Here is a 144179-nt window from a genome sequence, read left to right on the forward strand (position 1 = left end):
CTGAAATAAGTTCGCTTACTGACCTTGTATTTCTCTTGCTTTCCCAGGACATTGGCCAGTGAAAACATGATGGTATGGTCATTAGGGAGGAGCCTCAGAGCCTCTCTTCCAATTAGCTCGGCTTGTCCTAAGTTACCTGGGTAAGAGGGTGAAGCGTAGGTGTTGCTGCTAAGGCTCATTCACAATGTTTAAAAATTAATGCGCTGCAAGTGTAGAGTATTGTGTGACATAATGTGAGGGCCGAGCAAAACGTGATTCCCAAATCACAAAAGCTGAAATTTAAGTAGTCAATGAAATGCACAGAGAAAAGGTAGAATGCCGTTAGATAGATGTCATCATCGTTTCTGCATAACCATATTTTTACATTGCAAAAAATAATTTTCTGCAGGTCACGCTGTTACACACTCAGCAAGGTTTAAAATTTCTCTATCATTTTTCATCAATTTCCCCGTCATTGCAGCCGCCATGTTTCCAACCACTTGACACCAAAGCATTTATTCGTAGAATTTTGGCACTTTCGGTCATCCACAGTGTGTGGGTAATACTCGGTATTCGGGATGGGACAAGATCGTGTAAGATTAGAAGATCACGAGATTTCCTGCTTATCCCGAGATTTCTTTTCTTTTGGCTGTTGTTTTTGCAATGCCAGTGGAATACACGTGAAAATGTTTGTTACATGACAGTAAAACACAATAAAAAAAACGAAAATATGACTTAAATACTCTGGCATTTTATTGTACTGTGACAGCTGCCGTTTGTACAAACCAGGCAGACTCTAATGTGTGTTCTGGGGTTCTCGCGTTACTTTTCCTCAACCAAAAAGCATGGAGAGTTGTTTGAGAGTTGTTTTGTCAGTTTGTATTAAACAAAAATCATCCATAATTTAGTAGAAATGTTTTATTTGGTCTTCTGTGTTTAGATTTGCAGACAAGCAAAAAAATATTTATTTATTGTATTAATACCCAAAGTATCTATATCTGCAGCCCATCAGTAAAACTGCATTTCTGATTCAAATCACCTGTGGCAATATTTTGGTGTTTCAGTTCAAAAGAATGGTGAAAACATTTGCAAATAAGACAAATACGGTTTGTAAACACATAAAAAACGGCTATACACCAGGGTTAACGGGAGCTGTATTCATTTTGTTGAAATATTCAATAATGGGAAAGAGCTCAGCTGTGGCTGACAATGAGCTTGGCTCCACTTTTACATTTACATTTGCACACTAGATTATTGATTTTGTTACAGTCTGCTCAGTAAAAGGGAAAGATTGTGAAAATTTGAAAAAAAAAAATCTCATTTCGTCCTCTGGGACTCAGACTCATGAGACATCTCGTCTTGTGGAATTCGTGTCTTGTCCAATCCATACTGGCAGTGGTTATGATTTTTTTTTTTTTTGATTGCATAGTGCCACGTTAAATAAAAAAAAAAAAGCAACCATCACTGAGGTGAATGAGATGGTGTGTTTAAGAGTTTAAGATGAACAGCTTGTACATGGTAATGACAGACTAATAAAAGCTGCTTCACAGACACACGAACTGTCAGCTTTTATTTATTTTGGGAATGGAGCTTTTGCCCTGTGCTCACGGACAAGCAGTTTGGTCTCTAATTAGGGATGAACACAAGGCCTGACTGGGTTATTGATCTCTGTCACCGACCCGTCTGGTGTCTGGCCCCCTCCAAAAAAAAAAAAAAAAAAAAAATAGGAGAGACAAACTAGCAAGCAGACAGTGTTACGTCAAGAGACGTTTGCTGAGGAAAAATATTCACAAAGGAAATATCCCCACTTTCCATTTGAAAGTACATAAACCCATTGCTTGGTTCCCTTTTTTGTTTGTCAGATTTGTGGATGGAGGGAGGGAGTTTAGGGTTCCTCAAGGGGTGCTCTGCTCTGGCTGTGCTCGCCCACGTTTGATCAGCTAACACGGCGGGCCCTGATTGGATGGCTGCAGCATCCTCCTGGGAGACTCCGCCCCCCCACGGGATCACCTCCCCGACAAAATGGCTGGAGCGTTCGGAAATCAGAGCATTCTCCACACGGCGGGGAGGAGCGCCTTGAAAAACTCACAAGACAAAAGCCTTAATACATAAATTTCAAGCATTGCTGATTCTCGCTCTTCCGCTCTAATCATGTTGGGCCGCTTTGATTTGCTTCCACAAGGCGCAAAGATGACAATTCTAGCCCGTCGATGCTAGGACACAGGACTAAGATCTTGCTTTTTTTTTTTTAACACCCACAGAATTCGTAAACAAATTCCCTGGCAAATTTATTTGATATACCTGCTCCATCAAAAAATATAATTTATAGTTGCTTGTTACTGCAACATCAGTGTGGCTCATTATACCGGGGGGAAATTCCTTGAGTATACTGAGTATACTTGAGTATACTTGAGTATACTCTATTTTGCCTATTTTGCAAAATCATTCTCAATTTGCTGGTAAATGAGGGAGGTCAATGGCTGGCAAAAAAATAATATTACAGTAAACACACTTTTTCACTCTAGGGTTGCCATCGTCAATAATGTAGGATTTGTCATCGTAAAGTCTAGAGAATTCTTTTCAAAATGTTTCCAAAGTTTTTTTTGTAAATTTGGTTTTGCACAAGTCTTTAAGGCATGCTTCAAGTCCCAAATCCCTGACAACTATTGAATTTCCTTAAAATATGTTGAGATTTTTACATAGGCTGAATGATTAAATACATTTGCAATATAACCATAGTGAAATAAAACTAATATCATATTTGTAAAAGCTACGGTTTAAACAGTCTTGGGAGATAAATAGCGAAAAAGAGCATAAGAGAAGAGGGAAATCGCCTCCATCTGGGAGGCGATTAGCAGAGACGTCATCACTCTGGAGCATGTGCTGTAGGTGCATGTAAATTTTGATCAAATTCTCACCATGATTGATCTTTTCTTCGTGAACCAAAGAAAACAACAGCAACATTACCGTGCTGCCATCATGATAATCGTGTGGGGATGGAGAACTGCCAGCGAGTGTCTGAGTGTGTGGCTGATGCCACAGTAGTCTGATATGTGCAGGTACATGTAAAATAAAATATTATAAAAGTGTGCAATTGAACACGAATGCTACCACATGAGTGGTATTACATCCTCATGTCAAATGATTTAAAAATGGAAGTGCTCGGCTTAGTTGTCATATATTTTGGCCACATGTTGCATTGTACGATTTCAGAAAAAAAAACCCCAATGAAAACAGGAAAAAAATATTAATTATCGGTACTTGTAAATTAATCAATGAGGTGCCTCTCACGCTTTAATGCATGCTGCTGGTTTTATAAATCGGAAAATGTCCAATAAGCACGTATGATGTTTTTCTTTACAATTGAGAAAGAGTAACATTACCGACTGGAGCTCACTAAGTGCTATTTTTTCATAGGCTACGTACATTGTAATTCTTAATCTATCTAAATAAGTTCAAAGTACAGTCCACATAATGTGTACACAATAATATTAGTTTCAGACAATATGAAAAAGTGGATACGTTGAAGTTGTTAAGCCACAGATTTGTTTGCATTTTTGTCAGAACTTTGTGCTTCAGCTCATTTTCTAATTGATTTACACTGTATAGTATTCATATATGTAGTATGTTTACGCCACACTTGTGTGGCAGTTATGTCACGATGAATGCCTACGACTACATGTCAACAGAGAAAATGGAAACCTGCATTGTAGAAACAAAGTGCCTTTCACATTAGGAACTTGGAAAAATGAATTCTATTAGACAATGTAATTGCAAATAGAAAGAGAAAAAAAAAATTTCAAGTCAAGTTGTTTGACCGAATGCTTGATCCCCCTCCTTTTGTACTTTTGAATTTTTTTTTAATCACTTTACTTAAGCTCTGCCCCCACGGAGAGACGAAGTGTGGAGCATGTCCACGAAGGTAGCGACTCTTTTGATCTCCTCGCCAGACATTTTGCCCATACTGGTCTTGTTGCAAAGAAATGTTAAATATGTTCAACATTTCCTTGCAACAAGAGCAATGTCTGGTGACCTTTGGCAACATTTTGGCCTCTTGCAACCTTTTGAAAACCTCTGGCAACCTTGAATGAAACCTGAGCAGTAAATATCAGTAAATATTTTGCCTTCTCTATCCAGCCTTGTTGGGAGATAAAATGAGAGGAAGCCAGACAAGGCCCAAAACAAGTCTATGTCTAGTCTTATGTGGATGAGTCAAGTCTCAAAAATTAGCAACCTGAGTGTCTCACGAGCCTGAGCTGTGAGTCCCCATCTATGAGCTGTAAGATTAATGAAGGTTTTGTGATGACCACAGTTTGACATTGATTGCTATCTTAATAGCTAAGCAATACAACAGCACCTTGCAAAGCAATGCAACACTACATATGTGAATACTTTTTTGTCACGCTTGAAGCATATGTGTGTAAGCCTATGAGTGTGTGTACCAATGTTGTCCAGTAGAATGACCATGTTGTTCCATGCCAGGCTGTGATCAGGCTTAAGCACCGTTGCGTTCCTCCATGCATTCAGAGCATCCACGTGTCTCTGCTGGTCTGCATACTGGCAAGGTTAAAATAAAGTACAACTAGGTAAAAATGCAATGATTAAAAAAAAAAAAAAAAAAATCTAATATCAAATTAATCAATGCATATCGTTAATAAATGATGTATCATTTTTTTTTTGTTTTGCTTTTTTTTTAACATAAAATTGTAAGATGTTTCACCTGTTTTCTGACAAGTTGCAGACAAAACCAATAACTGCGTAAATAAGTCGAAATTTGTTTGTTTGTGCACTGTCAATTTAAAATAATGTGCTGTTTTTAAATCAAGGCAAATAATAAACCAAAAAGAAATTGATGAATCGACAAGTAATCAATCATCAAATTATTGACAACTATATTAACAATCATGTAATTGTTTAGAACTACCGTTTAATTTAAAATTGTCCAAATATTTAGATTTCAGCCTCTCAACAGTAATTACAAGAGTTCTCTGATTTCTTTTTTCTTTCGTGAAAGCAGACTGATTATCTTTTGTGTTTAATCAAAGACGAACATTAGCAAACATCTGCTTTGACTTTGGAAAACAATAACTATATAAGCAACTCAATCAGTTTCAAAATGTTTGGTGAGTACAATATCAATCCTTCTCATAGAACATTACTTAATAGTTTTTTTTTTTTTTTCGTGGAACCATACTAAATAAAAAGTACTTGGGTTAATAAACTGTAATTGAGGAAGATGGTTTTGCGATACACTTAAATACAAAATGAACGTTTATGTGATTATTTGATAATCAGTAAAATATTTGATCGTGACAGCCCAATTTGTGACTGGGCTGTGTGAAATATTGTCTAAAATGTGTTTAAGTATAAACTAACAGGACCCTGTTGCTACAAGTATGACGTCCTGGGACCTCTGGGACAGTACATGGAAATGTGTCTGAAGTCTCACCAGGCGTCCCAAGTTGTAGTAGCAGTCCGGATACTTCTTCCGGAAGTGGATGGCATTCCAGTAGCTCCTTTCCGCCTGCTCAAACTTGCTCAAACTGTTTTGCACGATACCCAGATTCATCCAAGCGGCAGCAAAATCCGGTCTGGAAGAAGCGTGTTGTCAGTAGGTGGCACCGCACAGTTTTGTCACACTGCTGACAACATACTGGATTGAAACGGCTTTGGACAGGAGCTGCTCCGCCTCGATCAGCTCGTTCCGTTCCTTGAGGATGTTACCTAAGTTGTTCATGGCATGCACGTAGGTGGGATGAAGCCTGGAAGAAGTGCGCAGAGATTTCTCATTTATCGATGAGAATGTGCCAACATCAAATTAATACAAACCTGACAGCTTCTCTGTAATAGCTAATCGCAGCCGTGGCATTGCCTCTGTCGGCTAAATTCTTCCCGACATTGTAATGGACCTGAGCAATCAGAACACCATTAATGGTTTCAATATGTAATAACTTCGGGAAGAAATGTTGGTCTTTCTGTGTTAGGATTTCACCTTGGCATTGAGGGGGCATACGGCCAGCGCGCTGGTGAAGAGGCTTTGCTCGGACCGCCACTGGTGACTGCGGAGAGCACAACGAGCTCCAAATGAGACCATCAAGGCTAAGATGCAGAAGCACAATAGCTTCTGTGGGGAGAAAGAGAGAAAAAGAACTCTAAATGTACAACGCTTATTGCATCTTCACTATTGCTGATTTACATTTATGGCCATAACATTTACTATTGTACAACGCTATTTTTGTTCGAATTTTTTAGACAAAAATAGCCATTTTATTTATTTTAAAAAATGATCAAACTCTACTTTGTGGATTTGCGGTTATGACCATCTCTACTGCAGCTTTACCTTGCTATTTTTCTTGATATTTTCCCACATTTCAAGTTGGTCCAGACAAAAATATATATATATATATTAATTTTAGGTATTTGTTTTTAACAAAGAAAACAAAAAAAACAAGACAACAAAAGCAAAAAAAAGGGTCAACTCTATTTCACAAATTTCAGTTACTGAAGGTAACTGAAAGACTAACAAAACAAGCGTCAGATTACACTGCAGTGCATTCTACACAGACTCAAGACACCCTGTGCCAAATGTAGCCAGGCAGCCCCAGAACATTCATCGATAATGTTTTCGAATATAATCCCCGCTATAAACGAGGACACACTGTTATCACACGTCATTTTGTATACACAAAAAGACAAATTGTTGGTACCCTTTTTATAATGAATGAAAATCTCACAATAGCCACTGCAATAACTTGACACTACCAAACCTTAATGATAGGATTGACTGAAAAATAACAAAAGAAAGTGCTTTGGGATTGAGGTTCAAAAGACCTTCAAAAACAAGCTTCAAATTTCACTGCATCCTGTGCCAGATGTAGCAAAGCAGCCCCAAAACATTCAGAGCTAAGCCTCCGTCTTAGAAACTATAATTTTACATATGTGACCTCACGAGACATTCAAATATAAATTATTCATTTCAAATTGTTTACTTATTATTATTATTATTACTATTATTAATATTTATATGTCCATATGTTATGTATTTATTTTACAGACAAGCATGTCAAGTTGCAGTTTCACTTGTGTTCAATTTTGGAGATTAAGTTAAATTGTGTTACCAACAGCAGGTGGAAGTAATGGAGTACAAACTATTGGCGCCGAAGCAAGTTGCATGAGAAATGTGACGTATTTTGGGGACCATTTTAAACAAAAACAACAATAAAAAAGATCATGTGAAATACTGATCATGCATTGATCATACAGAATGATTTGAATGAAGCAACGTTCCATAGATTGGAAAAGTTAGCATGCAAAATTATTGCATGCATGTATCTTGACACATTTTTATTGGGTGTTTTCACAAAAAGGTAATGACTGTCAATTTCCCAGCTAATCGTTGAAGGATTTTCTCACTTCAGTCCCGTCATGGATTTTTGACTTAATGTCAATGACAGTAAATTAATTAACTTGATCACTGCAAGACTAAATCTTTAACTTCTATAATCACAAATGGTAGTGAACGAATATAACATCTAGCCTTGCTAGACAAAATCACATTTAGCGCACAATTACCTCAACCACCCTATTAAAGACCTAATGCAAATATGCAATCTTTTAAACTGGCTGCTGTTTGATACTTTGTAGTGATAACTTGACTGTGACAAGTATTTAATCAAAACTGTACAAAAATCAACCCTTAAAAGCTTACAAATAATCAAACAGTCAAAGTTTGTCAAAAGAGGTTTTCACAAGTGATGAAAGAGAAAAAGCTCAGTCAGATAGACATTGATGCTTCACCCATATCGTGCTGATAAGCCTTTGGGCACAATGTGCTTTTCACCTTGTACTTGACCCAGCGGTGGCAGCAGTGCGCCAGCGCGCAGGCCAACAGGAGGCAGTAGCCGGACGAGGGCAGGTAGAGCACACGCTCGGCAATGACAAAACCCACCCGGAAAAAGATGTTGCAGGCTGGCAAAAATGGGACCACCAGCAACACCAGCGCCAGGCTAAGAGATCTTGGTCAGGGGAAGGACAAATGTGCTAGATATAAATACAAGGTATATAAAGATATATATACAAGAGCAGAAAGTGAGTTCAAAGACGTCAATAGCTAAATACTGTAGAGGCCCTGTCTCAGACTTGTTTGTAAGAAGTCAGATGAAAAGTAACCGTCTTCATAATCAAGTGCACTTCTAGACGTAGAGACGGTTCCACTTACTTACCTTCTCTGTTGGCTGTCTGGTGAGCACAAGGCTTGGCCTACCAAGCCTATCAGGACGCACCAGAGCAGTAGCGGCCACATCACCCGCCAATCGGTGGTCGACTTAATGAGCGGCACGCAGCCCATGGACCAATCAAAGCACAGCCACCAGGGACACAGCAGCAGCCAGCCATTCAGGGCATAGTAGTAATTATAGTTGACAATCTGTCAATCACCAGAATAGAACAGATTGAGGACAGAAGACTAAAAAACATTTTAAAACTGGGGTGTAATAAAATTAGGTTTAATTTATAGTTATTAATTTCTTTATAGACTTTGTTATTAGACAATGGCAAATGTATGCAAGTATACTGCATGTATGTATATACTAGAGTTGAACAATTTTGAAAAACCAGTTTTACGTCATTTTGTCATTATTTTTTTAAATAAAACTACTGCTACATTGAGAACTCTGTCTCCCGTCATCCCATGGTTCCAGTTTGGTCAATGTGCAACGGTTGCTTCCCCGAAGGCAAAATCAACTCTGGAAAGAGTATCTAAAAATGGCCGTTTTTAGAGCACCTTCCATTGCGTCGACTGGGCATTGTGTTTCAGATGTTTGTGTGTGTGTTTGTGTGTGGATGTGTCTGTAGGCGTGTGTGTGCGTGTGGGTGGGGCTGCGGGGACGAAGAGAGTTGGCTAATACTCTTGCTATGCTGAGACTCACTGAATGTTGTTTGAAATAGAGTTTGTGCTCAAAAAGAGACACAAGCTTTATTGTCTCCATTAAGATATCACTGGGCATGGAGAAACACAGTTCATACTATATTAATATACATAAATGTGGTGTGTGTGTGTATACAAACACATACACACACATAGCAATATATATATATATATATATATATATATATATATATATATATATATATATACACACACACTGAAATGAAGAGTTTTATTTTTTGCATTTTGTAGCCTTTGCGAATTGAAAATTACATAGCGCATTCCATTGTATAGTTCAATTGTTTTGTTTAGAGAACACACCCAATCATATTAAGGAAAGGTCTTTTCGGGAAACAATTATGAGTACCCAAGCTGACTCACTCTAAGCAACATGCTCTCAGCGAACGAGGCAGGGTTGTCCACTTCAGTGAACGCCGGCGGCCCAGTTCCCATGATTCTCCAGCGGGTGTAGAGCATGAAGAAGCCGCCTAGAGCCATGAGGGCCAATCGCATTGGCAGGCCCGTCCGCAGGATCTCGCGTGCCTGTCAAAAATCATTACAAACATCATATACAGTACATACGTACATCCATACATAATGCATGTGTGCGTGAGACTGCCCAGATCGATGGGGTCTAATTAACACAGCTTTGCATACGCAATGTACGCAATGTGACGTTAATCATACGAGAGGGCACATGATTTATGACAGTGCAGGATGGGGAGGGGTTGGAAACTGTAACTCACATTAAGAGAGGTCTTCCTGAAGACTAGCCTCTGGCTCAGTTCATACACGTCAATATTGCAGATAAGGAGGACATCAAAAGCTGCGTTTACACCCTGGAGGGAAAATGCAAAAGATGGACATTTAAAAATCATCTTATAGGTCAGTGACAAAAGATCGAATTAGCCCCGGTACTGGCTTACAAATGAAGAAAAAATTGATTTAGGTGAAGTTTTCCACGCAAGAACTATAAAACATTCCCTAATTATCATACAATTGGTCTTGAAAAAGGATACTGCTGGTCTCAGATACTATTTTCAATTTAACAGCTATTTTTATTCACCCTTTTATTATGTGACTTTTCAAAGAGAAAAAAACTTTGCTTGTAACTCCAACTTTTTTATTTTATCCAACTCAAGCTTTTTTTTGGAATTTTTTAACTTAATTTGAAACAATTCTCACACTGTCACATTGACATTTTTGTGTTGGAATGTTGAGATTCAGCAATTTGAGCTGATGAATGTCAACATTCCCAAAAGTATGACTTATTTTCCTCATAAAGAAAGTTGGAATCATATAATACAATGTAAACTATGTTGTGATTTGGTGCACCTTAGATAAAAATGAATTTAATCTTAGTTTACTGTCCAATTTACTAAAATTTGATTGGTTGGACTAGAAGGTTTTAAGAAAGTGATGATGACATACATTAAAAAGAGGTACACCATATTGTAGTACAGTGCTCCAAACATTCTTAAATGATTATGAGAATCATTTATACCAAAACAGTGATGCCTTGTTCTTTACAAAGCATGGCAGCAGCGCACAGCAAGAGGCTGGCCACAATCCACCACACAGAATAGCTGCTATCTTTGCCTATGCCTGAGAACAGAAAAAACAACAACAAAAAATAAATAAAAACATGTGCTTGGTCAAATTGAATTAGTGAGGTCTAGCTGAACAAGCTCACCTTTGGTGAACGCTTTACAGTACGCGAGGAAGGACAACTGGAAGAAAAGCGCACACAACAGGTCTGCCCGACCCACGATGCCTGCCACCTTTGTGAAGGAAATGCCAACGATTAGACAGATATCATTACAACACTTGGGGTGCTGCAAGGTCAAGGCCCAGAGGCTGGACCAAACCGGCCACATCATATTTGTGGCCTATGTGAAACAAAAAAAAAGTGTGCCACTTTGCCCTTTCTTGTTATGTGGATTTTTCTTTTAATTTTGACAAAAAATCTGTTATCAAATAGTTTTTTTATTGTATTTTAATCAGATTTACAAGTATTGACTTTCAGCAGGTCTGTTCTTTAGGTACACTGGACACCAACATACAATGTGCTTAAAAAAAAAAAAAAAAAGCAAAAGAAAAAGGAAAATCACCAACTCAACTCCACTCCTGCTCTCCATTCAATCTTGGTGATTTTTATACAGAGGGGGACAATGTTGAAAAAAAATGGCTTTTTTAGAATATGAAAAGAGGAGCTATAGATGCTGCCATGTATAACTCATTGCGATGACTCCATTATGGAGTGTATTGCAGTATTGTATTACGTATTGAGCAATACAAAAAAAAAAAGGCAGGGGAAGGACGGGTAAAGACACTTAACCACCAGTTGCAGTTCTGAAACTACTTGCAAAACCAAAAAAATAAAAAATAAATAAAAACTGCCACAACCAACTTTGAACTGCCTTTTCTCGATGATCAGAAAAGCAACACAGGCAGTTTAAAAAGGGCTCCAAACTGACCAACTGCCTTGGGCATTTCCTTGATGTTTTTGTATTTAGTTCCAAATGGAGGAGTACTCACAAAGGAGGAAAGGATTTCTCATTAACGTTAACATGTGAGTACATTCAGTACAGTACGGCGAGCATCCTGGGGTTGCATGCTTTGATACATGCAGCAGGGCCACCCGAGCTAGCCTTGTGCCCGCCACACCATTCTTGTGCCCTGCATGATTAAAGAGAAAAAGGGAGAAGAAGCTGGTGCCTTTGCAGCAAACACACACAAGCAAGGATACATCCGGCAGGTCAATAAGCATCCTATAGCGAGGCGTCGGCGGTGGCCGCATGCACCTCGGTCCTGACGCTCCCAGCTGAGCTGGCCTGTTTGTTCTTAGCATGGAACCACTGCACTGTTTAGTGTGGAAAAGCTCGGGATTAGACAGACACCGTCACACTGTTGCAGGGGATCTGTCTTGTTAGTTTACAGCCCAAAAATAAAAATGGAATGCGGCACAATGTCTCCATAGGTGATCGTTTCCTGGTTAAGTTCAAAGCAACGAATAGGAGCTCGCTTAATTGCCAACAATTAATGTGGCATGCTAGCAGGAGACCGGACTATGGCGCTATAAAACAACAATTGAAATTTATATATATAATAATGTACATTTGCAGTTTGCTTTGTTCCTGTTCTGCTACGCAAGCTCTACCTAGTGGGGCTATTGTGCCATTTCATTATTGTAAACAAAGATAGGTAAAAGGAGAGCATTTTCGGTGGCTTGATTTCCCCTAATTAAGGGACATGCAACTGGGTCTGCAACCACCATCTAATGTAAATACCGTCTTGTTTCGGTAATTTAAAAAATATATTCAAGTGTGTAGGTTTTTGAGGGAAAAAAAAATACATATTGGATTTTTGCACCTAAAGCTAATTTCTTGTTTAGCATTGGCAGATTTTAATTTTAAAAAGTATTATAAAACAAAATACATTAACACAATTTTTTTTGCAAATGCCTTCATATTGTCAATATATAAAAGAGCATTTTTGTGACAGTTGGAGCTCACAGCTTGAAGAAGTGAATAATACTATAGCATCTGCAAAAAGTAGAGGACAATACTGTCGACATAAAATTGGATCCACTCAATGCCTCAGCAGCCCCTAGAAATTCTATCCATAAAAGTTCAGAATCCATGACAAGGGCACCCTTGGCGGGGTATATTCCTCACTAGAAACAAATCCAACTTTCCTAGCAACGCAAAACACACTCTGACATGCGTGATACGGAGACCGAACAGCCAGTATCAGGGGGCACTCGGCAAATCCGAAGCCACCCTACCAGAACTCCTCGAGGGGCAGGTTCGACACTCCTTCAAGTCCATTAACACATTAGATGAACTCCCATGCACCCTCTAGGATCCTGCTGAGGGTGTAGAGCTGGTTCAGTGTTCCACAGCTGGGACTAAAACTACAGTGGTCTTCCCGAATCTGGTGTTCAACTTCCAGACAGACCCTCCTCTCCAGCACCCCTGTGTTATTATTATTCCAAAGTAAGAGTACTCTGAGTAGAACACACTTTTAGACTAATATTTCTATATTTGGTTTGTATTGGGATGTTTAATGACAATAACTCTTTTTCTAAAAACGATACCCGTTTGAGTATTTACTTTACTAGTACTCATTGCTACGAGACACTACTAGTACTTCTGTAAAAAAAAAAAAAAAAAAAAATTAAACAATCGCATAATTGTGAACACGCAAGATGACTGAAGGAATTATTTATTTTCAACATGGGAAAATGACATAAGAAATGAACAACTAAACAGACATGAACAAAGCCGAAAAGAGTAAAATTTAAAACTAAATTAGATTGTATGATCAGTGGTACAGAAAGATGGATGGATGGATGGATGGATGGATGGATGGATGGATGGATGGATGGATGGATGGATGGATGGATGGATGGATCTTCAAAAAGGAAGAAGCAAAACACTAGGAAGAATTAGAACGAGGGATGGTTTGCCAATTCATAAAAAGGCTGAATGAAGTGTAGCATAATTTATTAATTTATTCAATGCATCTCATTTAACTTTAGTATTGGTGGCAGTATTGGCATCTTTCATAAATACTTGATGGCTTAAAATAAAGATGGAATCGGCCCGATACTTAGTCGTCTAACCCAAGCAACAATTATCCATGAGTACATAACTCTAATAAGTTAATGAAGTCTTTAAGGAATCTAGTTTTCTAAATAATCTGGAAAAACCTATTTCCTCCAGTTTGTTACTTACACTTTCAGTGTGGATGGGGTGTGCAGCAAAGAAGAGAGCGGCCAGTAGGGAAGTCTTGGGAGCACGGTTTAATATTCGAGCCTTCTCATTGTAAGCAAGTCCACCAATCAGCAGAGCAAACACATCCATCATCAGGACGGAAATGACAGCATGGAGGGTGATGTTCAGCAAGTGAAAGCCCACAGGATGTAGGCCGCCTGCCAACATGTAATTCAACCTGTAACATCACAAAGGTGAATTGTTAAAGTGTAATGTGACATGACAGTAGTTACAAATGTTGGTTGACTGGCAATTGGTATACCAAATCTGTGGTTTCCAGGGTTTTTTTTTTTTTGGTGAAGTATCGAGTTGACTGACTAAACATACCAAAACCAACGGATTGAGGTGGACTTCCAACCATTTTGCAGCAAAATTAAAAACAAATAATAAATGTAGCCTTCCCATCCATCCAATCCAACTTTATTTGTTAAGCAAACAACCACAGCTGACCAAAGTGCTGTACAGAAAAATGAAGAAGGAGTTGAGCCAAAAGTTGAAATTCTCAATCTATGGTCAATCTATATTGTAGGACCTATGGTCACTAGTGGTTAAATGCGGCTGAAATGAGTTTCTTCCACAGGATGTCTGAACATTGCCATAAAGGGTGAGAAGCTCAGTCATCCAAGAGAGACTCAGAGTAGAGCCACTGCTTCCCCAAGTTGAGAAGAGCAGGATGAGTGAGCTCAGGCATCTATTTCGGATGCCTCCTTGCCATCTCCTTGGTTAGGTGTTCCGGTTATGTCTCACTGAGCGGAGAACTCAGGGACAAATTCGTCCCAGTCACCATGGAGGGACTCAGAGTTGACGAAGTGGCCACGGAAAGACAAGTTTGGGCTTCCCTGCTAAAGCAAGACCTCAAGACCCAGCCTCATAGAAGAAAGGGGATGGATGGACAACTTACTTGTATCCATCCGGCCGTCAACTTAAAAGCTCATCCTCACAAGGCTTACGCACAGGCTGGAGCCTATTCCAGCTGTTTTTGGACACTGGGCAGGGGATACTATGCACTGATTACCGCAAACACACCTAAGAGCAATTTGGAGTGTCCATTTTACCTACCGTGCATGTTTTTGGGAATGTGGGAGGAAACTAGAAGTCCCGATAAAATACTATTCAGACAAGGGGAAAATGCTACCTCTACACAGAAAGGCTAATGCTGTAAGCAAACCCATGACCTCTGCACTGTAAGGCAGACGTGCTAACTCGTCTGCAATCATGGCCGCCCAATTGTATTGTATACTGTCACAGTATTATTATTTTAGGACTACAAAGAAATGCAGAATTTGAAGAGGGCATCTCAACAATGCAATCAATGTGACATTCAAAAAATGTACATGCCATTTCTGTCATGCTGATAGATATTGTCAGATGTTGAATAGCCAATCAGAAACAAGCATTTTCTGTTTGCTAAACTGCACTAATATTGAGGGTGCTGAGACAGCAAAGAAGTGCAGACCTAAAAGTCAAGACAGTGAGTGGTCTATAGGATTTGTGACTGGAGTTGCTGCTCAGGTTGCTTCCCCAGAAGTCATTGGTCCAAATGTTGTTCAAAGGTGTTGTTGGCTTCAGGTCCTGCCACAAAAACACAGGACTCATTTACTTATTTATGTCTCAATTGTGTAAATCCAATGTAAAAACTATCATCAAAGGTTGAGGACATCAATATAAACAGTATATATTTAGAAACATCACAGTTGTTTTAGTGCTGGTAACACTCTCCAAAAAGATGTAACGTTAATAAAGCCAAAAATAGATAGTGATGTGCAGTATCTGTAGGTCAGCGAGGTAAAGAATAATACATCTATTATAAAAAAATACAAAAATGACTTAAAAGTGCATTACCTTGTTGTTGATAATCGCCTCTGAATCGTCAAACACGAACTCCCCATCGTAGCTATTAATGAAGCATAGCAGTGCCACCAGAGCCACAGTGACCTTGGCCTGAATTGGACCCAGCTTGGGGAGAGGGACTTCCTTATCCCAATGAATCTCTGACAATGCCATGATGAGCCACCAGCACCTGATTCAATACCTAACATCGTCTAAAATCCCTGAAGACAGGAGGGACTTTGACGGGCTTGTATTATTCTTTGGACCGCATGACCTATTCACTTAAAAACAACAACTTCAGTACGAATGGCAGACAATAAATTGATGGTTTCACACTTTAGTAAAGCTTCGTTACAAGTCGTGTCTTTGTGTTACTCTATTGTGTAGCGATGTAAAGTCCAAAATGAAGCTCGTTTGAAGCAGATATATAAAAAAGGTTTTGTGATGAGCTTACATTGAAGATATACTTACATGTTCGCGTTGCGCTACTTAGCTTTAGCATGTTCGTCAAATGCTGCAAACTTCTCTATTGGTCAAGAGGTAGAAAAAACCAACAAGCATCATTTACAATGTTGGCATTGTAGGAAAAGTATGAAAGTATTTTTTTTTCTGAAACCAAAGGGAATATTCGCCGAAGAGCAAGAAGCACAACGATAAGTAAACAAATAGACACGTTCTGGCTTGATTTACTTCCTACTATGTCAGAAGTCACATGGTTGTTTTCAACCAATAGATAGATTAGTTGTGTTGCTGCCTTTGTAGCGCTCAGTGAAGAGCGGATTAATATGATCACTGTTTATAAACCTCATTTACGGATGGAGTTTAATATAAAAAAAAAATCAGTTCGCAGCCTGTTTAATGTGCATGTGTAAAAATAAAGTCAGAACTCTAAAAACGCTCCGTAAGAAATATATGAGGTTTTACAGGACTTAAAGTTGATGTACAAAATAAATGGGTCGAACGAGTTTTTTTTTTTTTGATCCAATGCATTTTTATTAAACAGATGCATGATTAATTACATATTATTATAATTGTACAACTTATTGCTTTACAATGGCTATTGCGTCATATGTGTTCATCCATCCATCATCCATCCATTCAGCCATCCGTCGTCCATCCATCCTCCCTACACTGCTTAATATACGCTTGGGTTGCTCGTGAGTTAGAGCAGTCTATAGTACTTATCCCAGTAGTGACATTTGCGCGAGAGGGGTGCAGACCCAGGACGGATCGCCAGCCAATTGGAGACCACATAATACAGTTTTGGCAAAAACAATTTACACAAGCATTTAAACTTAATAAACTCTTCAAAGAATCAAACGTGCATGTTATTGGTACACAATTTAGTGATGCAGCGTAAGCATAGCTCAGAAACCCCATTAAAGAATGAGAACTATAAACTCCAAACAGAAAAGTTACATCATAGCTGTCATTTTTCATGTGATATGTGTTTAGCTAGTCCATCTGAACAAAACAGATACCTCCTGGAAAATTCTATTATTGTATTGTGGAATTTTACTGCCTCAAACAGGTTTCTAATGAATATTTAAATGTTAAGTAAAAACAGAAATCTTGAAAGCCAAAGATGAAGACGGAAACTTTTAATCTTAACTTTCTTGTCTGTGATCACAGCAGGTGTCACAATCAGATATTCCCCATTGTGTTGTTTATTAATAATATTGTTTAATAAAAACTAAATTCATATTTGGCGGCATACTTCCAATTTGTTTTTGGCATGAATCTGGTCCCCGAACATCGACAAAGATACTCCAGTTGCCCGTAGAGAACGAATCGCTTCGATTGCGCACTTTTAGATGCAAAAGAATTAATGAAATATGCATGTCACCAGTCTCTTGTGTGAAGATCCGCTGGGTTTTGTCTGAAGTTGTTGTGATGGTAAACTTCAAGGACATGTACTATTTTTTTTCTTTATAAAATATTCACTTAACTACAACTTAAAGTCAAAGCATGGTCAGTGAAGGAGGGAGCTCAACTGAAAAAGCAAACCTTTGTGCATGTTTGAGTATTCACCCATCCATCTTCAACACTTCATTTATGCAGAAAATAGAATGCTACCATTGTGCAAATATATTTATACACGTTAGCACAATTTGTGGCGTACAGATAAAAAATATGAATGATCAAATAAAACATGTATTTTATTGTTAATGAGACTAACAAAAGCAACACACTCGACATTGCAGTATAATTAGGATACAAATGTGCCCAGCATATAATTACAAATATGGAAAAATAAAATATGAGGCCCACTCATGCTGGGCAGCATAAGCTCCAGATCCCAGCACCCTGTATTTAGTCGAAAACGTACAATGAAACTTGCAGTAGTGTTGCTTGTGTTAAAATGTGATCAGGATCATTATGACTATCCCTCAGCAATAAAGACCACAAATACTGCCACTTAGCTGACATTGGTGGCAATAAACGTGCATAGACAGCTCCTGCAGTAACATTCATTCACGTCCGCACACATCCGAGAGGAAGAGAAGTTGCCCGCTGCAGTCAACTTGAGTAAAGGCCGTGAGCCAACCGCTCGTTAATGAGACGTGAAAGCCAAAAAGTCATTTTGTCCTGGGTGGAGTTGTTGCGTGGTAGCCTTCACAGCCAAGGAAGATGGAGAATAGCTGGCATTAATGAGGAACAACGCAGCAGGCAGGGGCACAGAAACCATCACTTAAAGAGCCAAAATGGATGTTGGATGAGTTAACGTCTTCTAATAATAATAATAAAGATGCATAAGTGCAAAGTCAGCATTCTGGAGTTCAAATATTATTTTGCACAGCTACACCTTGATGAGCTCATTATAAACTCAACGGGAGAATTTTTTGACCAAGAGATGTATATTTTGGGGTAAATTATCGAGCAGCAGGGGAGGGACATTGAATGTGTTTGAAACCATTGCATCTAATGATTTTTAGGACTCCAAACATTCCTGTTGGGATCCATAACTTTTTAATTTTGCGAGTTCCGGGGACTCAATATTTTCTCAAGCATTGGAAATGGGGCACATTGCAATATCATTAAACGAGCTTCACGGGTCATGTATGTATGCTCCGAGATGCAAACAACATGTTTTCCACAGCCTCTGTCCATCTTTGCACACCTCTGCGTGGAGACAGACTTGCTCTGATGCTGGTTATTTAACAGATCAGCGCAGGCCGGCGGAACTGAGAGAAGGAGGATTGTGCTGCTGTGGGGGTGGCAATTTCACTCATGGAAAATCAAAGCTGCGCCTTTCAATGGCGAAAACACATCTGCACAGTGAAGTGGGTACTTGAAGGCTGTACCCAAATTGAAATCGCATGGCTCTTCTGTTGTTTAAACTTTTACAAAGTACAATCTGATTTTTACGGGACAGATTGAGACCACATTCGGGAGATACTGTCATATAATATGTTGAATTGTATATACTGAGAAGCGACACAGTGGAAGACTGGATAGCGCACTTGTCTCACATCTGGAGGTTGAGGGTTCAATTCCAGATCCTTCATAAGTGGAGCTTGCATGATTCCTCCGTGCCCATGTGTGCTTTCTCTGGGTACTCCTATTTCCTCCCACATTCCACAAACCTGCAGAGGAGGTAGATTTGATATTCAGAACTGCCCTTTGTGAGTGTGAATGGTTGTTTTTCTCTGCGTGCCCTCTGACTGGCTGGAAATCAGCTCAAGGTGTACGCTAACCAATGCCCGAATGTAAACTCCAGCCTGCATGTGATCTTTGGAGGACAAGGCGTTAAATGTGTTTCTAAAGGTAACTACATCAGCACAACATCGGTGCCACAATGGATGCTCCGACTGGGGACTGGGTGCACCAATGTGTCAAGTAGTACAGAGGGAAGCAGTTCAAACTTAAGCAGCCAAATCCAAAATAATGAAATTACTTGGAGCGGAGCGCCTCTCTAAACACACCTGGTCACAAATGAGTGTAAGGGTGTCGGGGTGAATTTCATAAACACGCCGTGGCGGGATATACTGTCTATAACATTGGGAGGAAAAAAGCATTGTGTAAATTTAATGAAATATTTTAGCTTTGAAAGTGTCTCATCTTACTTCAGCCTCAAAAAATCCATAGTTGTTAATATCCACGAGGCTACCGTATATATTCTATGAATGCTTACATGTGATGCAAAGCTTTTCTAACATGCATTCAGCCATTACATGAGAGAGCATTGAGACGATTTCTTCTGCTGAAGGACTCTTTTGTTCTCTACGTGAGGCCGAAGGACAGCCAGGTGGCGACGGTGATCCTCTCTGATAAGGGCTCTGACATCAAGACGAGCACCTGGGGGACTGTCGTCCATCGCGAGATCACCAGGCGAGGGCCTCCGCAGGAAAGCATCTGATCAGATCAGATTTACATTTTGCTGCCATGGCATTGCAGAAACACATTGTGTGTGTGTGTGTGTGTGTATATATATATATATATATATATATATATATATATATATATATATATATATATATATATATATATATATATATATATATATATATATATATATACACACACACACACACACATACTTACCACATACCACATACTTATCAAATTACATTAGGCATACCTGATGTTAGGGCAAACAATTGCTGTTAAAATGTATACAAGTGTACCGAATATTTTTCCAGATGAATTTATATTTCATACCCTTTCAAAATATCAGCTAGTAACTGTTTATATATACAAGTGCCATTAGAGTAATGCCCAGCCGTTGTCAAGTCACCTTGAATAAGACCAGCATAAAATAATGATATTGAAATACTATGATGAATATACATTTTAAAAAATGTGGAGTAATATTGAATTAAAGAAATCTATTAAAGTTTATTTTGTCCAAAATTTTAAGTACAGGCATACTTCTGCAGTTTTGAATAAAAAAAACAAAAGTTACATGAGGTTTGATGTATGAATTCCTGACCCTCAAGTTGGTAAACAGCCAGAATTGCACCACTCAGTGCTGCCTCGCTTAAAGTTTCTGACTTTACTAGTTTTTTTTTTTTTTTTTTAAACACAAATGGACTTTTTTTTCAATTTAGTGAGTTTACATATTTTAATTTACAGATGAGTATTGTATGCTGGTAGTCCTATGCAGGTAATGTTGAGTTAAATTGATTGGTTGTCTCAATTTATAACCAATCTTTGGGTTTTACCATAAAGGCATTTTCAAGATGATTCTCATTAAAAGTTTGACATGAGCAAGTCAGATGAGTGAACGTGTCAATAATATATACATATAGAACCTCCAGCTTTTGCACTGACATTTTGTGTTGACCGTGGATTATCAGGTCTCTTGGAATTGTTATTTATTTATTTTTTTAATTATTCATTTATTTCAGTTTTTTTTCATCCCATCAAACCCAATGTAATTTTAAATGATTTTAAATTGTATATTATTGTTTGTAAGCTTGCTGTTGTGTGTTGGAGTTGATCACTACTGCTGTTGTCCAAAAGTTTAACTAAAATGTAACTGTTTTCATGTTTTTGGCAGTGTGACTGTTTAGTATGAAAAAGAAAAAATGAAACTCAGCCAGTGTCCTACAGTAAAAGCTCACTGGCCATCCCATTGTATGGGTGAAAACTTGATAATAGTGCATCCATCCATCCATTTTCTAAAACTGCTTATCATCAAAAGGGTCGCAGGTGTGCTGGTGCCTATCCCAGCTGACTTCGAGCAGAAGACGGAGGGCACCCTGATCTGGTTGCCAGTCAATTACAGGGCACACAGAGATGAACAACCATTCACACACCCAATCACACCTAAGGACAATTTAGTGTGTCCAATACACCTGCCATGCATGTTTTTGGAGTGTGGGAGGAAGCCGGCTTGCCTGGAGAACCCACACTGGCACGGGGAGAACATGCAAACTACACACAAGGTCCCTGAACTGTGAAGCAGAAGTGCTAACCACTGTTCCACCGAGCCCCCTTACTTGTTAAGGTCCTGCTTGTTATAATAATGTTGTGGCTTATGAGTGCATTTACGGCCAGTCAAAAGTGAGTTTTGACTTATTTAGCTTTCCAGTTGTCTTTGACATCTACAGCGGTGAATAGCAGTGAATGGGTTAATACCCGTCAACATTTGTGGCGGGGTACTTAATGATATGGTGGAAATTTGTACGTCACAGCTGTCAAAAGGTGTGACGGCATACCTCATGTTATGACTGGTGATAGTATACTTCATACCCTTCTAAACAACCACGAGCCAGAACACTTACTTGCCTGCAGCCAGACACAGACATTAAGTGCTGTCTTATTCCATTACCTTAACTCATCCACTCCACAGGTGTCTCTGGCCCCTTAAATGACAGAGCTATCACAACACATCACGACTCAGAGTGGAAGAGTGGCAGCACCCAGCCAGCAACTTGCCCAGTGCGGGCCCCTGGGTGGAAAGATAGGAAGGATACGGGATTATACCCTCCAAGCCCGACAACTACTTCCATCCAAGAGGTCAATATTAAAAAAAAAAAAAAAAAAAAAGTGAGAATTTGGTCCAAAAAAAAAAGCCATGTGAGACCTGGTCTACGATGAGATCCCCGCTGTTGCCTTCTCCCCGGTGATGCTCACAAAAGTGTTGCGCCTAAAACCTTGTTGCCACCACACCCCTCAGGCCCCCAGATGATTGACAGCCCGTCACATTATTTTACAGCGGCGCTCATGGAGGAAGAGGCAGAGAGAAGGAAAAAGAGAGTGTGTGAACAAAAGAGCGGAGTAGTGATACTGGGGTTAGTGCTAAGTGTAGATACACACCCTAAGGACCTTCCAGTACATACAGTAGTGGAGCAGCTGTGATGTGGATGCAGTGTGTGTGTATGTGTGTGTGTGTGTGTGTGTGTGTGTGTGTGCGTGTGTGTGTGTGTATATAACAGAAATGTGCAGATGTTTGTACATCTGGTGTATAATGCGGATATTTAAAGCAGGATGGTGAAAAGATTTCTTCATTAGATGGTGATTATTATATACAGTAACTGTAGGCTATGACTGTTATTCATGCAAGCTATATCAGTTGAAATCTATTCATTGTATGACTTTGCAATCCCATTCGGCGGTTAACCATTAAGTGCAGGATCTGCTTTGTGGTATAAAAGGAAGGCATTCCTCAGAGGGCTCCAATGTCTTTTTTTTTTAAGTCAAAATGCAAAAAGGACAAAGAATTACAGAACTCAAACAAGCAGGGGTGTTGTGACTTGACAAAAAGCTCATTTTCACGAAACAGTGAGTAGAAATAGGACAGTTATTGCTTTGTTTCACCAAAGTTGCGGTTCAACATCAATCTACTATAATGCCCTTGTTAAGCCTGCGGATCAGTGCAAGTGGCGCATACAGCAGCGCAGACACATCCTGAAACACAAATACCATCCCATTCCTATGTTGACAACATTTCTGGCCATGTTTAGGATGCAGCTAATATCAAAAATAAACAGAGAACATTAACTGTATAATTTGACACTTGATGAGGAAACAAATATGTATGCAAGCAAAAGTATTTCTTTCTTCAGTGTGAAGGTTGCCACTGTTAATACGACCACCTGATGCCAGAAGACCCCAAAGGCACCCAATATCATCCAAAAATCATCTTTTTAAAAGTACCTGTCATTCCATTTGTGACAAAGTGACAAACTCTGACACTCATTCACCATGAAATCTCACCGTGTGGCTCACTACGAAACTGTAGCACCTCATCTTCGCTAAAGGTCAACAACCTTGGGCAACATGGAGAGAATCACGTTCCAGATGGCTCAAAATAGAAACAGCAGAGGTAAAACATTTCGGGAAATGTAAATCATGGAAGCAAATCTGTTTGGTCACATGCGTTCATACCTCTCAGGGTTTGGGCCAGTGCATCTTTGCCACTCAGATTAGATTGATGGCTGTCACATAGCAACTTGCGTCAAGTTGCAGACAGGGAAGTGACAACCGAACGACATTGACTTGTTGCTACTACTGTCAGTTATAGGATGCGTCGACGCACTCCCCAATAAAAGTTAACTTAGAGTTGTTTAGAATTCTTTTCTCCAATTCACGCGATTAAAGGGTTTGGATTACGTTAACCCTAACCCTAACCCTTTTAGATTACATTTTACATTACAAATACATGTTTTTTGTGTTCCTCAGCCAGGTTTGCCCCAAGATCTCGATAAAGCAATGCAGACATTGCAGTCATTTGAATTATCCACAAAAAAATTATATGCAGTTCTTATCTCATTCACAAAAATGTTAATATTATGATTATGGTTGTGGGATTAGCAAATTCATTGTGAACAATTAATGACAGTCATACTCCAAGCATTATTTTTTTATGTTGCGTTAATCACATTTTTGATCGCTAACTTTAAGCTTTCTGTTCGCTGATTAGATCCGTTTTAATACATTTGGTTTCTTTTGGGTTGAGTTGCTGGGGGTTGGGAAACAAAGGTTAATAGCAACCTGACTTGAACACTGATTGGCTGTAAGTGGGTTTGACATAACCTGATAGGCTCCTGTTGTGAGTGAGAGGGCAAGTTCAGGGGTAGAAGGAAGACATAATAATGGAAGCGCGTGTGAAAGTGTCGGTCCGATAAGTGGTAAATTAAACTTAAAACACTGATGGTACCTTTGATAGTGACATGCATTCTTTGTTAAAAGGCCTTTTTTTTTTTACTCCAGAATCAGTTCTGTGACTGCAGCCACAGTTAAATGGTTGTATATCAATGTTTTGATCTGCCATAATATCACATGGTATCAAAAGTTTTAGTGTTGCGTTTGAATTTTTGTTTTGTTCTTGTTTTCTTGCCCTTTGTTTGAGTGTCTTGTTAGTTTGATTTTGTCCATCTGTCTTTGTCAACTCGCCTCTTTGTGTTATCCTACCAGCTCCCTGCTCCAATTGTTTCTTGTCAGATGTTCCTTGTTGCCTAATTAGTTTGAGTGTATTTAGTTTCCTGTTTACTTTCACTTCCTGTCGGATCGTTGTCATGTCTACCTGCTTGTATATTGTCTTGTTTACCCGCCTGCCTGTCTGTGTAGTTCTTGCTGTCCTGTTTTTCCCGCATCCTGTTTTTGCTTACACTTTTTGTGAATTAAATATGGCTTCCTGCACTTATGTCCTGCCACCGAGCTTCACTACAATTGGGTCCACAATCCCCACATCCATGACAAACCTTGACAGGTTGAGGACTTTTCTCTAAATTTTTTAAATGAGAATAAAAAGAGTCTTAATTACCAGAAATTAATCAAATTATTAAATTTCTTGACATCACTAATAAAGATAATAGTTTGAGCCCATAAGCCTACTTGACTATTGATATTGTGGATGTAACGTTTAGAGGCATTTCAAAAACCCTCCTGCCTGATTCAGTGCAAAATATACTTATGCAAATACCCATCCATCTTAAACTCTTATCTTCACAAGGGTGCTGCAGTGGTGCTATCTAAGCTACCGTCGGGCAGCAGGCGAAGTACACACTGTTATGGTTGCCAGACAATCGCAGGGCACATAAAGACAAACAACCATTCATACCCACAGACTGATTAATGTTCCTCCAAAGAGCACAGGCATGTCAAAAGTTTGTCCAACATAGCAACAGTAGCTAAGGGGATGTGGGTGTGTCGAACCCCAAAGACGTCCCCGTAAGCATCTGAGGCCCCGCTTTAATTGTTCTTTTTCACCAACCTCAAGCTCTCACACTGAGAGGTGTAGGCTAATCTCTCTGGGTAGCCCCCCTCTCTCCCCAACATCGCCTGTCATTCCACTTTGTAGAAAAAAAAAAAAAAAAAAACACCCTCCCCTTCTTTCTCCCTTTGGAAGTCTGCATTAAACATAGAGACCGTGCATGGGTGAGTGATTCAACAAATTGCCAGAGCCAATAAATGGGTAGGAAAATGATCTATATGCCACCAGTCCTTACCTTATCTTTTTGTCTGATGCGTTTAAATAAACATGATCTTTGCTTATTGCATTTAGTTAAGAGCGTCCCTCCACATGCTTGACTGCTTGTGTCCATCAACTGGAGGGAGCCCAGCTAACACACATGAAACCCGCTACAGCTGCTGCTCTAACCTTTGAGTGTCTCCTAAGGAGCGCAGTGATATTTGCACTTAATAAAATTATGCCTACCGGGAGAATATGCCGCTGACATTTGCCATTTGTCAAGTTGAGGTGGCAGCGAGAGCTTTATGAGTCATTAGTGTTCCGGAGTGTGTGCGTCTGTGTGTGTTTGAGAAAGACAGAGTTAATCAGCCCGCAGTGACAGTCATTGCTGAGTGTACAAGTCAGAAATATCCACTAACATCACCCTGTTTTATCAGCTTAAAAACCCATTTAACATTTGTTATAAATTATTCCGTATGTCTTTTCCTTTTTTTTATGATGTTCTTTTAACTGCTAGACATTTAATGTTGAAACTCCACACAAGTGGTTGAATTTAGTACTCAGTCAAACTGAAAAATAAAGCATTTCAACAATTTTCATGTACTTCTGTTCAGTGTTTTAGAGGCTTGGTTGTTTGATTCTATTATTTGAATAGGTTGTGGTCATGTAAAGCAGTATTTTACCAAGCTGGCAAAAAAATAAAACATAAAATAAATAAAAAACATACATAGAACAGTGTACTTCACATGTGAAGCGGCTTTTTTCATTTTAGACAAAATCTCAAGCAGTACAGCCAGGAAATTTGACTGTTTTACTTTGTTGTAAGCTGACTTGCTTACTCATTAAAAAAAAAAAAAATCTTAACCGGTGTGTTATGGTTCCAACAAAACACTAATTCTCTGATGTCTGCTGGGGTGCCTCAGAATTGGTGACTGTGATCATATGAAGTGACTTTTCTTCATAACTTTCCCAAAGTCTGGGACCAACCCTGAGAAATGTCTATGCTGGGTTCAAACATGGAAGTCAGTGGTGTCAAACATAATGATATGCTGTTATCTTACCAGTGCAGTTCTCCTCCGGCATCTTCACTCGCATCCTTTCCACTGGTCCACTTTTTTCACCGCACATAACCAGTGCTCTATCAGGTGTAAGTCCAACGGTTTGTCCGAGGGCAGTTTAATGTTGGCTACACTTTGACATACATTTTCAAACTTGTTATTTCCACCTGTAGTCCTGTGCCCTGATTTTATGTCCAATATTTTCTCTGTAATCCACATATTGGAGTCCACTCCACCAATGAAGATAGCTAGCTGTGCTGCGTCAAGTCATGTCAGCACTTTCATCCACAGCAAGGAAGTATGCTATCATTCCGCTGGTAACAAATGGAGTTTGACCGTCACTGATCTGGTGACTGTGAAAGCCTAAACAGTGGCTTTTGATGATCTCAACGTTATCGCAGGTCCCGATCATGCTGAAGCCGTGATAAATATTCCCGCCGCCTTCCTGCTAAATAGATCAACAACAGCAGAAACAGCATTCAGTCATTTCTTTATACTCTTTCTCTTTGCTTCCACACAATGCGACTCCCCATGCACAAATAAACTTTTTTCTCACTTGCGCACACATGAATTAAATATGCTATTCCAAAACCAAATATTCATACAGAACAGAAGGCAAATGGTTGGGAAAACACAAGACAAAACTTCAGCATGTCCACAAAACAAAATAAAATACAAAGTCCACATTTGGTACACAAACGAAATGTGTTTCCCTCTCTGTGTGTCAGTTCTTCACTGACCAGAAACAAAGTGGCCGGGCGACAAAGGAAAGCTGTTATACTTTGGTATCTGATCAGTACAAAAACTTTCAGTTTGAGAGAACACTAACAAGAATTGTAAATCTCAGATGTTATTTTCATGAATTGTGACATTTCACACATGTATAGCCAAAAAAGTGCACACCAGACGAATCCCCCAAAGAAAGTAAAATTTGATCATTTGCGACAGCTCAGGTACAAGCTGACAATTGCAATTTTCTTTCTCTTGTTTGTTTTACGCAGCCAATTGGGATGTGAAAAGAGACGCCTTAGTACAATCAAGGTTGTTTACCAAATGTAACCTCCTGCTCATTCCCTATCACACATTGATCAAGAAACCAGAACACACAAACACAACTGCGCAAACCAAATCAAATACAATCAAAGAGTTAACACAAGAAAGAATTACCCCGTCCTTCATGCTTTGTGTGATGTGTTCAGCTCAGTTCTTCTTCTTCTTCCAGACATGTAGTGAAGATTTGATTTGGAAAGATGAGGATTTGTGATATCTGCCATGACAGTATCACAACAAATGATTTGAACTGTGAAGAAAGAATAATAAGTAAGTGGTCTAAGCACTTGGTCACAACTTTGATGCAATATGCAATATTTCAGTGCTTACTATGTACAAATGTTTTATTCCAGAATTAAGCGTCAACAAAACAACACAAGAAATTGGATAATTTCATGTGAACTTTGGTGTTGTGTTTTCCACAAAAACAAGTGATAAATCATACTAGATTTGTCCAGCAGACCCAAACACTCTTTTTACATTAGCTAATATCATGTGGTCTGCCGTTTGTTTATTTAATTAAAGACATTACATTTTACTGTTGATTTAATTTTAATAAATTTAATTATAAATTAATTAATAATTATAGTGTTGGATGTAACTGGATTGTAAATCGATGCTGATCAATGCTGACTGTCACAACAGTCAGAGCAATTTATTTGATGTCATTTCTACAGACACATGTCGCTCATGTTTTATTCTCTTCCTAAGCTAAAAAGATTTTTGTTACATGGCTGGTTTGTGTTTTTGTTGAGAAACAACTTTAGATAATGGCAACGGTTAAAAATGGCAAAGCTAAAACAAATGTTTTGACAGTTACAAATGAGATACTGTATGAGCAAAATTGCTCATTTGGACTCAAAGAAGGTGTGACAAGAGAGAGGGAAAAACAACAATCAATGGGGGTGTTTAAGTTTTTTTTTTTTTTTTTTCAAATTCAAGATCTAGGGATGTGTTTTTTACTGGTGCACAAAATGAACTGTGTATGAACATCACCTTGTTTAAAGATCAAGACCAACACAGAATCAACACTCAAAACAAATCACAAAGCTGCAAATCATCGTGACTTCCAATCTTGCCTTTGAGAAATGGCAGCAGAAATGTGTGGCTTCAGGAATAGAAAAGATCTTCCAAATATGAAATGCTTCAAAGAGTAATGATTTTCCGATTATAATATTTCAATTATTAAGTCATGCAGAGTCTGCTAGCAACACTTTTATTATCAGATGAGGGTTAGGGTTTATTTGATTATTAATTTATTCGACAACTTGTGAATGGCATCAAATGTGGGGCTCTGTCCAGGTTTAGGACTTTGTACAGTAAATAAAAAATACGATAATTAAATCTGAACACAATTTTGAGTCATACGTTAACTTGGTACCTATTGTTCAAACACAACCATTAATTGTAACAGATGAGCCCATTTGAAGTGTACAGAATTGTTTTGTAACTTTTAAACCTAAGAAATATAATTTAAAGTGACAATACGTTAGGTCAGGCAAATCCGGCCCGCCAAGTGCCTCTTGTAAAACTCAGTTCCAAAATCTTAACTTGTCATGTATGGTAAATAATAAAGTTGAAAATTTGCAAAATGTTTTGGGGGTTTTTGTTTCAGTAAATTCAACAATAAATCAACAAACATTTATCCTTTACATCTGATTTCAAAACCACAAAGCCACTAATTTGTTGTGTACAATAATAATACTACAACACTATTTAAAATGGACTTTGTTTCCTTATCATATCCGCCCAATGAGAGAAGTTGGAGCTACACAGTGGCCCGTGACAAAAATGAGTTTGACACCGCTGCGATAGGTGCATGGAGACTATTGGCATTTCCGTTAACTGACAGGGTCATTCGACATCTTGTGTATGTCCTTGATGTTGTTTCAGAGAAAGACACCAATTATAAGTAGTCAAGGAGGCCAATAATCTATATTTGGAGCAGATATTCCATAGGAAAAAAAAAGGCACCAGCATTTATTTGAAAATTTCAAACTCGAGTTCTTAAGTTTGTTGAACTGTCTCAAAGCATATGTACGTATATACTGAGCTTGATGTGTTTGGTTAAAAAAAAAGAAATACATTTTATACATATACATTTTTGTTGTAAAATTCTAACATTCAGGAAGCTCCCAGAGTTATCCGCATGTCATAAACAGTCAAATGAAAACTACACGACTGTAAATGATGCTCTCTCATATTTTTCTCAAAACGTCACTTCGTTTTAAACTAAAACACAGGACGTTGATGTTTCTAGGGTCATCAAAATTTCCTATAAAGTTACCAAAAACTATATACAGAATTAGATCACCAAAGTTAAATATAGTTTTAAATTTATTCATTTTGGATAATCGATTTTTTTTAATAATGGCAGTATTCATCAAAATGTCAAATATTAGCGCAGATAATTGGTCTGGCAAATTATTAATAAAAAAAAATAGCTACTTGTCTAAAAAGCAAGTGGCCAAAAGACTTTTAAAAAAAATGCATGAAAAGAGTTTTGGGGAAACTTAGTTTTTCATCTCCTATTACCTAGTTGCGTTTTGGGAACTTGACAACTTTTCGCATGTAACATCGTCACGTTGACGCATTCTTCCCTCGTGCTCACAAAACCACTTTTCTGCCATTACCTTTCATTATGCGCTTTCCTCCGTAATGTCACATCCATTTTCTGCTCCCTCACTCCCAAACGACCATATGCATGCACAATTTAGCATAATAGGAGAATTAAAAAACACAAAATTATAAGGTAATGTCTCACCAAGGGCTATACATATTCACATTAAAACGCTTTCTCGGTGGTCTGTAAGATTGCTCTCTGCGGGGAATATTAATTGTTTGAGCACAGCACCCCCTGCAGGCATGCATTAGTCCGTGCCAAAAATACCCTCGGTGGGCGCACGAAGTCTTAGGTAACCTTTCTCTGCAATTACAGGCCTTTCTGCTTTGATCGGTGCGTAATTGAATTGGTTTAAGCACTTATGATTTCTCTGTGAAAATTCGACCCATATTTCAGTCTCCCCTGCGAGATCAGACAAAGCTCGGGTGGCCCTGTAATTAAAGGAGCCAGGTGTACAAGTAGGGGAGCAGGCGACCACAGTCACTTGTATGGGACTGATTAGGTATTTAGTGAAAATGAGATTTCGCTGCTCGGGAGGACAAACTGCGCCATCGTACTCGGTGTTCCGTGTTCGGTGGGGTGGCAATCGACTGGTGCACCAATCGAAAATGACTTTTTTGGTCCATGCCATTTGCACGAGGCTTGGTGGTCTAAACATGGGGGCACATCAAGCATGAAAGGTGGTTTTTGATTACATTTTGGAGACCATTTGGAATATTAATATTATGATGTTTGAACAATGAGTAGGGAAAGCATTTTCTATTGAACAAAAACTAAAATCATTTAAATTTATCGGCACCCTCACAAGTTTGCCAAAATTAATAAATGTGCAGTAGTGTGTTTGAGAGTTTCAATCATCCTAACAAATGTGAAGCTGCTAAGTCGCAGGTTAAGCCAATCACTATTCACAGTACCATTTTCTTCCTGGAAAAAAAAAAAAACAAAAACAATCAAGGTAAAGATGCTGTTTATGTGGCAACCTCAAACCAAAAAGCCAAAAATGCTAGGTCAAAAAGTGACACTTTGGTCTTTGGGGAGTGACAGCTGCGGCCAGTGGATGAACGCCAAGCGACTGAATGGAAAACAAGTGAGCTTCACTACTTTAATTTTAGAACAGAATGGATTTTAATCAACACATTATGCCGGTTGTTAATTGCTTTTCCCACCTGCTGCTGAAATAATTAGCTACTTTTCCAAATTATTGGAGTAATAGCCATCTGTTTGGTAGCGCATAGACAGGATCTGTTCTGGACATAGTGGAGATGCTGACATGAGATACAGGCGGCTGATAACGCCGATATCTATGAAGCCAAAAAAAAACTTTTTTTTTTTTTCAAAAATAAGCAAAATATTAAAATTGTTATTTTAATATCTTGCTTATTTAACAAAATGTAAATGACAATGGTGAATAGGTGCACTCCATTTACAATTGAAAGACTTATAATATATAATCTGACAAGGAATACGATATGAACTGTAATTGTAAAGGTCAGGCTTTATCAATGTCATGTCCGAACCTGGAGGTTTTTGAAGGATACGCCATCAATTGAAGAGGAGTATTTCAAGAAACATTCGCATGATGAAGTCATGCATGTATAGTTAAATGAAGGTTGGCTATTGCAACTTGTTCCAGGCTGTTATTGACTCTGGCCCGCAGTCATCTGAGGCCCCAGCTAGCCCGCAACCATACTGAGGACAACCGATACAGTAAATACATGAATAGAATGTGCACTCTCCAATTAATTGCAATTGTCTTCCATCTTAGTGGGGGCAAATATCTGAAGCAGTGGTGTCAAAATAACATTAATGGTGACACATTGTCATTATCAATTGCTTAGTATAATTTTTAATCTCTGACTATGCTTTCTGATCCATTTTTATGCATGGGGATTCTTGTGGTTGAGTTGTCGGGGGTTGGAGAACAAAGGTCAATTATACCCTGAAGTGGACACTGATTGGCTGCCATTGTGAATGGCATAACGTGTTGTGGGTGGGATGGCAAGCTCAGGAGCAGAAGGAAGACATGAAAAAGGAAGCACAGTGAGAATTGTCGTTTTGATAAATAGTACATTTAACTTTGAAACGCCACCTTTGATAAAGACAGGGTCGTATGTTTTTTATAAGAGGGTGCTTGCTAACCACAGTAGCGGTTTAAGTTTAGCTTACCTCATAAATCAGTTAACGATAGCAAATAAAGACGCGAGCAATAGCAAAGCAATTTGCCAAACTAATTTCGAGAACACCTCACGTTCGAGCAAGTTTGCGACGGACAGGATGATGTTTAACTTTAATGTTATTTTTTTAAATCATTTAACTATGAAAGAAACCAGCACCATTACTCCTGATGGTCAAAACTAAAGATTGCAGCCAGCCCTAGACTCAAATGTGTCAGAAGTTAAATAGATACAACTGCATCTATTAAAGAAAATAAATGACTGAAGCCACTTTTTGATGCTGTTTATCGATCTCTTCTGCCACAACGCAATGTGCCAAAAAAATAAACTAAAACTTGAGGATTTTCTTCCATGAGCACTAATTTGAAGATATATGGTATTAACGCTTCATTTGTGAAGAGTGATCGACACACTAGGAGCTCAATAAGAGCATGCCATCTGTTCATTAATTGGGGAACAGCAAATGTAGTCGCAGAGCATTCATGCATTACTAACAAAGAGTGGACATCTACCATTGCCAAAGAGTGGACATCTAATGGAGCGCTGGCCACCACTTAAATAATGAAAGGTCAGTGGTGAAAGATGGAGTTGGCCAATCATCGGTACAAGGTGTCTATTGGAGCTTCATCAAAGCTTCATAATCGAGACATGGTTGTGTATTGGAGCGGCCGACATTTAAGAAAATACCATATTGATGATTTCAACTGTTCAACAGTTTGCATCTTGAGTGGTAGTCTTTTAAGTCAGTAGAACAAGAAAAGGTGTGCTCCGCCAAAGAGACGGTGCAGCTCTTAAAGTAACATCTCACCAGGAGGGGAACAAGCCTGTGCAGCCAATGGTGGACTTTAATTATAGGTAATCTCCACTCTCAGACAGACACTGCACTTAAGAACTTCCTGGCCAATTACCAAAGTGCCTTAAGTAAGCTGCAGACATCCATGATAGAAAGTGACGGGCGGAGGGGGGTGAGAGAAAAACAACAGGCCCCGAATGAGGCGGCGTCTTACGCGGAGGCAATTAAAAGACACAAATGTTACACCACGCAGGGCTCAAATGAGAAGAAAAGAGGAGAAGGCCTTTGATGAGTCGGTTGTGAGCTTAGTTGAGTTTAAGAGGCGATGATGGTGGAGGAAAAAAAAGGGTGAGCAAAAAGGGGCAAATTAAAGACAGTTGATTAGCACCAGGCCCGGTGTCACACTGTTTCCCTCCAGGACCATATGTCACACGGAGAACTCACTCGTCGAGGGCCTGGAATGTGCCACCAAAAGTCAGGATTTCTATAAAGCAAACTGGGCGTCCCACCGGCAGCTGATTCTCTGCTGCGCTCCCTCATGTTCATTATCAAGCAAGGGCCAGCGCACACTCGGTGCTAAATTACGAGGCTTTTGAATGGACAATCCAAGAGCCTGTCTCCTTTAATGGGTTAATTACGCATCTAACAAGGGGCCTTGTTCAGGGGGAAACACTGGCCTTGATGAAGGTTAGCACATTAGTCAATTGGTTCTGAAACTAACCCTGAATGATTGTCAAACAAACTAATGATAAGGGGGAAAAAATTAATGCCCCCATTCAAAAAAAAAAAAAAAATGTAAAAACTTGCTTGCGATGTTTGCGTCCTCTTGAATTTCCTACAACTGCTTACTTGACACCGTCATAAGATGCTACTTTTAGAAATTTTCACACTGTTTTACTGCATTATTTGCAGTAGGCTATATTATATTTTGGACATAATCCATTAAATGCATGAATCTAGATACAGCGGACCCCCAGTTTACGACGCCCCTGACTTACGTTTTTTTCACTTTACAACATGGACTGAGACATTTTTTCGTCCCCTCTTTATGACATTTTTATTCGCCTTACGACATCAAAAACAACAACTTATTTTCTCAAACATGGCGGTCAGAGTGCACACTCATACATCACTGAACACATCACTGCTTACGTCACTACAATGCTGATCTGGTATTGATTGGCATCACGACTCACGAAGATACTGGTCTGCTATTGGTCGGCTTCCTGGCATCACTAGGATGCCGGTCGGCTAGTGGTCAGCGTCACGGTGTCAAGATGGCGACATGCTAAAGATATTAACTCGTAGGAGTGCTTACAATATTGTATTTATTGTGCATGTTAGTGCTTAATTCAAACTTGAATTGCTTAGGCATGGTTCGCAAAATTGCTAGTGATTGTAAAGGGAGAAGTAAGAAGATGATTAGTGTGGAAACGAAGCTGCAAATAATTGAGAAATACGAAGAAGGCTAAGCTAGCCTAGTGAGCTACCCTCACTAGGGAATATGGCCATAACAAGCTCGTTACGCCACACAAAAGTAAATAAATCCTTTAAATAATTTTTATTTACTATTTAATAGTATACATGTACTGTATATTACTGTATGTATAAGTAGCACTTACCATGCTATTTTATTACTAATTTTTAATATGTATAGACAATTTTGATGTTTTTACCTTGGGTTTACACACATTAGCTAATTAACATAGGTTTCTATTGCCTGCCATATGATGATTTTGCCTTACGATGCCAACTGTGAACGGATTAATTTCGTAATAGCGTGGGGTCGACTGTACTAGGTTCTCTGGGTCAAGTACAGTTAGTGTATCTAATTGTCAATATTAGGACTGTGCAAGAAAAAACATAATAACATGTTATTATGTTTTTTCCACAGTTCAGCAACTTCATGCACCACATATAAAAAAACATATGTGTAAACCTCTAAATTACATCACCAGCAATTAATTAAAGGCCAAAAAAATATCAAAAAAGTAACGTAACCTGTCTGGTCAATTAGTAAACAATCCCTAAATAGCAGTTTTGAACTTGACCCGACCTATGAAACTTAATTTAGCTTGTTCATCGTCAACAAGCATTTGAAGAGGCCAGTCATAATTTTGAAGTGTATATTCATCGGGGCCTTATCAAAACAAAACAGTCCATTCATTTCAAAGAATCATGGTCCCAGATCTACAGTGTTGTCATTGGATGAATTTTTCTTATTATTTGCACAAGTGGTCATTTGGGATATTTAGAATGCATGTTTTTCATGCAAACTCCAGCTATATTATCATGATAACAGAGTCAAAAAAGACAATTATCAATTTACCACTTGTGAATACTCAAAAATGTGATTTACACTCAGCGGAGCTTTGGCTGTGTTGCATTATGTGTGTCCTTCAGGTGGCAGTAAACACGTAACAAAGTGTAAGAGCAGGGTTGTCAAACTAGAGTACGGAAGGAGGTTTGATGCAATCTGTAGGATTATTTTGTGAAGTATTAAAAACATCAATAAGTCCCAACCCTTTAGTCCGCTGTTCATAATCAACAGACAGACAACAATTCTTAATTTTACAAGCAATGCCCAGATGAGCACTGTGACTAGCGTTTATGTTAGCATTGGCATTTAGCTTCATAATGGCTACTGCTCAGCACAAGTAAAATCCTCTGATCGCCCCGACGAGATTCACAAAGCGGAACTGTCACCATCTGGGCCATTACCAGACATTCATTCATTTATTTCTGTTTTTTCTGTTTATTTTATTATGTGTTCTATACAAAATATGTACCATAATTCTCCAAAACACACACTTTTTTTCCCCTAAAACATGAAGGCCAAAAGTATGGGTGCATCCTACTTTTTACATTTTTTTATTCAACATCGGCCACATAAGCCGAGTTTTGACACACATATGTGTAGTTTTATATTGGCTGTATTTTTACTAAGAATAGTTACCGTAACGGTGCGAGTTAGTGGGCGGATGTCAGTTGGTTGTTAGCAGCAAGTGCCTGTCACTGCTAACAGCAGCTCGTGTTCACTAAGTTCTAATGTCTACAACTGATTCACTTAAAGCTTTGTTTATACTTGATGCGTGAACACTTCGTGCAGAAACGACACGCTAGGAGTTGTTTCCAGTATTTCGGTCAAGGGAGTCCTCTTCAACCAAATCATAAAGGTGTTTATACCAGCATAGTTCCAAAAGCAATAGTTAGAAATTCCAGAAGCAATGCATTGTGGAAAATCGGGCCCGCCCCTGGATGCCACCCGGAGGGTCACGGTTGCTGAAATGACGTCATTTTGGCGCGTGGAGCCACGCTGAGCTCACGGACGTGTCAAGCATGAACCAAGCTTTAGAGCGGTGTGTGCACCAGTTAGAGAACACGGAAAGGTATTCTATTTGATTTGTTTATCGATTGCGCTCTTTTGGAATATACACACAATCATAAACTTGGTGGAACACGGATGCTGCACAACTTTGGATATTTATGGCAAAATGAATTCCAGCTGTGTCGCGAGGAGTATAAACAGCTGCCTCCCGCGCATTCACCACGATGCTGCGGCGCTCACTGATCACTCATAATGTAGGAAATCTGAAACACACTTAACCCTAACCCCGCAACAAATATATAACTTACAGATATAAACACAACAGAATATGAAGTTTATGAAGATGAGATTTATTCTGTTTTGATATAGTTTTTACATTGTTGCTAAAGTGTTTTATAAACGGTAACATAGAAAATACCAGAATTTGACCCCAAAATCAAGGGTGTGCCCTATACACACTTGCGTTTTATTCTTGGGAAATTACAGTATTTTATGAGCAAATGGAAGGAAAAATGTTATAAATAATTTTATATATATATATTCTATTTTTTTTTTTGTTACAACAATTTATTTGCAGTTGAGCGTTGAGATCCGCTGGGAATTGAGACCATATTATTGAGCTCATATAATTGACACCAATAGTTTTTAGTCATATGCCATGGTTTTACCTGTCTGGCCCACTTGAGAATTGATTTTCCTCCATGTGGCTCATGAGCTAAGATGAGTATGACACGACTAAGATAGAAGGAGGTAGTGAATTCAAAAAGTCATACAAAAAGAGACAACACCTTCTCATCATTGCCTACATAGAGTAAGCCTTTAATTAGAATATAAATTTCTAGATAGATTTACCGGTAATTACTTACATTCATAAATCTATTATTCCCTTCATTGCATACTTCAGAATAATAGCAATGTGTTTTTAAAAAAAGTGTCTAAAGCTTCAAATCCACATAAAATATTTGGTTGAACACAAGCAAATGCAATGGGAACACTGCATAAATCAAGAAATTGTAATACGGAGCTTTGCTGTTAATTACAAAGATGCTGTAATATGAATCCGTGAGGAGCCATTACAGGCCAGAACCACTGGAATAAATTGAGACATTACAAGAAATTTTAGCTTTACACACATTGCTATTATGCCGATCACGACAATATATGCTCCCCTTACCCACCCAAAGAGTACAAAGCGTCCATAAGAAAATCCATATGCATATGATAAATAAAGTCAAACTGACACGAAAAGAGCCTTACAGCTGAATACACAAACAAGAACAGATTTTGCTTCATCGATCCAGTGTGTCCTCGCCGCTCACACTTGCCAGATGTGCCTACAAAGCAACATTCGCAGAGGACAGGAAATACGGCTCCCAGAGGTATCAGCTTGACGCCACTCTTTGGCCAAAATACTTTCTCTAGATTCAAAATAATATCTTCATTGATCCAGTCAACAGATAAGCTCCCCGGCTCATTAAAGTCAAAGAAAAAAAAAAAAAAACAAAGTTCACAGTTTGTGGATGGACCTAAATGTCGATGAGGTCGTCGCCGCTCTCGTCGCTCTCCACTGTCAGCTGCCGGGTCCACCACTTCTTCACCTCCGACCCCGATGAGGCCTCGTCGTTGACAGGGTTCATCTTACACACAATGGACTTGACGCTGGTGCGACCTGACACACACACACACACACACACACACACACACACACACACACACACACACGAGAAAATGAAAATGCATTCATAACTTTAGGTACAAAATCTTATCAGTTCCTATTATACTTTTTTACCTTTACAAATATAATGTCAATATTGACGGGCAAAGTTTTATTATCAGTATAGAATATGACAGAGATGGAAAATAGTGATCCCATTGATCGATCTGCAAATGACATTAGCGCTGATGACAGATTACGCATAAAATGGCGAAATTTCTGCCGATCCATTCCAGCCAATCAAATTTGTCTAGTCGAGCAGCGGTGAGAGGTGGGAGGTCTGAATGAACTCACACCCTCCTAAGTACGGAGTGTTTTTGTCTTTTCTTTAGACTACATGGTCTTTTTGTGTCCTGTGACTGATGTGTCCGCGGTGGCCCAAAACAGATACAATGGATCTCACTCTCATTCATCGACTAATTAAAGTGAATTGATCCGATGATGTGTGCATCCTTGGGAAATTTTTATCACAAGCTTCCCTTATTCCATCCACAGGTATATATTAAATTGTAAATATAGTTAACTATTGCTGTAAAACAATATATGTGTACTGTAAATACTGTATTTTTATCACTTGCTTGCTGAAAACCAGCAAAGGGACTTCTGCAGTGGAGTTTTGCTGAATTACTGCAAAAAACACCTACATTTGTTGGCCAATCAAATACAGGGATACCACGGCCCAAAGTCTGTGAATGCGTTTATATGTTGTTGTGATCATAATTTAGTTTCTCTAGTTGGCTGTTGTGTTTGTAAAATTCCTCTAGGTGTTGTGTCTGCTTGTGTGAAAGACATTGAGTTGCTGGAAATTAAACATAAACTTGCCTTGCTTTGTATACTTATTTTACTCTAAAAATCAGAATAATTTGAACTGAATTTAACAAAATGTTTTCATAATATTGCCTGCTACACTGAATCGGTGTGATATGTTTACAACAGCGTATCTTATCATTCTTTTAATATTATCGTGGTTTGTTACTTTAATCAGGTATAGCATCTTCCATCCATCCATTTTCTCTCGCCGCTTATCCTCATTAGGGTCGCTGGCTCACTGGTGTCTATTCCAGGTATCTATGGGCAGTAGGCCGGGGACACTCTGAACTGTTCGCCAGCCAATCGCAGGGCACACAAGGATGAACAATAATTCACACACCCAATTACACCCAAGGACAATAGTCCTGTGATGCATGTTTTTGGGATGTGGGAGGAAGTCGGAGTGCCCGGAAGGAACCCATGTGGGCATGGGGAAAACATCTAAACTCCACGCAGGAATTCAGTACTCTCAACTGTGAGGCGGACGTGCTAACCACTCTGTGGTATGGCATTTTGTTTGGATTACTTAATATATAAGATATAAAAATAAATAAAGTTAGAGAATTTGTTATGCATTGTGCTACATAATAATATCTTGTAGTTTGGTTGTTAAATTCCTGTGTAATGTGTGATGAAGTAATGAGTATGAAGTATGAGCTGTAATGAAAATGAATCCAAAATGAAACTTTTGCTGGATATCAATCCCTCTCTGACAGTGAAAGCCAACATTTTTTTTAATTTTTCCTAGGGCAACCCTGTTATTGTCGAGAGTGTTTGGAGCTAACACACAAGGATAAATGACATTCTCAATGTCTAACTAATAGCTGTGTTTTGCGAAGACAAAAAGGTGCCCGGCCGCACACACCTGCAGGCAGCCGCCACTGTCCCAGCTTCCTCTGCGGCTTGCCCAGGTCGGAGGAGTCCTGCCTGTAGCCTCCTCTGTCGGACAAGGTGGGGCTGAGCAGCTGCTGGAGGCCACTCATCTAAACAAAGAGCGCAGATCCGTTGTTGAGCGTACACCTGCATTTGGCAGTGTGACGTGTCAAACAGGGATGGCGGCGAGCAGGTTTTCACCTCAGGCTGCGAGGGGTTGTCCGGGTTGTTGGAGTTGTGGTCTTCGCTCGGCACCGTGGTCTCGATGCTGGGGGGGTTGAGGAAGCGACTCAGCTCCTGCTGCTGGCTCTCTCTCAAGCTGTGGATGATGCTACACGACTGCTGCTGCTTCTGCAAACGGAGCGAGGACAAAGCATCACACGTGCGCACATGCCGAGAAAGCGGCGTCGGTTCCCGCGTGGGTGGAACGCACCGCGCGGATGCGTTTGAGGCACTTCTTCAGCCACATGCGTATGGTCTGCTTGGCGACCTCCTCCTCAATGGTGTACTCCAACTGTTCCCTGGCCAACAGCTCCTCCAGCTGGAGAGACTTGCGAATGTCCACGGAGCGGTAGGACAGCATGCTGCCAACACGCGCAATGTAAAAACACACAATTATAGCAGGCTTATCGGCAAATTCAAACAATACTATACCTTCATTATTACTTAGAAAGAAAATAAAACTATTATGTATTTTTACTGTTGTTAATTACAAATCTTTTCTGGGCTGGCTGAGATTATGAACTGAAGCTCTGCAGTCAAGTGTTGGCATATGCACAATAAATGTTCAAATTGTGCATAATCTTACGGTGGCTTAACCCCCCCAAATCCAGTCCAGTACAAATCTGTTGAATTTAACTTCTAACAGTTAAAATGTGTACTCTTATGTATTACATATGTCATATTATTTATTTTATATTTATTTGCAAACATATACCAGTACATATAAACACTTAAAGAAACTTTTTCCACGGAACTATGTGGAAAATATCAACAAAATAAGAACACACTAAAAATAATGACAATTGCATACCTGTGAGACTGTGTTTTACAATTAATCTTTATTTACAAAATATTGATTGTATGTCATTTTTCATATTTTTATATTATGTGCACCAATTGGAGCAGCGCTCCCAATTTTGGTGTATACCTGTGTATAAAGACAAAGGTTCTATTCTATTAAAGTACATTTTTATCTTAACTTAAGAACAATACATTTTATTCAAATAAGTAAGTGCTACATTTAACATAATGATAAAACTGTCTATAGTGTTTCATTGGCTTACAATAATACAAAGTACATTTTAAGTATACGGCCTCAGAATTATTTTTGACCACCCACTACAGTGATTTAATGGTGAGGAAAACTACGGTTGTGCTTGGTACTATTTTTTGAGGTGGTGTAATAAGTTTGGGACTTAGATATTCATGTAATTCCAAATGACGATTGAAAGAATACAGAAAAACGTATTTGGCTGAAGAGAGAATGTTTTGTTGCTTTAACTGTAATGAAATGTAATTGATTTTTTTTTTGTTTTCAATTCTACAAATATGGTTTCATCTTACTTGGTACTTTTTTTTAAGCCGGTGCTCACTGTAACACACTTGAGATTTGGATATGCACGTAATGTCAAATAATGACTGAAAGAAAAAACATTGAACAAAGAGGGAATATATATATATATATATATATATATATATATATATATATATATATATATATATATATATATATTTTTTTTTTTTTTTTTTAAACTGTAGGGGCAGTTTGAATTTTTTTTCATGTTTTTTATTGATTTTATTGATGTAGCCCTTTGTTGTTGTTTATTTGTTCTGCAACAATTTCCTGGACATCAAGCCAATCCATCAAGAGAGATGTTGTACTTTCCAAAATTTGACCTCAGGGTTGTCAAGGATTTCTGTATGGGCATGGTCACCTGAGAACATCGTGAAAGGTGACATCTCCTCCACTGTGTAGTCGCTCCATCTCGTAGCACATGTGCTTGAAGAGCAACTTATCTTTGTCCAGGTCCACCTCCAGTCTGCCTCTGAGCAGACGCAGTAAGAACTTCACCCTGGATGTTGGAATCACGCCCTGCAGGAGAAAGAACAAAACGAAGAGGAGTGGGAGCTGTTAAAGCAGCAAGGCGGGAGCTGACTAACAATACATTCACTCTTCAATTTTCAGTCCCTGTGCTATATAAGCGCTCACCTCCCGCTTGTCGTCGACCATGTTCCAGATGATTTGGAAGTGTCTCAAGTCATTGTAGCTCAGCAGTTGGTCCTCCTCAGTGGAGTAGAAAAGGGAGAAGTTCTCCACAATGATGGCTACGTCGCAAGGATGGAAATATTTCAGTTTATGTGTTAATACCTGCTCTGACTGTTTATTAAAGCCTTGTCATTGCTTCCATTTTTTTGATCTGTCATGATACGATTGCCCCCTCGCTAAAGTAGCAGTGCAGATCAACAGCTACTAAAATGCAATAACTGTCAGTGCCATCTGTGTCTTCCTTACGAGCCAGCGGGGGCAGAATGATAAACACAGTCCATTAAACCACAGGAATACATGCTGTGTGCCTCAAATCTGTATGCCTTTATCTTGCCATGTCATCATTCAGGATTGTTCCCTCCCTCCTCCTGTTTGCTGGCACTGAAGCGTTCAAAACGTCTGCTTTAAAGGAATTAGGAATAAAACACCAAACTCTAATATGCTGATTAAGAATAAAATATTAATACATTATCAATAATGACAAATCTATTTCGATGGCTCAGTTTTGAAAGAAAATTACAAGCTGCCTTATTGTCAATAAAAAAAACAGAAAAAAACTAGCACACTACTTTACAAACATGATTTAATAATATATAAATAATACACAAAAAAAAGCATAAGTGAACTCTCCAAAGTTGAACACCTTAAAAGATCAACCAAAAAGAAAAAAAAGTTGAAATGATGAAAACCGTCGAACAGCAAACTTTGGCAGACGTTGGCTAAGTAAACATGTAAAATGATTAACAGTAAAATTTGTTTTTTCTCATTTCTCTTACACGTTTATGTCGACCACTACAGAATGAAAAAAAAAACACCCTGCTTTTTGCAGCAATTATGCCAATAGGTGGCGGTGCTGCTCTGCAAATGTCTTTATTTTCCAACTCTGTGACTAGTGAGTACAACAACTTATTTTCATTTACTTATATTATAGCTTAAAATGTAAAATTTTATTTACAAGCATTGAGTGAATAGCTAATAATAATTTTTATCAATGTGGAATTCAGCCCGTATTGAAAACATTTATGATATATTACTTTATGTGAAAATGTACTTATATTTTGAAATGATACACTTGGAAGTCAACCTGCACCAGGAGCAGCTTATATTCCACTGTAAATGAGAGGCGAGGAGGTTAAGTACAAAAAAGACACATGCACTGACCAACAAGGAGGTTGAGCATGATGTAGGCTATGATGACGTAGAAGGAACAGAAGTAAATAAGAGCCCCGGCGTAGTTGCCACAGTCAGTCTCCCAATAGCGATGCTTATCCGGAGTGCAGAATGGAGCCTGCACCTGCGTAAAAAAACAAAAACAAACAAAAAAAAAACATTTACAGTATGCATACAATTCTAAAGGCATTAAAAATTAGCAAAACAAAAAGCAAGAGGTAAAGTGGTCTCAAAAGTTCCTCATCGTTCCCCCTAAAATTCTTTTTTAGTCATTAAAATAACTACAATATCTCAGTTCAAAGATACTAATGTTCATACAATAGTAGTAACTGCTTACCAGTCGAAGCCATTTTAGCAAGGCACATTCATCTTAGAGGAATGAAAATACAGTATAATGCTCTATGCTGCTACCTTCCCACTACAGGACTTTGTACCCCATTTGAATTTTTATTGCCTGTTACAATAGAAAAACAAGTGTGTCCCCCACCAAAAATAAAGAATGAATTTATATTCTCTGAGCTAACACACTTGCCAAAAAGGAACAGCAACATGCGGGAAAAATTAGCAATGTTTTTTGTGAATGCTCTATATTGTTGTGTGAATTTATAATTGAGTTTTGAGAGGTCACACCCCTATCTTGTCCATTTTGTTGAAATTCGATAAATGATTTTTCTATTTGTTTAAATGTCTGTTTTTATTTTGCACAATTGGTAGTATACCAACCAGTATCAAAGTATTATTAAGAAGATAAGGAGCACCTGTACCTAATGTCATAAGCTGTAATAATTTATACAGATACAGATTTAAGTGTCAAATGATATCATTGTCAAAGCATCGAAACCAGTGTTAAAGAGGATCCCTTGTTTTTGTTTACTTACCATGCAGTCATGCATGATTTTATTCCAGTCCTCTCCAGTGACTATGCGAAAGAGGACAGTGATCGCTTGGCCCGCCGTGGAGAAGTTTGCATGTCTGCAAGGTGGTGGCGAGACCGACTAAGACTCACAGCAACTTGACTTATTCAGCAGTGTTATTCCAGTCAAACCTTACCGGTTGATGTTCTCCCCATACTTGACAGTGCCAAAGAGAACAACGCCAGCAAAAGCATAGCAGAGGAGGAGGAGGAACATCCCCACTATGATGAAAAAGCTCTTGTACATGCTGACCACCACGGTCAACAACAGCATTTTCAGCGTCACCTGGAGACGTTCAAGCGTAACAACATTTTACACTTCAATTGCGGGATATGTAAAATGTACAGTTAAACAGTTTGAGACAAACTTGGCCAAAGAGTTTTTCAAAAGAGTATTAAAACTGACTAATAATTTTGTGAAATTGTAATGGAATTAGGTGGTTTCTGTCGGAACCGACTACAATCAGCATTAAATTGATCCCAGAGATCCCAGAGTTTTTATTTTCTTTAAGGTTTTTAGGGGTGCACAGAGAGAAGGGGAGGGGGGGGGGGGGCAGCTAAATATTACATTGCATTTTTCCATACACAACCAGAAATAACATCCTACATAAGCTGAGCAATTGACAACATGAAACGGCATTTAATATTATCAATATATTCAATATTTAATTAAGATGTTTAACAATATTTTATGTAAGATTTAATTTTCATCCTAATTAGAAATCTGGATAAATACTAGCAATACTCTTTCTCACCCTATATTCACATTGACCAAATTTGACAATGATGTGCTGTATTTGTATTATGATTGAGCCATTGAAACTATTCACGAAACAGTATGCTTTGTATATACCCAGGCTTGAAACAATAATGCTGGTCATCCTGTTTGAAACCCTAATGGAATTTCTTACGACTATGGTCATCAATGGCAGCAAATGAGTTAAATGAAAAACTTTAAAAAGTACACTTACGTGCTTCCCACATATTGTGAAGAATCTGAAGACAATCACACATGTGCCCATCATGTAGGTATATGCATTCTAAATGGCAAACAGGTATGCATTAGGTTTCTGAACTGCAAATAACAGCGGCTTCATGATATAAAAATAGTGAGTCTAACCAGGAGAGCAAAATGAAGTACAATCCAAATGACACCGAGCGATGTCACCAGCAGATCATAACGATTCCGTCGACTCTGCCAGTAACCAGCTGGAGACATTGCTATCAGCTTCATTGTTACCTAAGCAACAGCGAAAGATGTGACCATGGCTGACTATTATCTAATCAGTAATCACCAACTTGAAAAGGATGCACCCTAGCAGTCTTACCTCCAGCACAAATATAAAAGTGAAGACCACCGACATGGTGGCAAGAGGAAATGTTACTTGGTCATCCACATCCCACTAAAGAAAATAGATGGGTCAGGTTAGTTTATATAGTATAGTACGATATTAAGGTGGTCTATGCAATACTGTATGTACCTTGACTGAGAGGAGCACTGATTGAGCCAATACCAGCACAGCGATGCCACGCTTGAAGAATGGGTGTTGTGTGATATCATACATCTTGGCCCGGAACCCTCCATTCTCTGTTAGGAATATTGTACATTTATTTTATAAATCTATGGTGCTAAACCATTTGATCAGTTTGTCTTAATTAACTTAAAGGTGAGACTGATTGTACAGTAAATTGAAACAGGTGTCGCCTCAATACAGCATACATGTACAATGTCTATAGAGTCCTCAGGATGGCATTCAAAGAATAATGCTGCGTGAACATAAGAATCAGGAAGTTAACTACTTTTACACTCTTTTTAAAAAATATTTTAACCGTGCCTTATGAATAAAGTCCTTACTTAATACTAAAGAAAACAATACATTACAGGTGCTGTGTCTCCATGACTTTCAAGATTCAACTAAAACTTAAAAAACAAGATCTGCTTCTATTTATATGGTAACCTAAAATTAAGTAGAAACAGACAGGGATTGCTTCATTCACTTTAAGCTAGTAAATGTGATTTGTCCCAGTCAGCAATACACTGGAAGATCATAACGATATATCAAGCAACATAGAAATGTAAAGACATCCAAAGAAAAAAAATGCAGTAAATTCTAATATAAAAATTCATAATTATAAATATTTTTCAGGTTTTTCTATTTTTTTTTTATATAACTATTGGCTGTAAATTCCTGTATACATTTTTCAGTGTGATATGTATTTTAGTTTTGCAATAGTATGCAAAGTATTATAAACATATAGTAAAAGTCACTGAGTTTGAAAAAGCCTCACACAACATACCTTGTGAAGCATTACATAAAGTCACCGAATGATTATTTTGTGCTCTATGAAGTCGAGTAAAGTCATAAATTGTTAACAAGAACACAGGCTAGCAGCTTTCTAAACAGGCCATTACATTTTCAGGGCCTTGTTACATTTTTAAAATGAATTAAAAAATGTGCTATCACCACATCTCTCCTTTTGAAATATCTCTGTGAGTCTGAGCTAATTCACACATAACACACACTTTGACTACGACCATCTGAGCATGGCCAGCAGGAGTGTGCGTAGTAATGTGAGTGAATGAGTGGTTTTAATGGGCCTTTGGAAGAGGATCAAAAGCAGGTTGGTTCAGCTGGCACCAGTGTAGTGTGTGTTGCAGCAGCTCTCAAGTTTCCATTCAATAGGAGCATATTAAATGTGCTTTAATCGAGTCATTGTTAAATTATGTATATTTAAAAGTGTTAAGGTGGATATTAGGTGGCAGAGCTGATCATGATTCAGCGTTTGAGCCATTTGCACCTTGAGTCTGCTATATACTGCATGAAGCCAAAGACTGCTGTTCATCCTTTTTCGGTTGCCCTGGTGACAGATGAGTCTGAACAACATGCCCTCAGAGAACATTCGTCTGCTTTGACACACCTCAAATGTTCACCGGCATCTAACCCCGTCGCGACCAAGTTTACATCCAAAAAAGCAATTATTTATGATATGCACTGCTTGGATTACCCCACAGTGCAGGTGCAGTAGATATACACCCAGAAAATGAGTGGTATATTGTAAGTTTAATAAGACCGCACTTCCTCCAAAGTAATTTATAGTGTTGTAGGCATAAATGTTTAATAAATATGTGTATGCGTACCTGGACGAGGAGGGAGGTGGAGAGGTTGGGCTATTTTGAGGCGACTTTTCAAATCCTCCCATCGCCTCTGATCTACAGTCAGCAAAGCAGTGCCCTGGAAAGAAAAGAAATACAAGTGCAAAGACTTAACTGAACTATTATAGACTTGTCACACCAATAAAAAATAAGACTTATTAATCGACGATGAGAATTAGGGGAAAGAGGGAAAAAAGCTAAATTTGGAGAAGAAAAACATATTCATGTGACAAAATAAAGTTTTTATATTTACAAGAATAAAGTCAGCTATTTATTTGATTTTTAAATAAAGCAAAATTTAATAATACATTGTTTTTCAATAGCTGTAATGTTGACAAAGTTATAATTTTGCTGAAAAAAATCATAATATTACAATGAGAATAAAACATTAGATGAAGTGATAAAAATAAAGAAATATTCAAGATTTTTTTTTTTTTTAATTTTGATGGAAAAAATTCAGTAAAACACTTCAAATACTAAAGTAGTAGGGGTGGGTGATAATATTGATTTATTGCAATACTTAGTGACACAATACAATATCGCAATACGACATTCGTTTTCCAATATATCACGTATTGATTTTGAAACGCCTTATTTTCGTAATATTTCGGTTTTTTATATCAATCTGCTCCAGAGTCCCTTTTGTATTATGATTTTTGTCATATTATGAATAGTGTTTTACATGTTAAGTATTCCAAGCACTTCAAAAATCACATTAAATGATACAATAGTGTAGCGTGTATGTTGTGAATGGAGAGCGAGAAATTGGTCAAGCAAGAGTTTGGAGGAGGCGCATGCGCGACAGGAGGAAAAGTTGCTTCACAGCGGGAGAGGACTGTGTTGTTACTAAATGTAACAAAATGTCGACCCAGCCGGCTGGGCAACTCCGGCCCTGGAAGAGGGACGGACAACAATACATGACCTTTCGCTACACTGGCGGCAGTGGAGAAGGGCAAACAGTGGAAAAAAGAAAACTTTCCTGTTCAAGTTGTCCACAATAAGCTCTTGTATGTGTTCCTGAAACGTGCAATAATATTTAAGCAGCCGTATGCTTTTTTTTTTTTTAATTAAGAATTTTTAATGTGTGCTCAGAGATGTCAATTATGTGTGGCTTCTGAAAAGGAATAAATAGAATGAGTCTATTTTAATCATTTTCTCTTTTTTTTTCCAATCATTTTAACACATATGCCATAGATTTTTCTTTTAACCAAACATTGCCCAATATGTTGCAATATGTGTCGCAATACGCCCTTGACTCGCAATATATCGCAATACACTTTTAAGACCCAATACCCAGCCCTATAAAGTAATAGCAAAATTGTTGAAATTTCACTAGAATAAAGTCACATTTATTTAGAAAAAAAAAGAAGAAACAAAACTATTTTTCAGAAAAAAAAGTTGTAATACAGGTTGTTCTTTTAATCTCGGGCACATTTTGAAATTGATTATCTTGAAAACCATTAAGGATGCGCCTGACATTCTGAAAACATTTGATTTCAAGTTTTCATGGAATTTTCAAAGATATTTGAAGAGCACTTTTTAAGAGTTTTGTCTGAAATGCATGTTGAATTAGTGTTGATTCAGTTTTCAAATTCAAGGATGCAAAATGTCTGTTCTGGTTGAGTGAATGTCATGACTGGGTGTGAAATAGTATGAAAAAAGCATAAACATTACAAAAATAAAATAAAATGGTGAATCTACCAATTTCATCATAATACCACCTACAGTTCAGTAGATATGATGATTTGAAAAGTGCCAAAGACTTCTGGAAGACACTGTGTTTTGAGAATGAGGTAAAAAAGCAGAAATTCTATCATTGTTCTACTATACTGTATATTTTTCCAATTCCATATGTCTCTGATATTCTTTGAATGGCATAAACATCACTGGTACATACTTTGTTCTCGTTGAAATTGGCAATGACAACACCAACAAAGAGAGTGAGTCCAATCATGCACCCCAGGAACACAAAGACATGGATGTAGATGCCGTGGATCTGCCCACACAGAAGATAGCAATTAATCAGCTGCTACCACTAAGTACAAAAGAGTTTAAAAATACAATAGACAGTTCTTCCAATACCGGTCCAACACGGTGAATAATGACATCTCGAACTTCCACCCATCCTTTCAGTGACAGCACCTCAAACAGCGCCAACATTGCATTGCCCACATTGTCAAAATTAAAGTTGCGAGGGTTGGCCCTGGAATGCGGCAAAATCAGATGAATACACAATTTTACTCAAAATAAAGCATGAGGTTAAAATAAATAAATAAATAAATAAAATACATGCCGATATTACCAGACTCTTGGTACCCAGAATCCTGGCTTCTTCTCTCCAGGTTTCAGTTTCAGGTTGAGGTTTTTGGAAACGCTGACATTTATTCTGAATATACCGTGACACTCGTCCTGTGACCAACACAAGACACACATTTATGGTACTGAATGTGTGCAATATTCATGCTTTTTCTATTTTCAGTTCCATCTTTTTGCTGTACCTGTTTGAGAACATGAGGGTCATTGCACTTGGCCAGTTTCCCGGCAAACAGTTGAACTCCGAAGCTGGCGAACACCAGCATTAGCGTGAGGAGTAGAATGGAAACCTGCAGAATAGAAAATACTGTAATCAGTCAATCAAAGCTAATTGCTAATTGTATTTACATGTTAGATACATCAGGTACAACTGAGCAATATGATTTTGGACAAAATGAATCAGGGTCATACAAAAGGGATGGAGAAAAATATCCATCAGTCAATTTTCCACACATACGGTACCAAGGGGATCACCAACATACTGCCTAATAACTTGTGAAACATTAAACAGATATGGTAGCAAAGAAGAAAAGAAGAAAGAAATACAAAGAAGAAAGAAATTTGAAAACTGAATGAAGCATCTTGGAAAAACTTGTGAGGACAAATGACATTTTTGTGGAACACTCATGAGATTGAAAATACGGTCAAAAATCATTCAAAAGATATACACATATCGCACTCTTCCACCCACCAGGAAAATCTCTTTAAAGCCTTTGAGGACCTCCCGCACCACCTTCCTCATTTGAGGCACCAGCTTGAAGATCCTGAGCGGCCGCAGGCAGCGCAGCATCATCAACAGCTGAGCACCAGACTCGGGCGGGACATCATGTGGCAGCCAGCAGAGAAAGATAAGACTCACCTGCAGCGGTAGACAGACAATAAAGAAATGTACTCAATAATAATTATTCAAGCATACACTGTGTATGTACAGTAGGTTTCCTTACAAGGTAGATGAAGATGTCCATCACACCTCCAAAATCCCTGATGACCGCTGTGGGTGTGAAGAACAGACCGTCTGCCATGATCTTCAGGTTCAGCTCGATACTCATAAAGATGACAAAGACGTACTCCCCGATCTGATGTGACATATTGTTTTTGGTTGTTGTATAGACATGCTGGATGAAGGACACTGATGTTTTGCTTACCTGCAAGGTAGGCACGTGCATGACCCTGGTAAAGGGTGACTCAAACATCATTGAAATGCATGAGCAGATGGTCACGATGATCATAACCCAGTCCAAATAGGTGACAAGGCCCAACAGGTCACTGCAGGCAAACATACATACATTTAGTGGCATATTCATTGAGAAATTCAGAGAATTTTACAATTGTCTCCAAATGTCAAATTGTGTTTTAAAACATTTTTAAAACATTATGTTTAGATAAGCAGGGCAAATAGAAATGATTATTCTCAGTGACAATTTTTGGGTTGACTTCCACTTTGTTTTCATTGTTTGTCTGTGTACAACACCACTGCATGACTAGATGAAAGATTTGGGCTAGATGACACGGCAATAATATTAGAAGCGCCTCCAAGAGTGATGAACTCTAATCGACAGCGCAGGTGTAGCTGATGCTATGCCTGATGAGTGTCCTGTTACGCTGATTTGGGACTGAATATCCTAGACAGTTCTCAAAGGAGAATGTGCCTTCAAGCAGAACTTAAATAATTAAATTCATTTCGGCCACAGCACCGAGAGATTTCATTTATTTCGAGGCCTGTGCTCACCTGACAGCTCTCATTAGCAACCACAGGATCGCACGTTTCAAGTCACAATGCAACCACATGGTACCAACTCAACTTGTTAAATTCTGGACCACTATCCGCTTCGATCTTCACGAGGGTTTCCATGGAGAAGTTAAAAAACAATCAAACAGCGAAACCATCTAAACTGAAAACAACCCTTGAGTAGACAGTCAATCCATCTTATGTCACCATACATTCTATGTGGTCTAATGCTTGTTATACTTTTTAAAGGCATTTCCACAATAAAGCCAACATTGAACGTAGCTTGGTAACTTTGACATTTGGCGCTTCCACTGTGTTATCTTGACATAAACCTTTGTATTACATACATATGAATATAAATATGAGCCTTATAAACCATCTCACACATTGCATTTGCTTTGGACCCAAATTAAATTGCGTGTATCATGCAAATTTGCTATAAGCTATTTCTTCACCCAAAACTACCCCAAACCCCATTGGTTTTCCCCCATTCACACATCTCTGAGCATTCTTGCTCATTGCTGCGCTCTTAGTAAAAGCCACTCCCAATCGGAGAAATGATAGGGTCCTTAAACTCCTCCCGTTGTAATGTCATTAATTGAGCACTGCCCATGCACTCAAAACAAGAACTCATTCTCCAAGCAGTCAGCAGTGCATTGTCATTTTCTAAGAAATTCATAATATCGAAGTGGCTGTATAACCTGTAATACAAACCCACCTACAGTAAATTGTGGAAAGTTTAAAATATCATGTACTTCAGTTAAGTACTTACTAAAGTTGGTGGTACTTTGTGTTTTTCACCACTCCTGTGATAGGGTCCGTTTTGGATCTACAGATGGATTCAGCGTAATAGAACACAGTGTGATGATGCAGTAATGTAAAGTCTTAACATTTTGTATTCATATGATGCAAGTGAAATTGTAGATTAAAAAAAAATGCAAATTTCATGCAGTCAGAATATACCTTATTTAGTAGATGTGCATTTACAATGTGGTTAAACAAATTCAAAAGTTTGCCTTTACATCCAAAAGCCTTGATTTGATCTGAAGTTATGTGCTTGCAGAGTTTGGATGTGTGTTCATGTCAAAAAGCTTATACTGGACTTAAAACTACAGTTTCTTGGTTTACGTGTCATCAAAAGTGGCAGAGTCATCTTACGCATTGAAGCGCGCTCGAACAATCATACGGCAGAAGTTCCTGAAGCGGTGTTCCCGGCCTACAATGAAGAGAGGCTTATCGAAGTATGGATGGTTCTCTCTAAGCTCCTCCTCCTGGACTTTTCTGTCGGGCCGATCAGAGAGATGGAGGAAACAAACGGCAGTGCCGGTAAAGGAGTGCCGCAGTAAGTGTCAAAAGGAGCTGTTGTTTATGTTTACATTTTTTATGTTTGACTACCGTTTCATCTCTGCTTGTTCTTTTTTTTCTTGGATCATCTTGATTTCGCTGTCCTCTCTTTGGGCATTTCGGTAGCGGACAGTGCTTGAATGCTTTGAAAGTAAAAAAAAAAAAAAAAAAAAATCACTAACACTTGACATTTTTATGTCATTTTCAGAGGTGGTCCTCTAACATTTTTTTGCTGGTCTGTCAGTCATCAGAGCACTGATCCTTTTCTGTCATTGTCGATTGGCGCATCGGTGTTGCGCAAGACACATCACTAATATTCCATTGCCCAATTCCATAATACAGTGGACCACCAGGTAACGGTGTCCCTAGCTTACATTTTTTTTTTCACGTTACAAAGTGGGATTTGAAGTTTTTGCGTTCCCTTGTTATGACATTTTTCCCGCCATAGACTGGCATCAAGAACAATTACAAAATTCAAATTTGGCGGTCAGTGTGCATGCGTACGACTGTGCGAGTCACACCATGTTCATACGTCACTATGTGCGTCACTGCATACGTCACTAAGATGCTGGTCTGCTATTGGTCGGCGTCATGGTGTCACTAAGATGCTAAAGACTTGATCTCGTGTGAGTGCTTACGATATCGTATTTATTGTGCATTTTAGTGCTTAATTCAAACTTTAATTTGTTAGCCACCGGTTCCAATATTGCTAGTGATGTTAAAGGGAGAAGATGATGATTACTATGGCAACAAAGCTGGAGATAATCAAGAAATACGAAGAAGGCACACGCATCGTTACCCTCGCTAGGGAATATGGCTGTAACTGGCTTAAATCATGTCACTCTGAAGGTAAATGAAATTTGATTTTCGGTTCGGAGTTTCAACAAAGCAACACTCAGTCATCATTGCCTCTTGGTGGCGGCGTTATGTGATTATAGTCTAATTGACTAGAAAACGATACCAGTTTATAGTCAATGGAAGAAAGCAACAGGCAAAACAGTTGGCTGGTTTGTATTTCCGTTGGCAACGGGGGTGGGGGTGGGGTGATGGACAGTTGATGCAACGTCTATCTCAACGATTATAATGACGGACGAAAAATTCACTTCCGACATTATAGTATGGAATACTCACATCCTGGGTGAGGGTCTCCAGCGACTTTCCTCGGCTGATCCTCTGACTGGTGGAGCCATGTCGCAAAGACCTGCGCTCTTGGCGTATGTGATGTTGCACGCTAAGGATGGAACGTTCCTTAGTCGGCTGCCCCTCCAATGACCCGCTAAGCATCCGCTGTCTTGTGCATGCCCTGCAGAAGAGATAAGCAAAGGCGCAGACATTAAATGTAAATGCCATTTGTCCCTTTCCTTTTGTTAGTCTGTGTGGCAGTGAGTATGCATTTTTTTTCCTTAAAAAACATCCTTGAGAAAACCTGCCAAGCAACAAGATCTGGACATATTTATGATTTATCAATTAATCAATTTGGTGTGAGCAGCTTGTTGGAACAGTGGGTATCACGTCCGCCTCACAGTTCAGAGTCCCGAGTTCAATTTCAGCTCGCTTCAGCCCTCCTGTGGGGAGTTTGCATATTCTCCCTGAGCCTGCGTGGGTTCTCTACAGGCACACCTGCTTCCTCCCACACTCCAAAAACATGCATGGCAGGTCTATTGGACACTCTAACTTGATTGGGCCTGAATGGTTCTTTGTCCCTTACCTGCCTTGCAAAGTTAAGAGTGTCCCCCAATAACTGGGTTAGGCACCAGCAGCCCTAGAGGATAAGCGGCTACAGAAAATGGATTGATGGATGGATGATATTTGTTGTTGTTGAAGTTCCTCACTGAATCAGCTAGGGCAGGGGGGTTCAAACTTTTTTGTTTGAGGACCACACACAGAAAAATATAATGATGCAACGGCCACTTTAAAAAATTTCAAATGTAATTTCATAAAGACAAAAGGAAAAATTACACATTGTTAATACATATTTTGTTTTGACTACTACCTAATGCCCTAGTGATAGGGCAAATAGTTCAACATTTTTCAAAATTTTTGCTGTATGCCTCTACATTAGATCCACCCCTGCACTGCATCCATCCATCCATTCATCCATTTTCCAGAGCGGCTTATCCTCACAAGGGTCGCAGGCTAGCTTTTGCATATCCCGGCTGGCTTTGGGCAGTTGGCGCTGGACACCCTGAACTGGTTGCCAGCCAATTGCAGCCCCTCAATTGCACAGCAGTCAAATCCTATCTCCACACGAGTGATGGACAAATGAAGCTTCATGAAGCACTTGTGATAGTTATTTGACCTCTCTAGATGGAATTCTTCTTTCAAAAAAATGGGGAGGAATTTAAAACATTTTCATTTCACTAAACCAAGAGCACCATATGGAGAAGTAAAACAATAATACAGGTACTTCATGAAGCTTCATTTTCCCATCACTAAGACACACTCAAAAGCAAAACAAGAGAAAACTGTAGTAAGCTGTTTTTCAAGCAATGACTTGAGCATCCTTAAATGGTAAATGGTAAATGGACTTTCACTTATATAGCGCTTTTCTACCTTAGGTACTCAAAGCGCTTTACACTAACTAGTCATTTACCTAATGATGACGCAGCATCAGGAGCAACTGGGGGTTCACTGTCTTGCTCAAGGACACTTAGACATGGTCTAGATAGTCGGGGATCAAACCCACGGCCTTTCGGCTGGGAGACGACCATTCTACCACTAAGCCATGCCGCCCCAAATGCCCCCAAAAACCATAATGGTTTTTATGCACCTTTACAAAAAGGACTGTGGAGATTTTTTGTTTCTAAAAATGAATTAGCTTTACTCACCAGTGTTTTGACACATTGTGTCATTGAGACAAATTGTTGTATTAGTTATAGTTTATTTGTTTTTTCTGAATCTAGAAAAGCTTCGCAGGATATAAAGTAACTCAAAACTAGTGGTAGTACCTATTTTTAAACGTCCTTTATCCCTCAACTGACCCCCATCTATTGGTCACAAGTTTAAATGTCAATTTTAGTCATTTTGTCATGAGCACCTGAAAAACGCATGGTGGGTCACAAATGGCCCCCGGACCATAGTGTGGACACCCCTGAGCTAGGTAATGCAGACTAGTGTCCTGCCATTTTACTTAAAATAAAAACACTCCTCTGTGAGGAAATGAAGGCTTAATAAAGCAACCAGAGGGCATTCACAATGTTAGCTCTTCAATCAATTGAGAAAATGACTCACATTATGCATGCGTACGTGCTAAACTATTGATGCTGACGTGAACTTGATTTTGTATTCGGTGATGGCACAGCAGACGCAACGTGTTATGAATGCTAATGTAGCATCTACCTTTCAGGAGCAAGAGGAGGAGGAGGAGGGGAGGGCAGACAGATTGGACATGGTGCCAGCGGGCTAATGTACACCCGGTGCCATGCTGGACAACAAATTATGTTATTTATTTCACAACAGTAACTGAGTCAAAAGCTGGCCTGAGTGTGGGAGTAAAAGCATGAAGCAGTCACCAACTAAACAAGTGTTTTGATGGATTTTATATCCTTTACACAGACTTTAACTGCAAATGTTGATAATACATCTTATTTAAAGATGCTTGAGGCTTTTTCTGATGTACTTGATTCAATTCCTTTGTCAGTTTAATTGTTGAGGCCCATATTTGAGTCTAGATATATGTCTATCTATTTGGCACATATTCAACACGCAGTGTATGCTAATACTGCTTTTATTGTCTGTACAAGATGTACATTTGAGTGAGTAGATACAATATACAATGCATACTTGCTTGTATGCAGCCGACAATTACAAATCCAAGAGAGGTCCAGGTGGCTTTTATACATACACTTCCCAGTAAGATGACAAGAGGCATTCTTCACAGCTACTCTAGTTGTAATGCTGAAGCTCCACCCATTGTCATCCTGATATGAAAACAAGACTCGGGATTGGCCAAACAGCTTTTAGGATGCCAAAAAAAAACAATTTCCCGACGACACAGGAAATATGGTGTCTGTGCAAAATATGCTACAACTTGATTTTTGGACAGGACTAAAATGTTAAAATATGTATATTGTTTTCTTTATAAGTTCTCTGTATTATGATAAAACAACAAATTGACTGTTGATAACATTTTACTGGACTGCATTTTTACATTACAACTTAGAGCTGAATACGGAATACAGAATATGTGCATGTGTCTTACCGTAGTATTTTATTGATTGTTGTTTCCTTTTCCAGCAGATTCCGAGCCTGGATGCTAAATATTGACCGGCGAAGCTGAGGGAACAAACAAAGGTTACAAAACCGAGCAGGTGAATTGAACTGGCACAAATAATAAATGCAGTGTTTGGAAAAATAAAACACCATAGCTCTCTGTCACTGCTGTTTTTAATCAGCAAAGGGAAGACGTTATCACCCTCATATTCACAAGTCAACTTGAGCCTCAATGCACCTTTTGGTCTATATACTTGTTGTCTTCAATGGCCGAACGTTTGGAGTGGTCACAGGAGGACGACGAGGCCGAGGGGAGTCTTCGAATCAAACAACTTGGGTCCTGCTGTTGCCTGTCGATGAACTGCTTCATGAAACTCTCCCTTGAGGACGTGGCACACAGGAAACATGACAACAGTAAACATATTTAGAACTTTATGATGGTAATCCACGTAGGCATTATACAGTAATACCTAGACTATGGCAAACACACACAAAATTTAAAGCTAAAAAAAGACGTATCTATAACGTTGTTGGTCTCATATCAGCTTTACCTTGCTAGCTTATGGTAGGGTATATCTTCGAGATGTCATTAGGGCTGAAACAAGTCATGTTGCATGTTGCAGTAAAACTTGACTAGTGTTTCAACAGCAAGTGTTGCTCCCAACTCCCGATGTGAAATGACACGGTCGCTCTGAAGTCATATTTAGCCAGTTTAGCAGACAGCTACAATTGACGTTCATATTGATCACATTTGAACAATATATGCAGATTCAAATGTGCTGTTTGTGTGCCAAAATTTAAGGGGAGGGATTGGTCTAAAATGTTTTGAGAGAGGAGATTATTGTGCTGCTAAGCACAGTTTAAAAGTTTAAGTAAGCAATATGAATGCAATTTAAAAAATGCATAAAGATTGGTCATTCTTGTGAAAGTGAAAATGTGTTATTTGGTCATCTGTCTAAAACAATGTTTTTAACCAAGCAAAAAATATGTTTTTTTTTTTTTCATACACTTACTTTTATCTGGTCAGTCGTTCTCCTGTGCACTCCGCTCCCTCTCAGCCTCTTTGGTGTGTATTTTTGGTTTAGACCACTTTTACTTATACTTTGTATTTTGCCTCTGCGTTTTCAGTTGTACTTTTCCCTTTTGACATTTTGTTTGTTGCCTTTGACGCTGGACGTGCATGTTTGTTATTAAAACGTGTTCGAACATTCTCCTGCTGTCTGTTTGTGGTCCAATTTATGATCACGCTATGAGGCTCATTCGTAACACGTACAACCAAAGGCTTCTGGGCTTATGATGAAACCGAATGGAAGCTTACTTGGGAACAACCACGACAACCATAACCATAACAACCACAATGCCTTTATTTTTAAGCTTGCTTTAGTTGACCAAACAGTTAACAAATAGGTTGTGCCTGTAGTTAAAACAAAGCTACTGGGGTGACATACCTGATTCTGGGCACGGTGAAGTCCGACGGAAGCTTGGAGATCTTCACCATCTGAGGTCTGTTGGGGAACTTTTCAAAGATCCTGAGTCGTAGGGGTAGCTTCTCTTTGGTGTCAGCATTTGCCTCACTTTGCTTGAGCTAAATGAAGCATAACAGCAAGGAGTCCATCAAGTTCATGCATGGTTGATACAGAATGTAAACGTTACAATATCAGCTTTTTCTGATGTAAAAACAGGACACCACGATTAATAGTTTTAAGGGATATACACGCTCACTTTTCTTCAAAATGATTGTGGAATAAATGCATGTTAAAGACAAAAATAATGCTACATACGAAGTCTTTTGCTTTAAAGGAGTCCAATCATGAAAATTCGTACCTCCTTTACAGCACCCTTCATTTTGGTTTCGGAGTTGGGGAGGAGACATTTTGCAGTGAGTCGGCCAGGTAATCCGCAATGTTTCATTCAGTAGTTACAATGTTTCACCTCAGAAAATTCCAAAGTGGTGAAAATGTGTGTTTGGGAGCACATAGCCAGACAATCAACGTCAGTAGTAAATAATTCACCAGAGAGTGGAAATATCTTTATGAATACTGCGTTCCCAAGGGGACTGATTTGATAGGAGGAACGGTTGTTAGTAGAAGCTGTGGATTGACGCTGTTTTGCATTTTAATGCCGTTTTTTTTTTTTTTTTTCCCTCATTCATTCTGTTGGAATAGTCTCTGTCATCCGCAAGCCTTGTGAGAATGAGTGGTCAAGATGATGGATGGTTGTTTCGTGGCTGGCTGGCATTGAACGACGTCATGAGGAGGTGAGGCAGCCACACGGTAAGTGGTGCAGCCTCTACAATCAAGGCGTATTACTTCCGGGTTGGAAATATTAAATCAAATCGCCAATTTGACGTAATTCACATGCATATATTTAACTGTGGAAAGTGGAAAAATACCATGAACTAGGTGATCTAGAATTGATCCCTTTAACAGTACTCAGTATTTGGCCAATCTTGGCCACGGTGGGAGGACAAACCGTTGTCAAGATTGCAAGGATTTCTTTTGTGCACTGCCCTCTTCAGGCCACTCCACACATTTTCAGCCTTTGGCATTCCTATTTTTCTCTTAATTCTTGCTTACTGAATCAATTACTGTATTTAGTTGATTCAAGGTTCGCAGCTAAATTTGACTGTCTTGTGGAACCGTTCATAAAGCAAAATAATATGTTCAAGTCAAAGAAAACAAACCCCAAAGCATGACAAGCATGGTTTTGTGTTTTGCGGCAAGATGCGCAAATCTTTGGTTGTCATGCTCTGCAACATTATGAAATCAACTGTACGTACATATTGTATGTATTTTTTGTTGTAGTAAGTTTGTTTGCACTGATATATTTCTCTTAAACAGATTTTCATGTTTATACTAAACAATGTTTTTTGTTTATTGTCGTGGTGGGGGTAATGTTCAATTCTAATCGTGGTCACTTTTGTTCTCATCAGATAAACCTGATATTTAACACTTTGTATACGTACTGTAGGGTGAATATTCAGAGTTCAAGATAAGAGGATTGAAACCGACAAAAACAAAAAACAAAAGAAACAGTACTTGGTTCTTGGGACAATAATGAGGCTTGCATCTCATCATCTACTAATGGGGGGGAAGCACCAGCAAAAAACAGTTTGCAGCTTTAAGTTCCTGCCTGATGATGGCAGTAACACGCTAACCTACAACAGCACAGTCACATGAAGACACACTTTTCCCACAGCCCCATGACTTACTTTGAGCGTATAATGCAAGAAGCCAACAAAAAAGAAAACAAAGGTTACTTTGGAGTGGTTTGTGGAGAAAAGGAAGAGGGGGGAAACATGCAGCAACAGAACAACGTGTATTGTTGCAAAGGGTTGACAGAATAAAATGACAAAGGGGAAATGAAAGCAATTATTTCCATTTAATTACATATGGGGAGGCTGATTGAAAATCCCTGGCAGGTAGTCTCTGTGTGGGTGCCTGCAGATAACCTTTGATGCATTGCCGATTAGGACCGCCAGCATACTGCATTTAAAGCAATGCTAAGGCAGCTTATCATTCAGAGCAGGCCACTCGCTGAGTGGCAAATTAGCTGAGCTTGGTTAATGTTTTGCAGTCCATTTACCTATGTGTGAAAGCAAACCTCCTTTCGTGCTGGTCATTTGATTGTGCAGCACGACAACTGTGCCGTTATATTCTTGGCATTACTTTTTTGTTTACTGCAGTATTTACACATTCAGGTATGGGAGTGTCTTTTCAGTGATCAGCGAGTGAGGGGAAATTAAAGAATTATGTGCCAGTGTTTGCTCACCAAATCCTTCTCTCTATGATTAGGAGATTAACATGCCAAACAAATAAAATAGGCAAATACAAAAGCTGACAGATGGAATTTGTAACCAATTTAAATTGAAACATCATTTTTCTTCATTTAAAAGATGTGAGTGCATGAACTTATCAAATTGTTCCCTATTTGAAATGTATCGAGATACATACTGAATTGTCTCATATTGGAAATGTCATACTACAGAGATGAATCGTATCGTATCCTTCCACGTTCAAATTCAAGCACCCTAGAAATGTTTTGTACCCAACATACCAAAACTGTATTGAATTGTCTTTTATTGAGAGATGAACACCCCTTGTAATCATCATTAATCAGCCATTTTCAATCCAATGTAGGATGTAGGCCTCTTCATTATGACACTAACATTTACAGTCCTTTTGCTGCCACTGAATTCCTGCATGCTTTACAATTCCATGCACCCTTCAAGCATTAGGTCTTGGTTTCGGGCATTTCGTGTCTAGTGGTATTGCCTAATCTAACAGCAATTCTTCTTGTAGTGTAGTGTATTTGTTGTTTCACTCTTCTTTTGGCGCTAGACAAAGGGGTGCAGTATTAGGAATTGGCAGACAAGTAGGGATAGAAGGAATAATGAATGCAGCAATATACAAAGATATCCTGGATGAAAACCTGCTACAGAGCGCTCTAGTGTAAAGTTTCATGTCTCAACAGGACATTGAAGCGAAACATGTAGCCAATATCTCAAATGACTGACTTTAGAATCACTCTGTGAATGTCCTTAAGTGTTCTAGCCAAAGCTCAGACTTGAAACCAATTGAACATCTCTGGAGATCCATCCAACTTGATGAAGCTTGAGAACTACAGCAAGAAGAATGGGCAGAACTGCCTTGGAATTGGTGTGCTAAGGTTGTGGCTTCTTTATAAAAAAAAAAAAAAGACTGCATTAAACATAGGCTCTGAATACATCTGGAAATATAATTTCTTAGTTTTATTTAATCCATTAAAAAAATGCCCCCCCGCCCCCCCTGCCCCAAAAAAAAGGGTCGTATACAGTGTGTTGTGCCTAGAATTTTGAGGAAGGGGATTAATTTGATAGTTTGGAATGAGGCTGTAAAATGACAAAATGTGGAAAATGTGAAATGTTTACATGTGCATGTAACCACCAGGGGGAAAAGGCAAGAGTAAGATTTCATTAATCTTAACAAATATAGCAAGCAGGCAAATCCTGCAAGAAGGGCGGCAGCATGCTTGGTTTATGCTTGACGTGAACTCCGCACGGTTCCACGCGTCAAATGACGTCATTTCGGCAACTGCGCCCCTGCTGGGACAGATTTTCCGCAACGTGAACCTTCTGGAGTTTCTCCCGCGCACACAATATGGCAGACAAACTATTGCTCATGGAAGTTTGCTGGTATAAACAATTTTATTATACAACTAAAAAGAACTACAGTGACCTAAATACTGTAAACAACTCCTAGCGAGCACGCACACTGGATATACATGAGGAGTCTGTTATAAAAAAGCTTGAAAGAATTTCGATCATTTGACTCCAATAGGATTCTCTACCTCTTTTATACAGTAGTGTAGTGTTCTTTGTATGCTGTAGATTCTATTTACTAGCAGAATATCGGCTGACTGCGGGGGAAAGCCGCGCCGAGTATTAAGTACTGCAAGATTCCGCGTGTCTTCTTTCCGCACAGAGCATAAACCAAGCCTTAGCAGCAGTCTCAACTGAGAGACTGGAAAGCGACGCTGAGGTTGGCTGCGCTCTCATGATTTCAGGTTTCAATACCACCTAGATGGCAATATTTCCCACATATTTGCATAACAAAAGCTTTTCTCACCCCCTAATATACCGTACTAGCTGTCAATTGAGACCCATTTTGAAAAATCCGATTGACAAAATAAATTCAGTTTGAAATGACTGAAAATGGCAGTTTAACTGCTAAGTCCGTAGTCACTTTGAGTTATTCTGGTACTTTTAGCAGCCTCCCATCAGCGCCAGAGTGAAATGGTGTTGAATTTCTCACCGGATTCCTCATATACTGTATACCTTGCTAGCTGTCAAATGAGACCAATTTTGGAAAGTCAGTTGTCTTTGAAATGACCAAACTTGACACTGTCCATACTCACTTTGAGCGATTCGGGTACTTTTGTACGTTTTTTTTCTTGCAAAAGAACGTTAAGGGTGTTGTAGGTCTTGTTACAGTATGTGCCAGGTTTTAAGTATCAAGCATTGAAGCCTTGTTTGTTTACTACATGCTTGTTTAAAAAAAGTGCAAGAAATAGATATGTTTGACCAAATATAAAGAATAATCGTAATGAATAATAGTGATTTAAATATTGACCAAAATAATTGTGATTATTATTTTGGACATAATTGTGCAGCCCAGTCAATCGGAGGGCACACAAAGACAAACAACCATTCATGCACCCTATCACACCTGAGGACAATTTAGAATGTACAATACATCTGCCATGCATGTCCTTGGAGAGTGGGAGGAAAGGTGAGAACCCACGCAGGCTCGAGGAAGGCCGGAGCAAGGTGGATTTGAACTCGGGACCTCGAACCACTCACCCACCAAGCCGCCCTCCGGCAAATTAATTGAATTGACCAAAAAGTCTGAACTAAATAACAAAAATCAGAAGTGGCGAACATTATTACAAACACATGTTGCCTTATGACGACCCAAGAGATGAACTATAAGCTAAATGTAATCTTCAAAGCAGAGGCTGATTTCTTAACATTTTAGAGGTTTAAAATCTCAGATGATGTGCTTACCTGCTGTTGGAATTTACTTTCTATAAGTCTTTCAAAAGTTTCAGAAAGTGAGTAATCAATATATTTTCCTTAAAACTTAAATAGGATTTTCTCAAAACTAAGGTATTTTAAAGTGACAACCAAAGTCAATTTGCTGTATTCTCATCATTTTTTAGGTATTTTAAAGGCATTTTTCTCAAAAGTAAGGATTTCAACATAACAAAAGTCAATTTCCTATTTCTGAGCTATTTTAATGTGACATAAGTGTACAATTAAAATATATGAATTTATCAGCATTATTTTTCTGAGACATGAGCCTAATTTTGTGAAAACACATCAAATGCACCCCCCCCCCCCCCACACACACACACACACACACACATGCACACGCACTCACATATTTTTTATTTATTTTTTTTTAATGTCAATGGACGGTGACCATTCTAAGGTATACCACAGCATGTGTCAAAAGTCAGCTGGAGTTGGTTCCAGCTCACCCGCAATCTAAAGAGAAGAAGCAGTACAAATAAAAGCAATAATTAAAAAAAAAGCTGTGAAACAAATGAAAAAAAAATCCGTCTTAGTTAAGACTGAATCAATAGGGACCGCCCGTGCTAAGTCTACAATTAATCGCACAAAGCTAACTCAATTCTTAATGGACAATTAATCGAATAATTGATGATTACGCCTCTCCTAGTTTCCCTTAAAGCACAAAGATTAATCCCAACTTTATGGGGTTGAAAATAAAGGTGTGCTGAAATTCTCTATGGCACTGCAATTCTTGGGTAGACACCCAGAAAGTGCTGATTCATCCCAAAGAATGTCTGCACAATTGGCAGTACTGTACACGAGAGCGATGCACACATACAGGGGACAACAATGAAGAATTAATATAGACTCTATTGTTCCCAAAGGTTCTAATCAATTGGTCAGACACAAAGAAGCATCCCATTAAAACAAAACTTTCGATGCAATCACCCTTTTTCTTGCTCCCTGTGCCAACTTGGAACTTCTCTTTTCCTCCATTTGCTACTCATTGCTTCCTTTCTTTACAAAACGGCCTGAAGTTAGAACCAGACATTTAAATGGCCAAGTGTGACATGAGCCAATTAATTGTTTACCTTGTGTTCCTTTTCAATGAGGGCATCCGACTGAGGGGAGATTAAAAAAAAAAAAGCCAAAGGCAAGCTGGATTTAATTTAATTTCCCCGTAGGAACATATTGCAGTGTACTATACCCGAGACCATTTGGAGTCTATACGAAGATTTCACTTTAAAGCAATTAACATACAAAGTCTATTGTTAAAACGTATTGGTCAGGTTTTGCGTAATCGTTTCCTTTGTTGGGTGCTTATTTATTGATGCAAGGTCGCTCACCTGGTGTTCTGCTATCACCAATAAGCCGCCATGGATCACTATTAACAGTATGTGCTAACACACTGGATCCTCAGAGTGGTCAATACACATGATCAATAAAGCGCACATACAGGGCATACTACTTTCAGCATGGATCATCTCACACCCTTTGGAATACTATCGGAGGGTATGAACAGAATATACTTACATTTGCTCTCCCTGTATATCTTTTTATACATTAGTCTGTGCATTCTTTGACAGTGAATGGATGAGATATATTTTAGCCATGGAGATAAGACTAATGTGTTTTGCCTTGAGGAGTCACTCAGTCGAACCTGCGACTGCTTCCTCCTCCATTCAAGCCAATTTCAGGCTCGGCTAAGCGTCTAAAGAATGCCAGCCCTTTTTCCGACCAAGGGCAAAAGGAAGACTAAAGCAGACTGTTAGCATGACTGTACAATCAGCCAGAGCTTTCGTTTCCACTCATAAAACACAACAATACTTGGTAGAACCAAACCTTAGAACAAAAAGGTTATAAAAACACTGTACACCTGACATATACCTGTTTTCCAGTCTTTATCTGGGTCACTTTAATTGAAAAGGTGGGGTACACCCAGAGCTGGTCACCAATGACAAATTTGAACTACAATTTAAACAGTTACACACACACACATATACCTATATATATATATATATATATATATATATATATATATATATATATATATATATATATATATATATATATATATATATATATATATATATATATATTTGCATTTTTTTTTCAAAAATACTTCATCACATATTTTGAATTTTCTTTGAACTTTTCCTCAAACTAGGTGCCTGTTTAACCAAATTTCCACAATTTGTGGAAAAAAAAAAAGAAAAAAAAACGTGGGACTGAACTGAATGAACCACTTTGTAGAAACCATTTTTTTTTAGCCCTAACCGTGTAATTTAGTGTCATTTCTTATTCAAAACTAATGGTTCTGCGCATAAATCTGCATTCATCCCAGCAGTTATGTCCATGATCAAAGCTAAAATTAACATGTATATCGTATTATATGTAATAACCTATTGGCCTTTGAGACATTTGTGTTGGGTCCCCCATGCTTCTAGTCCTATCCAGCTGCTATACCCAGGGGGAAGACGAGCTGAGAATGAGTGAGCAGGGTCACACTCTCCTTCTCTCATTAGATGGCTAATGAGGCGTGCTGTGGAGCTGCTGTAGAGCCATGCAGCCCATAAACCTCTAATAGCTACCTTCAAGATTCAAAACAACATTATACTATTATTATCAATATAAACACCTAGCCTATGGTGTTTAAGTCTGTGCTTTTGCCATCAAAGGTCCTGGCTCATCAAGGTTGGAGGTTTTTTTTTTTTTTTTTTACATAAATGCTTAAGAATAACTGTGTGGCAAAAAATTACATCACATAAATCCTGATATTTCTGTCAATGTATTTGTACAGCGTAGATTCAGTCAATAATAAAATGTCCCTCTCCACATTGCCTTTGTCTCTTATGCTACTCCTTAAAGTGTTGAAGTGTAATTCATTTCGAAGCCACTGCTCGTGAATACATAATAATGAAAGAAGAAACAAACTTGCTGATTGAGCTTAAGGCTAGATACTAGATGTTGGACATTTGGTACACCTGATATTTGCAACTTAACATCCACAAACAGACTGATTTACAGTGACCACTATTCTAGTGAATATATATATATATATACATACAGTATATAGTGGCAGTTCATACGTGATACTGTCAAAACTTAAAATAAAAGTGATTTTACTATTTTATTTTTAAATATACGCTATATTACAACTTGCAGTTTAACATAAGAACATAATTGTATATATTTACCATTAATTGAAAATTAACAAAACAAAATGACAAAAACATATTAAAGATGAAAAAATACCTCAATAAAATCTTGCACTCACCAAAATGGCTGTCTCCCAAAACAATTCAACACAAAATCCATTCTTCTTTCTTTCCTCAAGAAGACTTCAATGAATTCAGTTGTACAGTTTATCTATGCATTTCAGATCCAAAAAGAAATCCTTTTGTATCATATGTTTTAATTCGCTTTAAAAAGCCAGAGAATGACCGCAACACAGAAGCACAGGACAAAGGGATTGTCACAGTCAAACAGCTAAGCATGCTTCATCATGGTACCCCATAGCATGGACAGAAAAGTTTTTGCACCATTGTTTATAAGGTTGAAGGTATGGGGGGTCAGATTGTCAGTGCCCAGACAATACGCCGCACACCGTATCAAATTGGTCTGCACTGCCATTGTCCCAGATGAAGCCCCTTGTAAATAATGACACACATGAAAGTCCAAAGCTTGCTGAAGACAAACAGAGTAAGGACCAGGATAAGTGGTAGCATGTCCTGTGGTGTGATGAGACCAAGATCAACATATTTGGTTCAGATGGTGTCAAGTATGAGTGGTGGCAACCTGGTAAGGTGTATAAAAACAGGTGTTTTGCCTACAGTCCAGCATGGTGTCATGGTCTAGGGCAGCATGGGTGCTACCGACATCAGGGAGCTACACTTCATTGAGGGAAACATGAACACCAACGTGTGCTGTGACATGTTGAAGCAAAGCATGATCCCCTCTCTCCAGAAATTGGGCCGCAGTGCATTATTCCAACTGATAATGATCCCAAACACACCTCCAAGATGACCACTGCCTTGCTAAAAAGGCTGAGGGTAAAGATGAAGGCCTGGCCAAGCAAGTTACCAGACCTAAACTCTATTGAAAATCTTTGAGGTATCCTCAAACTGAAGGTAAAGGAGCATAAGATCTTGAATATCCATAAGCTTGGCGATGGCGTCATGGAGGAGTGGAAGAGGATTCCAGTGGAAACGTGACGCTCTGGTGAACTCCATGTCCAGGAGAGTGAGGTCAGTGGTAGAAAATGATGGTGGCCATACAAAATATTGACGATAAAGGGCTTTATTTACTTAGGGTTGTACTCACTGTTGTTGCCAGTGGTTTAGACATTAAAGGATGTATTTTGAGTTATTCATAGGGAACAATAAATTAAGCTGTTATATAAGATGTACACTGACTACTTCTCAATGTGTCAAAGAGACATTTCTTCAGCGTGGTTCCATGAAAAGACAAATATCTGCACAAATGAGACAGGTGCACTTGATTTTGTGAAATTCATTAATACAGATTTGGCAATAGTGAATTACAACATTTTGCATGTTCTCCTCAAGCCCGCATGGGTTTTCTCCGGGCACTTCGGCTTCCTCCCACTCCCCAAAAACATGCATGGCAGGTGAATTGGACAAACTAAATTGTCCTTCGTTGGTTGTTCGTCTCTATGTGCCCTGCGATTGGCTGGCAACCAGTTCAGGGTGTCCCCCGCCTACAGCCCGAAGCCAGCTGAGATAGGCGCCAGCAAGCCTGCGACCCCTATAGGGATAAGCGGCGATAGAAAATGGATGGATGGATGGATGGAATTACAACATTATTAAATTCCTAAGAATCAATCAGTCTATTGGCACAATCCCTTAGTTGATGTTTTCGAACAAAATTACTGGTAGTTAATTTTGATTTAGGTACAGCGGGCCATAAGACTAATACTGGCTGGTCTTTCTTATTTTTAATATAAACAATAACTGCATGCTGGTGGCAATGATTGCCCTAAGTGGTAGAGTATCTCAGACACCTGCGGTAGCTTCCCAATTGATAACTGAAGGTGACATTCTAGAGATAAGAGCACATTGTATCAGGAATCCTCTGAGGGGGAACGTTCTTTTCCCCTGTGCTCCACTCTCTGTCTACTTAGGCTTTCTGTCGCTAAATCCCTAAATAAACCTTTGCTCCATTAAGTCCCACAAATGGAGGGCAGGCTTTTAGTTTAATTAATATACAATCAGGTGGCAACTCCATCCTCTTCATTGTGCATTTGATCAGGTTGATTTCATCTTAACAAAAGTGTTTATTTTATATGCAGACACACATGCACATTTAAAGCCGAGAGCCTTTAGAATACCCTAAATTTGAATAAAATAAAATAAAATGTCTATACATTTATAGTGCTATTGTGTGAAGCCCTTTGCCACTTCGGATATTCAGGGCTATACAAATAAAATTTGATTGATTGATTGATTGATTGATTGATTGATTGATTGATTGATTGATTGATATGTCCACTTATATATACATTCACTTGTCTCATGCTGCACCTCTTGTTTCATCCCCAAACGTGATTTCTTGCAGTCTGTCGGACGAATATGTAATATATGTACATGTAGCCTGACTGCTGAATGGTGTCACCACCACCATTTTCTATGCAACAAGCCTGTCACACTCACTTGGGCGTAGAAGTGTGAGGGATTGCCACTGCACAAGATCACACTGGATCTTGTAAATCCGAGGAACTCCCTGGAGACTTTACTACGGATTCACATGAGAGCACAATATAAATGCGTCAATGTAGGAACCATCCATCATACCACAAATAATGCATGCATATAGACACGTCCATTTAGCTACTCAAGCCATTTTTCGACAAGCATCTGTTATCTACTCCGATGACTAGGCTTCTCAGTAGATGGCTATCTGACAACATGTCAGATATACTGAAAAACCAAATGTTATGTATGCAGTCCTCATAAAATAAACCGCCAGAGAGATTATAACAATGTGATGGTGAGTCAATTGTGGTTCTGACGCACCAGGAACCAGAAGCAGGAATTGGTCATCGGTTCTAACTCACATATTCATGAAAACACTTTTGTGTCTATATTCAGTGATCATCAAACTTATTACTTCATGTCAACAAAATCTGAAAAGACTATTCAGTGTTATGGAACGCTTTTAATGAAGGGTCAAATTCATCTCTCTTTCTCTCTCTCTCTCTGTCTTGCACACTACTAGTTCATAGCTGACTCGCAACTTGACCTGCTCTTTTACGAAACAACTTTGTTGGTTAGGGGGTCAATTTTTTGCATTGTTGAGCCACACTCAAGCAGGCTAGACGCCTTGTGTCTTACCTCAGGTGAAAGCATAATAAAAGTAGCACATGACAGCAAGTTAGCAAGTGAACATTATATTGTATATTGAGCAAAATTATATTGCTATTAAAGCCCACAAAGCAGGAGATGGACAATGAGATTGCTGCAGCAGAGGAGGACTCACGTATAATACGCATTGAGAGCTGCACAGTAAAATTGCCTGGTAAGGCAGACAAAGTGGGAGGGGACAGATTTGGATAGTTTTAAACAACCATGACTTTTAAAACCGCAATATATCGTCGTTACGGTTATCAGTTCATTGTTCCACCTTTCAAAAGGTAACAGCATGCCTTGTCTACGTCCTGCAACTGTTGCGCCGGACTCCCAATACCCAAATAACCCGAAGTTGTTCTGAAACCAAGTTCAATTGGCAAATTAGGTCTCTGACAAACTACGCTGACATTTGCGTATGGCCACTGTTGCCAGTGTTTATCAGTGGCTCAAGGCTCCCTTATAGCTGCACCTAGCATAAATTAGCCGCTTACTACTGTAGCTAGCGCTTGCCTGAGTGCTCCATATAAACTGCCGTGATACTTAAATGACTTCACAATATGAAGCACACAACCCAACACAGTTGCCGTTCCTACTCATCACATTTTACAAACCATGTTAACTCAACTGGTTTACCAGTGTTTCAGAGGAAGTTGAGTTCAAAATTACAGATTCAACTGTAGTTTCAGAAATAATATAATCCAAAGAAATGAAGGTTGACTTTTAAAAAATATTTATAACCAACTTCAATGTTTTCATTTTGTATATTATTATTCGTCAAGTGTTTTGTCATTTTTTTCTGACATTTTTCTACTTGGGCCTTTTTGCTAAATAGATAGCAGATCAATTAAATAAATACATTATCATCGGACAGATTTATTTTCCGATGATTCGTCATTCATTTCCTACTATTACTCAGGATTGAAAAAAGTCGCTTGGCTTTGTTAATGTTGAGGTACACAGCTGCACATTAGTCTGTCATTTCCTTCTGCTTTGTATTTCTCACAGCATTTTTTTCTCTCAAATTTTTTCAATACATCTCATGACTCATCGGCCTAGCCTTCGGGTGTGGGTGATTGCTACACATTTTGTTACAAACACACCTACATGATTATCATCATCACTGCACCCTGAAGTGTAAAAACACCTATTTTCCCTTGGATTTGGATATTTTCTTGCAAAGGGACAATGATTTGTTAGCCACATGGTGGGCCTTCAGTCCTCTCACTGAATCCGACCAAACTGGGACACAGATGAAGGCATGGCATATAGTACAATGTCGTCATTTGTAATACTAGACACAGCCAATTGGTATGGTCTTCAATGTGACAGAAAATATGTGTCACTGTAGCATATAAACGCATCTTTATAGTATGCCACACATAACTAACACTGAATTGGGCAGCATTTTGTCCAAGTTGCACATCTTCTGCGAGCATTGAGGACATTGATGAGTGTGTGGGTGTGTAGTGACGGCGAGTCGTTTCTGGTTTCCTCTGCTGTCTGTCTACCACTCTGCTGCCTTCCTTTTATTAAACCTTTGGAGCAAACCTAATTTCACGCGCTAAATGCATTATCCTAATCAACACTGATGTGTGTGGATTTGTGTGTATGCGTGGGCGTGTGTGTGTTTCCAGCCTCACAAAACAATATGGTTGAAAATTATGTTTGTTCTAGACAGTTTCCTCCACCTTCCAAATGATAATGGATCACTTTTTGCACATACACGTGAGGGTGATGGGGGCACCACCCAGGCATGGCTTCACACCATTTCAATTCTAATATGTCATATTAAAAGTGGCAAAGGAAGCTGATCAATGCGGGACCATCCAAGAAACTGAAAGCCCCCCAAGTACACACTCAAGTGAGTTGTAGAGAAATGCTTGAAATCAAGAGAAATGGGCTGTCAGTAGTACTTACAGAGGCGAGTCAGCTGGCCTGTGATCAGAATGCAAATTTTGACAGATGCTGTTTGCTATCTGACTTAGTAATAATCTGCAGGTAAATCAGGCACCAGAACAGCATAGCCTCAAAAGACCTAGAAATCATACAATCCAGATTTTTGGGGGCCAAAGTACACTTCTGGGTTCACTGAACTATTTTGGACTAAGTCCAAACGCTGCCAAACCTCTAGTAAGACAGCATTTGGCATGGCTCAATGAGCATTTAAATGATGACCAAATATTTTTGAGCTTTTCCTTGTCAGGCATAGAATTAAAGGTTAAGAGTAAAAATAAACATATACTGTAAGTACAGTGACCTTCTATATCTCACAGGGAATACGGCCAACAGCCACCTGCATTAAAAAAGAAAAAAAAAAAGATTATACTTTTTGTTCATGGTTTTATCCATCCGACACACATTAAACAAACCTTATTAAAAACTAAAATTTACACCGATCTGATCGCCTGGCTATAGATTGGCTCATAATTTACATTATATACCAAATCACGATCAATTGTTATGTCTCCTTTAAATGAAGAAAAAAACAAAATAAATGTGAGTCATGACAACTAACTTTCAGTTTACACATCAGCAAACTACAAGGTCCATTATTTTAACCAAGCAGCACCTTTATACTGAGGGAACAAGAAATGTATTTGCTATGAATATTACAGGTCGCAAGTAAAAAGGCAATCACATGAAAACTGTTAAAGATTAGTTGATTCATAATTGAGGGGCAAAATACATAAACTTTGCTATGAGGTGGCTAACTTTTATTTTAGGGGTTTCCACGCCACAAAATGACCAATTTTGGAAAAAACGCAAATGTTTTATTGATGTGAAATGACACTAGAAGCGAAGAACCGTCAGTATTATGCCAATGAATTTGAGGTGCTGTAAATTGTATTTGGTCAATTATTTATATTTATTTTGTATTACAAAAATTGTTTAAAAAAATAAACTTTCTCTCCTATAAAAGTAAAGGCTTCATGATGGCAACCCACTTTTCATTATACTCTGTGGGATTTTTATGTATTTATTTATTTATCATTTTAGTACAAATAACTTGGACATCAATTACACACAGATTGTGTGCTATGCCGCGTTGTAAGTAAACAGCACTTGTATGATCTTGCCTGGAGTCAGTTGGCCTAGCTGGAGTGCAACATACTGCCACTCAACAATGCAAGGACTGACTTGATTAGACTGAAATAATAAAAGTAACCACTGGTTAGGTGCCCTTAACAACACGTAGTTTACTTTGTGTAGTCTGTTCCACAGGTACTTTTATGAAGTCAACCTTGACATTATATTCAGCTTTTAAGTCATGAGGTGATTCTGCAAATACCTGCAGCCAAGCAGGCTTTTTAGCCCTCTAAGTTGTGCATTTTTAATAGGGCATGACTCACAAAGATCACCCTTCTACTGATGCTGCAGGAATGTAATAACAGCATGCTGCATAACTATTACACTTACAAATAAAAAGAAAAGAAAATTGCAAGTAGCATCAGCCGAACATCTAGTCGCATATGTTGTGAATATAGCCAATGGTGTGTATGTGAGGAAGCTCACCGCATTGGTGGATGTTGCATATGATGATCATAAGTAACTGTAATTGGAGATTCTGTTTCGCCGCTGTTTAATAAAACTACAAAATAATAATAACACCTTCCTTTTGCCTAAGCAAACAATATAGAAAATAAATGGATAAATGGCTCACCGGCAGGCTGCATAATTGTGCAGGTAAGCGTTATTGCTTCAAGCTTCACTGCATATTTGAATTTCCATTTCAATGTGCCACACTTACACACATAGATAAACACATGCACTGCATGCTTCAGGTCCCTCACGGATGGGAACCAATGCTAAAGGCAACCAAGTGGCGCTGATATCTTTGACTGATTTTTTTCAAATAATATTCCAGACGAGCACGTAGCACGATGAAGGGCATGAGCTGTTAGGGCCAGATTCATTGTGACCATCAAACATATGTAAGCCACAGCGGCTACAATTTTACCATATGAAATTCTCCTTGTCATTCAACTCATAAAAAGACTAAATCCATTACTTTGAATAAATAATGTCATTTGGTAGTTTATTTGTTGAAATAGTTGATCACAACAGGTTCTGAACTCAACCATGCCCTATCATAAACATGCAATTTGCAAAAACGAACTAACGATGTACTAATGTGCAGAATTCTCATGCTGTAGTGGTATATCGTAATGATTTGAAGAATTTTACAGCCAATAACCACTGCAAGTTAGGTAAGGAAGAAGAAAGGTTACTGGTATGTTCTGCTGGTTTATAATATTTTCAGTACATACTGTATATCCCTCTAAAAAACACTGCACACTGATTTGCTGCCTGAGGTGCCATCCACATTGAACAATTGCGGTAATTGTCTTCTCTTTCTTCCATTTAGGACAAAAAAGAATAGCACAGTGTCTTTAAAGAAATCCTTAACTTACAGTGTCCTGTGGTAACATTTTTACCTACCTACCTATCTATCATCCATCTATTCATCGATCCTTCCATTCATCTCTTCATCCGTCCGTCCATCTATGTATGTATTTTTTAGGAGCAGTACAACAGCAGTTACAATCTCAGTGATTTCGACAACTAAAAGAAACTCTACTACATACTAATAGTAAATACTATTTATCCAATCTAAATAATGCTTAACGTGCCATTTCTTTCATATTGTCTCTACTGTCATTTATACGCTTTTAAACAAAGATGTCCAGACTGCATGTAATATTAGAAAGCATATTTTTGCATTCGCTTGGTTAATGTGGGTGCCAAGCAAGAGTAAGACTAATTTTGCAAAAGGATTTATGTCACTAGAACATTTATAGCAAGTCTTGTGGTTTTTATTTTGTGACTTCATCTATGTGGTGGTTAATGGCTGTTTGCCTTGTTTTGCGAGTCTGCGACATAACCCTGCTTTACATTAACACACACACACACACACACACACACACACACACACAGTTGGACAATGGGGGAGGAAACAAAGTCCTCATAAAAATGTGAAATGCAATTCGATAGAGGAGGAAGAAGGAAAAAGAGTGCGATGAACACATCACTGTTTCACTCCTAAATAAGTTCTAGTTAATTCGTAAGATGACAACAATTTGCACATGAGCCTCAACATGTCTACTGAAGTTGACCTGTTGAGTCTGCACATGGGCACGCGTGTATGACTGCTAATTAGCTCAGCCCACTTGCTCAACCCTCTGGAGATGTGGTAAGGGCGAGAGGGCCCTGCCCACATGTGAATACATTATTCAGTCCTGTCACTCTTCCCAAGTTGGCACCAGAAAAGTACTTAAATAAAATATTGCAGTGAATGGAAAATGGCTGAGAGAACAGTGGAAAGAGAATATTGTATGTTAGGCCCATGCTCATTAAGTAAAAATGCGATCAAACTACTTACTTGTTTGAGCTTTTTCAAGTCTTCATCCAGCTCAAGATTGTCCAATATAACTGCGACAAAAAGACTGAGCAGAATCTAGAAAGCCAAAGATGAGAAAAATGAACACGTGATTTCATTACATACCTAGAATTTGAGATTTTTTTTCAAAAGCACTATTAGCTTCCGTGATTGATTACCGAGCATAAACATGGAAGTCGTGCCAAAAGGTATAAATCAAATCAAATCAAAGCAAATAGTCTGTCTTTGTTACAAGTGGTCATTTAGGGATCTTTTTGCCATTTTCAGAGGTCCTTGAAAATATTTAATTTGATTTACTGCTTGCTTCATCCACAAAGGCATCTTGTCAGTCTGGGATGAGGAGGTGTGAGTCATCAGGACACTTCCCAATATTAGGAGGACAAACACTAAAATGTCAGCACTTCTCACAACGGCAGCTGATTGGCTGTAAAGCTCGAAGAAGCATAACGGGGAGATGAGGCGGTAACTAATTAAATGCCTTAAGATAAGAAAAGAATTCATGTAGCTTGCTTGCCATTTGCTTACTTTTACTGCTTACAAATAATGTTCATCCAAATTAAATGTCACCCTTGTTTTCCTATGTTAATTTAATTTTAGTGAAGTCTGCTTCAGTGGACTTAGTTAAGAACCGATTACAGCACTTAAAAAATGCTGGATTCCAAAATTAATGGGGAGTCATTTTGTACTCACTGATGGTTTTGAAAACTGATTAATGCAAAGTGTTATGAGCTTGATATGCACTTTTGAATCTACATCAGTTTTAAATACATGTTAACTACAGGTTATTATTACTGCTGCTGTGAATAGCAGCTATGTGTTGATTGATTAATTTTGACACCTCAGCTTTCACCATATTTTAACTATGGCATCCCAAAACTATGTAAATATGTGACGATCATATTTAAAATTAATTTGACTTCATAGTCATATTGGCCCTCCTCTTTTTAAGTCAAAGGTTTGTGGTAAAATACCCGCCCATGGATAAAAAGGATGCGATATAAATCAAAATGTTGTGTTTAGACTAGTGAGGGTGCATAGAACAAATGAATATAAAGCCTTTTTTTGTGCTGACTTCCCATTAAGAGTCTTACCAGGGTTGCAAACAGATGGTAGAGGATGAAGTAAATGGCCACGACTGGAGCCCACATGTGACCAACTGCGACCAGTGTCTGGTCCATGACGTCTACCCAGCCCTCCTGTGTCAAAATCTGAAACATGGACATGAAAGCCTATAGGGAAGAAAAATAAGGTAGAAGGTGAAAGTGCGAAAAGGGTCGGGGGCAGCACAAGGTGAAGATGTAATGCACATAATGCTTCTTGCTAACCACCTTTTCCATCCTGCCATTGTGAGATTTAGAAACATAATCATCTGCTGCATGGTGAGGTCAAAGAAAGCCAGGACACTGATGCACGCCTGCACTTTTTTCTTCACCGACAAATAGCATCCTCAACTCCCTGCTACTCGCATTCTTACTCCCACAGTCCAATCATTGCAAATAATGATACAACCTACAGGTCTGCCAGCACAAGAGAGATACTAACATGACAAATGTGTGGGTGTAAAGCACAAGCCATACAGAACAGATAATATTTGAGTGGCTTCTGTTTATGAGCACATTGGTGTGTGAAGTGAGAATTGAAAGCAAAATTCTAAGAAACTTAGACACTTAAAGACATCTCATCTCTTAAACCAACATCCAAGCCATTATTACTATCAATTCTATATCTAAATAACCATGGTTATTCTCTAAAAAATAAAATTTGCTAGGCTAGTGTGAATTATCCATAGTATGATATCACAGTGCTCCATTTTAATCAGACAATTTCCACTTCATATTTTTTCACGAGCCCACACTTACAATGTCCTTACTCCCGAATTTGTTTGCAGTGAAATATGACACAAATAGTAATATTACAAAAAACGCAGTCTTAATTATGAGACTAAAGCAAAAATATTACAGAAAAAAAATTTCAAATGGAAATGTCATAGGTGAAAAACATTACAATTAAAAAAAAAACAAAAATAACATTAAATGAAGTCGCAATATGAAAAGACATAATTTTCAGAGTATAAAGTTTTCATTTCAAGTTTATCAAAAATATCACAAAAATAACCTCTTTGTGAGAAAACATACTTTGTGAGAAAACATAAAATTACAGGAGTAAAGTTATTAATACAAGAATGAAGTCAAAATATTGAAGAACGCTGAAGTATTTATTCATAAAAGTAATACTAACAGGAAAATACATACAAGTAAAACTTACAGGAAAATAATGTTTAAAATATGAGAAAAAAAAGTTCGAATTTTACTAGAATAGAAACGTATGATTTTTTTGTTATTACAGATCTTGTTTTTCTTTTTAATTTTACAAAATAAAGAATCAATGTGCAGTTCCTCACTCTGGGAAAGGTTGTGAAGCGGTCCAGGTCTTCCACAAAGCAGAACATCTGCAGACTGATGGCCGACATGACGATGAGGAGGCTGGCTGTGAAGACCACCAGGCTGCCTAATTTTTTACCTGGTCCAAATATCTTGTAGACAAAGTCTTCCAGTGCCGGGGAGATCTTTATCAAACGCACCACACGAAGGACCTTTGGAGGAAAAGGAAAATGCATGTTTAATGTTAAAAAAAAATAAAAAATCCAGTGTACATAAGGAATATTTTCTTTCCCAAAATCGTTCATAAACAATTTTTGGAACAATAATGAAATGAATGTAACTTCTATTATAGCTGAAATGAAAAGTTTTGAGGTCATATATGGTGAAATTGTAAGAAGTGATTCAGAACAGGGCGGCATGGCGGAGGATTGGTTAGCATGTGTACCTTACAGTTCAGAGGTCTCAGATTGAATTACAGCTCCAGCCTTTCTGTATGGCATTTGCATGCTTTCTCAGTACCTGCGTGGATTCCCTTCACATAGTCCAGCTTTTCACAAACATGCAGGGTAGGTGTTTTGGACACTCCGAATTGCCCTTAGATGTGTTTGGGTGTGTGATTGGTTGTTTGTCTCTATGTGCCCTGCGATTGGCTGGAAACCAATTCAGGTTGTCCCCTGCCTACTGCCTGAAGACTGCTGGGATAGGCACCACCATACCAGCAACCATATTGATGATAAGTGGCCATAGAAATTGAAAAATGATTGGATGGATGAATTCAGTACACTCTAAAAAAACAGTTGGGTTAAAAGAAACCCAAATTTGGGTTTGAAAAGGATCAACCAAATTACAGTGTAAACAACATGTAGAAAATTGAGTATAATAATAAAATAATAATGAATGTGGGGTTGTCCCAATGTCCCATGCTCTCGAATATAGGAGAAATGTTTTACTATGACATACTAAAAAAAAGCTGTAGAGGCTAAACAAAGGCTTTCCGGTGTAGTTACTTAAAGGCCAAACTAAGGGGATAAGGCATCAGGCTACTTCTTATTGAGTATCGTATTTTCCGCGCTATAAGGTGCACCGGACTATAAGGCACACCCTAAATTAATGGCATATTTTAAAACGTTTTCCATATGTAAGGCGCACCACATTATAAGGCGCAACAGTAGAAGCAGTCAAACTTTATTCGTAGATTACAAACCAGCTTTCTGACAACACCATTCACTCCCAAAATGAATAAACAACTGTCTTATGTTTTATTTTACTAGTATTTCCGTGACAGTTGGTATAACATGTAGTGCAACTATTATATCAGGGAACTTTTTCTCCAGTGCAATCACAATATAGTAATACTCAAAGTAGTAAGAATAATAACTCAATTAATAACTCTAAACTCTCAATAGCATAATAACTCAATGTCAATATGATCAACCTTGTTCAACTGTAAACACACAAAAGAAACAGGTAAAGCTACTTTATCAGTTCATTCCCCATCTACGAATCCTAAACTCAATATTGATCCATATATAAAGCACACCGGATTAAGGCGCACCATCAACTTTTTTAAAAGAATTAAGGCTTTTAGGTGCGCCTTATAGTGTGGAAAACACGGTAGCTTACCATCCAGCGCTTGCAGCGTACCATCACCACCCCTCCCCTTTCCTCCAAACTACCCTACTGTTGACCAAGTGAAAACTAAGTGTAATTGCCTTCATTCATCCATGAGAAAAAGCTGTTTTGTGGCTGATGTTTCAGTGGATTCAATCGTAAACCACTAATGTATGCATAGTGATGAACTGAGATTTACAGTCTGTATTTTTTTTCTTCTGCCAGGGCTTCGTACAGAGGTGTTCATTTGTCTTCAACCGCTATTTGAGGAACTATTATTGTATTTATACTACAGTACAGCAATGGTCAAAATGTTTTGAAAACAATCTAGGAAGCGCCTTCTTTGGTTATCAATGCATTTGGCTTGAAATATGCAGCCTGTCTTCAAAATGTACAGTATGCCTTTTCAATGAGATTACTATAATAAGGCAGCTAGACTGCTTTCCTACTATTAATCACAAGCAATCAATTAAAAAGAGACAATGGCCTTCCTGTACTTCTGCCAGAATGTTCTTGGCTACTTGCAAGACATCGAAATGATTTGCATGAAATGTAATTGCATGATGAATTGTAACACATTGTCGCTGTCACAGACATCCGATTCTATTTAAACTGATATTGGCTGGAAATCAGCACACCCCCTCACCCAGCACCACTGGAAAGGTCCGACTGTCATCCAGTGCTTTGCCTTTCTGAATGAATCAGATTGACTGAGCTGTTGACTCATGCCAGTAGTGAATTCATTTAAATTCTGAGCACACAGAGAGAAGAGAACTCCATTGGCTAAAAAAATAAAAAATAAAAAAATCATTCTACGTCATGTGAAAGCTGATAAGTGAGGCTGGGGAAGCATGTGAGAATTTGTTCGGAATTAAAGAGCATTTGGGAAGGTGAATGACACACCACTCGATTTGATATCGAGAAACCGAGGAATATAAAAATGCCGGGAAGTAGGTTTGATTGCTGGTAGAGACTTAAGGTTAATCATTTGTGACTAAAAGGTCATCATGTAGGTCATCATATAGGACCCACAGTAGATGGTATTAAATTCGATGTGTGAATGAAATATTTTTTATGATCCAGTGGAGGGAAAAAGTGACCATTCTAAGGCGTATGAATAATGTCCTCCTTAAAACAGTGATGATGAATGTTTTCTTTTCTAATTTGTCCTTGCCAAGCCATACAAATGGTAAGTGTGAATGTACTTCAAGACATTATGGTTGCATACAATTCAATTAGCGAGCAAGGGGCAATGCTAATATCAATGATAAAAAGCATAAGAGGGCTCCAAATTAGGTCCGTGGATAAGTGTGATGGATGTTATTGTATTTGATAATAGCTTACACAGAACCCATTGAATAATTTTAGAAATCAATTAATTGAACACATTATAATCTCTATTTAAAATCAACTCCGTCAGGGCACAACCGCGGGAGTGGTCAAACACGGACACACCGGATGGAGTGTAAACTCCATTTTTCCGATTTCACTGCAGTGATCTTTAATTTTACTCGTCAACTTTCTGGCTGTGGTCTGCTTACAGTTCCTTTTAAACTTAGTTTGGACTTTGATCAAACCACTTAGGATAAGACAGTTCATGCAGCTATTTTTAAAAGGGCAAAAGCTCTAATAGCCATTGCATGAGAATATGCATGATGGTGCAGACAACATCTGTTGAGGGTGAATCAGAGAAGCACAAGGGCAGCTTGTATAGTCAGGGTTCATTAAAGTCCATTCAAAAAGACTTTCTCTCCTTCCCGAGTTTCAACTGTCCATGAGCTTTTCATCGTTGACACACCAACAGCAATTTCAAAGGTTTAATTAAGGGTGTCAGATAAACGGGCTAATTGTGATAAATTAATTACAGTCCTACTTAAAGCAATATTTTTTATCATGTTAATCAAATTATAATTTCTAAATTGATGCTTTCTGTGTGCTGATTAGATCAGTTTGTATGCATTTGGATTCTTCTGTTTGAGTTGTTGGGGGTTGGAAAACAAAGGTCAATCACACCCTTAAATGGACACTAATTAGGTGTCATTGTGTTGGGCAGAAGGAAGAAATGAAACTGGATGAGCATGTTAGAGATGTTTGTCTAATGAACGGTACATTTAACTTAAGAAAAAATGCCCCGAAAGCATCTTTGAGAAAGCCAGTGTGATATGCACTCTTAGTAAGAAGAAGCTAAGCACAGAAGCAACTGAAATTTAGCCTACCACATAAATGCAGAGCATCAAGCTGCATCTGCAGCCATAGCTAGCAATGGCAACAAAGACGCTAATGCAGCAAACTATAGCAAAGTTCTTTGCCAAACTAAACCCAAGATCATCCGGAGTTTGTCCAAGTTTGTGATGGACAGAATGGATGATATTTTAGGTTAAAATTATTTTCCAATAATTTGGAAAAAAAGGCAAAAAACAAACAAACAGACAAACAAAAAAACAGCACCATGCCTTTTAAGTAAAGGTCGAAGCCAGCACAGCAGATGGTAAATGGTCACAGCCGCAGCTCTGTTAAAGTACATTTGTAACACTATACTAAATGCCATAATAACACAATGTATCTACGTAACAAACCAAAAAAAGTCACCTGAAGGGTTGTTCTCACATTTTTAGGTGTGATTAACATCTGATAAATTAGATCAATTGATAACAAATTTCAATTTTTAATCTATTGAGGTCACAAAGTTTAAATCTTGGGGGCTTGTGAAAAACATAGTAAACATTTTATTTTTCTTCCTTTCTTCCTTTTGAGGTGTCATAACAAAAACATTTATTCAAACAATGGTTGATTTTATGGCTGGACAATAGTTGATGCTTACGCTTCAGTCACTTGGCATGTTTTGTCAGCACACTGTTACGTCACATCGTGCAGACAGTTTGTAATGTTGTCTTCTAAAAGTGCCAAAGTGAGCGGAGAACAAATAGCAGACACGCCATCAAGCAACACTTTTGCAGACATTGAGGCCCGCTTTCAAGACATACACACCCAGCTTCAAAACATTTTGGTCCGAATCAAGACTCGCAGGCTACCCTCTTTTGCACATGCAAAACTAACACCGACGCGAATCTTTGCATGAGCAAAACAATGAAGACACGGAAGCACACTTTGGTGCCAACACCCAAACACATATACTGTATTTTCCACACTATAAGGTGCACCTAAAACCCTTAATTTTTTTTAAAAAGCTGATGGTGCGCCTTATAATCAGGTGGGCCTTAAATATGTATCAATATTGAGAATTGATACGAGATTCGTAGGTGGGGAATGAACTGATAAAGTAAGCTTTACCTGTTTCTTTTGTGTGTTTACAGTTGAACAAGGTTGGTCATATTGACATTGAGTTATTATGCTATTGAGAGTTTAGAGTTATTATTTGAGTTATTATTGTTATTACTTTGAGTATTTCTATATTGTGATTGAAAAAGTTTTAAAATATGTCATTAATTGAGGGTGCGCCTTATAATCCGGTGTGCCCTATAGTGCGGAAAATACGGTATTTCAAATAATAGCATGAACTGGAAGAAAAAAAAAAGCACCTTCAAGCACCAATGCAAATAAAATAATAAAACAACAGGTTTACAGTATATGGAAAATGGCTATTTAAGGTATAATGGGCATCAATGGGACAAAACATATATTTAAATCATGTTCCATCATTTTCTGCACGCCAATCTGAAACAGTTAGAGACTAGATCTTGGTGCCCTTTTGAATTTTGGGCACTTTTGAAATTCCATCAGAAATTTCAGTTCTGTAGTGTTTGCTTTTGTTTTTTTTTTCAATGCTTTAGCACAAAAAAAAGTTCAAAAAATGTCACGAAAAAGCATATGGTGATACATACAGAACCAGTCCAAATAAAAGCTAGTAGGCTATATTCAGCATGCAGCCTATATTGTAGCTCTGATTCCACCATACAAGTCAGGCAATTGATGACTAGACTGTCATCCCCACTCTATCTCATTGCTATTCAAACGGGAATATCAACATGGGGAAAAGCGTGGAGAACTACAGGCTTTTACAGGAAAGAGCCTCTCACGCTGAGAGCTGGCAAAATTTTTGCATTTGAGACGTGACAGGAAATCAGTCATTGATCCTGCTTTTTACACAAAACCCATCTAAGAGGGTATTGCTGTAACTGTGTGTGCTTTCACACAGTGATATGACATCAATGTCACTCCCACAGTATGTGAAAAAAAATTGCAGGACCCTTCACACTGCCCTTTCCAGCTGCCTTTTCCCTCATCTTTTCTCCAGTGTGTGTGTTTTGTAAGCAAGATACAATAAATATATGGACTGAGTCATTAAATCAACCAATCAAATGTGCTGGTTTTTCAGAGAGAATCTGAAGCATAGATACCTGTGCATAAGGGGAGCAGAATTTGCTATGCTGGGATGACACTGTAGTATGAAGTTCAAGCACCATGTACTAGTAGAAACTACATGAATCTATAAGTACCGTATTTAATAACACACACACCATGTGTTATAATTGGACAGCCATGATCTGTTTAACCACTAAAATCAGGGGTAGACTTACAATTGTGTTTTTGTAAAATGAATCCAAATTGAAGTTAAAAAAAATCAGGGGGGTCGACTTATAAGTGACTTGTTCTCTGAGAAATATGGTAATATTGTATTATGTTTTTATTTATGTTGTTTTTTATTGTTATATAATCATATATATTTTTAATTAAAACACTTGTGTCTCAAATGACCATGAAATGCAGTTGTTTTTTTTCTTCCCCAGTTAGAATGTCTTATTCAGGGCATGAACAGAGTAATAATTTCACTGTGTAGTTTTGTGCTATATATGTGACAATAATTCTCTACAATTCAAGGATTAAATACCACTACTTAAGATTTATGATTGCTTAAGTGAGTTCACAACAATGGCTTGATAGCAAAATATCCTTAAGAACTTTTTAAACATGCTAGCCCATTCGAACAGTGGTTCTCAAATGGGGGTCGGGATACCCCTGGGGGTACTTGAAGGAACTCCAGGGGGTACTCAAGATTTTAAAGAAAACAAACATGATAAAAAATCTTTTGAAAATGATTATTGAATTTATCAAATGTTTAGGGAAAATAAGGAAAAATGTTCATAAAACAAATTTTATGTTAGTAGGTTATTGAGTTCCATTATTTCAAAAACTCTGATTCTCACCCATACTAGAATGGTTTGACCCAACTTGTCACGTGCCACCTCTCGCTACCTGTCAAGTTAATGATTTATTTTCGTCAACAGATACCTAATGTAATCCTTAATATTTTTCCGTGCACAAATATTTATTTATAATTAATTTTTGGAGAGCATTTTACTTGATTTTTTTTTATTGTGGACAAATATTTAGTTGTGATTAAATTAACGATTTATTTTGTGAACAGATATCTAATGTAGGGCTTTGAGTACCCAAGGTAGAAAGAAAAAAGTGAAAAGTGAAAGTACATTTACCATTTAGAATGTGTCAGACACTTTATCTTGATGATTTTTTTTGTGGACAAAATGTATTAATAATTAAGTTATTTCTTTTTGTTAACAGATCTCTTCTATGATCCAAAAGAGGACACTTTATGTTGTTTTTTTTTCTTTTTTTGTGGGCCAATACAAATGAAGTTTAAAAGGTTCTAAGGTTTAATGCCACTGATGTATTTTCACTTTTTTTTTTTCCAGATACGTAAGTATTGAATCGCTACTTAAGTACATTAAGGATGTTAATTTCCAAATACTTAATTATTAAATTGATACTAAAGTATCTGGGATTGAATGTCTGGAAAAAACAAAACAAAACTGAAAAGTCGTCCCTGGCATTGAATTAGTTAAAGGGTACTTGGCTAACAATAAATTTCACAAAAGGTTGAAAAAGGTTGAGAACCATAGCATTAGAAGATATTCAAGTATGTGATCATAAAATCAAACCTGAAAATAGGTGAACTGGGAATGGTAGAGATCTGGGTAGATGTGCAGGGTGGTTCCCACCACTAGCAGCAATTCAAACTTGTGCAGGGAAGAGCTGAAGTAGCCGGTGAAGCCCAGACACCATATCTTAAGAAGAGCTTCCAGGTCAAACAGAACTGTAAAGGCCACCTAGAAATAATACAGACGTTACAATATAAGGTAATGTGATTTTTTTTTACGTTTTTATTATTGTTTATTTAATATTGGGTTTATTTTTTTAGGGGGATCAATCGGAAGTTACAATAAATAGAAATGCCATTAATCCCTTTCAGCCTTTTTTTTTTAAAGCACCCATAAGGTGACATTATAAAATTAAATTCTGGTTTCAAAATACCCTATATTGGAAGTGCACCATATTAGCTTTGCTTCTCAGTATGGAAAGAATAGTACTCAGCTATTAAATATGTTATGAATACAAGACTCTATGCCTTTGAGTACTGCTGTATGGTTTGTCAACCTGTGTTGCAGCACCATTTAGTCAAAGAAGTCAAACATTTTCTTTGTGATATGTGCTACAGTATGTGCCCTTACTCATCCGAACACAATATTCAGTTTTAGATTTCCTTTCTGACATGAGAATGAAAAAAATCAATGTTTGAATCCATCTCAGACAGCGGCCATTTTGTCCTTTACCACCACCATTTTGTCCTGTACGATACTGTGACCTGCTGCGGATCTGTTTTCTAGTCTTGGTCCTGATATGTTCGCAAGGTGACACTATGGATATTTTGATGACAATTCATTTTGTTCTTTCAGTAAATTGTCTTATTTGGCACGTTTCGTGGATAATTATTCATTAAAGACAGTATTTTATAGGTCTTCTCAAACATCATTCAACATGCTCTACAAGCACTTGGCACACTTTTGTACTTTTTGGGAAAATTGATGGCACTGAAAGAATTAAGAATATTACTATGTTATTAGGGTTTTCATGAATATGAAAGTATATTTTTTTGCTGATTAACTGCGATAGGGAAAATGAAAAACTGAAATAAAATACAAACAAATCAGTGGTTGACCATTGCGTTGCACGTGGGTTCCATTTTACAAAAGAGTGACTATACACAAATATAATAAAATATCAAACACCATTCAAATTCAGATTAATTACCACGCAGGACATCAAGTCTATATTTATGTTTTATATACAACAGTGTATCATCAACGTATAACATGAATAGTTCAAATTGTAAAAACTAAAATAGAAAACGTTAAAAACAGAAAAATAAAAACATCTTACCTCTGCCAAGTAAAATCTTCATGTGCTTTTATTTTGCATTCAAATTAATGTTATTCTAATACATTTATGTGGGAAAAAATGGTCTGTTTTGAGTTATGCGGTTATACGTTGGTCCACCTTATATTAGGGTTGAAAATGAGGGAAAAAAAAAAAAAAAACTTGACTTGTACTCATAGATATACAATAATCATATCATGAATAGTTAAAATTGCAAAAACTACAATAGAAAACATTAGAAACTGAAAAATAAGAACATCTTACCTCCGCCAAGTAAAACTCATCATAGTGCCTGCGATGATTCTCGCCTTTGTAATAATTGCTTGCAGCAACGATCACATCAACGGCCACCATACTTAATATGAACATGTGGAACACAGACGAGCGCATCAGTTGCTGTGGGAAAAAAGAAGTGTGAAATAAAACACTGTCATTTTCCATCCCATTGAAGTTCAAGTTTTGGTTTTCATGCAATTCAGACAAACAATAGCAATAATATTTTTTTTTAATACAAGACCCATATGTTATCCATATGCTTTGGCGTGTATAGAAAAAAAAGGAAAAACCAGATTGGAAGAAAACTCAAAGCAATCAGGAGGCTTTTCTCAGCACAAGATCCAACCAGACAACAAAATCAGTGTGTATTCACACTGACGGAAACAAGAGGAGAAAGGTGCAATCACTGTGTGTTATTTCTCATGGGACGTGCCGTGGAATTGAACGCCTACAACAACATCACAAGATGGAAACAATCGGGACACAAATAAAAAGTGATGGAGGGAACACGCACATGCACGCACATACACGAATAAACACACTCAACACTTGTTTCGACAAAAGGGCGAAACGGTCTATGTCTTGGTTTTGAAACAATTTAACAGATGTGATCACGACCTTGGATGGACTGAATGTGTGTGGCAAGAGAGGGGAACAGCTTGAGAGTGGGCGGAATGGCTCACCCTACAAAAATACGGAAAGCTTGAAACCACTGAAAGATGAGAGGAAATTGAGATGTTTGGAGAATGGAATGAGTGCCACCAATCCACCTACGCAGCACAAACATTGATTTATTGACAACCTTTCATTTCCAGTTTCAATTTAGATTTTATTTTTTTAACATAATATCATCCATGCATAAACATTTAAGGAGTGCCACCCACCAAAATTACATGTTTAATGACACGGTGGAAAAAGAAAGTAACCCCAGAGTCCTACCTGCCAGAACCAAAGTTCAAAGCACATATTTTTACTTTGAAACACTGCAGTGGTTGATGACAAAAGCTGATCAATTTTATTTTGTTTTAATGAACTATTCTTTTTAACTATATTTTGAGCAGATGGGTGATAATGAAGGTTTTCTGTGCCTGAGTCTAAAAGCGGACATAGAATTATACCTCTATTGTTGGGCCCCCAAAAAGCTTGAAGGTGGATGTTCCGCCATTAAATGTTTCCAATGAAAAACAAGGGGTGCCAACCCCCACCGAAAAAAAAACAAAACAAAAATCATTAAAAAATATAAATAATAATAATAATAATAAAAATATTGAAAAATAATAAAAATATTTAAAAATGAAATACAGTGGACCCCCAGTCTACGACGTCCCTGCCTTAAGGTTTGTTCAATTTACGATGTGGACCGCAACGTTTTTTTTGTCCCCTCTTCACACCATTTCTTTGGCCTTGTGACACATCCAACATGGTGGTTCGTGTGCGTGTGTGACCGCCATGTTGGATGTGTCTGCACTAATACGTCTATAAATGCGTCACCGCTTACGTCACTACAATGCTTGTCTGCTATTGGTCAGCGTCACGGTGAAAATGGCAGCATGCTAAAGACGGGATCTCATCTGAGTGCTTAAAATAACGTATTTATTGTGCATTTTACTGCTTAATTCAAACTTGAATGGGTTAGCCATGGGTCCCAAGAGTGCTAGCGATGTTACAGAGAGAAGTAAGAAGATGATTTATACGGAAATGAATCTGGAGATAATCAAGCAATACAAAGAAGGCTACGCAACGGAATATGGCCATAAATCGCTAAAAGGTAAATAAATCCATTATATATATATTTTTTTGTTCATGATGTTATTTACCGTATTCTCTGGACCATAAACCACACCATATAAGCCGCAGCAGAAAAATATGAGCAAAAAATTATTTTTGTCATGGATAAGCCGCACTGACTATAAGACGCAAGTAATAACATGAGATATTTCCGCAAAAAGATTGTACATGGACGTTTATATATTATATTATATTATATTATATATATATATATATATATATATATATATATATATATATATATATATATATATATATATATATATATATATATATATATTTTTTTTTTTTTGGTTATTTAATTTGTTTGTAATTGTCTTTAACAAACTGAACATGCCTGCACGTTTAGTCCCAACATATTTATAGAGATGGTTGGATGGATATTTTCAACACTAAGAGAATACTGTTAGTTAAATTGCAGTTCAAAATCAAAATCAATACTTCAATAGCATCTTTTTTTTTTTTATCTCTTTGTTTGATGGATTATTTTAGTTAATATAAAAACATCTTGCACATAATTCATATATACAATCATAATTACATGAATAAAATCATATATACTGTGTACTGTATATAAAATTCACACGTCACAAATTTACCCAAAATTGTATACGTTTGTTACATTGTATTACATACATACATTATTCAATTTAGACATATTTTGTTAAATAATATATTTTTAAAACTCGTTTTGAGCACAGCCATTGATTCACATCTTTTCAGTTCTATTTATTAGATGTTCCATAACTACCTCAAACAGATAAACACATTTGCTTGCTGGTAGCTAGCAAAAAATAAAATAAAATAAAAAACAACAAATAAACCAGGCTGCAGAGGTTAGGCTGACTGATGTTATAAGCCGCAGGGCTCAAATCATGAGGAAAAAGTTGCAGCATATAGTCCGAAAAATACGGTTATTTTATGCATGTATATTATATATACATAGCACCTATACTATTTTGATACCAATCTTTAAAATGTTTATACAATTTTGATGTTTTTACCTGGGGTTTTAAATGCATTAGCTATTTAACATAGGTTTGGATTGCCCGCCATACGGCGAATTCGCCTTACAAACCCAACCGCAGAACGTCTTAATCTTGTAAACTTAATCTCGCCCACTGTATTAAAAAAAAAAAGAAAATTTAAACTGTTGAATCTCACACCACGGGTGTACAAAGACTTTGTATAATATTTTGTACAAAATGTTCAGAACAAAATTAATCACCTTTAATTTGAATGTATACAGAGAATGCAATGAAAAAATAAATTCATGTTTCTGGTACTGCATCTATCAGATTAAGTCTTTGGTGGTTTTGTGAAATACTTGCAGTATAACAACTTTGCACTCTAAACAGCTGTGTTATAAATAATGCAATTATTGGTAAAAAAAAAAAAAAAAAAAGGACCAAACTCTATATTTAGGTCAATTTGACTGATCTTTTTGGGTTGTCCAAAACAACCCATTTTTTGAAGTTACGGCATTCACAACAATGACCCATCAACCCAGAATATTGGGTCAACTTGTCCTTTTTTTAACCAACAACTGGGTTGTTTTTAACCCAACTGTGTTTGGCGTGTAGTAATCAAAAGACGATCCCAAAAGTCTGGGCTTTCAGGGCTGGGATACACCAATCCCATGTCAGAGGTTGTGAAGAGTTCAGGCGTTGCTATGCTATGCAACATCTGATTAATTATGAATACACCATCGTTGCATCTGGGCTATTGGCAGGTCACCAAAGGGTGTGTTCGGCAGATTCGGTATGTTGTATTGGTGCCGTACTGTCGCGACATTTTATCACTTTGTTTGGCTATTAGCTAGAACAGGAAGTGTCGAACACACATCGTCACCCTCCACATTTCGATGGAAAATGTCTGCCTAGATGTAACTATGCAGTAAAATAGACACGAGTATCGTATGAGATTACCGTAAGGTTATGTCATCAAAGTGAAAGAAGCAACGTGAAGACATGGAGATGGTACTGGACCTACATAGCTAGTAGGATATGTCAAAATTCTAAGGGTTTTCTTTGTGCGGAAGGTCATCGTAAGCAAAAACAATAGCGATATACATTTCTTAAGTTTTTATATCCCATCCTCATTAAGAGCTTTTTGATTGGGTTTTTTCTAACAATGAGGAATAATGACTACTGTCACTTATGATATGCAGGGGTATTACTTATTACCCAGGTGGAGCAGGTACTTAATTACTGTAGTCAGCATTGTTGCAGTGTATTTTCGTCATTTATTCAACGTGATGTGCAGATGGTCAGGCCAACACCACAGGGAGTAGGCGTCATCACATTTGGCCAGAATCCGATTGGTGTATCTTTGCCTTCAGATGTTATCATGTTATCTTATGATAGATCTGATCACTAGCACTTCATGGCCATTACCTTGGAAAAAGTACCATTTACAGTATTGTCACAAATGTCACCATGTTTTTTTTTTTTTTTCGACAAGAAAAAAGATTCACACAGAGGTTAGGCTGACTGAGATTGGACGTGACAAAACAGTTTGACATTTCCAGGAGCCAGACACTCCCTCCCATGGGTCTTTGGCTGAAATGTGTGTGTGGGTGTGTGTGTGTGTGTGTAAAGGTAGCCAAAGAGGACATGGAGGAGAACTGACAGAGAACAGAAAGGGGCTGGTCAGCGCATATAACACTTGATTTTCTCAAAGTACTGACTCTGGCCGTATTCTGCAGTCAATGGACTCACACTTATATTACCTTAAGTGCTCAAAGCGCTTTACACTGATGACACATTATAAGGAGCAACTGGGGGTTCAGTGTCTTTTTTAAGAACACTTCACCATGGTCATAATGGTCGGGAATCAAACCCACAACCTCTCAGTGGGGAGACGACGACTCTACCACTGAACCATATGGTTATGTCAGCTTTGGAGAATCACCACACCACCACAACATGAAAGTCCCCTCTGGAGAGCAATCTGCAATACCAACCTTTATTAAGGAGGCTAGGTGTCTGCACATACAGTTAATGGTCAACCTTTTTTTTTTTTTGTTTTCCCTGCTTTCCCCCTTTATTTACTTGCGTAAATTGGTGAAATGCAGTGCAAATCACTTGACAATGTATCTGATGATAAAGCGACAAAATAAACGATCTGAAATTCAGAACATTCAGAGACAAGTGTCCATTCCTTTTAAAGTATTATTTTCTAGATGCTATGGTCTTGAGGTGTCAAAATAAATCTAAATCTATAAACCATGAGACAAGATAGTCACTCCCTGGTTTGGATTGCCCGTCATACGAAGAATTCGAGTTAAGAGCCTAGCCGGTAAACGGATTACGTTCGTAACACGGGGGCCCACTGTATATAGTATTGTAATATTTCCACGCTGTTTGTCACTTTTGTTAGTTTTATGAATTCATCATTTTGGTCGTGTATTTACTGTTGTTATTTGTTTGGGTGGTTTGTGGTTTGTTTCTTGATATCAATTGCCATGCCGTTGCTATGGTCCTTTAGTTTGATTTATTATGTCATGTAGGGTAGATGTTTGGCACTATTTGAGCTCTAGGTTCTCAGTAACACATGGTCAGAATGGCAAGCTCTGAAGTTGCCAAGTCAAGTCATGTCATTCTAGTTTCTTTTAGTCGAGTTTTTCCAGTCTAGTTTTCAGAGTTGAGTTTTGCAGGTCTAGTTTCCGATGCCTGCTGTGGTTACTTGGGATTTTTGTGTATTCGTACTTTGTTCTTTTCCAGATCCATATCCTGTCTGCTTCTGGGTCCAAATACTGCTCCAACATGACAAGCAAGCAAGCCAACCAAACGCACACAACGAATTGTCTTCGACTGGTTCATCATTGGAAATACAAAACAGCTGGGTGCTTGTTGATTGCTCATCACTGAAGTTATGCTTTGTTAATTCACTGTTGCATCGGCCATCTTCTCAGTGTGACATAAACTGGAATCCAACAACACAACAGAGTTGTGTTCATGAAGCATGTCCCGATGTAATTTACTGTTAATAATGTAATCATCTAGAGGATTTATATGTGATACCTGGAACATTTCCCGCGGCTTTGACCATAGAGGCAGGCTTATACAGACTGATTGCTTCTTCCTACTGCTCCGTCTGTTCACTCACATTGCCAAAAAGAACAAATGCTCTTTTCCGCCTCAACTGGAGACAAGTGTGACACGTGTAACATGAAGCCACCAGACGACAGCTCACAAAAACCTGCGCCACTTTTCTTTGAACTTCAACTGATTTACAGCTTCACTCACCTACGCTCAGAAGCTCAATTAAGTACACCTCCACAGTGTGAAAAGATTGAGTGTAAGAGCTGCATAAGAAATGCTGCCTTTTCCGAAAATAATGTCAAAGGGACAGTGTGTAAGATTTTGACCGTTATTTATTAAAATGCAATAAATTAAAGGATTGTAAATTTCCAAAACATTCAAATGAATTTGTTCTTAATGACCACCAGTATGTTTTAAATATTATCATACGTCTAGTTATTAAATGATATTACATGGCCTTCTCCGGACGCGGCCAGTTTGTTATAGCTACAGACAATGGTAAATGCTGCACCTGCAGCACCTCCTGCTGTTCGTAATGAAAAACTATCTAAATCTTACACATTATCCCTTTAAGAATGTCGTTGTGAGGTCTTAATTGAATAGCATTTTTATTAAAGATGCGTATTTGAATACATCTTAGTGAACAACGAGAGAAATTTACGACTGTACTTATGTATTGTGGACACTTGCAATCGACGGATATGGCAACTACCCTTCGAACGTTCTTAAGTTCAATCTTAATATAAAATTAAGTGCATAGCGTTTAACTGAACGTTAGAAGAAAACTTTTGGTAGCTACAAGAACTAAAAAATGTACTTTAATTGCCACTCAATTTTCACGCAGCATACTTTTGACAAGAATGCAGCATAGCAGAACATTGTCGTTACCGTAATAATGTTTTCTACATACGCTAATGATTTTAATATAGGCTCAATATAACTCAAAGCCTGGGAACAAGATACGGTCCACTACATTATTGTATGTTGTTGCGAAGGCAAAGTGTTACGTTAAATATTATCAACACTATGCTGCTTGCTATAATAACAAAATTGCAAACTGTATACATTTTTAAAAACATTGAGACAATGCAAGCATTTTTCCTTTGTATCTTTCATTTAAAATGAATGTAATAATTTTTTAACTAACCGTTTTTACTGGCCTTTAGGACTTTATTCCTGCCCATTCCTCAACTTTTGTACATATAAGGTATATAAAAGTTCACAGTCATAGCCATGACTATGATATGGCCCAAGGCAGAAATGAGTTTGACAGGTTCTGTAAAGGCCTATTGACTATTGCTTATTACATATCACAAGATACATTGCCAGTGTTGATTGTTACAGCTCACTTTCAATCTCTACATACTGCCCAGTCTCATTGCCCAATGTTGTAATTATAATAATTAGTATTTGCTAAACATGTATACACTATGCATTTTTACACTGGCATTATTATTAAGTTGTGCCACCTTCCATGTTTCTGTATTTTATTCAACAGTGTTAATTCCCCTAGTATGTCGTTCCAAACAATGAAAAAGATCATGTATTTTTGTATTTTGTATTATCTATTAATGTATTCATGTATTTTTAATACAGCTCTTGAATTGTTTATTTAAATTTGGCTGAAGGCTGTGAATAACATGGAATGAAATTTGACTGACATTTAGGACTGTGGAGTATGTAAAACCTTTAGTAGGTTGGCAATCCATCAAAGCAGTAGCAAACAACAACAGCCCGACCTTGAGGGTCTTAATAATATCCGTTGTGCTTTGCCACCTCTGCCTCCTTTTCCTGTCTGGCTTTTCATGCTTGTGCAAATATACAGTGTGCCTTGGCTGATGACCGTACAGACCGAATAAATGTTCTCATTCATATTCACAAACACTTGACTGTGTGTCACTTCTTATTCATTTCCGGTGTCTTTTGTGTCCCATCTTAAAGCAAATCCACCAATCTACCGATACGTTCTGTGTTTTTGTTTTTTGTTTTTTAACTCATGTTCACTCCTGATCACACTGGGATTCATTTCTTCTTTCTCTATTTTATTTTTATTTTCTCAATAATGTCATGAAGGCTACTTTACTCAGCACCTGGTCATGTGGCATACACGGTAGTCTGGTCATAATAAGTCAAAATAAAGTCATAATAAAAGCAATCACCTCTCTTGTTGCACGAGAAAATCCTCACCTTGGTGATGATTATTGACAGGGTAATATCATGAACAGTCATTTCAAGGTGAGTCTTGAAAGCGTATTTTAATTTAGCTCATTCTTGTTAAAGTGGGCTATTGCTTTTAAAACAAACACTAATATTTCAGACTTTGCAAGGTTTACAATCACTATATACTGTACATCCATCCATCCATTTTGTATAGCCGCTTATCCTCACAAGGACAGCAGGCTCCCTGGCGCCTATCTCAGTTAGCTTCGGTCAGTAGGCGGGGGACACCCTGAACTGGTTGCCAGCCAATCGCAGGGTACACAGAGACAAACAACCATTCACGCGCCCAATCACACTAAGGACAATTTAGTATGTCCAGTACATACCAGTGCATATGATAATGATTTTTTTTTTCAGAAATGCGTATTTGATCCTGAAATAAAATTCCTGAAAGTCTTGTGATAAGAACAGCATAACTCTGCAAAGGACTCCATTTTTTCTTCTTTCCCTAGCAGGTTATTCCATGTCAAATAACGGCTAAAATATTAAAATTCAACCCAAGCAAATATTGTTTTGAATGAAATAAATTGGAGAAGGCGTTTGGAAGCAATTGGCCACCGAATTCTTTTATATTTTCACCAAAAGATATGGGGTTGCCCTCTTTTGAACTCTTATATATCAGAAACTACTGGGTCTATCTTCAAAGAACAGATATTGTTAAAAAGGGAATTCAACAAGAATTCCACAATCATCATCAGATCCTTTAGAACAGTGGTTCTCAAAGTGGGGTCTGCAGATCCCTGAGGGTCCGTGGCCTGACTGCAGGGGGTCGGTGAAATAATTTGGGTATTTTGGGTGATTTAGTTCATTGTTTAATAGTTACAAATGTGTGCCTTGTTTGGCTTAGTCTTTGTTTTTTGGCGGCGCTTCTGGCCGATGTTGATATTTTGTGGTGGGGAAGGACAGCGTGCAAATGTTTTGCAGTAAAAATCATACTTGTTTGCATTTATTTAACATTTCGTATTGAAAGAAATATCATTTGTAATTCAGATTTATGATTGCTTTAATCTACGCAATTTGTCTACGCAAGTACAGTTTGACAATATAAATGAGTCAGAGCAGTGCTACTGACACAAGTAAATTAAAGAAGAATTACACTCATTTGCAGTTCGCTGTCTCTCTACCTGGATGGAAGCCACTGTAACATCTAGAATGGACAGAACAGTGGATTATTAATCAAAAACTAAATATTTTTGTTAAAAATTATTTTCAATTAAACTGTGAACGTATTCATGACTTCAATAAAGCAATCAATTCAACTATTTTCAAACATTTTTAAAACGGAATCAGTTTTAAATTTGCGTTTCGTGTCTACAATTGCTTGCTAACGGGGCGAAAAAGTCAGCAACGCTAATGCGGCATTTGATTTTACCATACTGTTTTTGACTGAATAATTGGCAGCAAATTTTTTGGAAGGAATTGACCCAGTTTGGTCAAAGGAGACGTGCATGTTGCAATTTTTATTTTCTAAATTTCAGTGTAGCTGTAAAATAACAAATATTCTTGTTGTCAAAATTGATGTGTTGCTTTCTAAAAGGGGTCCCTGACTCCATAAAGTTTGAGACTCCCTGATTTTGAAGATTGCTGTGTCATTCAGTCAGTTGGAAGATAATTAAGATTTTTACTGATGAACTTTAAATTGATCTTGTGGTTCCTGACCTTTAATGGTGTCTCCAGGATGGTCTGTTTTACACTGACAAGCTCAATGCATGCTTTTTCAATCAAGAAAATGGTATTGATCTTATTTGCATCCTGGAACAGATCATGTGCAAACATTGAGGTTTTAATAATTTTCAAAAGTGAGGTTTGTGTGCGCATACAAGTTTATAAATATTCACGGTCTTTCTTGGCAAACAACTGAGATTAGAAGATAAACACATTGAGACTGTGATAGCTAGTGGATGTTTGGCAATGTCACCCCTCAAGAGAGGACTTCCCGCTCCATCCAAAAAGAGCAGGTGGTCAATCAATTGCATATTATCACTAACTGCTCCTTCCCTCCAAACTACACGAGCGTACAATCACATACACATTACCAAATAGGATGAGCAATGTCTACAAGTGGAACAGAGGTCTTCCTGTGTAAATTCAGGTTTTTTAATAGTCTGGTGGGTTCAGGTGTTGGTGTGGGTAAGACGTGGAGACATTCTTATCATTTGAAGACCAATTACTCTGGAAATAGGCAGAGCAGAACACAAGCTCACGACTGGCTTCCCCTGCACATCCATGCGGATGGTAGGGCAGTCTGGACCTCCAAGACTACCTGTCCGTTCAGCACGCTTCACTTCTTTCAGTTACGGGTGACAAAGCTTAGCGACAGACAGCGTGTTTAGCTGTTTAGTTAAATGTCAGGTCTCAGAGAAGAGTAGCTTTCCCTCATTTATCAAAAATTGCAAAAGCTGCAATAGTCAGACTGGTACTTGTATTTTAGTTCTTAATTTTACATCAGAAGCAGTCATCAACAATAATCTTTTTCGATGATTCAAATAGACAGTTTGATGAACATGTTTTATTTTGAGTACTGTAATTCCCCAAATATAGGACGCACCAATATGTATGACGCACCCTTAATTTAAAGAGCAAATTCTGGCATATTCTATGTTATCGTGTGTAGGACAGTTTGGTGACTATGTAAAAAGTATAGCAAAACAGAATAAAAATCTTCTCTGTAAATTATCTATTGTATTTGTGAGTGAGTGAGTGAGTGAGTGAGTGAGTGAGTGGGTCTCTGATCATAGGGAGGAGCATGTGAGGGTGCAAGGGAGAGTACTGTTGAATAAATGAATAAATGAATAAACCCTACCGCCTTGTTTTCCTGTTTGGTCGGCTACAGGCTCCATTTGAAGTCGCATGTGAGGGCCGTCAGCTGAAAGCCTTGTGAAAGCGTCACGTCACTAACCTGCTCTGCTACAAGAATCGATTCCTTCTTGAAATCTACTTTCTATCTATTATTCTTCTGTATGAAAGAGGATAGAGACAGACGCCGGTTCAGTTTTCTTGCTTCTTTTATTGAAAATAATGCAGTAACAACCTCGGCTAACATGAGCAGCAACTAACGTAGCCAACTGACTGCCTCCAGTCTAAGCCCGTCCCATGACCATGATTACGTACTATAAGTAAGTATACGTCCCCTTGCCCATGAGCCATCACTTTACCTTGGTGGAGGGATTTGCATGTCCCAGTGACCCTAGGAGCTAAGAATAATATATCTGGATCGCCTGTTCTCTTGTGCAGACGCATATCACCAGGGCCCCCCTCTGGACCTAGGGGCTAGCCGGCAAGCGCCTGATAGCCAGACCTGCACCCATGGGGTCTGGCCGGGCACACCCCAAATAGGCAATGAGGGTCTCCCTTCCCATGGGCTCACCGCCTGTTGGAGGAGCCAAAGGGGTTCGGTGCGGAGATTTCTGGCTGGTGGTCAAGGTCCTAGTGCTCTGATTCCTGGCTAAAGAAGCAAGATCTTGGGACATGGAATCTCATCTCTATGGTGTGGAAAAAACCTGAGCTGGTGTGCAAGGGCAATTTCCAACTAGATACAATCAGTCTCGCCTCTCCACACATCTTGGACTCCAGCACCAGTCCGCTCGAGAAGGGTTAGACTCTATCCCACTCTGGAGTTGCTCATGGTGAGAGGCGCAGAGCCGGTCTGGGCATATTGATTACTCGCACCTTGGAGCCTGTATGTTGGGGTTCACTTCGGTGAACGAGAAGGAGGCCTCCCTCAGCCTTTGGGAGGGGGGATGGGTCCTGACCATCATTTTTTGCCTATACACCAAATGTCAGGTCAGAGTACTTACTCTTTTTGGAGTCAATGGTGGGTGCTCTCTCTGAGGATGCCCTCATTCTGCTGGGGGACTACAATGTTCATTTGGACAATGACAGTGAGACCCAGAGGGGCATGATTGGGATGAATGGACCCCCTGATCTGAACCCGAGAAATGTTCTGTTACTGGAGTTCTGTGCTTGTCACGGATTTTTCATAACGAACACCATGTTCAAACATAAGGATGTCCATATGCCCACTTGGCACCAGTAAACTATAGGCCGCAGTTCGATGATCGACTCTGTGGTTGTGTCATCACATTTGCAGCCGCATACTTAGGACACTCAAGGTGAAGGTCGACCAACAGGGGTCTGGGGAGGGAGAAGCATTGCACTATTAACACTCTGTAAAGTGGAGAGGGAGGTGGAGCCCACCTTAGGTCTATTAAGACTTCAGGGCGTGGGGACCAGGCCTCGGGCGCATTGGGCTGACCACCCAACTGCCTTAAACCCCAAACTGTTACGGCAACACGGATTGTTGCAACTGCAACTATCTCTGCCCGATGCCTCAACCAGAGGCTAAAAGGAATTACTACAATAGTGGAGAGGCTGCACTCCTAACATCAACTCAAGATGCCGTGGACCAGCGGGCAGAATACTTTGAAGACCTCCTTAATTCCACCCACATGTCTTTTTGTGAGGAAACAGTGTTTGGAAACTCCGAGGTGGAATTTCCTATCTCTGGGATCAAATTCACTTTAGTGGTTAAAAGACTCCTTGGTGTCAAGGCTCCTGAGGTGGATGAGATCCACCCTGAGTTCGTAAAGGCTCTGGATGTTGTAGGGCTGTCCTGGTTGACACGCCTCTACTACATTGCATGGAAATCTGGGACAGTGCCTCTGGACTGGCAAACTAAGGTCGTGGTCTCCCTATTTAAGAAGGGGGACCGGAAGATGTGTTCCAACTATAAAGCAACAACACCTTTGTGCCTCACTAGTAAGGTCTATTCTGTTGCAGAGCATGGTCTGTTGGGAAGTCAAACCTTGGATTCAGAAGGCGCAGTGTGGTTTTCGTCATGGCCATGGAACAGTGGGCCAGCTCTACATCCTCAGCAGGATGCTGAAGGGTACATTAGAGTTTACGAAGTTTTAAGATGCGTCAAGAGATCACACAATAACACAGAATCCTACCATAAAATCTGTACCTTTGTCCGGCCATGTGGTTCCAAACACACATTTTTGCCACTTGACTGTTTTCTAGATTTTTTAGTTAAAAACTAAAAATTGAAACGTGAAAAACGTGAAAATCTTTTCGAATAAGGCGGGTGTGTATTTTCTCTTTGACGGGTGGTCAGGGTGAGGGTGGTGTTAAGGAATTAATAGAAATGCATTCATAAGCAAATAAAACTAGGATTATTTTCAGGATATGGGGCCAATATAATTTTATTGATAACTAACTAGCTAGACTATTCCTTTCGTTCTGTGCTCAACTCAAGTATTTGACTGGAGTATAACACGCTCAGAATGTCTACTACATTTGCTGAGTGTTTTTCAGTATTTCTCTGCATTGTTCTGAAGTGCAACGCTGCAAGGGGAATGTACAAGGTGCCCGCACAGGCGCAATGATGCTGAAAACACAACCATTTGAATATGGAGTTTAATTTTTTGTAGGATTTCCCACTAAATTCTCTTGAGAGCGCATTGCTGCGGGTGATCCATTTAATGGAGCAGAAGGCTCAGAGGGAAGTCAGCCGTGTTTATCCCTCTGGTTATCCCTATCTAAATCCTCCCTCCAAGTGGTGATGGTGCTCCGGAGGGGACACACTGCATATTCTGCATGCTATATTTCTTCTCAACATTCCTCTATTTTTAAATTCTTTCCTCACCCATTTGTGTGTTGACGCTCACCATCTCTGTCATAGCCACAAAGTCTATCGGCAGTCTCTCGCAGCTTGAAGCAGCCTTTTGCCCTAAGCCACTATCAACAGAGGTCCAGCTGCAAGCTGTGTTTAGCTTATCTCAAAAGCACCGCTGTTTGGATCACACTGACCACAAGTCTAACAGCAGCATGCTGCCTTGTGCAGACGTCATTTAAAAGTCATTTATTGCTGTGGCAACGTCATTGGAACGTCAGTGCAAATCCACATGTCATTTAAACTTCAGTCACTTCTCAAGGCTTAGTTCACTGATGCTTGGTTGATATTGATTCCTAATTCTATTACACAAAACGAGTCCTAAAAAAATTGCACGTTATCATTAAAATGCACTCATTCACTGCCATTGACGGCTATAGAAGTTGACGATTTAACCATCCATCTTCTGTAGTCACTTATCCTAACTAGGGTCGCTGCCTCAGGGACAGTTGACACAGGGAGGAAGAACCATCCATGCACCCAATCACACCTAAGGACAGTTTAGAGTGTCCAACATACATAGAGTGCATGTTGTTGGAATGTGGGATAAAGCCAGAGTGCCCAGAGAGAACCCGCGCAGGCACCGGGAGATGAGGTAAGATGCGAAAGTTATGGTAATTGTAGGACAAAGTAAAGAAGTATGTTAAGGTAAGGAATGCACAATAAGGTTAACTCACAGTTGGATATAAGTCTGAAAATAATATAATAAAAAATATTTATTATAAAAAATATAATAAATAAATGCAATAAAATAATTTTGGCCTGCATATCCGCATATTAGTGTACACATCAGAACAAATACATTGAGCCAATCACAGCAACACAGGGAAGATGATTTATTTTTGTCATGTGAAGTGTAACTGTGATCAAATAAAAATTGGCATCTTTTTTTTCAGGCACTTGTTTTTTTTTCTGCTCAGACCAGGGGTGTCAGCCTCATTTTAGCTTGCAAGCCTTATGGTGGAAAATCTATTTCTAAGTGGGCTAGACAAATAAAAGCATGATATGTATTTATATAACTTTAAAACAACAACTTCATATGTATTTTAATTTTTTTACTGTCTAAAATAGTAAAAGCACAACATCACTATTAATCATAAAAAATTAACATTACTAATAATCATAAAACTTAAAAGTCTTTCATTTATTATAAAATCAACTCATTTTTCTACCTTATAAAATCAACTTGCAGGGCGGATAAAACCCAGCAAGAAACAGCCTGCAGGCTTTATGTTTGACACGACTGGCTAAGTCAAACATTGAACCTGTTTAAATGCTGTAAAAAAAAAAAAAAAAAAAGTAATAAATAGTTGTTTAAAGTATTTTTTGTGCTGTTTCCTTGTTAATGTTAAAAAGGACACAGTTGAAGGTATACTTATACTTTTTTTATAGATAATGATCTTATTTATGGTCGGCATGGCAAGTGGGAGGGATGCGAAATTATGGTCGGCATGGCAAGTGGGGGGTTTCGAAATAATTTCTCTTTCCTAGGAGGGGGCTTTGCAAAATATTATTGAGAAGTACTGTTTTATTTTAAATAAAATATTATAGTCCATTAATACATTATCTGTTTAACTTTTTCACAAGGCAGAAGTGAAAAAAAAGTCTGCAGAAAAAGATACAAAAAAATGGTTGTGACTTGTCAGTTCTCACTCTTTACTTTAAATAGTTTGAGCAAAGCACTGAGTGGGGGAGCAACAAAACGTTACAACTGAATGCAGTAAAACATGTTTTCATTGGTGGTTTTAAATGCCCCAGGCTGAAAAAAACATAGGAATCCAGTCATTCGTATGCAATAAAAAAGTAAAATATTGTCAGAAAGGGTGCACAGGAAGAAGATCAGATAGTATAGCAAACCCATGAGAAAGAAATACTTTTCCCCACTTCTAAAGTTCAAGTGACATTCTATCAACAAAGCGAAGCCCGTCTTAAATTTGCAAGTGTGCGTTTAGGGGGAATTTACACATTCTTATAGTAGCGGCAACACTGATCGCGAATAAAATGTGTTAGAGGATTCACCTGAAGGCAGGCAGGTGCTCGTCCATGTGGTTTGTTGACGTCCACGGCAACAAGCTGCCATCCCCCAGCAGCATCTTCGTGGAACATCTGCAGCATGAGGACACCCCATCCAAATAATAAAAAGATAAATGAAATGAATTTAAATATACACCATTTAAAATAAAACACAGAATTCATACAATCTTTAAATAAATAGGGTGCAATATGATTTGAGTATGATTTGATTTTAAAATACAATGATTTTAGAGGGATTATGAACATATTTGGTTCAAGAATACGAGGAGACGATTTACATTCTTCAGTAGGTAGTTCTGTATTGGTTAGCAATTATGTCAGTAAATAGGCTCAGCAGTAAAACCTTGAATGTCCCTAAGCGAACAATTGGAACGGGTTAATTACAATATTCTGGTTTTGTATTTCTTGAGAAGAAAAAAATCGTACAGTTGGAGACTACTCTGTTGTCAATATTGCAAAAGTAAAATTACTTCCAAAATATGACAATACCTGCGTTGTTGCTGTGGATGTCGTGCTACTCCTGGACCCCCACATCTGCTGAAATTGAACTCTGATTTCAGCAAAGGTCTCGATGATGACAGCAATGAAGACGTTCTGTTTAAGGACAAACAGCACCATTGGTCGGCAAGATCGAAAGCTAAAGAAGGTTCAATTCCAGGCGACCGGAAAAAAAAGATCAGCAAATGGTCTAACCTTCACAAGCCATGCCAGAAAAAAAATGAGAGTGATAAAATAGAAGTAGGAACGCCAACGAGGGAAACTGTCAATTGCTCTGTACATGAGGAACACCCAACCCTCCTGAGAAGCCGCCTCGTAAACAGTAAAGATGCTTGTTCCTAAAAAACAAAAGAAGAATATGGTGGTTACAAGGACAAGTCTTTTCTTTTCCTCTGGAAATGACTTATGACAAGACTTTACCCAGCTCATTGAAACCACTGTAGCCAAGTTCCTGCCTGCTGAGGCCCAGTTCTTCCAGGTCCATACATTTAAAGCCCAGTGGACACTGGTAACCCTCACCATCGGGGGAGCAGTGGGTATCTGGGATTGCCAAGCTATTCCATGTCACATTGCTAATCAAATGAAAACACGAATAACCATTGCATTTGGTTGTCGGTTGTAATCACAGTGACACGACATCTGAAATCTTCTCATACAAAAGTGAAAAAAAGAACACTGACAACATATAGTATCTGATATAGGATGCGGGGATGTTAGAATTTTCTACACCAACCAACCTACCCTCTGATGACAAACAAAAAAACTGTCAGGATTGCTGAAATAGCATAGTTTTTAAATGTTGAGAACTTGAGTAAAGTGGCGGCTGAAACAATTTGAAAGGGGCATGTTTTTGAAATGTGGGAGGAAGCCTGTGTGCCAGGAGCGAACCCATGTGGGCACGGGAAGAACATACAAACTAACATTGTCCCAAAAGTAAATTGAAAATGCTCTCCCCCACAACGGTGCTAACACCAATTTTTAAATGCACATATCTATATAAAAATTAAAAAAAAAAACATCCAAAAAGAAAATTACAAAAAAGAAAAAAGAATGAACTCGAACCATGTTAGCCCGCATTTTGTGATAGACTTGCACTGGGCATTAAAATAGGGCTCCAGGTGTTATTTCAGGAGAAACTAATGAAAATTAATTACTTCAATTTGACTGTCCAGACATTCATCTCAAGGGCGAGGGGAATCTAACAGGGATTCACATTTTGCAACGTCACAAAGGGCAACCAAAGGCATGACAATGCAACAAAATAAAGCTAATTAAACACGGAGAAATAATAATAACATTGTGTCTTATCAAAGAATTTAACTTTCTTGATGAAAAAAAAAAAACAGGGAATAGATAAACCCCCAAAGGAGACATCAAATATGATGTCAATAATAATAATGAAGTGAGTCAAATTGAGTAGGAAGATTATAGATCTGTGAAAAGGAATGACTGGTATTTATCATATTTGTTGAAAAAAAAAATGTGACCACTCAGTATGAGAGTGAAGATTAAAGATTGTTTTACTTTTTTCTTGCGTCAATAATAACATTTCATTTTTATACTGTGTTGACAACGCACAGCTTCTTTCAGGAAGACTGTCGAGCCATAAAGGTTTTATGATAGCGACAGTGACTCCGCAAAAGATTAACTCAATTTCCTTTATTTCCTTTGTGGAAAAAAATAGATTAGATGGAGGATGGCCAGGATGGACTGTACCCGACATTTCTGTTTTTTATATTTTAAATAAGCAATAATAATACCTTTGTGTGCAATTCATGATATGAAATCAAATAGCAGGCGAAATCCTGACATCCACAAGATCCTCCTATTGTTAACAAATCCGACACCCTTTTCATCTCATACCCGCTGCCCCTGGTATATTCCTTCCTAATTTCCATCACATCTCATGTGTGTGCAAAGCTGTGGGGCTTTTGACTTTGGGTCAAGGACATGCAGCAGTTACAGATAAGGCACATCTGTTCTCTCTGACATATTTTAAAGCACATAGTGGATTTAGGCAATAGGAAACAGGGGGATCGCATCAGACACGCTGCTTTTATGTGGCCGCATTGGTATCTAAGGTGTAAATGTGAGAAAGAACTGAGGTTTCTCTCTTGCACGTAATGGTCAAGGTTTCCCGAGGGTGCGTCGGCACAAACACGGAGATAGATGAGGAACTGGGGAGAATGAATGAGCTTCATTCAAAAGGACTAGGACGTACAATTAATTTGAACAATTGCTGCTAATGGTAAATACAATATAGTATATGTGGAAGAGCGTTACGCCTACCTGATTCCAAATCTCCGCGGAGTTGTACATACATCCTCATTATGAGCAATGCCATTTTAATCATGCTGTAATTAATTGTGCTTCAATTTGAATTAAACAGTGGTGCAGAATAATGAGGCTCAATGGGTATTGGGCAGTTCCATGACTATGGAGAAGAGGCTGATAATCACGACTACCAGCGAGTATGTGTTTTTAGGATAAAAACATCAAAGACAACTGAGTTGTGGGACATATTTACAGTATGAACCCCTATATTTAGCAAACCATTTCACAAATATAACCCTACAACCTGGAGCTTCTCCACTGCAGTACGATAAAGATTTATTTTAAACTATAATTCAAAACTGAAGCTGAAAATCTGAAATTAATACCCGGGATGTATACTCGAACAGTCTGAATTTGTTTGTCAAGAACATTGTGATATTGTCAAGAACATTTATTTCACAGCCAATACAACAACATTTCAAACAATGTTAATATTTTCATTATACTGTTATGCTATTTTCTTTTTTGTTGCAAAGCTACTTTTGTTCATAGGGATGATGCAATGACGTCAGCGAATGTTGTTGTTATAGGTTGGCTCTGATAGTCCCTATCTTACTGCTTGTCAGCCTATTACACGATCTAGTAAACTAGCAAATTCCAAGTTTGCTTCACAGGTCAACATAATTATTATTCGACAATAACATGTGTAGAGGTAACGTTGAATATAAATCATTAACACTAAACGGTGGTTAACTAGCAAACTTCTCTATGTGGTATATGTCTTTTAACATAGAATTTTATGACCATTATCTTAGTGCCTGTGTATGTAATATTATGACGCTTTACTGTGAGGAGAAACTATGATTTCTCATTTATGTATTACTTATTTAGTTATTATGTACCCTATTTATTGTTCATATGATTTATAAGCATCAATTGAAGAAGCGCTCCCAATTGTGTTGTATACATGTGTACAATGACAAAGGTATTCTATTTTATTCTATTCTATTGGAATGGGATTTTTTAGGTGAGCCTTATCAACCATGTAAGCAGAAGTAGAAGCATAACACCAATGAAATATTTAGACGGAAAAGATTTCTACGATTGGTCATGAACACAAAGTAAGTCATTGAATAAATATTATGGTGGTATGTGAGCTTGCCTTTTTGTCCCATTTTGTAACGACATATTCTTTCACCACTGTACAAAAATATATCGCTGTGCATGCTTGTTTCATTTAAAATCTTTGAACGTTGTATGCCATTGCTGTGCCATTGCCAAAGCAGTGTAAATCCAAGTCAAGTATAATGATGATTGCATAGACCAGCGCTCATCATTTTTCCATAGTATCTTTAGCTTGGATTGGTTAGATTAAGACAAATGTCAAGCAACATAAAAAAATACTGTATAAAGTATTGAAGTGTTATTTACCCTTTCTGTGTGTCATTGGTTACACAGTGGTGGTTGAATGTTCCAAACATCTGCACACCCAGAATTCCATAAAGCAAGAGAAAAAACAGCAGAAAGATAGATACACTCCAGATCTGCTCCCCAGAGCGCCTGCCAGCCAACAACAAGAATTTACAAACACATTTTAGTGGCCTAGTTCCTTATACACAATCAGTTTTGGTAAGAATAAAATGCTCAGTCGTACTTAAGAATGTTAGTGATGCGGGAGCGAGGGAGCTCAAAGCGGAAGTAGATCCTGAAGGCCCGAATCATAATGAGCGCTCTGGGGATTCTCAGCATCCCCCATGGAGACATCTGATCCACGAGCTCAGCTATCTCAAACACCTCAAAACAAAGAGAGGCGGATGGTTAAAACAGTAACATGCCTTAAGTAAAGCTGTCTAAGCAAATTTAAGTTGGTAAAAAATGAAAGTGCAGTAAAAATAGTCAATGTCGCAATATACCTGCAACACAAGGGACACCCAGATGAAAAACACCATGAATCCATCAAACATGCACCAGCGATCTTTCACATAGGAGTTATCCCCCTGTGCAGATTGGAGGAGGAAATGGCAATGGAACAAATCAACAGTTAACAATCCAAAAACAAGAATGTAACACTTTTAATGATGAGAAGCAGCCCACGGCTTTCCTTTGTATCTCACACATACGCACGCGCACACACACAAACACACGCACAAACACACACACACTATTTCTTCCCTGATGTCTTTGAACACACATATACAGACACGAGGTTCAACCTCTATAGAGCCAGTAGCTTGTCAGGAATTGACACCCAGCCCATAAAGCATCAACACAAAATCATCAACGAACAAACTGGAACGTAATAGTGACAGAAATAAAGTAAAACAGTACTGTCAATGCGGGGCTGAGAATTACATTTGTTAACTTTAGCCAAAAGGTTGACTACATTCATGAATGGAGAAAATAAATTTTAAAAAAATTCTAGTCATGATTCCATCCATTTTTTTTCATATTCATTTCATTTCATATTATTTCCATATATTTGGACACAGAATTGACAAAAAGTAATAGAACAGAACTATTAATTATACTGTGCCCATCACGCAATCTGAGGTCATCACATATCTAACCACATAGGTGATTTTTTAATCAGATGGAAGCTAGCTTGTGGCATAGTGAGAGACGAAACTGTTATGTCCTTTGCCCATTCCACTTGAAATTCTTTGTTTTGCCTTACACATAATAAATTGGTGGTTTAAAGAATAATTATGCAATGTCAGCCATGGGATGTTGAACTCAAGGAACTCCGCAGACCATTGAGACTCATTGGAAAATACATACCATTCGTACAGCACGAGGGGGATCGTACATCAAACATTAATTTTATCAGGGATTAAGTGGGCATTTAAATAAAGAAAATTAGTGCTATAACTAACAATTATTTGAATTATTCTGTTCATTTTTAAGACTTATCGAATCTTTGAAAAAACATTTTTAGATCACTTCCCTTTATTAAAAAAAACGCAAATATATCAAATTGACAGTGCGGAAGATGTATTTGTTATGATTCACTTAACAGTTTGGTCCGTAACATATCAGAAAATCATTCTATATTGGCTACCACTTGCTTTTTCTTGATTTATTTTGCGTTTTTAAAGGACAGAAAGTCACCATTTTAGTTTGGTGTCACGTCTGTGAGCTGCTTTTATTTCTGAAAAACCATCCTCCAAGACTGGTGATTCCAGTATTTTAGCCAGGTGTTGCAGCTAAGAAAAACATGAATCTTCAAAAAAATGAATAAAAATAAACAGCCTTAAATTAGTAATAGATTTGTCTTTCATAAATCCTAATCCTAATATTTTTTTAACTCACCCACACAGGAATAAAAAAATACGGATGTGTCAACAGGTATATATGGTACTGTGTGTAAATCTTTCAGCATTCCGCTCATGCGGAGAAGCAACCTGTTTTCGACACGATAAGCCGAAGAAAATGACAAAAGCCCCGAGGTATAAACAGTGAAATGTCAAGGGGACATTGGATGCAGAAGAGTATGAGGAAGAAAGACTGCAAAATAGCAGGGTGTCGTTTAAAAAACATTAGAAATAAAAACATGAAATTGTTCAAGTAGTCACATGTATTCTAGTGTAGATTATATCTTTTAATCATTGAGGTCACATTAAATTGTTTTAAAGAAAATTAGGATTTTTTACAAGTATAAATTATAATGTTCCACTGCTGTTTTCAACCAATGGTAGATCAAACCGTGTCCTCATTTGCCTCCTTGTTTGTTATGCCTTACATGCCACGTTAGCTGACCACATGTTGCATGGTAGCCAGCTTTCCCTTTCTGGACGCTTCAGTTGAACCTTTCCTGGCTCCAGAGAACAGCAAAATTTACTGCATTTTACTGATTAGTTCCATTTATTCTTCCTTTTTCCCTTAGTCTTCACTAGCTGGGCTGCAGCATGCACAAAAAGCGATAAAATCCACTTGTGCAATGTGTAGGTGAATTTCTGTCTGAAGTTTTCACGTGGCTGAGACTCAGCCACTGATTTTGCAACAATTCCAAATTTGAATCGCAGCAAACATTACAAAATTTCATAGATGGATGTGTCAGGGAATTTTCCATTCCATCATTCCATAACTGTACATTTGATGAAGACTACTAAGGTTAAATTTGAAAAAAAAAAAATGTATGTTTGTCACCGTTATGTAAATGTTGCAGAGCAAGTCGCTACCTTGATAATTCCCCTGATGTGCATCTTGGCGATCATCTCAGCTGTGTAGAGGAACATGAGCAGTGTGTCCAGCGTGAATGTCACATATTGCAGGGGCGGGTAGTGTTCAAATGTCTTGGGGGTGTTCATGCACACTGAGATAACGCTGATGATGGCACAGGCTCTCAGGAGGGTGTGCACCCACTACAGAAAATTGAGAGACAATGTGCAGTTTGGATGATTGTGTATTCAAAAGAGATGGATGATTGTGTATTCAAAAGAGACATTGAGACAGCAAAGTAACCAAAATTGTATACATATATACAGATATGTACAGTATATGCACACGGGCAACATAGATTTTAGATTCCTTTGAATTTTTATAGCGAACAATTTAAAAAGAAAATGTAATTGCTATTTTGCTACCCTGGGCTTCCAGAGCTTCCACAGCTTCCATCTTCCACTCATTTCCTCAAGTCTAACACCAAATAGTAGGCTAGCAGAACACAGCTACACCTAAAGTACTCCAACCGTAAGAGCTGACTTGTCAGTGAATTGGGTTTGCAGCAACAGACATGGAAGAAGCAACATCATGCAACGTTTGTTTAAAACCCGTTGCAACATAAGGACAGCAGCATAACCAACTTTTTTCAGGACCTAAAACAGAGTCAGTCACCCAAGTATGTAAGATGTCAATCTTACAATGGACGAGTCATTTACACAAATAAGCATTTATGATAAGAAATTGACATAATGGAGAGTGATCATTGAAGCACCCATATAAACGGTGCAAAAGACTGGGGCAGAATTGGTACACAACAAAATTGGCAGCATCTTATCCAGATATTTTTGTTGGTTTCTCAAGTGATACATGTTGTAATGTTTAGCTTTAACAAAGTTGTGAAAGATTTTAAGTGATCTTTATCAGTCCCATGAAGTGTGGTAATTTTTACTGCTTGTTCTGTTAACAGAAGTATTTTATGCAAAGACCTGCAGAAACTAAAATAAGAGCAACACTTGTTTTGACTTTCCTGTATCATTTTTTTGTATCATTCTTTTTCCTTAAAATAAAGGTGGGGTTAATAGGAAAAAAAATCCCAAATCCAAGCTTGACAGCTAGACAGACAGACAGACAGACAGACAGACAGACAGACAAAAGTGCACTCACTGGTTTGTTAATCCAGAAGATGTCAGCGCTGTCTGCTAGCGTCTCATCAGGCCCAAAGTCGGTCATGGGCTGGGTCTCGACCCTGGAGCTTTGTTTCCTCTTAAGCATGCTGGGGCTTGCCGTGCTATACAGAGAGTGGATCTGACAAAGAGAGTAGGTAGACCACATAGTGACCCAAGCTACACTAGGGAGACCACAACATTCTGTATCTGCATTCAAGTCCGGAAAGTATGATGTGAAATTTAGGTTTACCTTCATTTTGTTTTTGTTAAATAATTTAGTTTATATAGGAGTTTGACTAGACATGCATTCTTGCACTCATTGTCTTTGTTTAAGCCTTTATGTAACCAACATTGACTCAAATGCTCGCCTAAACCATCTAGTGAGCTCCAATGCAAAAGATGTATCATCTTTATTAGCTTGAGGTTTGACGAGTATTTTTTTTTTCGTGTTTTGTCGTGTATTCAGTTTTACAGTAAATTCCTACTTGGGTATTTTCAAACAGCTTAAAGCATGCCTAATTGCCCATCTCTGGCACATAATAACTCCACTGACCTGTTTTCTAGAATTGGTAATGTGAAATGTATAATACAAAGTGTATAGAATGTGTCAACTATGTTTTGTATTTATTTAGGATGATCCAGCTAAGTACTGTAGAGGTATCACACATTTAGGACTCAGCAGTGGCTTAATGTAAAGAACAAATGCCCAGACTTGAACTGCAAGAACAGAGTTGTATTTCTAAATATGTTCAACACATGATGCATGATCCTATCATGTTACACAACAAAGCACACATGGAACACAGGACAAGTGTATTCACACTGGAACATGTCCAGAAACTTACCATGTGACGAGATCACACATGATCATCATTTAGCTGCATAAGCAAGTGTGACTCTTCTTATTTCAGCATGTGTGTGTTTGTGTGTGTGTGTGTGTGTGTGCATGTGTACAGAGGATATAAAAAGTTGTATACTTTTTAAATCCGCTGCGCAAAGGGAAAAGGTTGTATACAGGTTGCATATAAACAGAAGAAGAAATGACACTCTGAATGGAGACAAAGCGCACATACCAAAGGGAAAAGTAAAGCTGAAATTGCTCCAGCACTGCACATAACATGCGATCAGGCATACCCTGCAAATAACACAGTTAACAACAGTTAGTCAACATCATGGCTTGTATGGCGTACATTTACACTATACCCACAGCTACATTACGCTCAGAGAGACAGGAATGCCCACCACATCTGACATCAAGGCATATATGTGACACACTCTGTGAATGAGTGACCGAGTGTGGAGGAGGAAGACGGGGCGGAAGAAAAGGCAATTTGAGGGGGGGGGGACTCACTGTGAGGCTCCTCATTGGTGCGTTCATCCCCAGGGCACAGAGAGGTGGAGGGACCAACCAGAGAGAGCAGAGATGCAAAAAAACAAGTGTCCTCAAGGCCTGGATGTGCTGTAGCAGCAGCAAGTGGTGGACACAATGGTAGAAAAAAGGAGTGGGAGTACAGTATATAAAACAGTTTGATCCATTGAGATTAAACACACAATGCAATTAAATTACCCGCTGGTTTTAACGTGGTGTTTTGATTGATAATGTGTTCGAGGAATATGAATTGAGCAGCAAAATCCCCCCATTTTTATCCATAACAAGGAGTGGCCATTTTACCACTTGCTGTCGACTGAAACTATTGCTCAGGGCTCGGGTAATGATCACGGCTTCACTTGCTAACATCACAGAACCAAACTCAAAAAACAGGTGAGCCGTTATTGATTTTTTTTTTTTTTTTTTTCCTGAGCCCTTGAGCAGTTGTGTGATTTTGCCTGAAATGGATAAAAAGGAGTGGATTCAGCTGCCTAATTTATATTCCGCAAGAACATTATTAATCAGAATACTATGCTTCGAGTAGTGGAAACACAATGAAACGTGTTAAGAAATGTTTGGATAAAAACTTAAAATCTGTATTATTTCTTTTTTTAGTCATTCCGGATGTTAATCGAAGAAATAAACACAACAAGCATTTATTCAAAAGTTTAAATAATTCAAATAAACTGTGCAAAATGTTCAGACGACAATAATGGAAACTGATATTAAATCCATTTCAACGTAAACTTGCCATTCTTGGCTAGGACAAAAAATAGCTATTCATAGCTAGGGTTGGCTTTCAGTCTCTAAATATGAATAATGGAAAGTCCAATCAATTTTAATCAATCTTAATTGAATTTATATTTTAATTTTCTGAAAATTGTTGACATGTTTTGTGATTCAACTATAGAAGGTGGACAGGAAATGCAAAGACAAAAAAAAAAAAACATTTACTATAGAATAAGAAATGTGATGTCTCTGTTTTGGCTGCTCAGTGCACCAACAATTTATCAACTATAGCAACTGAGTGTCACAAAAAAGGCAAAAACAAATCTAGCACGATGACAGGAAAGTTCAAGCAGAGCCTTGTTTGTCTTCCCATTTCAACTGCACTCACATTTAGAAACAATTAAAGCATGTGATTTTTGCACTTAACATATAGAGATGTGAGAAAGAGTGACAAGAAAATCACAGGGCCTGCCTGCTATTATGTGGGAGGACCAGTGGTGAGAACAGCAATTAACTTTCCATTTGGGGGAGACACGACGTGTGCCTCTTGGGCAGGATGCAATCACATTAATTGTAAGTCTGGATGTGTGTGAAGGATTCATTTCTCAACTTTTAAAACAAACTTAACAAGAAACATCAACAGCATTTTTCAGGACTCAGGAGTACAAGTACACTAATCTGGAACTGTCCAATAAAGCTGACGAAGAAAAAAACTTTGAGTCAATGTGTAGCTTACAAAAATTTGGGGAACAGCTCCTCTCATTACCAGCAAGAAGGTAGCATAAAATGAAATGGTACACTTTGCCTGTTCAGTGTCATATGGATAAAACAATTATTTTATTTGAAGTGCATCTGTGGCTTTCAGAACGGAAACAAATAGTTTTATCAAGAAAAAAATCGATTTAATCGTGTTTTTGTTTCACTAACAATGGATGGATGGTTGTATTATAACAAGCATATAATAGTAAGAAAAAATTATTTACGACAACATGTGCAAAATTTTACGGTACATGCTAGCAGGGGTTAACTGCTAGCAGGGGAGAGACAATATATGGCATCATAGACAGGCGGCCTTTAATTCCATTGTCTTCTATTCAACATGCCGCATTTGGCCATAATCTGCTAAGTCTGACTGAGTCAGTCCCACCTCATTCCAATAAATGACAAAGGGTCCTTGAATGCATCAGTATTGACGCTGACAACAAGTGAAACAAAAACATGTTTACATGCAGTTTTTCTTGATAAACCATATATGTTATTTTTTTAATATGCCAACGGGATCAGTTTGTACTTTCAGGAGGCAATCACCCCTTAAAAACTGCATTTTATATTTAGTTGTGTTATCTTTATAGGACATTGGAATAAGTTTTGATTAGTTCCTCGATTTAAAGTACCTGCTGATACCAATATTACCGATATCCGATCTGATACCTTAGGAAAACATGAGAAAAAAAAAGGAAGAAAAAGTGGTTCAAAACCAAGGAAAGGAAAGCTTGTCATACCATATCAGTGTTGATATGCAAGATATGCATGAGGAAGCACAATCATGTGCAGTGTTCTCAAATAAATGACTAGTCTTTATCATTTAATCATATCACTGAAATATATTCAGTCAATCAATCAAACTTTAGTATACAGAGATTTGTCAGCACAAGATTGTAATTCAAATTGCTTGCCATGAATTAAACCAAGTCCAATACCCACCACTTAAACACAAGAGAGTAAACACGCACAAGCACACTCAAAAGAAATAAAATGTAAAGACGCCTATAAGCCGGACCCCTATTCAGCTGAGTTTGGGCAGTAGGCAGGGTTGCCAACTAATTTCAGGGCACGCAGAGATAAATAACCATTCATGCACTCAATCACACTTATGGACAATTTAGTTTGTCCAATACACCTGCCATGCACGTTTGTGGGATGTGGGGGTAAGCCGGAGTGCCTGGAGAGAGCCCACGTGGACTCGTGGAGAACATGCAAACTCCACACAGGAAGGCCGGAGGGAGTTGCATTTGAAATCGGGTAAGAGAACTGTGAGGCGGATGTCCTAACCACTGGGCCACTGGGCCACGGAGCCACCATACCCCCATAACTACTAAACACAAATGAATACGTGTTAGACAGACAGTATGGGTGCAGTCTCACAATGATCACAAAGCTGTCCCGTGTGTCACTGACGAAAAGCTGCACACCATCTCACTATCTCATCTGCAATCAGGAGATGAATGAAAAGACAGTCAAGGTTACTATGGAAACGCGTTAGCACGAAAACGCTATATTTCCTCTAAAACAAGCCGACGACAACACTAATATCAATCGGTTGTATCAATGAGTACAACTAAATAATCTTTGATAACGTCTGGCCATAATGACAATTTGTATTTTAGCAAATACACGCGAAATAAATAAGTCAAGGCCTACTAGGGAGGACTTCCGGTGCACAGCAAGCTAGCAGGTGGGAATTTCTTGCACTCTTAATACGCACAACTACAATACCAGGTGAACGTTAAAATACCGATTCCGTGTCATACTTGCACACACACTAAATGACTTACGGCAGCGGGTTTTTCCCCTCATCGACCGCGACACATCGTATCCGTGTCATCAGCTGTTTTCCTTCAGTGAGTCTCTCTGTGTGTGTACTTTGGGCTCGCGTGAGGGATGTGAGTGCGCGCGCAGCCTGCAATCTCATCAGCAGCAGAGAGCGCGCCTCCGTTTCCATGGTAACACAAAACCAACGCTTTTGAAAGTCAACCCTCTTGATACGTCTTTTAATGCAATAGAACAATTATTTATTGAAGATTTTGTTAGGCTGGAGCATATTGACGTTGCAAGTCACAATGCTTTTTTTTTTCTTCTATATCAACTAAATCGTGAGACATTACTTTTTAGTTGAGACCTAATCCACTTCTTGAATGCAATACCATCACATTACATTTATATAAAACCCCAACAGTATACGAAAATGCGAATGTAGCTACGTGAAACCATAATATGCATCTGAAGCAGTTCATAAATAATTTAGGCCTATACCCAATTTACAACATCTAAACAGAATGCATATTAGTCAGTAGAGATGGTGATTATTAAACGTATTAAAGCTGTATATCAATACAGGACAGGTTTGTTTTGTTACTAGTCAATTTTGGCTTGTAATCAGTATGGAAACTTGTTGATGGGTCACGCCCTAAAACAAAAAGGAAATCTGATTGACTAAAGAAACAGCTTTATCGATAATAGTTTTAGGTGCATTGGCCAGCAGCACTGCTGATTCTTAAGTCCCTAAGCAGATACACACGTGGACAAACGTGTTGATACCCTTTATTGAATGAAAGAAAATTCACCTTGGTGTTTTCGACACCTTTCTGCCGTTTTTTTTGACACCACACAGTTTCCCCCACCCCCACTCCACCCCATCAGCAAAACGGCTCCAGTTGCCTCAGATTCGAAGGGTGCCTTTTCCAGATGGCATGTGTCAGCTCCTTCCATTGATGTTCAATAGGATTTAGGTCAGGTCTCACTTTAGCAGCGGACCAGAATACCTGCAGAAAGGTGCTTAAGTCTCATTGACAGAGGTTTGTTTGATGGTGGCAATTGCTTCAAAATATTGTAAAGCTTATTTGAATATAGAGTGGATTACAGTATTGGTATCATGTCTGGAGTTGATCGCAGTTGTTAAAAATGCACAGTATATATACAAAGTACTATGTGTATATCATGAAATATCATGAAATGCTACTGAAGACAGTATGAAAAAAAATGAACTGACAATTCTATCCCAACTTCACCAAGCTAATAGCTCTTTCATCACCGGCACAGCCAAGAATCACAACATATTCTGCATTTACATGTGTAAAAAAACAGTATACATGAAGTTGGACAAGTTTAGGCAAGAACTAATAAAGCCTACTGAGTCAGGAAATGATTGACCTAGGCTTGTCAAAATACAATAAGCACAAGTAAAAGCAATAGCACCCAAAGGGCCACTGAAGCATCTTAGGAATTCCGATGATTTCACACACACACAACAGCTGGGCCTTGAGCTGGAAAAGCTGTTCAGGACACACTCATCATTAAGGCTCAAAGGCCATGGTATTTAGTGCTTGATTCATGGTCATTTGGTTTGGATGCTTTTTTTTTTTTTTTAACTTTGGCACAAGTGAACACACAAGAGGACAGCATTCCACTTCATTGTTAATGTGTTTTTTATGTGTTGGCTGACTATGCTAAATCGCCCAGATGAACCCTCCATTCTTTTAACAAAACCTAACTTAATTCTAAACTTCCGATATAAGCAGTACTGATTGCCATACAAGGTAAACCAATGAACATGGGTGACTGTGACATCACGTTGAAAGAATCATACTCTCAGATTACTTTTGAATCTACTCAAATCCAACATATAAACTTGAATGTTAGAAGGTTACAGTGAAAACACTGAAATGGGTCAATGAAGCTAACCTGACACTGCAGCAATATTGGACCGCACAGAGTAGACTGTCTGAAATTTGAGATTGATTAATATCCAGACATTGTGATATGCTCTGTCAATTGATGTGAAGGCAAAAATGTCTGTGCATTCAACAACAACATGATTTGGTTAACTTTGAACATTATTTAGGAGGATGCCTGTTGAAATGGGCATAAACAAAGTGGCCGGAAACCAGATGACAAATAAGTGTCGATATGACAAAAAAAAAAGTTTCTGCTTACAATTCTGCTTCAGTGCTTCACCACTATAATAAATTACTGAAAACAAGAGACCATGCCGTCAACAGTGAAGGTACTGTTAAAGTATGTTGAGCTTTTCCATCCTTCCATCCCTCCATCTCCTTTACCATAAATAAGCAGAACGTAAGACGGCTCTGCTCTGCCATAAAAAAAAAAATGGACCAATCTTTTTTTGTTGTGTTTTCATGTTGATCTCCAGCAACAAGAAAGCAGTAGTAGCAATAACATTAAAACAAAACTGCCAAGCCAACCAAACCTTGGATCACTGGGCAAATTGCTCTATGATCAGCTGAGACCCAGCTTGGAGCTTGTGATAGCTGTTGACCAACTGGAGTGCTGCTGGTGTCACTAGCTACCAGCACTGGACAGTTGGATGAAGTTGCTAGACATTTGCTTGTAGTGCTCTTATTGTAAGGAAGAACACTACAGGCGACCATTTGGCGGCGTCCGATGAACGTCCAGCAACAGTCCAGTGACTGTTCGGTGAGCACTGGTGGACCTGAACAAACCCTGATGAGATCAAAAGAGCCGCTACCTTCGCTAAAACATGTCAACATTCATCCCTCAATGGAATCGAGGCTTAAATATTAGTTTAGCTGTTTGTTGTTCTCATAATGGCTCAAACTTTTAACCAGAAATGGAATGATTTTTTTTTTACATACTTGCCCAATAAGGATGATTCCGATTCTGAAATTCTCAGAGAAATCTAAAAAGAAGACTAAGACAAGGCCAGCTGCTAAGCAGCAAAATAGTAACTCAGACCAACCAAGATTGACTTTTCTTTGCCGGCAAAAGGAGGGCTTGGCTCTCACTCTCATGTTCGCCAAAGCTGTTGGAGCCCAGTCGTCCCCGCCTGCTTTTTATTAATTCAGCAAAGCATTGCACATTACAAGACATAACAAAAAGAGCCATCCGGGCGCCGCCAACAGCTGGGCCAAGGTTTCAGTTCAACCTTTCCTGCATCAACAGCTTTATCTAAGGACTGGGGTGAGATGATCTAGGACTGCATAGATGGATAGCAATGCATGTTATTCTAGACAAGAACTAAACACACTATGACAACAACCTTATATATGATTCCCTTCATAGAAATGTATTGCATGATTATTGTCACTTTTTTTTTGTTCCATATCGGGAAACGTACTGAAAGAATTTCTTTGTTTGTGTTTGTTTTCATGTACAGTAGATCTACATAGCTGTCATAACATTTTGTGTCTTTGATTTCCTCCACTGCCCTGTGATCGGCTGGCAACAAGTCCGGGAATGTCCACCTTCTGCCCAAAGATATCTGGGGTAGGCTGGAACACAACCTTCGTCAGGATAAGTGGTTAAGAGAATATATGGATGGATTTTTCACAAAATGTCTTTGTGCCTTATATCTTTTCCTCTATCGTCCACGTGAAACAAATTCCAATTGCAGGTTCTGATCCCATGAAAAGGATCATCTGGAAAAAGTAAGAGGAGGGGAACAAATGAAAAAAAAAGTAAAAACAGTCTGCTTCTCATTACATTCTTAAACTGGTGAGTGAACTTTTCATTTTGGCAGTTCTTCCCCCATAGAACTCGTGGCCAGCACTGCGCCTGAGAGTCACAACTAATGAAAGGCACTTGTAAGAGAAGAGATCAGGCCAGCCTGCTGCTTTTTCTCTCCACCGTTCGTTTTCTCTCCCCTCCTTTTTTCTTCTTCTTCCACAAACTGTCAGCGAAGGGAGAGTGGGAAAATTCCTTCGAGCTACTTTAACTTCAGGTTAACTGTGGGATCTAAACATGCACACTGAAATTTGGGTGCAGCCCACGCTAGTGCCGCTGATTCTAATTCTGCTCTCTAGCGTGGAGGACACATTGTTACAGTCTGTGAGGTGAGTTTCTGCATAACTTCATACTCCACGAGTAAAATGACATATTTCATGTTTATATTGGGATGAGTTGAAGGTACTGTGGGGAACGGAGTTGCTGAATTTGCTGACAAAGACAATGCAACATGCAGCATAGAAATGTCGAAGAGACTGCAAAGATTTTGTTTGCACATTTCTTTTTTGGGGTGCTTTTAAACTAAATGCACTAAATATCTGTGATTTTTTTTTCATATTTAGCTGAAGAGAAGTAAAAAATAATAACTAAAATACATAAAAACAAAAACATTTCACTTACTTAATTTTAGAATTACCGGTGTATCAACTGAGTTGCATTCCGTGGAATAAATTTATTTTTTATTCCAATTATTTTTTTTTCTGATTATTTAAATCAAAACACGTTTCATGAATTGAATGTGCAATTCATATTTAACTGTAATATTGACAAAAATATAGAAATAATTTACATTTTATTTAGCTGACAGAATCACTAAATTGTTAAATGTGTAATTTTGTCAAATAATATTGATTTATATGTTATTTAATAACTTTTAGATGTAATACATTTGTATTAAGTCCTGTTTAACAGTTTCTTTATCAAACATTGCTTAAAGTAGCGGATTTTTCTGATGATAAACAGCAAAAACTGAAACGAAAAAAAAAGCCACACTGGACTACAAACCGCAGGTGGGATAGCAGATATTTAGGCAGAAAGATGTGAATGTTGTGGTCTTTTCTGTTTTGAATAGAACATGTTCTGATTTGGAGCCAAACGTTATAATTTGCGTCATCGAGGTGTTGTGTTGTCTAGTGCTGTTGCATTTATTGGCAAACCCACACAAACATTAACCACAGGAAGTAGGAGCAGCTTTCAATTGATTTCTCCCTCTTTTTCTTTTTTAAACAACTATAACAATATGAGAACCACAGTGGGTGTGAGTCATTCATTAATGAAGGTCCTGCACTGCTAAAAACAAAAGTGAAGTGGATGGAAGTGTAGTCTTGGCAACTGAAGGAGCACAAAGCCCGTCAATTACACTGTTGTGTGCAATGTTGTGTGCATGTTGAGGATGACGTCCAAAGGCAAGCAAGAAAAAAAAGGCAGATTTATTAATCGCTGGAGAATCTTAATTTCTAACCATACCAAGGCATTACATTGATTTCAATGTAGTGGCAACACTTTGAGGAATTACCTTTTCTGTCTTACTGCAAAGGAATGCTTCTGTGTGTTTGGTGTGGAAGAACTTGAAATCTGTGACCTCAACTTCAGGTCATTGACAGTTTAGTGGTCCACAATGCTGACTTGCATGCTCTTGACATTGGAGAACTATCCAGAACCCTAAGTGTGGGTAACTGGTAGTGTTGTGGTTCATCCTATAAGGTTGTTTTGTGCAGCTGGTCTATAATACATCATGTCAATCCTAGTTCCTTGGTAGTTTAGTGGTCCATGATTTATGTATTTCTGACTCTTGTGGGAAGCATTTGCTTGAAGTCAACCTTTGGTTTCTGGTAATATCGTGCTTCCCGTAATAGGTGTGTGCTTCTCATGTCTCCCGTGACCTGAACCCTGGGCCATTGGCAGTGTAGTGGTTCACATAGCTGACTTCTTTTTGGACCATGACCCTTGTTCTTTGTTTTTTATTAGCCAGGTGGCTGGTGTGTGTCGACTTTCCACTGAGTCTTCCCTGCGTCGCTGCCGGACACCCGATGGCAACATCTGCAGCGGGAGGGGCAAGTGTGACTGCGGTGTATGCGTGTGCCAGGCGTCAGATCCAGAGAAATTCTATGGGCCTCGCTGCGAGTGCCATGACTGGGTCTGTGCCACACACAATGACAAAAATTGTAATGGTGCGTACACAAAGCGGATGCTATGACATGTGCAACACAAGCAAATTATTTAACATAGGTGTGCAATAACAAAAACAGCCAACCAATCTATGGGTATAACTACTTTTTCCACTTCTATTGGCTCATATTCTACTGACTATAAACAAGTGTCATGTTTAGCACTGTCTGGTTTAGGGTCATTAATACATTTGTTTATTGACTACGAAGGGGATAAGACACACATCCCGCGAGATGAGATGTCTCCCACGACTGAGTTCACAAGAACGAGATGAGATGCAAAATTTGTAATAATTCATGGTTAATATAGTTTTACATTTTCAAAATTTGTTCTTTATTGCAGAGAGCAAGAAAATTAACAATCTTGCATGAAAATATAAGCATAATTTAGTGAGCAAATAAAACATAAAACAAGACAAATTTGCTTTGTCTTATCAGCCAATATTTTACCATCTTTTTCATCAAATTCAAAACCAAATTTTTTCCACACTGGTGATTTGAAAGTAGAGTGATCAGATCATGCTGTATCTCCCCTGGTGAGCAACAGCTATTGAGTATTTTGGTACTTGGATAAAAATAAAAGAAATCACACTTATTTTTTTTTGCTTGGTGAAAATCTAAACACAGACCACCAAAAAAATAAAATAAAATTAACCAGAAATGACCAAATTTTATCTGGCAATCAACATTTCTTTTTTTTTTCAAAAGATATTAAATAAGATTTTAGACAATGATTTCACAATAGCTAATAGTCAATGAGTGACAATAGAACACAAATTTGAGTCAGGCTGGTTTGTTCAAAAGTCTTAAGGAGGAAAACAACTGTGTCAGGCTGTCAGGATCAAAGTGTGCAGCCATTTACATCTCTTCAACTGCCTTCGAAAAGTAATCTGACTTCTCACCAGATCATATACTGTAGAGCCCTAAAATGCTGCTATCTTGCGACTAATTTTTGCTAGACGCTGTGATAAATGCTGACACCAGTCAACGTACAATACATCGTCAGCTAATTACAGTAAGTCCCTTTGTAACACCCTGAATTGACAACTGAACATGATTGTAGAACAACATTGGGTTGTTTATATTGGGAGTCAGAAATCATGACTCACTCTGCAAGCGCCAGTTTGTGACTCAAGTTAGCCGTAATGCCCCTAAAGCTCGTACAGGTGGATGAGGAAAATTACACAATTACTCCAAGGGAGTATGTGTAATTTAGGGGCATTGCAGTAAATGCAACACCTTGAAATGCTGACACTTGTTGGTGCCTATGCTCCAAACAGTAGTTCAAATCACCCTTCATTTTTGGAGTTCCCCAGAGGGTGTACTGAGGAGTGCGCCCTATGGGGACTCCCTCATTTTGCTAGCAGACTTCACTGCTCCCATGAGAAATTTGTGATTGTGTCATCTGATTTGCGGCCCTATGTTTCTGACGCTCAGGTGATGGTGGACTCAAAAATATCATGGGGAACGTCTGACAGAGTCCCCTGTCAGAAGGAGTTTCAACCTCTGGCAAACTATCTCTCATCTTCCAGGGGAGGTGGGGGATATTGAGTCCAAATGGACCATGTTGTATAAGTCCGTTATTGAGGCGGTTGATCGACGTTGTGGCCGTCAGGTGGTCAATGCTTGTTGTGGTGGCAGTCTTTGAATCCTGATGGATACCAGCAGTAAGGCTTGCAGTCAATTTGAAAAAGAAGTCCTGGGCTCCCCTGTCTATGGGATCAAACTCAATGAGGTGGTTTAAAAGTTCCTTGGTGGCAAGGCCCCTAAGTGTTGATGAGATCTGCTAAGCTCCTAAAGGCTCTGTTGTAGGGTTGTCCTGGTTTAACATACCTCTACAACATTGCATGGACATTGGGGACATTGCCTCTGGATTGCCTCTGGAAGGGGGACAGGAGGCTGTGTTGTAAGTATAGTGAAACCACACACCTCAGACTCCCTGGTAAGGTCTTTTCAGGAGTAGTGGATTGGAGGGTCCGTTGGATTCAGGAGGAGCAGTGTGGTTTTCATCAATCTATGACCATTGTCCTCAGTCGGGAGGGTCGGGATGAGGTCCTGCCCCAAGTGGAGGAGTTCAAGTATAGGCTCTTTTTCACGGGGAGGGTAGATAGAGCTGATATAGCTGGAGATCCAAAGATGGAACGCTGTAACGTTAAGTATGGTGTGGTCTCTGTACTGCTCTATTGTGGTAAAGAAGGAGCTGAGCCAAAAGTCAAAGTTCTCTTTTGACTGATAGATCTAAGTTCATACCCTCAACAATGGGCACAAGTTGTGGGTCATGACCAATAAAGGAGATCCTGAATACAAGTGGTCAAAAATGATTTCCTCCATAGGATGTCCAGGCTCTGCCTAGAGATAGGGTGAGAACCTCAGGCATCTGGTAAATATTCTTCCAGCACGCCTCTCTGGTGAGATGTTCAAATTAACGCACACATTTACTACAGGAATACTACTGTTGCACTGTGCAACATGTGATGTAAATACTGCATAATTCTGCAGTTGTGATGACCTGCTTTACTCTATGTAGTAATGACTGGCCAGTAGGTGGTACAGTCATTTGACTCATACAGGCTAGGTGGGTTCATTTCCCAATCAGTGAACGGTTTTCTGTTTTATGCATTCTTTGACTAATTGGGTTGTCCTCAACTTCTCACAACCATGAACAGAATAAGTGGTATACACAATAGATGGATGCAGTACAGTACAAGTACCAAGTACCAACTTTTAACTAGGGTTTCTAGGACAGAAACTGGGGGGGGGTGTCTATCTGTATAGGTAGGGGTCAGCAACCTTTAACAATAAAAAGAGCCATTTTGATATCCCCGGATAAGACACTAGAAGCCGCAAACACTCTATTACATCTGAAATGAAGATGTAACACACACACACACACACACACACACACACACACACACACACACACACACACACACACATATATATATATATATATATATATATATATATATATATATATATATATATATATATATATATATATATATATATATATATATATATATATCAGGATCAGTTGTGTAGCTTTTGTCAACCAAGGTGTACCACATTATTTTAATTTAAAAAAAAGGCAGACTGAATCCATCCGTGTTCTCCGTCTTATCTGTGTTATCTTCTTTATAAATATCTGCTTTTGACGTGTTATATTTCGTGTTTACATTCTCTGTTTGTCATTTAGCTTTTAGCGATGTTTGTGTCAGCCAAGGTTGTTACATTCTTGGTTTCAAGACGAGAACGAGGAGACTGACCCAACATTCAGCTATCCACATAGTCAATCTGAACCAAGCATTTTATTTTCCCAAACCACCGAGAGCCGCAATGTAGGGATGAAAGATCCGTACGTGGCTCCGGAGCCGCAGGTTGCTGACCTCTGGGATAGGCCTTCAGACAATTTGAGAGTAAGTCTACGGTAATAGAGATATGAATAGAGGTTCGGGTGGCGCTTTCACGTAATGGCTTTGCCAGTGATTTATTTGGGGAGACAACATGGCTGCTGCGAGGAGCTCATTATGGTTCAGCAGTCTGGAACGATGAGGCTCGACTTTTCGGCCCCTGATAATGGGCTTTCACTCACCACTGCACTACTTGGCATCTGAGAAGGGACGGTGTTTCACACCTTGGCGCACACTAACGCACCAAAACACACTGACACCTACAGGGTCACCTGGCATCCACAGTACCAAATACAGGTGCATAGCAGACCAGTAGAAATATTATCAAAGCAGATTGAATGGAACAGAGCCAACCTCCTTATCTATTGCTGCTAGGTATTGTGTCTTAAAAGTGTATCGCGATCTATTGAGATACAGCAAACGCATATTGCGATACCTATTGCAATATATTGAGCAAAGTGTGTAAAAAAAACCCAAATATATTTGGATGGAAATTGTGTGTGTGTATTTGTGTTTATGTGTGTGTATATATATATATATATATATATATATATATATATATATATATATATATATATATATATATATATATATATATATATATATTTTTTTTTTTTTTTTTACACACTTTGCTCAATATATTGCAATGTCTATCATCTAAGCCTTTGTTTTCTTCAATTTTCAAAATTTTCATGCAAAATGCTCCAAGTTGAGTTGTTTCTTTTAGTGTCTTGAGTGGAATGAGCCTTCTAAGGCAGAGCTTCTTTTCATTTTGCTGCTTTTATTTTCAACTCCATTCTATCCTGATTCTTTAGACATAAGTGCTAGGGGGTGTTTTTTTTTTTTTTTTCTCTTTTATCATGTTAAAGGGGAAATGGAGGAGGTATTATAGGGATGTATACTGCATGGCAGTTATTCACATGCAAAAACATCCATGTTCCATTTAAGAATGTGTACCGAGATAAATAAATACGTTCAGCGGACAGAATCTTCTTCCACCTGTGTTTTATTTCATTTACTTCAATAATTTATTCATGTGCATGCGAATGTGCGTGTGTGTGTATGTTAGGTTTTTTTTTTCTTTTGAATGGGCACACCCTTCTAAAATGTCCCTTTTCACCATACATTCAGAAAGACTGTTACACAAAAAGTGTTACACAAATTGTATGGATGGAAATTGTGTGTGTGTTTGTGTTGTGTTAATACACCTGAGCAAAACTAGAAAATGCCATGTGTAATTTTTAAAATGGTCTGCCCTCAGACTTTAATTTCATATATATATATATATATATATATATATATATATATATATATATATATATATATATATATATATATATATATATATATATATATATATATTTGAAATAAAAGTCTGAGGGCAGACCATTTCAAAGATTACACATGGCATTTTCTAGTTCTGCTCAGTTGTGTTACTCATTAGATATATTTTATTATGATATTATTTCATCTTTGTAAAAAAAAAACAAACAAAAAAAAACTTGAAATATTCAACTACACCATTTGACTCTATGAAGACTACAGGATCTGGACTGTGCAGAGGGTGGGAAGTATGGGAATCCAGAACCATTTTTATACATCTTGATAGTAACTTTAGTGAACATATTTTTACACACTTTCGATTGTTATATGCCATTGCAAGTATATAAATATATCAATAAATATATGACAGTACGTAAAGGTTCTAGGATGTCACGGACTGACCCTGTTTCTACCTAAGATAATCAACATTTTGTGCAAAAAACGAACAAAATCTCAGCGAACATGCTCCAGCAGAACAATACGGTGGTCTTGACAAACATCTGTTTGCCAAATGTGCAAAAATACATTGTCATATTCTTTCCATTGGTTTTCCCCTACTCCCTCTCTTCATTTTCACATCTTTTTAGAGTCTGAACAGTATTTCAAGTCAGCTGCATGGAAATAGTTTATGAATCACGGTATCATGAAAAACCAAACACAGCAACTGAGGCTAGTTAACATCTTTGTGTAATAACTTGTGGTGTTCAGGCTCAACGTGGCACTGTCTTACAAAAAAAACTCATCTACCCCGCACTCTTTCCGTCCCTCCCTCTTTGCGAATAGCCACGTGAAGTCTGTTCCATTCTCTTCAAACTGAGGATGTATTTTTCTCTGCTATGTTTATATACATAATGTTTTCTTTCTTAAAATGTGTTCTTTCTTGGCCCATGACTCAACCAAAACTTTCTTATGATAGTTCGTGTCATTTATCTTTACTTACTTTCGGCAATCAAAACATAACCTCTGGCCCACACACTTGGTTGATGCACAGTGGAATCACTGAGGCTGTGCCAAATGGTTCTCCACTCCAGAACAATACTCATTGATGCAACCTCTTTTTCTGCCTGGAGCCCCCAAGATTCCAGACCTCACTGCCAAGAGCGAACAAGGATCCCACCCAGGGGGCATTGTGTCAGTAGCAGTACACATCAAACGCCTCCAAATGCAGTACAAGAGTTATATAACATTTGTTAGTTGATTGTTGATTTTGCAGTACGAGTACAGATGATGGCATATATTGCAAGCAACACTTAAAGCTATGCTTCTCTGTATGGTTTGGGCCACAGTTCTTGGTGGTCTTTCAGAAAGGCCAAGAAGTCAGGAATTTGACATAAGACCACTGTGCATTTAGGCCATGGGATCTACTGGGTAATTTATCAGGGCCAAAAAATGATGCTGCAAAGGAGATGGAGCGGTAGTACAAAAGTAGTCTAGGAACACCTGGGGTGGGGTTTGCATTACAGTTGCATTTTCCGCCTAGCAACTTAGAATTCGTGCAGCAAAAATGTATAGTTTTGTGCTGTTTAGGCCTTGCACATTAGTTGTACTTTTACTTGAGATACATATTTTGGAATCATGTTTTCATTTTAGACACTGTAAGCGAGCCATTCGCTTTGTGGTGAGTCACCTAATGATTCCAGTGTGGGTTGCTGGGAGGAAAATCGCCACTCAAGTCTTGACAGGCCACGGTGCGCCAGTAACACTTTCTGCTTGAGACAAGTGCCAGAACATCCTGTCTGTTTTGAAATATAAGAAGCCAAAAGGAGACTGCTTCTTTTATAGGGTGACACTTACAAATAGGGGTGTCTGTGGTTGATTTTTTTTTAGGCCCCCGTCAACATGAGATGACTTCCTCTCACACTCTAACACCCACAACGAGAGAAGAGTGATAATTAGTCACAGAAATGTGTGATTGAGCAAATTAAGTGGATATAATATCTAGAGAACAGTTTTATGTAATAAGATTGTACCACTAGATTTTCCAAAGCATTTTGACAGAAGGACATAATACAGTTACCTCATTATATATTTAATTGTAGAGGTAACTTACACAAGACCCTTACTTATAACTTACATTATAAGGAAAAATAAATTAGGTTTTAGTGAAGTTCAAGGATTCTAACAGGAACGGCCTCTCTTGTTTGTCATCCCCCTTGAATCTGGAATTAGCTTGAATTACTGAATAAATACAGACTCTATCGTTTTTCTATTGTTTTGTTCACTTCCTTGACCGGGGGTTTTCGCTGTCCTAAAAGGGACAATTATATGAAATATGGTCATGATGATATTGCTAAGGTAACACATTAAAAGGTTGGCCTGATACAGATAAGATGTGTTGGCTCATGAGCAGATTCATAGTTCAGATAATGAGCATCTGAATGTTGATTATGTAACCTCTGACAAGGAATGTTCCTTGGCTGTTTTTATATTAGTTAGAAAGACTAACTCAAAACCTCCAAAACAACTTTGAAAAAAAAAAGTGCTGTTTATAATATAAAGTATAAACTATGTTATAGGCCTGCATGCATTACATTAGCATTGTTCATCTTTCTGTTAGTTGACCTTATAGAATGTGGCACTGTGCCATTTTATTAAGTTATTTTTTGTCATCAAGTTACATTTTATGAGTCACCGTCCTCTCCTTGAACATGGTAACACTACAGTACATCATCAGTTAGTAGAGGCACCTTTGGCCCCAATATGTTATATCCAGGGTTTTTTTTATAACCTGATTTGCTGTGTGGAGTATGTAGCCTGTGTGTGTAGTAGCGTAGTCGTGGCAGGCAACATCCCAAAGACAGAGAATCAACATGCCGGTTGTGCATGCAGGGCATGATCTGGATCCCCTGCACAGCAGGTACATGCATGAAAGGTCACCCATCTTTGATTGCTAACTACAGAGAAAGACAATATAAATCCCTAGATAATTTGCAATGCACATTTGTAAAAAGATGACTGTTTTCCATAAATTTAGGACTATAAGACGCTACTTTTTGTCATGCTTTGAACCCTGCAACTTATAGTCCAGTGCAGCACAGTTTTTTCTTTTTTTTAATACCAGCTTTGGGCTATCTCCCAATAAACAAAGAGGAAACAGAAGAAAACACTTTCAAAGTATCCATCCATTTTCTAGAGCCACTTATCCTCACAGGCTTGCTGGTGGCTATCCCAGCTGACAGTACTGTAGGCAGGGGACACCCTGAACTGGTTGCCAGCCGATTGCAGGGCACACAATTTAGTATGCCGCACATGTTTTTGAGGTGTGGGAGGAAGCCAGAGTGCCCGGAGAGAACACATGAAGGGTCACTGAGAACATGCAAACGCCACACAGGAAGACCAGAGTGAGGTGGATTTGAACTCGAGTCCTTGAACTTTGAGGCGGGCATGCTAACCACTCATCCACCGAGCCGCCTACTTTTGAAGTATTGATTTTGAATTTAAACTGCTATATTACTTGCCACCAGGGGACACTTCACTAGCAAACACAATCAGGTATCTTACTGTTGTGTTGGTGCACTATTTTAAGTATCTGAGTGTGCCCTTATGTTGCAAATATGTTGGTGCTTTTCTTATTTCTAAATGTGCAGTTGTGTTCAATCTCAGTCGAAGGTGTGCTTGGTGCTGCTCTGATTTCAAAACATGAAGGCATGTTCAAACTATGTTGAAGGAATGACATTGCGGTAACCAGGCAATACAGTAGTCAGATGCAGCCTATACAGGACAAAAATAGATATCCAGTGACAAGTTTATTGTTGCAGCTTAAATTCTGGTGCAACTCCTTGTCCAAAAAATATGGTATATCTTGGAAAGACATGCAGCAATTTCGTCACATCTTGTGCAAGTAGAAAAGACAGACCAATGGACAGACAGACAGATGGATTGTAGATCCTTGGAAATTGTACTGTAGTTAGTTTTGCTTCGCCAGTGTGTTTAAAACACACCTCCCCACTGACTTAAAGACAAGTACTTATTTTACTGGAAATGTTCGAGTCAAAAGTGAAATACTTACATTATAAATATCAAAGAGTTTAAATGAAAGGTACTCCAATAGCATACTCTAAAGTAAGGCAGAGCTCAAAACAGTCCCCAAGTAAAGTTTCTTTTTTGTCCATCATTGGTTGATCAATTATTTTGTGGGTCATTTAAAGGTATTAAAGCTACTAGAGAGCTACTACCACAAGGATAAATAGAAAAAAATGTCATTGCCTGAAAATGAAATGAAAGGGTGAAAAAAAGGACAGAAAGATTTCACAGAATAAATCCATTTCCGAAATAGCATAACCATCCATCCATTTTCTAGAGCCGCTTATCCCCAAAGGGGTCGCAGGCGCCTATCTCAGCTGGCGGGGAACACCCTGAACTGGTTGCCAGCCAATTGTAGGGCACACAGAGACAAACAACCATTCATGCACCCAATCACACCTAAGGACAATTTAGTATGCCCAATTCACATGCCATGCATGCTTTTGGAGTGTGGGAGGAAGCCGGAGTGCCCGGAGAGAAGCCACGCGGGCTCAGGGAGAACATGCAAACTCCACACAGGAAGGCGGGAGGCAGGTGGATTTGAACAAGGACCTTTGAACTGTGAGGCGGACGTGCTATTCACTGTGCCACCGAGCTGCCCGGAAAAGCACATTAAATCATAAATGGTTTGTTGGGCACATTTGTTTTTCAATTGAATCATTTTGTTAATTTCAGCGTTGCAATGTTCACTCATTTAAGAGTTCATGATTAGCTGACTTTGAAGTGGGTTGGATCAAATACTTTCTATGTGTTAGCAAATACAGTATATGCTGAATTGCAAATCACGTTGATAGTGAACTGCTCTAGGGCTCTACTTTCCTTTTTTCAGATTCTCATAGGTGTACACCACGGTAATGAGGATAGATGGGGGATGAGTGCTAATGATTGATTGACAGCCCTTGAGAAGGGCACTGGATTTACATGATGAATGAATCGAGAAAATGATTGAGTGTGACACACAGAGCCCCTTGCTACCAAATGAAGTAACATATAAAAAAACGTTCTCGTCTGTCTCAGGAAATTCCGCCTGCCGTGTACAAGTTTCAATCTTTTGGGTGGTGGTCATAAGAGCTGTGGTGTGGTGGAATTGGAACCAGCCTTGTGTTTTCATGATTTAGGTTTCAAAGAACATTTCAACCCACCCTCAGTGTAGTTCCCTTGAATGTTTTTATTTTCCCCAAACGGTACCCTGATAATTGGAAAACAGAGGTTTGATTGTGGCTTGAGTGACAAAAAGATTAATTCTTCCAATAAAAGAGGAAAAAGAGAAAATAACCCATTGTGCTTTGAATGCCGCCAACAAAATAATAACTTTGTCTAACAAGACAGGAACTATCACAGTGTGGTGTTTTTGTTGTAGTTTGTCCATTAGGAGGCTATTTCTTGGTTCACGGAAAATGACAAACATTGCAATATTAGACAGATAGATGAGATGTGTTTATTTGGGTTCCGGGGTAGGCGGAATGTTTCCATCAGGACTTGAGTGACACATAGAGGGAATAAATTCCTCTTGGAAAAAGTGAAAAGAATTGTGCCAAATTGTTGCTTGTTTTTTTATTTGATAGTTATCAGACTTCATTCTTCATGGAGAATGATGTTAAACTACACAGAAATGATGGCACCATATGCATTCCAGGGTGGTGGCACTAACAGCTAACAGCAATCAGCAAAATGATTCCTCTTAGTTACGTCTGTTCTAAACAGAGTTAATAAAATGTACATGCTTTTAACAGTCTTCGGCAAGTTATTTCAGAACTGCATTACACTTCTATTGCATTACTCTCACCTCCATACCTGGAAATATATATTTGGCATTCTAAATGTAGCTCATTACGCTCATTACACATCCAGTGGAAGTTTGTCCTAAGCCTAAAAATGACAAATTCTTTGATCTGTATAGTACAGTATTGTAAACCTTTAAAGACACAGATACCAAATATTTTTTTGCATTGTAATCCCTTTATAAATTTGACAGCATAGTGATGCATTGTTTATGCTTTAGGAAGGAATAGTTAGTGCATTCCACAATATCAATGATAACATTCAAATAAGTTCAGTCGGCTAGGTGAGGGACAGACGTTTTAAAAATAGATGGGGGTAATTTTAGCAGCTAGCTTACCTTGTCATTATTGCTAGGTGCAACAGGGATCTTGCTGACAAGGTTTTGAAAAGCTGACGAATCTACTTAGCAAAGTGGCAGCATATCTTTTACGAACCACATACTCCAACATGAGTCTCCTAACCTCTTGAGGTCAAAGGGGCATCCCTGAGCTCGAAAACGATAATTTTGCCTGCTTTGTTTAAGCCCTACACTCATTCTCCTCATGCTTTTTTCGCTAACTTCACATTACTATGGCAGTGCTCAAAATGTTTTGTCAAATTACTGGTGCTATTACGCAAAGTTGATAACTCGTTAGGTTTTCCGCACAAAATGAACGTAGCTATTATATTCTTTGTGTCCTTATCTCTGATGAACTGAAAGTAACGGGTATATGTCACTCTCGTGGTCCATATCCAAGCTTTGGTCTGCTGCGGCCACACTCTAGTGTTGTAGAAACTAACAACAGGACCTAAACATTTTCCCTGGACATTTCTCCTCCGATCTCGCTGTCTTTTTGATGAATTTGGTGTAAAAAAAAAAACCCATCACTTTCAGGTAAAAAATGCATTGTAATGCATTGTGTTACTCTCAGTTGTAGAGAGTAAACTATCACTATATTTTTTGTGTGTAATGTACACTACCACATTTCATTACTTTTGTAATGCATTACTCCCAACTCTGGCTATATAATGCTCTCTAATGAACTCCTCGACTTCCCCCTGCAAATCTACACTAACATCCACCATGAATCCTGGGCTTTACGGTCCACATTTATATCAATCACAGCATTTCGGCATTCTCACTGTTTTGAAGCTCTTCTAAGCATTTTAAAATGTTACCACTATAGTTACTGTCTTTTAGTAATTTTAGAAAGCTACTTTTTTATTCTCTTCACATTAACTTTTTTTTCTCTTTACTTTTTTATGAGCTTAAATGACTTTTTCTAACCTTGCGTGTACATGCTTAAATGTTGTTAATGTAGTGCCTTTGGTTGCGCAACTTTGCAGTTGTGTTTGTAAATGCCTTAAGCCTCGGTTGTGTGAAGCACATTGAGTTGCTTGTATATGAAATGCCTTGCCTAATAAACAGCATGCAGTATGTGGTGTTTCCCTACAGATCACGGCTACTGCGATTGCGGGAAGTGCGAGTGTGACGATGGCTGGTTTGGCGAGGCCTGCCAATTCCAAGAGGAGTGTAATCTTTCTGGAAAGAAGAGCAAGGAGCTGTGCCGAAATCCCCAAGGGGTGGTGTGCTCAAACAGAGGTGCAATGTTGCATTTCGGAATGCCGGATTGATCCGTTTTTATCTTCAAAAAACTCACCAGCCAAAAATTTATAGCTGCAGTCTTAGGAGAATATTGATTATCCATTCTTATTAAGAAACCTCCTGGGAACAATTTAGTAGGATTTCAGATGAAAAGCGATGCCCTAGTTAGTCGAAAATTTACAAAATTTGGGAAGAACTGAAAAAAGGTTATTCTTATTAAAATCAATGTAAAAAATAATAACCTATTTTAAAACTATGAGGACACTGTAATATTTTTGAAAAAGTATTCTGTGCAGCAGAATAGAAATGTTTTAGTGGGGTGGCTAGGGTGTCACATTTCAAAGAGAAAATGAAGTGTGTGTATACACATACGGACACGAATGTGTATACACAATTCCGCTTGCTTGTAACCACCTGTCTAACTGAGAAATGATTGTTATATCACCCACGGTCAAGATTTCATGAAATAAAATGCACAGATATTCAGAAATTTTCTCAACACGTTTTCTAAAACAAGCAGAATTTAGTTTATGTAAAAATCAACATTTTGCTGAGCTTACAAGATAATGCTCATGCACTCGGTCTACCACTCCTATGTTGCATGCAAATTGCAAATGATAGCCCATTCTTTCAAAACATACCCAACAGCCATGTTGACACAAAAATTTCTTCAATTTTGCCAATTTAAAATGTTGCATTTGACAGGTTTGTTCCTGCTTGTGAAAGAGATTGTATGAAAGACTTTTGGCATCATGCAACAACACTTCTTGTCCATGATGCTTAAAGGGACAATGTATAAGATTTAGACTGTTTTTTTTTTACGACAGAAAGCAGGAGGTGTAGACATACGATTATATTTAAAACATACTGTTGGTAATTAATAACACATCTATTTGCAGGTTGTTAAAATTGATAATCATTTAATTTATTCCTTTTTAATGAAAAGCAGTCTGAGTCTTACACATTGTCCCTTCCATACTTTTCATACACCTTCATATTTTGAATATGTTGGACAAATTGGTATACAGTATGTGTGCATTTTATTTATTCTATTCTTATTATTCTATGTGTTGACTGTGGATGGTATACTGTAAAAGTAATTTGTTGATTATCAATGTGTGTAAGAATCATAGATTCTTTACTAAAGAAGAATTCTTGAAGAGTTTACATTTTAATGTACTTTATGTTTACATGTAAATTGGAAATGTGTTCTCTTAAAGTACATTAAATCTAATTATATTGTAGCGGCGTAATAAGTGATCTAAGAACACTGAATCCATGTGAAAATGACAGGAAAGTCACAGATATCGAAATATTCCCCGAAATGTGGGGTGGCCAGAAAGTAACTAGGTGTGGTAATAGCCACCCGTGGGCAGCATGGAGCTCCGCCCCTACAGAATGATTACCTTGGTGTATCTTGTCAAATATTGGCATATTTGTCAGACTTTATTTTGTCTTTCAAGAATGGTTTCAAATATTAGTTACTCTAATTATTACTCTACAGTAATATGGATATCTTCTATTTTATGGCCCAAATTGTATGCCACAAACTTAATGTTCTCCCTCACGCTTCCTGTGGCATTTACTTTAGTTCTGACCTATGCAATCGTTTTGTGTGTAAAGGGACTTGCCACTGTGGTAGCTGCATGTGCAACAATGAGAACAACAAAGGCCTGGTGACGGGACACTTCTGCGAGTGCGATGACAGCGAGTGCCTGGATGAAGAGACTGGTGAGGTGTGTGGAGGTATGTGCCAAAACTCTCATTTGGGCAAGTATTGCAACCAAATGATGAAATGCTGACACTAAAATTGTGGATTAAATATACAAGAGTAATGATAATTCAGTGTTTTTAAAAATATCGACATTTAGTATTTGAGTGTCAATTTACAACCCTCAACAGGAGTGACCTCATCAGGTTGTCGCGTGTTGCACTGCTTCCAGGCCACGGCCAGTGTTACTGTGGAAACTGTTACTGTGCTGCTGGTTGGCATGGAGACAAATGTGAATTCCAGTGTGACATCAGCCCATGGGAGAGCAAACGCAGATGCTCATCTCCAGACGGCAAAATCTGCAGCAACCGAGGTCTGTTCAACCGCTTTGAAGCCACAGGGCAACCACAGTCATTTGGGATTGTTTTTCTTTTTAAATTACTTTATTCAGAATATACATTTTACAAAAACATGTATATACAACAGTCATAAATGATATACAGTATATAAAAAATATATGTTTAATGCAAATGGGCACAATACAGTTGAATAAGTACAACAAATTATATTGGAATCATTAAACAGAAAGAAATCCAATAATACAATCAAATAAAGTAATATTTTTCCACTGTTCATTTAACAAAAACAAGACAGTTGCTGCATTCATTTTAGAACCATGTCATTAGATCGTCATGTGTTTTTGCGTTACCTTGTGTGTATTTTTGCTGCATTATTATGAATGCCCATAAAACTACAGTCGCCATTAAGTTCAAATTGTAACTGAAGTGGATGAAAATAAGAGATTAGCAGACAATGCACACCAATCCATCAATCCATTTTCTACCACTAATCCTGTGTCGAGTCCCGGGGGCTTTACCAGGGAAGCCCAGACTTCCCTCTTCGCAACCATTTAGTCCAAGGCACTTTAAATGAAAGGCATTCAGCAAACCGCACTGACCTTATAAAACAGTAAACATAAACCAGAAACCTCCAGTATGGAGGAGCCTCACCATTGAGGGCTATGTGACTGTTTAAATTTTCTAATGAAGCCTAAAATTAAATCGGAGACAGCATAAGGATGACAGAACGTGAGTGATGTGACTGAAACCTCTGGGATCTAGACAAAAAGCTTTTGGTTGTGTTCTAAACTAATTGAAGATGATCTGATGAAGATTTGTTGAGGCGGCTGAAAAGAGAACTGCATCCTGAGGAAATGCACTGATACACATAATAGAACAAGGAGTTACCTGAAAATCCACAGAAGTTCGATTGTTGAAACCCTCTCATTCCTCATGTGACAAAATACCATTCTAGCAGAGCATTTTTTTTCACTCTAGAATTAGTTATGGAGTGATTTTCTACTGTATTACTGTACAGCTCTCCCATTTCTGCTTAAGTGAACAAGTGACACAACACTGACTGTGTTCACAGAGTAGAAAGCTATCAGGATCTTGCAGTAGAGACAGAGGGCAAAGGCCAGAAAGGATTTACCAGTGCAAAGAACAATACGGAGATAAAAAGAAGATGTGGATTTAGTTCTAGTGTTGAGCAAAATGTTTAACATTCAATGCTTGCTCAAAGCTCTTTTGCCAAAAAACTGGATAAAAATCAGGCAAGCAAAGGTCCAGAAAATAACTTTTTTTTTTTTTTTGGAAAGATGTGGAGTATGGTAACTATATAAAAAATAATAATAACAATAATAGTAATAATTCAGACTGACATGTTTGTTCAAACGTACTTAGAAGTACAATTGGACTTATTTGCAAGCATGTTAGAATAGACTTGCCTTATGTGAAAAAGCATAGCTTTCTATTCTCATAATGACAAGGGCTATTGACTTGCGTATGTAAAATGTAGAATGTAAAATGTAAAATGTAGGTCAAAGGCTAAAACGATTTGTTTTGACTCACACAACGTCTTTATGACTGAAGATGGCTATTGCATTTATCCTACTTCTGCGTTTGAAGTCTTTAACTATGTTTGCAAGTAAGTTTGAAGGTATTATTAAACACTTTTGAAAGTATATTCGACTACATTTGAAAATACTTCAAAGTACGTTTTAATGGGTTTGCTAGTCAAAAATGTTTCCTCCACATTGCCAGCACCTCGCTTCCGCAGGAATTAGTATATGGATTATGGTCAATTTAATAGTAAAGTAGCATAGTCAAGAATCAAATTGAAAAAATGTTGTCATAACCAAACATCCATGCATATAAATACTGTAGCTTTCCTTGCTCCATACAAGGATATTTCAATATCTTACTTGATCCATTGTTTTGTCTCACCTGTTTTGTTACCTGAGAAGCCCACGTCAAACAAGGTGCTTCTGTACATGTATGAAACCGTGTTTTTTTTTTTTTCTTATCTGGATATTGTAAAAATATAAACTATACATACAATACTTGGTTAACGACTACGTACTATTGACAACTCACGCGTTTAGGCATGATGACTACACAAATACTGTATATATGTATATCCATGTTTGTGTGTGTGCATATCGGTGGGGGGGTGGTGATGCTAACTTAAGTTCAAAATAAGCAAATGGCATCACTGTTTGCAGATAAAATGTATGCTATGCACAAAAAAACACAGCTCTTAGTTCGCAATCCAGCAGCATAACCATTTCCTATTTCATGTATCCAACCTCTTTCCATGTCCACTGTGCAGCTTTTGGGGCCGCTGCTGAAATATTGGCGGCATTGCATTCAATTCAAGTCTGTTCTTAGGTTGGTATCCCAGTAGCTTTGCTTATAGATCGTCTTAGTAGCACAATTCAAGAAAATGAACCTCACAAATAACCGATTACCTGCCAAACCAGTAAGTATTCATCGAGTGTCCCATGGGCTGAGAAGCTACTGGTATATATATATATATATATATATATATATATATATATATATATATATATATATAAGGGAGACTTTCCACAATCAGAATTCTAATAGTAGTTCAATATTAGTAGTAGGAGTACTGTACACTGACATATCGGGGAGGCTAGGGGTCAGGATAGTTATTTGGAAGGGTCATTGAGAAGATGGGTTAGTCTTGGAGGAGCTTGTGAAGGTGAGGTTTGGAGAGGGAGAATAAATTGGGGGGAGGGATTGCAGATGCTGAGGTTTGTCACGAAAGTCATCAATGAAACAAGATGATGCCAATCTGGAAGATTTGGAGGTCATTCTGTGGGTGATCGGGGTGATTATTGTGGAGGATGAAATGGTATTTGGGAAGGATAATTGGAAGTATGGTGGGTTGTCTACAAGGATGGATGGACATCAGACGCAATTACACTTTAGAACAATATTTCTTCACATAGTGGCCAACTGTAATCGACTCCTGACCTCATTAATCTCCATATAGGTCATCAACTTCAATAAATAAATGCCACACTCAAGGCAATAGTTTCCTTTCTTTCACTCCACTGAAGTAAAATATATTTTTCACATTGAAGTTACTTCATCAGGAGCCAGCATCTGGGACTTTACTGAATGTGCAGCCATGCTATCGGTGTTCATAAGTGAGTCGTGAATAGGCTATGTAATTTCCCGTTCGCGAACAAGTCAGTACGTCATTTTGCATTCATTAACAAGACAGTGAGTGAACGAACTGTTATTCTCAGTGATCCATCTGCATCTCCTGAGCTAATAAGTGCGTGAACGGACTATCATTCAGGAGTGAACATTAGTGAGTGATGTGTGATTCACCAAGGAAGGAAAGACAATGTTACCATTCAGTGATCTGCGAGACTTTCGTCTCACAAGGATACGCTCAATTGGCATTTGGCTAGCAGTTGATTCAAAATACAATAAAAGAAGCAATTAATGTAGATCAAGATTGGATAAAAATGTGTATTAAATATTAACTAATAATGAATGTAGCAGGCGGATAGGTCTTAGTTTTTTTTTCATTTTTCTTTTTTTTTTAAGCAATTCCATGAATGCCTTTTTAAAAAATATATTTTTTTTAATTAACTGATTCTAATGATTCGTGCCCACCACTAGTTTACAGTTGAGTATGAAACAAAAGAGCTACTGTGCAATTCAAGATGGATGGTATCAGTATATCTCTCTGATTTCTCTGTTAGAAAAATGTAGGCTTAATACAGGAAACACCATGTAATAATAAGATATCTGACAGACTGTTGAGTGACAAAAATGACTAAATGAGAAAATATTGTATCTATAAATGTGTGAAGGCCTTTGTTAGGTTTTTTTTTTTTAATTCAAAACCTTCCTTTATATGCATCTCATTTCACATAATTCATCTGATTCCTTTGGGATCGTAACGCAAATTTGCCGTATGGCAGGCAATCCAAATCTATGTTAATTTGCTGATGCATGTAAAACCTCTAGTAAAAACATCATAATTGTATATACATATTAAAAAATACAGTAGTATCAAAATAGTACAGTGGGTGCCACGTATGTATAATATACATGTATACAATTAAAAACATCATAAATAAAAAATATAGAAAGGATTTATATACCTTTATGTGACGAGCTTGTTATGGCCATATTCCCTAGTGAGGCTAGCCTAGCCTAGGCTAGCTTAGCCTTCTTGCTATTTCTTGATTATTTCCAGGTTCGTTTCCATATAAACCATCTTCTTCTTTCTTAAACATCATCATCATCTTGACCCACTCATTCAAGTTTGAATCAAGCAGTAAAATGCACAATAAATATCTATTTTAACCACTCAGACGCAATCTAGTCAGTAGCGTACTGCCATTTTGACAGTGACGCCAACCAATAGCAGACCAGTATCTTAGAGAGTTGTGACGCAGACCAGCGGAGGCAGTTTGAGAGGACCAGAAAATAAAAGCAATTACCTTAAAACGTCTGAAGATGGAGACAAAGGAACACATATACAAGCAACCCCTTGTTGTTTTTATCGTAAAGCGGGAAGAATACCGTAATGAGGGGACTGGATAAAAACAAAACAAAACAAAACATAACAAATATATATATATATATATATATATATATATATATATATATATATATATATATATATATATATATATATATATATATATATATATATTTTTTTTTTTTTTTTTTTTTTCAACGTTAACGTTTCAAAGTTAATTTGCACAAGGATGTCAATTCTTAAAAGTAAGAATTTTTGTGTATTGTAATGTGCATTGCTGTCAGGCAGAAGGAGGCCAGCGAATGAGGACTGAGAGAATCAGTTACTTGTTATCAAGCACGAGCATGAGTTGCAGCTGACAGTACCTTTATTTTTCTTTCAATAAAGGAAGCTATCAGACTGAACCACAACTGAGTGAATCCTTTAATAAATGCAAGGGCATTATAGTATTATAAAAAACAGATTAATTGGGTTCGGTCTGATTAATTTTTTTGTGCTTCATGATATAATCTTGCAGGCTGTATTGAACCTTCTTGCAGGTCGGATATGGCCTGCAGGCCATAGGTTTGACACCTCTGTTCTAAAATACATACTTCGATATCATGCCATGTTTTTAACAAAATTCAAGATCTTTCAAAATCATTCGGTATTTCAATAAATTTTCATTCAGAATTTAAGCCTTCAGATACAATTCCCCCCCAAATATCTAGTTTATACATGCGATGTAAAAAATGGATTTGCAGTTATAAACATTATACATATGCATGATACAAAGAAAAAAAATTGCATCAATCTACATCGTGGTACAACTACACATATTTTTGATCATTTTAAATGTCTTTCTCTATACTCCACAGTAACCTTCATCTCTCCTGTGTGAAAAGCTTGACTGACAGGAGACAGTAGCGTAGCTCCTCATCGCCTAGCTAATAATATACCAACTGGCATGCTGTCAAACCACGAGCAGCTGGGTGGTGGCGCTTTGGGCTAAATGCATGCATTAATACACAGCAAGATTCAAAACTATCTCTATAGTAGGAGGACCGTGGGTGTGTGATGCAGTGCTTAATACAAAATATAATATGAAATGAAATGCACAACTCTTTGGTTGAAATAAAGGTGTAGATGGTGCAGTAAACCATATCATTGGGGTGATGAGATACTGAGGGTGAGGTGCGAGGGTAGGGTTTAAACTTGGGGCAAGGGGGCTGATACATGCAGTTATTACTACTGAGCGCTGCTGAACAATTGTCATGATTCTAAGTGCAGTTCAACTAATGTTAAGATGCAGAAGAAACACACTATGAAAGAATGAACAAAGGTGGTACTCATGCTTAAGAATCACATCTCACCTTATGGTCGTCTTATTGCCAAATTAAAAAAAGCAGGTGAGCCCTGACTGATCCTTTTACCCAAACAAGTGGAAAAATGGCTGACCCCCTGACACAAATGAAAATGTGTGGATTTTGCTGTTTATTTAATATTCCACAAATGCAGTATCAACTCGAATGGAGAGTTTAGAGTAGTTGTGGCGCATAGAGCATATTGTAGAGATGAATTTTAACTTGACTCAACCCTTTGAGTACCAAACAATAATATAATTACTGTCAGATCATGTTGTCAACATTTCTGTTGTCCGTTTTTTTTTTCTTTTTCCTCTATAAGTCAAACCATGCTTGACTTATTTCTTGACCACTCTCTTTATTTACGTCATAAGAGGAGTAAAAGATAAAGATAAAGAAAGATTTGAGTAGGGAGCAGTTGGCTTTTAAATCTAAGTGTTTAAGTACTTGTACTTCATTATTTACCACCACTGAGAACAAAAAGGATGTCACATAAGATGAAGGTTGGGGAACCCACTGTATAATCGTTTGTGTTGCTCCTCCACACAATTCTAAGAATATCAGTGGAAATACAAGAAAACAAAATGTTTTGTGCATGGATGTGTGTTTCCTGTTTGTGTGCAATTATGCTTTAGGCACCTGTGTGTGCGGGGAGTGTAGCTGTTATGATGTGGATCCCTCTGGCGACTGGGGAGATATTCACGGTAACACCTGCGAGTGTGACGAAAGAAACTGCCATGCCACCTACGACCGATACACCGATGACTTCTGCTCAGGTGAACATACTCTGTAATTGGGATGGTAAGGGTTATTACACATAGCATGTTTTTATACACGTTAAGTGTAGTTTTACACTACTGAAAACCACAACTGCACTAGTAAACACTAATGATACCTTTCTAAAAATGTAGTTGAGTCATGAAGGCTAAACTGCTAGATACACAAGCGATGAAAAGGACGGACAGAAGAAACAGAATCGCTTCTTGTCTCTTGTCTCTAAGAGATAGCCTGGACAACCTGGAATGATTTTCTCAGAGTTATCTGCCTTGAACTTTAATGACACTCTTAACCATTAATGATAGATATGGTTTCTTAGTGGTAAACCATTATTCACAAAAAGCCTCCATGTTATGTCATTTGGGTTCACATGAATGGCCCAATGGTACTGAGGTAAGGAGAATGCAATGGCCCATGACAACCACAATTTTTTTGACCTTGTTTGTTTGGATCATTGTCACATTGGAAAATCCCAGTGTGGTCCATGCTCAGCTTCCAGATCGATCAATGCTAATTGTCCTCCAACATGTTCTGGTGACGTGCTGTATTTATTTTGTCATCGGTTTTGACAGTATTCCCTGTTCCATTGCTTTGGTCTGGTTACATCAAATGACTTATTATCATAGGTATGAGCTATGTCTACATCAGTGAACAACTGAAGTTTAAGAACTTGACCTTTTTTTAGGTATTGAAAATCCCCAGTTTCATGTTTCACGACATAGACACGCCAGCCTCTAGTAAACATCCTAAATTCTCCACAGTACTAATTGGCCGAGCAATCTAACTTAATCATCTGCTGCCAGAGGATTGTATCATCACAAATTGACACAATGAGATGGGTATTTCTTGACCTCCCAAGTGGAGGGTTCGTCGAACCCCTGAGACCAACTCATCGAATTCAGGTGAAGAACCACTGGAACCACAAGAGTTGTTTAACAGACCGTGGGCAGCTTTGAGGTATTGGTACCCCCAAACAATCTTCATACTGGTTGTGACTGAAATTTTTCCTAATCCAACCATGAAGGAATAGCGCTAGCTTGGGTGATTGATTTATCTCACCTCCCCTCTTCCAGGTCACGGCCAGTGTCACTGTGGCAGGTGCGACTGCAAGGTTGGCTGGGCTGGAAAGAAGTGCGAGCATCCGCTCTCCTGCTCCATGTCTCTGGAGAGCAGCCTGAAGAAGTGCCAGGGAACATCCAGACTGCCCTGCTTTGGACGAGGTACACCCGCGTCCTTCCCTCTTGCGCGCCTGTTGCCATGGTAACCCCCTGCATTCAGCTCTCACCTTCCTCTGTATAAGTGGGTCATTTCTAGTGCCACTTTTGAATTTCTACAACCACAACAAAGAAGACTCAACAAATACCTTTTTGACAGTGTCAATCAAAACAGAGCAATACAAACAGAATTTTTAATATCATTTTTTTACTGATCTTATCACACCAGAGGTCACCAACTTTGTATCACCAGACATCAGGTAGCCCCCAGGGCCATATGACTAGCCTTTGGACTTATCATGTCCTTCCTAGAAATGCTATAGCAGTGATCTTTTTCTTCTTAAACACGAGCAAATAGTTAAAGAACTAACGTGTATCAATATTTCAAATCTGTTTCCTACCACATCAATGTTGATAATTACTGTATTTCGAAATTATTTACATTATAAGTTTCTTAACAGGGTTAATCATTATTACCATTTTGATCAAAGTTCATATGAATGACTTTGCTGTTTTAGGAGGGTGGCCCAAACAAGTAGTTCTTCATATTTATCACTCACTAACAAGACACCTGCTTGAGTCTCTCTAATAAAGGTGGGGCACTCGTTAAAGCCATGGTAAAGTTTCAGTGACCTGGTGGTTGGTCGATTTGTGATTTATGACACTGTATGATTCATTAGTGGCCCTGCTGGATTGCAGAAGCCCGTTTTCTTGCAGCTCCAAAAACCACTATAGGCCGACTCGAAATTGGATACGCGTGGCACTGGAAAGTCCCGCTAAGCTCACCAGATGTGCAGCTTGCTCCTTCTCGGTGGACCTTGGTGGCCTGTTGATTGATGGCAGTGGGTTAAACATGTGGCAGGACAAACGTGCCAAGGAAGCAATAACAAGATGATGATTTTTTTTAAGACAAATACTAAGGGGTTAAATCATTATTTTATTTTTTATACAAACTAAAATCAGGATATTTATCAACAAATGGTAGCTTCACAATCCTTTTTCAATAGTGGGAATCACAGCTAAATAGTTGCCATGGTGACCCAGGGGTGTGACTATGACAGCTTCAAA

The 144179-nt window shown here is 38.3% G+C and overlaps 3 protein-coding genes across 11 annotated transcripts in view; 1 reads left to right on the plus strand and 2 right to left on the minus strand.

The window, feature by feature from the left end:
* The window catches only part of LOC148423091 (protein O-mannosyl-transferase TMTC4-like), an 18932-nt gene extending 2735 nt beyond the window's left edge, over nt 1-16197 (minus strand). For 4 of the 6 annotated variants that reach the window (XR_015865755.1, XM_088415846.1, XM_088415845.1 and 1 more), the window contains exons 1-16: nt 15985-16197; nt 15526-15703; nt 15140-15255; nt 13645-13861; nt 10599-10686; nt 10410-10510; nt 9652-9744; nt 9287-9448; nt 8202-8404; nt 7820-7994; nt 5972-6103; nt 5809-5888; nt 5634-5741; nt 5429-5570; nt 4422-4536; nt 24-136 (exon numbers count right to left, since the gene is read on the minus strand). Coding sequence is in view for 5 of the 6 variants with exons in the window: in XM_088415846.1 (XP_088271972.1) it covers nt 24-136; nt 4422-4536; nt 5429-5570; nt 5634-5741; nt 5809-5888; nt 5972-6103; nt 7820-7994; nt 8202-8404; nt 9287-9448; nt 9652-9744; nt 10410-10510; nt 10599-10686; nt 13645-13861; nt 15140-15255; nt 15526-15703; nt 15985-15986 (2025 nt within the window). In the remaining variant the exon portion in view is untranslated. Of the gene's footprint in view, nt 1-23; nt 137-4421; nt 4537-5428; nt 5571-5633; nt 5742-5808; nt 5889-5971; nt 6104-7819; nt 7995-8201; nt 8405-9286; nt 9449-9651; nt 9745-10409; nt 10511-10598; nt 10687-13644; nt 13862-15139; nt 15256-15525; nt 15795-15984 lie in introns of all 6 variants that reach the window. The other 2 variants (XM_088415848.1, XM_088415847.1) reach the window with 2 other exon arrangements.
* A 20533-nt stretch (nt 16198-36730) lies between these two features.
* Nucleotides 36731-115297, minus strand: LOC148423092 (sodium leak channel NALCN). 4 transcript variants are annotated; one of them, XM_088415473.1, is made up of 45 exons: nt 115198-115297; nt 111896-112003; nt 111618-111679; nt 110543-110683; nt 109396-109578; nt 107131-107214; nt 106872-107011; nt 106649-106777; nt 103364-103515; nt 103139-103281; nt 102935-103039; nt 102431-102517; nt 86672-86803; nt 85132-85299; nt 77623-77814; nt 76313-76450; nt 75204-75278; nt 58351-58487; nt 57141-57282; nt 56892-56965; nt 53822-53993; nt 52742-52833; nt 52505-52627; nt 52119-52175; nt 50763-50883; nt 50562-50693; nt 50309-50476; nt 49803-49907; nt 49607-49713; nt 49387-49507; nt 49202-49300; nt 47290-47383; nt 45632-45738; nt 45479-45553; nt 45271-45390; nt 45122-45190; nt 44288-44436; nt 44116-44209; nt 43229-43361; nt 42011-42126; nt 41736-41893; nt 40232-40382; nt 40000-40149; nt 39791-39908; nt 36731-38070 (listed from the first exon to the last, which is right to left on the minus strand). In XM_088415473.1, the coding sequence occupies exons 3-45, from the start codon at nt 111657-111659 to the stop codon at nt 37928-37930; spliced, it is 5238 nt and encodes a 1745-aa protein (XP_088271599.1). In that variant the 5' UTR covers nt 111660-111679; nt 111896-112003; nt 115198-115297; the 3' UTR covers nt 36731-37927. The 4 variants fall into 4 exon arrangements, with proteins under 4 accessions (XP_088271599.1, XP_088271601.1, XP_088271600.1 ...); XM_088415475.1 differs by lacking the exon at nt 111618-111679; XM_088415474.1 differs by lacking the exon at nt 115198-115297 and having other exon boundaries at nt 111896-112247.
* Nucleotides 115298-118858: 3561 nt separating this feature from the next.
* The window catches only part of LOC148423093 (integrin beta-like protein 1), a 35995-nt gene continuing 10674 nt past the window's right edge, over nt 118859-144179 (plus strand). Inside the window, exons 1-7 of the mRNA XM_088415114.1 lie at nt 118859-119232; nt 120872-121074; nt 133045-133191; nt 134818-134940; nt 135138-135278; nt 141756-141896; nt 142971-143117. Of these exons, the coding sequence (XP_088271240.1) occupies nt 119141-119232; nt 120872-121074; nt 133045-133191; nt 134818-134940; nt 135138-135278; nt 141756-141896; nt 142971-143117 (994 nt within the window). The 5' untranslated portion in view covers nt 118859-119140. The remainder of the gene's footprint in view (nt 119233-120871; nt 121075-133044; nt 133192-134817; nt 134941-135137; nt 135279-141755; nt 141897-142970; nt 143118-144179) is intronic.

The sequence above is a fragment of the Hippichthys cyanospilos genome, chromosome 5, assembly GCF_059441005.1.
Source record: "Hippichthys cyanospilos isolate Australia breed blue-spotted pipefish chromosome 5, RoL_Hcya_1.0, whole genome shotgun sequence".
NCBI lineage: Eukaryota > Metazoa > Chordata > Actinopteri > Syngnathiformes > Syngnathidae > Hippichthys > Hippichthys cyanospilos.

What these genes read in the sequence shown, in the direction of transcription:
- LOC148423092 (XM_088415473.1), bottom strand. Translation starts at nt 111,659, where the DNA reads ATGTGCAGTGCTGGAGCAATTTCAGCTTTACTTTTCCCTTTG. An exon ending in ACCAATGACACACAGAAAGG is followed by an intron (nt 103,516 to 106,648) that starts GTAAATAACACT and finishes TCATTTGATTAG; the next exon opens with CAATGTGACATGGAATAGCT. An exon ending in TTCTGGCATGGCTTGTGAAG is followed by an intron (nt 103,040 to 103,138) that starts GTTAGACCATTT and finishes GTCCTTAAACAG; the next exon opens with AACGTCTTCATTGCTGTCAT.